The sequence below is a fragment of the Peromyscus leucopus genome, chromosome 1 (genome assembly GCF_004664715.2).
Source record: "Peromyscus leucopus breed LL Stock chromosome 1, UCI_PerLeu_2.1, whole genome shotgun sequence".
NCBI classification, from domain to species: domain Eukaryota; kingdom Metazoa; phylum Chordata; class Mammalia; order Rodentia; family Cricetidae; genus Peromyscus; species Peromyscus leucopus.
The window spans coordinates 62056198-62195558 of NC_051063.1; the positions used below are offsets into that span (position 1 = coordinate 62056198).

At 51.0% G+C, this 139361-nt stretch overlaps 5 protein-coding genes, 3 long non-coding RNA genes and 1 pseudogene across 28 annotated transcripts; 4 read left to right on the top strand and 5 right to left on the bottom strand.

Annotated features, from left to right (window-relative positions):
* Positions 1 to 14063: 14063 nt before the first annotated feature.
* Tnnt3 (troponin T3, fast skeletal type) lies at positions 14064 to 30938 on the bottom strand. 16 transcript variants are annotated; one of them, XM_037208947.1, is made up of 18 exons: positions 30834 to 30938; positions 28051 to 28085; positions 27894 to 27907; positions 27023 to 27040; positions 25651 to 25668; positions 25443 to 25457; positions 24416 to 24427; positions 24195 to 24209; positions 21894 to 21932; positions 21314 to 21332; positions 18961 to 19006; positions 18268 to 18384; positions 18098 to 18175; positions 17731 to 17844; positions 17515 to 17624; positions 17279 to 17369; positions 16232 to 16272; positions 14064 to 14303 (listed from the first exon to the last, which is right to left on the bottom strand). In XM_037208947.1, exons 2-18 carry the CDS (start codon positions 28065 to 28067, stop codon positions 14249 to 14251), a joined length of 819 nt encoding a protein of 272 aa, XP_037064842.1. In that variant the 5' UTR covers positions 28068 to 28085; positions 30834 to 30938; the 3' UTR covers positions 14064 to 14248. The 16 variants fall into 16 exon arrangements, with proteins under 16 accessions (XP_037064842.1, XP_028728213.1, XP_037064794.1 ...); XM_028872380.2 differs by lacking the exons at positions 16232 to 16272; positions 21894 to 21932 and adding an exon at positions 15556 to 15596 and having other exon boundaries at positions 30834 to 30937; XM_037208899.1 differs by lacking the exon at positions 21894 to 21932 and having other exon boundaries at positions 30834 to 30937.
* A 1776-nt stretch (positions 30939 to 32714) lies between these two features.
* LOC119088624 (proline-rich protein 33-like) lies at positions 32715 to 38678 on the top strand. Its single transcript, XM_037208952.1, has 2 exons — positions 32715 to 32796; positions 36601 to 38678. The coding sequence occupies exon 2, from the start codon at positions 36608 to 36610 to the stop codon at positions 37925 to 37927; it is 1320 nt and encodes a 439-aa protein (XP_037064847.1). The 5' UTR covers positions 32715 to 32796; positions 36601 to 36607; the 3' UTR covers positions 37928 to 38678.
* Positions 35083 to 70944, bottom strand: Lsp1 (lymphocyte specific protein 1). Of its 4 annotated transcripts, none has more exons than XM_028870747.2 (11): positions 70764 to 70944; positions 46083 to 46226; positions 43766 to 43924; positions 41746 to 41842; positions 41314 to 41406; positions 41080 to 41123; positions 40859 to 40940; positions 39716 to 39850; positions 39335 to 39412; positions 39099 to 39193; positions 35083 to 35461 (listed from the first exon to the last, which is right to left on the bottom strand). In XM_028870747.2, the coding sequence occupies exons 1-10, from the start codon at positions 70829 to 70831 to the stop codon at positions 39104 to 39106; spliced, it is 990 nt and encodes a 329-aa protein (XP_028726580.1). In that variant the 5' UTR covers positions 70832 to 70944; the 3' UTR covers positions 35083 to 35461; positions 39099 to 39103. The 4 variants fall into 4 exon arrangements, with proteins under 4 accessions (XP_028726580.1, XP_028726570.1, XP_037064855.1 ...); XM_028870737.2 differs by having other exon boundaries at positions 39087 to 39193; XM_037208960.1 differs by lacking the exon at positions 70764 to 70944 and adding an exon at positions 68961 to 68985 and having other exon boundaries at positions 39087 to 39193.
* Positions 52833 to 68980, top strand: LOC119088631. Its single transcript, XR_005092306.1, has 3 exons — positions 52833 to 53484; positions 66385 to 66478; positions 66912 to 68980. It is a non-coding gene; the product is annotated as an uncharacterized LOC119088631 (long non-coding RNA).
* A 22203-nt stretch (positions 70945 to 93147) lies between the features above and the next one.
* Tnni2 (troponin I2, fast skeletal type) lies at positions 93148 to 95749 on the bottom strand. The gene is made up of 8 exons (XM_028872371.2): positions 95681 to 95749; positions 95035 to 95064; positions 94823 to 94829; positions 94314 to 94355; positions 94096 to 94224; positions 93866 to 93955; positions 93456 to 93632; positions 93148 to 93337 (listed from the first exon to the last, which is right to left on the bottom strand). The coding sequence occupies exons 2-8, from the start codon at positions 95040 to 95042 to the stop codon at positions 93242 to 93244; spliced, it is 549 nt and encodes a 182-aa protein (XP_028728204.1). The 5' UTR covers positions 95043 to 95064; positions 95681 to 95749; the 3' UTR covers positions 93148 to 93241.
* A 108-nt stretch (positions 95750 to 95857) lies between these two features.
* On the bottom strand, positions 95858 to 102695 carry Syt8 (synaptotagmin 8). Of its 3 annotated transcripts, XM_037208969.1 has the most exons (10): positions 102426 to 102695; positions 99877 to 101217; positions 99334 to 99542; positions 99039 to 99214; positions 98566 to 98664; positions 98255 to 98413; positions 98014 to 98181; positions 97766 to 97871; positions 97532 to 97665; positions 95858 to 97449 (listed from the first exon to the last, which is right to left on the bottom strand). In XM_037208969.1, the coding sequence occupies exons 3-10, from the start codon at positions 99425 to 99427 to the stop codon at positions 97216 to 97218; spliced, it is 1170 nt and encodes a 389-aa protein (XP_037064864.1). In that variant the 5' UTR covers positions 99428 to 99542; positions 99877 to 101217; positions 102426 to 102695; the 3' UTR covers positions 95858 to 97215. The 3 variants fall into 3 exon arrangements, with proteins under 3 accessions (XP_037064864.1, XP_037064861.1, XP_037064859.1); XM_037208966.1 differs by lacking the exon at positions 99877 to 101217; XM_037208964.1 differs by having other exon boundaries at positions 99334 to 101217.
* Positions 98660 to 112630, top strand: LOC119088638. Its single transcript, XR_005092320.1, has 4 exons — positions 98660 to 99041; positions 99819 to 99889; positions 112054 to 112207; positions 112481 to 112630. It is a non-coding gene; the product is annotated as an uncharacterized LOC119088638 (long non-coding RNA).
* A 1811-nt stretch (positions 112631 to 114441) lies between these two features.
* LOC114695470 lies at positions 114442 to 114541 on the bottom strand (annotated as a pseudogene).
* Positions 114542 to 119399: 4858 nt separating this feature from the next.
* On the top strand, positions 119400 to 121919 carry LOC119087495. The gene is made up of 2 exons (XR_005090976.1): positions 119400 to 119512; positions 121635 to 121919. It is a non-coding gene; the product is annotated as an uncharacterized LOC119087495 (long non-coding RNA).
* The last annotated feature ends 17442 nt before the right edge of the window (positions 121920 to 139361 follow it).

Here is a 139361-nt window from a genome sequence, read left to right on the forward strand (position 1 = left end):
TACCATTTGAAGAACCAAATTAAGGTTAATAATAATAATAATAATAATAATAATAATAATAATGAATTCCAATTTTTCGACTTGTTCTAGAGAATGTGCTTTTAATGTTGTGCCTAAACAACTTTGAATGACCCCCAACCACAAAGATTTTTCTCTTGTATTCTGTGTTCTTACTATTCCTTTTTGAATAGACTTTACATCCATATGGGGTATGAACTCTGTTATTTTTCTTTCATTTATTTATTTGTATTTGGATATTCAGCTGTTTTAGCCAGTTTTCTTGAAGAAGCAGTTTTGCACCCAGATGCCTTTGCACCTTGTGCTGGAAAATCAGCGACAGCTCTGGGTAGCGGCGCTTGCTATGAGAGCTGGCCACCTGAAATGGATTCCCAGAACCTACGTGGAAAGAACCAACTCCCAAGAGTTGGCCTCTGACCTCCACCTAAGCACTGTGTCGTGCATACCCTCCACATAAAATAAATAAGTACATGTCATAAAAAATATTTTGTTCAAGTCTTGCGTGCTCATCTCTGGGCCATCTTGTTCCTTTGATCTATTTCGGTGTTTTATACCCATGCCACCCTGATTAGAGTTTTTGTTCTCAGATTATGGGCTCTTTGATTTTATTGTTCTTGTTCAAGGATGTTTGGACTGTTTGGGGCCATTTGCTAGATTCTGTCCACAAAAACATCACCAGTGATGATGTTTACAGGGGATCTGATCTGCAGAACATTGTAAGGAAACCCTGGTGCCACTGTAAAGTATGCGTGCATTCAAAGATTGGGCCAACGGGAAGTTTTTAAGAGCAGAAAAGGGAGACATTTACGTAAGCTGCCTGGGAACAAAGTTCACCGGTCAATCATGAAGAGCCAGGGACAGCTTTGGCGCCAGCTCCTTGGTGGAGGTACCTCTGGGGGCTTATGTGTTCTATCCAGAGTGTCTTGTAGGCATTGCCGCAGGCTTAAAGAATGTTAAAGATAAACTTTGTTTCAGAAATCTGTGCATACGTGCAGAGTTGATGGGAGTGTGGAATGAGAAGGAATCTCTGGTGGGCCTTCAGAATGTGCCTGAGAAAGTAGTTATCTCAGCCCGTCAGGCAGGAGGTCTTTATTGCTTCCCGGCTCTCAAGTTGTTTGGGGCTGACAAGAACAATTTTATCTCAGTCTCAGCAGCTTTCACCATCAGTTTAAATTTTACAATTGCCAGTTAATTTTTACAAATTCAGGGAGAACTGGGCTGCTTATCAGCATTAGCCCTCAGCAGCCCCCATTATCCAAGGATGTCCTTCAGTTCTGTTTTTTGCTTTTCAATGTATTGGTATCTCACACTGTCAGAACTGTCACTAAGCATGGCATGTTTTTGTATCACTGGAAAGTGGCATCTTGAAGATGTCAATGCCACACCATTCCAGGGAAATAAACTTGACCTTGTGTATCCATCTTGTCTCTTGCAACTTTACCAAACCCATATTTGCAATTTTGGGGGTAGATTTTTATCAAATAAGATGCCTATGTTATCTGTAAGCAAAACCGCTTTCAACTTTCCTTTCCTATCTGCAGCCGCTTCTCCTAGATTGCCCAAGTGAGCCGCCGCATAGGAGAAATGCGAGAGGGGGGCCTGGAGACAGGGCTATCCCAAGCCCCCTCTAGTTCTCAGCAGGGCAGAGGGCTTGCTTGGACCTTCTGGAGGAGCTGAGTTCCCACTGCTGAGAGCTGCTGTGTTCCCCCTTAAGTCAGGAGTGAATGCTTGCTAATGCCATTCCTGTACTTAATGAGATGATCATGTCAGCTGGGCCTGGTGGTGGTTTGTAATCCCAACACTCAAGAGGTGGAGGCAGGAGGGTCAGACATTTGAAGCTAACCTAGGCTACATGGTTAGTGCTGGCTTGTAGTGCTGAGCTACAAGAGATTCTGTCTCAAACAACCAAAGGACAGAAAAGATCATCTTGTGTTTGTCCTTGTTGAGTTCCTCATACGATGGGTCACTTTGATTTTCCAGTGTTACAGTAACTGTTCATTAGTTCCTGAAATGAACCACAGTTGATTACCATGCATTATCCTTTTTATGGAGAGCTGGATTCTGCGCTCCAAAAAATTTTTTTTAGTTTTATTTGTGTGTGTGTGTGTGTGTGTGTGTGTGTGTGTGTGTGTGTGTGTGTGTGCGTGTGCCTGTGCCTGTGCCTGTGCCTGTGCCTGTGTGTTGGGTTGGTCCACACTGTTGGTTTCTTATAATGACATTGATTTTATATAGGATAATCTGATCTCGTGCAGTTGGGAGGTACTCTCTCCTCTTTATTCTTTTAATAATGTCTATAATGGCTATTATCGCTTCTTTAAATATTTGGTCAGATCTTCTGGTGAAGCCATGTGCCTGGGAGGTTTGGGTGGCAAGGCTTGAGTTGTTTTCTGGACTGTGAGCACACTCCCAGGGCCCTACTTCTTGATAGCTCTGGCATTTTGAGTTTTTCAAGAAATGTGTCCATTTAGTTAACTTGTCAGTTTTATTAATATAAACTTGTTCAAAATAGTTCCTTAGAGGCTGTAATGGTGCCACCTCCCTCTTTCCTGATGGTGACAATTTCTAGGTCCCTCACCTCCCACTCCATCACAATGGCCAAAGGTTGATCAGTTTGTACTGATTCTCTAAGAACCACATTTGGGGTTTCTTGATTTTTCTCATTGCTTTTTTGTTTTTGACACCCCCTCCCCCCCAGCTTCCACTTCCCGGCTGGACCATTTCCCTCCTCCCGCTTCCTTTGGTCTGGCTGTTTTTCTTTTTCTGTGTTCTGAGATGTGAGCGCTGAGATCCCCGGGTCAAGCCCTTTCTCAGTTTCTCACACAGGCCTTGGGGCGACAAGCGTTTCCCCTGAGTGCCTCCTGAGTGGCGTTTCTTAGCCCTCAGCGCTGGGTGTTCATTTTCATCCTGTTGAGAACACTCCCCAATTTCCTTGTTGAGTTTTTTCTTGTTTAAAAGTATGTTATTGAGTTTCCAAATACTTGGGGATTTTCCAAGGATCTTTCTGTTATTGATTTATAATTTAATTCCATTATGGTCAAAGCACATACTTTATAGGGCTTGAATCCTTCTCAACCTATTAAGGCTGATGTAAAGGCCCAGAATTCAGGCCAGTGTGGGTGAGTATTTTCTACACACTGGGAAGAGCATGCCTCAGAGGGGATGCCCTGCCACTGTCAATCAAGCCACCTTAGGTGATTGTATGGTCAGGTCCACCCCAGGCTTGCTGATTTTCTGCTTACTTGTGCTGTTAATTATTGGGAGACAGCCGTTAAAGTGTTAGACCACCAGCCGGTGTTTCTCACCCCTGTCTTTCTCTGAAACAATGTCTCACTATATAATCCAAGTTGGCCTCACACTCCCAATCCTCCTGCCTCAGCCTCTCCAGTGCTGGGATGGTCATGGCACACTGGGCACATTGCAGCCTGGCTCAGCTGGGGATTCCTTTATTCTTCCTTTCAATTCTCTGAGTTTCTGCTGGCATCATTTGAAACTTTGTTATTTCTTTTAAACCATTTGTGTCTACATTTAAAGCATTGGGGGCACAGGGGTAGGGGGTGGGGAGCGAGGGGGTGAGGAGGTGGGGAGTGAGGGGTGGGAGGATTTTTTTTTTATCCAGTTTGACAAGCTTGATTTCTCTCCCTTCCTGCCTTTCTTTGCCAGTATGAAACAGATTTGGATCTATCAAAAAAAAAACATTTTTATTTTCTTTTAAATTTATTTTTATTTTGCATGTGTGAGTGTGTTCCTGGACGTATGTTTGTTCACCAGGGGAGCACAGTGTCCCCAGAAGGCAGAAGAAGGCATTGGCTCCTCTGGGACTAGAGTTACTGATGGTTGTTGCTGCCATGTGGCTCCTGGGAATCAAACGTAGATCTTCTGAAAAAGCAGCAAGTACTTTTAACCTCGGAGCCGTCTCTCTAGTTTCTGAAAAGGCACTCTTAACCATGATTTTAAGCACAAGGGTTAAAGTAAAGAAAAAAAGAAGAAAGGGAAACGCACCCAGGAGTATGAGTATGGGCTGTTCTGAGACAAAGTAACTCTTTTGTTTGTCACGTGTAGTCCAGGGATGGCAGCTGTGCACCATACCGGAATTTATGTGATCTGGGGACTGACCCCAGGGCTTCATGTTCGCCAGGCAAATGCTCTGCAGTTGGAGCTACATCCCGGCCTCAGTTTGCAGTCTGCTTCTTACCTGGGATCTTTAGACCAGTCGCTTGGCTTTGCTTGGCTTTGTGTTTTGGATGCTGGAGATGGAAGTTAGGGCCTTGTGCGTGCTAAGCACACGTTCTATGCGAGCGACCCTCCCCGACCATTTGCTCGGGACCCTTTTCAGCCCGCTGCCTTCATAGCTGCTTGTTTTATCCCACAGTTCCCTACCAACCAACCCCCAACACCGCTTTGCATTGACTTGAACTTATATTCATCTCTTCCTCCCGTTTTTTTTTCTTTTTTCTTTTTTTTTTTTCCAATCAGGATCTTACAGCTGTGCTCCCTGCAGTCAGTCTTAGTGGGTACCTTGGGGTCTCATTCAGCTTCACCCCATTTGCTTTGGCCTGGTGACCCCTGCCCCTTTCCTGCTTTGTTTCTGCTTGATGGGTTTTATGGGACCCCGGACATCCTGAGTTTTGCCTCAGCAAGTGCCTAATATCTTTACATTTCTATAAATATTTTTGAGCTTTGTAGTTGATGGACTGCATGCCCAGCACACACAAAGCCCTGGGTTTGATCTCTAGCACTGTAGAAACTGAATAAGCAGGCTGTAACCCTATCTCAAAACATACACACAGAGGCGGGGGATGGTTGGGGGCGGCTTGGGAGTTGGATCCTTCAGGTCTTGTTTTTATGATTTCTCACAGGCAGGTCTGGAAGAATGTTCAGCTCCGGGCCAAAGGTCCCTAAGACTTGGGCAAGGTTTCCCAGACCCGAGACCTGTGAGCCTGCAGCCCTCTGCCCTGGCTGGTGGGAACAGGCTCCATTCCTGGGCCTGGGAAGCGGCAGTGCTCAGAGGATTGTTTCCCAGGCTCATGTTGGCTCCAGCCATGCTTGCTGTGCAACTGACGAGTGCCTGCAGGACCCCAGGTCTTCCCACTGCGCGGCACGGCCCTGCCCCCACTCCCCCACAGCCTGTCTCTTGAACTCCAGTTACCTCAGTCCCTCGGACCCTGGGCTCAGCTCTTTCACTCAAGTATCCTGAGGCTCCACCTTGCTCCCTTCCTGCCTGAGGCCTGGGAATTCTCTCAGGGAAGAGAGCTGGGCAGTGAGAGGCCCCTAGACGTTTCCGTTGCACGGGGGTCATTGTCTTTGCCAGCTGATGTGCGGCGCCCTAGACACCATTGTTCCATGGCTTTGTGTCTGTTTTGTTTTGTTCTGGTGTTTTGTTGGCTGCTGCAGGCAGCAGGGTAAATCCGGTCTCTATTACTCCATTTTAGCCAGGAGTGGAAATATGCCTTTTCATTTTGATGGATAATGTTTTGACATATAGCAATTTAAAGTTTCCCAGCACTTGGGCAGTGGGGGCACAAGGATCAGAGGTTCAAAGTCATGTTGAGCAACATAATGAGTTTAAGACCAGCCTGGGCTACATAGTGAGTTCAAGGCCAGCCTGGGCTACATGAGACTCTGTTTCAAAAACATTAACTAAAGAGGTAGAATTTACTAACCTCCATTTCCTCCACAATTCTGTTTTTTTTTTTATAAGCTGGGGAAAATGTTTTTCAACCTCAACAAAACAAAACAAAACAACACATAGACACACACACACACACACACACACACAAAACCAGATTTTACTGTCTTTCTGAATTTTTGTTTTGTTCTTAAATACTACTTTATTCTTTGAACATTTCACACATATTTTCAATGTATCTTGATCACACCCACCCTGATTTTATTTTTAACAATCTTTCTTTTGCTGAACTTCCTAATTCCCTTTAGTTATTGGCATAGAGCAAAAACCTCGTTCTCTTTTTTTCTTCCTAAATTCCTATTTTATTTTCCCCCACCTTCTCTGTTAGATACACCCCCTTCTCAACCGGGCTGCCCCACACCCCCTCCCCAAACTTTCCTGTGCTCACAGTTTCATGCTGATAAACACTGTGGGAAAAGGAGGAACACTGCAGTCTAGGAAGGCAGAGGGCACGGAAGGCATGGTCAGGGGCTCCCGCTGAGCTTGTCACTTGGCAGCTGGGTGGTCTGGGGGCTTTGTGGGGACGGGCCTGAGCTTCTGTGTGTTACCCTGGGAATCCAAAGGATGGTGGGGTCCACTTCCTTTGCTGTGAGGGTCACGGGAGACAAAGACCGAGGATGCTTTGTGCAATCGCCGCAGGCAGGGCACACACCTTAGGAGTCTGGACCCGGTGCTTTCTCCGCTGCCTCTGCATCTGTCTTCTGCACTGAGTCTTAGATGTGTTACTCCAAAGGCTGCCTCATCCCTGCTTCAGCCTTTACTCTCAAGAAAACCTTATTCGAATTTTGGTGGGTCCTAAACGCTAGAGCACTAACCTGCCATCCCAGCCCTTGGAAAGTGGAGGCAGGTTTGGCTACATAATGCCAAACTTGGCTACATAAGGAGTTCAAGGCCAGCTTAGACTACATGAGCTGTCTCAACAAACAGACAAGCAAACAGAAAATAATTTCGGTTAAAAAATCTGGTAAACCATACAGGATGCACTAATTTTGAAAAAAAAAAAAAAAAAAGATTATTTTAAGAGTCAAGCTTTCTGTGCAAAAGCATGTTTTGTTTTGTTTTGTTTTTCTGTTATTTAATCTTTTCCTCAAGTTTCATTTTTAACACGTTTTAGTAGTTTGAAATTTTCTTTCTGTAGACCAGGACAGTTCTCAGGAGGATAGTGTCTAAATACTTTTATGCCTTTGGTTTCGGCTGTTGTTTTTATGATTTTTTTTTTAAATGGAAACTCTCCCCCCCTTCTGTATCTTCTGGCTGGTTTCTGGTGGAAAATAATAAAATATATTGATTTACAATACACACTTTGCATCTGACTGCTCCCTGAACCCCTCATTCATCCTGAGAACTCTTCCGCCGACTCTCTGGGGGCCGCAAGAATGTGGTATTTTGGTCTCCTCCTTTCCAGAAGTTATACATCTTATTTCCGTTGAACATCTTTTCGCATTGTCTCGGGTTTTCAGACCCGGCTAGAGCAGTAATGGCAAAAGCAGGCATCCGTGCGTGGTTCCTGCCTGAGCTGGGGGCTTGGGGCTTCACTGGCCGGACAGACAAAGATAGCGTTTATTTATGGCTTTCCCTAGTTACTGCAGGTTTTGTTCTGTTTGCTTGTGAATATAAAGATAGAGTTTTTGCGATGTCCTTCCCTCCATAGAAAGTAGTTATTGAACTGTTTAACCGTTAAGATGTACAGAAGGCATAATTAAAACAGGAAAAGCCTCCACCCGCCTGTCCAGTGCAGGCGCAAGACAAGGAACGTGAGGAATGCACCCCTAGGCTCTGTGTGGCCCCTTAGCCCGCATGTCCCCTCCCCTGCAGGGCTCCAGGGACCCTTCATCTGAATTCCACCGTGCTCTGCAAGTCCAAGCACATAGGATACATTTTTTAGTTTAGTTTAAGTTTTGTTTTTTGAGTTTCTGGGACTCAAACCCAAGGGCTTGTGCATAATGAAGCAAGGGCGCTCTCACTGACCCACACGCAGCCCAATCTACCTCTTAAATAAAAAAAATGGTTATAATGTCTTGCTGCATTCCCCTTTTGCATTTGGCCCTTGATGGGAGGGTGTTCAGAATTCTTTCTTTCTTCTTCTCCCTGTGCCCACCCCGCCCAACCTTTGGGTTTCTGAGGGTCTTGCTGTGTAGCCCAGGCTGGTCTTGAATTTACAGTGTTACTCAAACTAGTCCCAAATTTGGGATTCTCTAGACTCTCCCTCCCAAGTGCTAGGACTCCGTACATGTCCTACCTGCTGCCACACTCAACCCAGACTTCTGATTTGGTACAATTGCTTTCTTAGCACTGCTCTGGGTTTTCTGTGGATAATAAATACTACTTATTTTGGCAAGATTCTCTGCTTAGCCCCGCTTCATCCAGGTCCCTGATCTTCTCCCTGAGCCCATCCCTAGACATTAACAAAGAATCCTGTTAGTCAAGTCTGCAAGCTCTCCATCCTGACACCTGAGCACCCCCTGGTGTCTGGTCAGGGTGCTCCTCATCCCAGGCACCTCCTCTTGTACCTTTCGTTAGTCACAATTCACTTTGCTCCAAGGTTCTGAGTCCCCTGCCCACACCCCATGGGGCTAAGCCTGTCTCTACCCACTGTATGGACCCAATGGGTCCCTGTGGCTACCAGTATAGTCTTTGTGGTGTACTTCCCTGCTGCCAGTGTCCCAGACTTCCTCTTTAACTGAGGGCTGGAACACAGGACCAGTAAGTAGCCCTAGTCCCTTGAATGTCTTTCAATGGGAGGCTTTATTTTTATGCTTTTTCCAGGACGGTGCTGTGTGTCTTTTGTTGGGTTTATTCTTATCCTGTGCTTGAAATTTTTTCAATTTGGAGGTTGACAAGATGGCTCACTGGACAGAAATGCTTGCCATGTGAGCCCAACAACCTAAGATTCCATGGAAGAAAGAGGGAACCAACTTCTAAAAATTGTTCTCTGACCTTTACATGCATAGCATGGCAGGCTCACATGCACACACTACATGCACAAATAATAAAAAAAAATTTCCATTTTGAATGCTATACTTTTCTTTGGGAGGGAAGGAAGAGACAAGGCTCACTATGCAGTCCAACCTGACCACGTGATCCTCCTGCCTCAGCCTCCTCAGCTGCTGGGATTCTCAGAGCATACCACCACAGCTGGCTCCGGACAGCATCTTCAAGTCATCAGATCTCAGCTCTGCTCTGATCCTAGGGGAGCCTCCAGTACTCCATCTTGCTCACTTCTGACAGCTCAGAACCCTTGGTTCAGCTGTTCATAATGATAACAGAGTTTCTCTTTGCCGACAAATCCCTCTTCAAAACATTCCTTTATCTTGTCTCAAGCTCCGACTAGGACATCTGGTCTGTTTGAAGTACAAGCTGGCGTTCTTGCTCTTTTGCCTTAATTTTTTTTTTTTATTGTTTGTTTGTTTTTTGAGACAGAGTCTCATGTAGTCTAGGCTGATCTCAAACTCTTAATTAAATGAAGATAACCTTGAGCTTCTGATCCTCCTGCCCCTACCCCTCAAGTGTTGGGATGGAACCCAGGATTTTATGTGTGCTGGGCAAGCATTCTGCCAACCTAGCCACAGCCCAGCCTTGCTTTCCTTTTTTTCATTTTTTGAGATAGTCTCTTGCTTTCTAGCCAAGGCCAGACTGGAACTTGCTACGTATGTAGTCTAGGTTTGTCTTGAACTCACAAAATCCTCCTGTTTCAGCCTCCTAAATATGGGGTTGCAAATATGAGTCACCATGCCCAGTTCTTACCTTTTTTTTTGTATCTTTGAGACATGGTCTCTCTGTAACCCAGAATCATTGGCCTCCAACTCTCAGCAATCCTCCTCCCCACTCTCCCAAGTGCTGGGGTCACAGATGTGTGTCACCATGCTAGGCTCTTGCTTGGTTCTTTATCATAAAGAGAATGTTTCAGCCATTCACTTCCCAGAGTGAAGCTTCTCTGTAGGCTTTTGGAAGATGGCCTCCTTAACTTGACTACTGGAACCATCATTATTTTTGGTTTTATTGTTGTGAGCAAGGCTTTCATGGTGTAGCCCTGACTAGCCTGGAACTGTATATGTAGACCAGGCTGGCTTCAAATTCCCTGAGATATGCCTGCCTCTGCCTCCCAAGTGCTGGGATTAAAGGCAAGTGCCACTATGCCCGGCTTTCCAGAACCATGGTGTGTTCTGTGCTTTTTTAAAAGAGCTTTTGACTTTTGCAGCACCAGGGGCCTCCCGCATGCTAAGCAAATGCTCGACCTCGGTGCTGCCTGCCAGTCCTCAGCATATTGTTGGTGCTTTTACACCCTTTTTATGTGTTGTAAATTCAAATCCCACTGTTCTGGTTTCTGATGTGAAGCCATCATTGTTTTTTAAAAGTGCAGGTCGATGTTGGGGGACATGGTTTAGCCATGGTGTCAGCACCTTTCGAAAGACTTGTTTATTCAACGTTTGCTCTTTACCTTAGCCCTGTTTGCATGTCTTATTTCCCCTGGGGACTGGGCTGTTTTCTCCGGTTTTCAGACAGATTGCTGCAATGTGTTTGTGACATTCTTGTAGGGCAATCACGTCCGGGCCATCTCTGCAGTTACAGCCCCCTCTCATTATCTTCCCGCTTCTCATTATCTGTATCTGTCCCCTCTGGCCACTGAACTTTTCATCTGATAGCAGCAGTTGACGCAACTCACCTGTCTATCTCACAGACCAGGTTTTTGCCTCTGTGACCCTCTCCATACAAGTACCTACTTATTAACTTCTGTTTATCATGGTGTCCTGGCTTCTCTGTTTTTCATTTAATTCTTGGCTGCTCTGTCAATTTCTCAAGTCGTACGTGTAACTCATGTAACCTAACCGACATGGAGGCTGTGTTCCCTTTTCTAATGTAAGCAAAGGGCCCCATGGTTTCCCCTGGTGTCCCTCCTGTTCCCCAGCACCAAGATCCATTATCCTTCAATCCAAAGTGCTTCCTGCTGTCCTCTAAGACTTCATCTTGGGTTCAGAGCTATTCAGTTCCTTTCCGAGACATGCTGAAAGAGTTCCCTCCTTGCTGAGCTGGAGCGTCTCTGTTCTGCCTCTGCTGGAGTGTGCTTTGGATCCCAGGCTGAGGTCAGTCAGCCTTTGTGAGATTCATGTGCATTCCCCGCCAGTGGAAACAGCGCAACAGCCTCTTGGTTCCCATCTCACACACCTTCTCCCAACCCGCTTTTTTGATCCTTCATCTACCATTACTGTGAGTGGAATGCTCAGAACCAGGACTTACTGAGGCTCCGAGTTCCCCATTCGGTTCTGAACCTCTGAACCACAGCCAGCTTCTGGTACATGGGGCTGTTTTGCCCAGGGTAGTGGCCCATTCTGTCCCCAGCTTAGCCATCTGTTCAGGCAGTTCTGGGCTGTTTCAGCTGCCTTTCAGAACAAGGCAAAGAGATGAGATTGGTTTCTGGACCCATAGGGCCCAACACTCTTTGTATTAATTTTTCCAACTATGCACTTCTGGGAAAAAATTGTAACAAAGTACCTGGTCACACTAGATGAATTTAAACCTACACATATAGGAGAGTGGCTGTGTAGGGTGTGTAGGAAGGGATGAGGACTTGCGGGCCAGGGTGTCTGTTGAGGTGTACCCACACACAATGGGAGGCTATATCTGTGAAGGCCATTGGTATGTGCGTGTGTGGAGTTTTGAACTATGTTGATGTATGTGCACACAGGGTGTGGACAAAGACCCTCTGCTTGGCCACACTTCACCCAGGCTCCTGTGCCCCACCCTGCCCCTGAACTTCCTCATACAAAAGAAGGAATCTTGCTAAGTCAGGTCAGCAAGCCCCTATCCTGACACTCTAGCATCCCATGTGTTTTTAGGGTGCTCCCTATATGTTGAGATCAAGTTGTGTCCTGCCATAAGTGACTCTGTATTGTTCAAAACTGGTTTTTGGTTTTGTTGTTGTTTACTTTTTTTTTTTTTTTTTTTTTTGGTTTTTTGAGACAAGGTTTCTCTGTGTAACAGAGTCCTAGCTGGTCTTGAACTCACAGAGATCTTCTTGCCTCTTCCTCCAGAGAGCTGGGATTAAAAGTGTGAGCCATCACACTCAGCTTTTTTTTTTTTTTTTTCTTCAGGCTGTGGTTGTCCTGAGAGACTCCATTTTATAAGCAGCTTTTGACTCCATTTTGAAGATGGAGGGTGACTATGTGTCTAGGGACACAGGAATGATACTATCTGTCCAGCACCACACAGGAAGTACCCATTAATAAATACCTATTTCTGGGAGTAGAAAGGGTGCTATCCTAAAATTTTATCAGAGTGAATTGAGACTGTAGGGGCATATGGACATATTAAATTTCCTAGAGAAACCAGACCCAAGAACTCACCAGATATACCAGACCAAGAAATAGGTAGAAATCCCTCATCTAGACTTCATAAAGAGGCAGAGACCTAGTACAGGGATGGATAATAATGCCCGCTCCCTGCCCTGAACAGTGTGCATGTGTGTTGTGAAGAGCGGACAGTCTGAGAACATCTAGCTGTCCCAGGGTTTCTGCTCAGTTTGGTGCCCACTGTTGATGTGGCTTGTTCACCCGCCATCCTCCTGTTTCCTTGCTTGGAGCTGCCATTCATCTGTTTACACGTTGGTTCATCTGGACCCCCCCTGCTGTTCACTTCACTCCTGCAGCTCAGCTCTGACCGCACAGCAGGCCTGACTCCACAGACCCCACCAGGCAGTGTCGCCAGCCTCTGCTCCAGCTCCATTCTGCTCTTTATCTTATCAATACAGAGACTCTGAGGGCCCTATTGATTTCCCAGCTTTGGCTTCTCTGGACTCTTTGAAACTTCCTGCCCCTTTAAACCTTTGTAGCCATTATGTAAGATTCATATATGGAAAGAGATAGAGATAGATGTGTTTACTGTGTGGTGTGTGATCTGAGAGTCAATATTAGTTGTTAAGATTGGAGTGAAAGACCTTGTGTTTGCCTCGGTCAGGCTATCAAAGAAAGCGGGATTATCTGGCAAATGCTGCCATTGAAAACAGCCTTACCTTGCGAATGCACTGCTGTTAATCAATACATTCTGACATTGTGGAAAGACACAAACATGTTTGTCTACTTTTCTCCCTTAGCATATTGAAGACACCACCCGAGCAATGTCTAATCCCCTAGTCTAGTTTCAACAGCATCATGTGACGTTTACTTAGCCAAAGTCCTCTCCCCCGATGTCTCAATCACTGTCCATTCCTGCCCTTTGGTTCCCCTGCCCATTCCAAACTGGCTGATCCCATTCTTTCCGCTGCAAGGTGTGCTGCTGACCCCATGTTCTATGGTGCTCACAGAACCTTCTCCACTGGGTCACAATCAGGGCCACTAAACAACACGCTGGGCACAGAGCGTCTAGATACATCACCATACAGTGTATTTACAGTCCTTTTAATGCAAGTGTGTGCATGCGTGTGTGTGTGTGTGTGTGTGTGTGTGTGTGTGTGTGTGTGTGTGTGTGTGTTGTGTTGTGTGTGTTTCCCAGAGGAACCACAGCAATGTGGATTGGAGTGCACACACATGGGGTTTACACCGCTCTCTGTTGAGGTGCACACAGAGATGGAGTCTGTACCACTGTGTGTTGGGGTGCATGCACGGATGAGGCCACACTGCTCTCTCTTGGGGTGCATTACAGATGGGCTACATGTGCTCTCTGGGGGTTTTAAGTTGCCTTCAGGGGCCTGGTGAGGGCTGACTGCACTCCCTGTCTTTCATTCAGAGCACTGGCTGCGGCTGCCCTGCCTCCCCAGTCTTCCTGGAGGTGTTTGTGCATAAGCCCCTTCCTCTATGAATACCTCGCTGTGCAGGGCTCCGCGTCTTGATCCAATTTCTGTGATTTATATTTTCCATAATTCTATTTGGTCAGGACTTTCAAATTTATTGCACAGTTGTGTTCTGTGTTCCCTGTAATATAGGAGAACGCTGTTTGCCGAGCTTGCTCCCTCGTGGGAAACGTGCTTTCCTGCATTCCTCTCCCCCCTTGATGTGCTAGCTGGAGCTCCCCCTCGCCTCCCCCCCTTCGGGTGTCTGCAACGTCTCCAGGCAGCCAGCCTTCCTCCCTAACCCTCCCAAGGTTGGGCTGTTTCTTCTTTAAACAGTACTTTGGGCTGCCCAGGCAGCCTTCTAACATGGAGGACTCTGGTGCAGAGGAGAGAAGGACTGCCCTAGGAATAAAAAGCCTCTGATAAGAACCCCAGCAAGTTCTGGGGGTGCATTAGGGCACAGCACCATGTGCAATCGGGCCGCAGTTGCTAACAGCAGTAAAATACCCTGAGTCTTCCAGGGTGTCCCACGGTGCTCGTGTCTGGCCACCTCTCGACCTCCCTCTGGCCCCCTTATGCATCACAGCACATACACAGTAGAGGGGAGTCTGAGAACTTTATTGCCAGACCCCAGAAGGTGAGGGCATTGAGGCAGGATGAGCCCTGAGCTCCAGAAAAAGCCTGGGTGTAAGGGTTGGAGGGTACAGAGCTGGAATAACCGGCCCTGGCGGGAGTCAGGGGGGTAGGGGGGAACGGTCTCTGCTTGGTACCGCTTGGCTCCTTTACTTCCAGCGCCCACCGACTTTGCCCTTGGCTGTGGCACCAGCCTTCTTGCTGCTGCAAATGGGAAGCAAGTTGTGCTTAAGGTTCAGAAGTGTCCAGCCAGCTAGTGGAGACTTTCAGCTCCGGTTTTCCCAAGCTGTTGCCCCCCACTTCCAGTGCACACACCTCGTTCCAGCCTGAGCAGTAGGAGCTCACTCACCTGCAGTGGGCCTGACAGGGCCTGGGCACTAGTGTGGTTAGGACAGGGTTAGCTGGTTACCTGGGCTCACCTTCTGTTCTCCTGCTTTGGCCAGGGGAAGTACTGCAGACAGGCCCATGCCACCCTAGCCTTAAACACTATTGTTTTTGGGTACCTGTCCCCAGGACTTGGGACCTAATTATCTGAGGCCCTCTATACCCCACCAAGCTGGAAGCAGGATGAGTGCTGTGTGAGGGTCCAGGCTGGCACGAGGATAAAAGTACATGAGCTCTGAAGCCAGCCCAGTGGGACCTTGGGGTGGTGACGTTGTGTCCTCACAGACCTTCCTGAGAATCCTAACATATGCACACACCCATGTTCACATGCACCTGGCATCTCATCAAATGAGTCTGTCATGACCCTTCAACCCACCCAATAGAGATGCAAGCCAATAGCTCCTTCCCTGGAGGAGCACCCATCTCCCCTGAGCATCTTGGAAGTGTGGAAGGAAGGAGAAAAGTCCCAAGAAACAGGAAATCTAAGCAGTTCCACTTGATTCTGTCCTTGGAGTGTGACAACCCCATGTCCAGGCTCAGTATCAGACTCCCAGCATTATATCAAACTCAGAACCTGGTGAGGGGTCACTGTAGCAACAGGTCCCTCCAGCTAAAGCACTGGGATCAAAGGAAGGACCTTGTGCATGCTGGGCAAGCACTCTACCAAGTGAACTATACTCTTACTCCTCATTCCTTTCTTTTGTTAACTGAGATAGGGTTTCATGTAACCCAGCTGGCCTTGAACTCCTGATCCTGCTCCCAGCTCTGGAGAGGTATTGGGATTGTAGATATTCATTACCACACCCTGTTACAGGCTTCCTGCTGGCCAGCACATCATAGAGGGGGAAGGTATTACTAACAAACTCCATCTGGCACTTCCTGCATGCACGAGAGGAAGGAGCCAGTGGGTCCTGGGACCCAGTTAGTCTTGTTATTGCTCTGTTAAGGGCCAGCCACCAAGAGCCCTTGTTCAGGGACCAGTTAAAATGTCTAGGCCCTGGGTAGGGTTGCAGGTAGCTGGCTCTGGGGACTCTGGGCCCAGCACAGAGCGAGAATGGGCTGGGCTACTTACTGCTTCTGGGCTTGGTCAATGCGGCTCCTGAGGGTGGTGATCTGTAACAACACAGGTGACTTACTGTGACAGAGACCTGGGAAGCCCAGCTGGGCACTGGCCAGGGGACACATGTCTTTACCACAGGGCTGGCCAGCTGTGGCACCTCCACTGTATCCTCACTGCAGCGACACAGACTCCTGTCCAGTTTCCTTACTCTTTCCTGGCTCCTTTGTGAGAGGCCGCTGTTGCTTTGTCCTCCGGCTGCGTCTTGACTTGCTCTCTAGCTACCACACACAGCAGCTCCCAACTGGCCACTTACCTTGTGGCTGTGGCAGGATGCAGGCAGGGTAAGGGACAGGGCAGAGGTGAGGCCTTCAGACCTTCCAAAGTTCCACCTCTGACTCCTGATCCTGACCTTCCTGCTCCTTGGCCCATAGTGCCTGCTCCTGATTTGGTGGCCTAGAGGCCCTGGCCCCAAGTGGAGCTCTGGGAAGGCAAGAACCTTGCTTGCTTTCTCAATTGCCAACAAGGGCACCAGGCCGGCCTCATAGCCACCAGCTGAGGTCAGGAGGGAGGAGTTGTGGCATAAGGAAAAGGCCCCCTATGCCACCAGCGTCCTCCACAACCCAGATCTTTGCCATGCGAGAGGCTGGCCGAGCATTGCACACCCACAAGCCTGGCTCTGCCTACTCACAACTTGGCCAGCATCTCCACTCTGGCCCGGACAGTCATGATCTAGAAAAATCGAGATGGTTACCAGGTTGGGTGCGCAGCTGAGACTTCAAGGCCCTGATAAGTATGGGGCAAGTCTCCCGATAATCAGCCAGGCTCTGTGAACCCCAGAGACCAGACATGGGCAGAGTGTATCTGGAGGTTATGGGTTCCTGACTCAGCTATCGTTGCTAGGAGTGGCCTGGCCTTTGCTTGGTGGCATCTCCGAGCTAGCTCCCGGGATAGCCCTGAGGCTGAGGGATGAGTCTCTTTCTAGAGATGGCAAACAATGAAGGTATGGAATCAAGGCTCTCCAAAGTTGAGCAATTAAGACCCATCTCATTTACCCAGAGGTTGCAAGAAGGAGCCAGAACTTGTAGATTGTCTATCTTGATGGTTGTGGGGGATGCCCCTGCACAAGTTCCCACCTCTCCCTTCACCTGGCGCTCGAGGGACATGAGGGGGAGACATGAGTACAGCTTTGCTAGTGAACTCAAGGTGTTTGCACTTGCAGTAAGCACAGTAGACACCAGGACAGGAGCCTTTCCTTGCATCCATGGTGGGTAGGAACAAGCTTGGCTTCTAACTCATCCCCCAAGGCCCTGCCCCATCTCTACAGCCCCTTACCTTAGCTTGCCCTCATACCTATGAAGGTTGTAACTCCATTTCAGATTCCCTGCTCCCCAGTACACAGTACTAAACTCCCTTTTCCAGTTTCAGGTGAAGGTGTGAGTCACCCTGCCAGCCTGCTTGCCTGCCCTGAAGAGGCAGATGTCATGGGGACCTCAGCAGGTTGAGAACCCATAACAGATCCAGCTACAGCATTGGCCAGTGCAGATGCAGGTCAGGCTGATAGCTCAGGCACTTCCCCTGAAGGACAGTCTCCAGAAGTGGCCCCCAGCTGGGGCTCAGTGGAACCAGGTCTCAAGGTGAAGGCAAGACTAGAGTATAACTGGGCTGTGGGGAGACAGTTGACCCCCCTGGAAAGTGAGACCCCGCAGGCTCAAGAACCAGAGATGGCTAGACTCACATCGTATTTCTGGCGTTTCAGCTTCTCCCCAAACTCAAATTTGTCAGTCTCCAGTTGGTACAGGGTATCCCAGAGTTCCTTGGCCTTGTCCCTGGAAGATAGAAAGAGGAAGTTTGATAGGATGAAGCCAGAAAGGCAGGGCCCAAGACCCTGCTTCCTCTCCCAACCACCACAGAGAGCTGTGGCTCGGCTCTTTTGGGGGAAGGGCCGGGCACCATTTGGGAGGGCCAACCCACCTCAGCTTGTCATCACTAAGATGGTCGATGTTCAGAGGCTTGCGTCTCTCGGCAAGAATCTTCTTCTTCATCTCCCTGGCTGTCTGCTTCTTGCCTCTCTTCTGGTCAGCCTGCAGAGGGGGGGGAGGTGATAAGGGGCCCAGTCTCTGGAGGCACACGGCACAAACCCCAGCCCCACTTGAAGGCCACCTTCAGGGCTCTGAGCGAGTTCCTCACCTTGGCCAGGTAGCTGCTGTAGTTGGCACCCATGGAGGACAGGGCCTTCTTCTTCTTCATGTCATCCTCAGCTCTCCTCTTGGCATCTTCTTCCTCTCTTCTGGCCTTCTCCTCCTGCGGAGACCCACCCCCAAGATCCTCAGGGGCTGCCCTTTGAGCAGGCTTCAAAGACTAGCTCTGGACTTAGAAACTTCTAGAAGGAGGTTGTTCTTGGGCGGAGTGGGGTGGGGGAGTTCTGCAGAGCAAGAGGCATGAACCCAGTGGCTCTGTTGTTGGCCCAACAGAGGGCCACCGTGAAAGGAAGACCCACAAGCCTGTGCTTCTCCTGCTACGCAGGCTGGAGGCAGCAGCATGACCCAGTCCTTACCGCCAGTCTGTTCTGGCGTTCCCGCTCCTTCTCAGCACGGATTCTTTGCTGCTCAGCTCTTTCCGCACGGCGCTTCTCCTACAGCCAAGAGGGGAACATGGTCAGCCTTGCCCTGTCCTGCTCAGTCCCTGCAGGAGCACCTAGCACCCTCCCAGGGCAGCGGTACTCACAATTCTCTCCTTGAGTGCAATCAGTTCCTCCTCCTCCTTCTTTCTGGCTTCAAAGTGGCTGTCAATGAGAGCCTGGAGCTCCATGAGGTCCTTGTTCTGACGCTTTTTCTGAATATCCTGGGGGCGAGAGAGAAGTTTCTACCCCTCCTGGCCAGCCTGAGACCCACCTGCAGCAAGGGGCACCTTCTACCAGGTCCCTACATCTGCTGCCTTCCTGAGGCCCAGAGTGACCTAGTCTGGACATGCCATGATCAAGATAATGCCCTTCCTGTGGAGGAATCCAGGCCCTGACTAATCATGAAGCCAGCACTTGAGGTGACCTCTCTCAGACTTGGCTCTGTCATCCTCAGAGATGTCCTCTTGGGCCAAACAGAGAGGAGACCGTGAGATTGACTTGCTGCATACTTGAATGGGTGTTTGAACAGATAAATGGATAGATGAATGGGTGGATAAAATGATAGACAGTTGAGTGAAAGGATAGGTGGATGAGTGAATGGATGGGTGGGTACAAGGATGGGTGGAGGAGAAGGGAAGGGATCTCCATTTCCTTGGGTCTGTGAATGAATTATGGGAGTGTGGCCTAGAGATGGACTACCTTGTTTCTGACTGTTTGGGAAGATATGACCTGAAGCCTAGCCTAGAGTTCAAAGGTTGGAGCTTGGAGTGAGGGTGATCTGGTCCCCATAAACTTACATCGAAGTCTACTTTCTCCCCTTCTGGGATCTTAGGAGCGGTGAGTCTGGGAAAGAGACACAAAGATTGTTTCATAAGCAGGGACAACTGGAACCTTCCCGCAGTGGAGGCCAGCCAGCCTCGAATCTAGGCTGGCCTCCTCCTTTTCCTTACACCCTGGCACCCAACAGAGCATGCCTTCACTAAAGCAGTTTGCCTGGCTCTTTGTTTTTGGGTTTCTAACCCACGTCCCAGGAATAGTTTGTTCCTTCCTAGAAGGTGTCACCTCTGTTTTGCCCACTGCTTCATGCCACCTTTCTCAGACACATAAACAAATGCAATCAAGCCCTAGCAGAGGGCAGGGTGGCCACCACGAGCCCTTCAGGGGGCAGTGACTGGCATCAGCTTCTGGGGTGAGACCTGTCCTGTGGCTCTGGACACTCTTTTAATCTTTCTTTCTGGGCGCCCCAGTGAAGGAGAGCCTGTAAGGGGAAAAGGAGCCCCCAGCCCGCTGGCTGTACGACCCCCTCCTCCTGCCAACACATTCCAGATGGAGCAGGGAGCCCAGACAACCGCGGCTTTGAGAAGCAGGCCACAGAGGAAAGGGGAGCTGAAGAGCGATCAAAACCTGGAGAGGGAAGGGATTTTTCTAAGCTCTGAAGCCCCAAAGTTCCCTCCAAGGGAAAGCTGTACAGATGATGCTGTGCAAATGAAAAACTTATGTATGTGGAGGGGGAAAAAAAAAAGCAGAAATCGAAATGCAGAGGGGGGAAAAAAACCAGACTGAAAAAAAAGAAACTTTTCAGCAAATTGAGAGAAGATTTATATCCCTGAGTAAACGGACGATTAAGCAAACACGGAGACGTGTCGGCCATGAGATAAACGAGCAAGGGGCACAAGCCACTGACTCGCAAAGAAAGACGAGCAGTTAGCAAACATGGACAGTTCGTGGTGGTGCCATCAGAGGAATGCTAAAGCCACCATGAGATGTGGTCGGCTGTTCATCAACGGGTGAGGGGCAGATGCCCGTTCCCGCCTTTGGGCACGGAGGGTATGGGACACAAGACTGCTCACAGCCCACGTAGGAGACCGCCTTGGCTGAGCCCTGTTGGAAAGCAACTTGGCAGTGACTGTCAAAGCCTTCAGAGCGTTGGTCCTCTTTGACCCAGTAATTCCAGTTCTGGGAATGTGGCCTAGGCAAACAGCCCTCAAGATGGAAAATGCGTTCCGACCAGCATTATTTATGATTGTAAAATATTGGGGGAAGCCTGTGATCGGGGAATGGTTAGGAAAATTATGGTTTGTCCAATTGATGGAATATTATGTGGCCATTCAAAATATTTAAGAAGACTATGTAAAAACATGGAAAAATACTTATGAATAGTGCTAAATTATTTTAAAAGCAGAATCCAAGGCTGTATAGACAGTCCTGTGCTTGAAAAAACATAGTCAAGATCTTTATTTTCCAAGAACTTTGTGTAGAAAAAGAGCAGGAAGAAATAAAGACCTTTTCCCCCCTCTCTGCTTGCCACAGTCTGACTGGTGGGTGGGTGGGAGAATTATGGATGGATATTTTTCCCTCTTCATTTGACTTTTATGTATTTTCCAAATTTTCTTAATGAGGTGTTTTATTTTCATATTGAGAACATAAATAATTTTCCTAAGATGAGAAACTATCTCACAGTCCTGCATCTCTTTATGTGAACTTGATTTAAAACAGCATTCAAGGGAGGAATCTGGGCCAGCTGCACTCTTCACCTAGCTCTCCTCTCCTCTCAGGGATGGGGCAGGAAACGAGGGGAAAAGTGTCAAAAGCTCAGCCTGGCTCTGAGCGTGGAACAGGCAGAAAGGCTTAAAGGAACAAAAGGGGGCTTGTGTATGGAGGCCTGTGGGCTTCCACGTGCAAGATTCTGGGTTCACCTGCCCCCCGGTGCACTCACAAGTGAGTAAGAAAGGCCAGAGCAGGACCTCTGCTGAGTGGCTCACAGAGGGGCCTCAGCCCCTTTTTGGATCAGGTCAATCCAGAGTGGGTTCTCATCTCAAGTAGGAGATCCTCGTCCCTCAAGCCCATTTTTTTTTTTTTTTTTTTTTTTTTAATATCTGGAGACCTGGACAGTCTCCCAGCATAGCCAGGCATGGCAAATATGTGACACCTTCAGTCCCACTTCTGAGCCTTAGCCCATTGCCAGCGACCTCCCTGACTGTACTGGCTGATGGGGAAGAACCACAACCTACTGTCCTTTATTCATTCCTACTGGCAACACTGGTCCCTATCATCTTCTGCCATTTGGGCTTTCCTTTTAAAACAGTTCTGGGTCTCTCACCCTGCCCAGTTCTGGCACCCCGCGTAGCACTGCCTGGATCCCACACTTACTTGGGTCTTGGTTTCTCCTCTAGTCATGACAGCCAGCATGGGGAGAGGAAGAAAGAGAGATCAAATAAGATAGGGTGGTCTTTCCTGCCACAGGAACCACCAGGCTGGGGACTTCTACTCAGCCCACCCAGACCCACTCATCTATTCAGAAGCACAAAGCCTATGAAATTCCCCCAGGGCTCTAAGAAGAACTTAGGGTGCAGGGATGAAGGGAGAAACCATAGCAAGATATATGTGTCCCTGGAAGGCTGGGAGGGAGGGAAAGGTAGGAAGACAGAGGCCTAGAGGACAGGTTTCTGGAAAGTCTGGGACACATCTGGGGTGCTAGCTTATCTCCACTGACCAACCACCTGCCTCTGAGAGGGCAGACGCTTGGCGGATGCACATAAAGCCTCAGCATCTAGAGATCCCATGCCAGGGAGAAAAGGAAGACAGACGGACACATGGACAGATAGAGTGAAAGGGTTGGAGAGTCAGCGACATAGACACTGGTCCATTGGCTCCTCTTGCCTCACACAGGCAGAGCCAGAGCCCTGTGCAGGTGGAGCAAGGGGCTGCAACAGCGGCTGGCAGGCCTTACCTTCCTCGTCCTCCTCCTGCTCCTCTTCTGCGACAGCATCTTCATGGTGTGGGCGCAAGCGCACATGCAAGAAAAAAGCCGCGCAGCTGCAGAAGTGCAGAGGCCACACAGCAGCGGTGGCCACATGAACAGCAGAGGCAGGCACGCACAGGGCCCCGTGCCTGAGGGTGGCAGGGCAGCTCCTACACCTTCCCAAAGGCTTGGCCCCCTTCGTGGACCCTTGCTGTCCAGGCTGGCCTCTCACTCTCAATATAGCTAAGGATGACTTTGGACTCTTTATCCTCCTGCCTCTGCCTCCCAAGTGCTGTGATGACAGATATGCTCTGCCATACCTGGTTTATGCAGTGCTGGCTTTATGCATACTAGGCAAGAAGGCTTGGCTGTGAGTAGAGAGCATGGGGACCTGCCTTGCCCAAAATGCACATGGCGACTGGATCTAGGTTTGGCACTGGGGAGATCCTGAGGCTACTCTACCTTCCAGCTGTCATGGAACCTTCCATTACCCTCTACTACATAGTCTTATACTTGGGCACATACTGTGGTTTTTACAGTCACTTTATTTCAAACTCTTTGCAAAAGTCTGTATTCATAGAGCCTGCTTGAAATCCAAAAATATTTTTGGCTCACCCATATCTGTGAGTTTTGACAGGTTCAGCCCTTAGGACAGGGGCCTCCTGGTCCTGGGAACCTGCCCTCTGACCCCTGAGAGGCTTTTCCCCAGGAGTCTTGGAGGGGCCTCTCTTCTTTCCCTTCTTTAGAACCTTGCCTAAGCTGGTTGCCACGAGGGCGGGCTGCTTCCTCTGAGTGTGACCCACTCTCGCAGAGGTTGGGGCTGGTACTGACCGCAGTCGGGGCCTGCTGCTGCTCAGCGTTACCCTCCCTTCCACCATCCTTTAGCCCATCCTTGGCTTTAGGCGGAAGCAGAGCCACTGACATGTGAGCACGGCGCCTGGAACACGGTCAGACCCGGTAGGGCAAGCATCCGCGACTTCTAGCACCTTTGCGCCTGGGCTGTGGCCAACGGGCCCCATCCAAAGTTTGGGCGGGGGGTCTTGCCTGCAGGTTCTGACCAGTGCCCTTCTGCGACGCCTATTTCTCACCCCTCCGAAAGACACACGGTGACTTAACCACCAAAGCATGTGCCATCACCGCCTGAATAGGCAGCTTTAGCTCTGCTGGTAAAGCCTCATGCCACTCTTGCCTAAGATATTAGGAGTGGCTGTCAGGGGATCTGTGGGGTGCTGCTGAGCTATTCTTGCATGAGGTCCAGGGGAGTGGCCTGGGGAAGGAAGTTAAGGGTCTCACCCTCCCCTTATGAGATTCTGGGGGTCGGGGAGGATGGGGTGCTCCCTGGAGTTGCATAAGAGGCAGCTGCATAGTGGTAAGGTGAGGTCTCCCCTGTGCTCTGTCTCCCCACGCTCCTGCCTGTCCATTTGTCTGCCCGTCAATCTCAGTTCTGGTCCCAGGGAGGCCTGGTGACCTAAGATGTGTGGCCTGAGGACATCCTGGGTCCTTCTCCTAACATTATCCAGGTGCTTCCTCTCAGGCCCAGTCACCAGGAGCCTGCGAGCGTGTAAATGGAGGGGCTGAAATGGGCTCCCCGAGTTCAGCCCCTCCTGCCTTCCCCAGTGTGACTCGCCTTGCTGCTAGGCTGACAGTTGCCCTCCCCCCCAACGCAACCTCTCTCATTTCTGCTTGATGGGTGTGTCTGGCTCAGGCCCAGGCGCTGGGTGGGATGCTGGGATCTGACTGATTGCCTGTTCGCATGCATGGCCCCCGGCTGTTCCAGGTCTCTGACATCCCCACCTTGGGCCTCAGCCTGACTTTCCGCTTCACCCCACTTGCCCCTCCACCCTCCCTTCAGCCTCACCCCTCCTTACTTTCCTCCCTTTGGCTTGATATCTGGGGTAGGTTGGAGGCTACCTATCCAGCCTCTCTGCTTTGTTCTACCTATCCTGATGAGGCCCCAGAGGGCCCCAGGGGATCTCCAGCACCATTTTCTTAAGGCTTGCTCTGTAGTCCCAGGATAGCCCCTATGTTCCATTCAATCTTCCAGATGGAGGTCCAAGAAGAGCCTTTTGGCTCCTTGCCCTTATACACTGTGACTAGGGACTGTCACTGTCAGCCACCTAGGCCAGCAGACCAGGCTAGCGCTCCTATTCTGTACTGTCCTCGGTCCAGAGGCCAGCAGGGCTTAGTTGGCAGTGGGTACATTGGAAAGGGGGTGGGAGGCAGGCAGTCAGGGACGGGAGAGGAAGGAGGGGAAGGCTCTTTGTGGCTGTGAGGTGGACCTGGACCTACCTTCTTGGACTTCCTCTGTGGAACAGCACCAGGGGAGAAGAGAGGGAGGGAGGAGAGAGAATGAGTGAGTGGAGGGCAGTGTGGGGAGACGGTGGGGGAGGGAGGGACAGGTGAAAGATGGGGTGAGTTACACGGCACCCTCTTGTTCCTTCTTGGCTAGCTCCTGCACACATACCCACATGGCCACATATGTCATGTGGCATTGAAGTCATGTCACATACCTGGTTCCGGGGCTAAGGAGGGCCACGGAACAAGAGGCAAAACCGCGGGTCAGAGGTCAGAGGTCAGAGGAGGTCAGAGGAGGGATCCAGGTTAAAAGGAAACAGCCGGTCACCGAGGGGTGGGATACGTGCAGGAAGCGAGCAAGATACTGTCAGAGTTAGCTGCAGTCCTGCCACCCTTGACCCCACAACCCAGGTTCTGGGGCCTTCTCAGAATTGGGGAAGAGGAGGGGCTGAGGAGAACCAGACTCACCCCCCACATTCCTTCCTCACAAGTGGGGAAACTGAGATAAGAGCTGGGAGTCTGCCTCTGGCTTTTGTTGCAGTGTTTCAGTTGGTGCCTTCCTCATCTACCCACCTCCTGTCTGCCCTCAGCCGGGACCAGCCTAGAGCTGCAGCCCACTTGGAGGCTCTGGGACCCAAGGGGAGCAGAACCGAGGCCTGCTCCGAACACCTCCTTTCTTGCCATCCCACAACTAGGTGCAAAAGACGTTTCCTTGGGCCTCTGCCTGGTAGGCCCCTAAAGAGTGTTGGGGTGGGGCCTGTGATTGGGTTGATGGGGATACAGGCTAGGGAGATTAACTAGGGAGGAGGCCTGTCTTCCCATCAGGTCCTGAAGCAGGGCCTCTGGCTACTCCTGCATCCCTCCCTAGTGACCTGAGTTCTTCTGACCTTTGCGCTAGTGGACCTAGCAAAGGTCTTAGTCACACCATGGGCTTTCACAGGCTTCTCTGGGGAAGGGGGACTCAACCTACACCTAGCTCAACCACTTTGGTCCTAGGCTGCCTTCTCTAGTGTTGGAAGCATCTGACAGAGGTTGGGGCAGCTATGTGGTTTTGGGGGATTGTTGGAGTCCTCATTCTCTTTGGTCAAGCGTTGGCCACGGTTAGTGGGTTATGTGGGGCCACATGGGGGGCTCCTTGGTTGGCTGGCGCCTCCTTGCTTCCCTGCCCTCCTTCCCCACACCACATGGCTCCAGCCAGACCCTGGGCTCCACATGGGGACCAGAAGTCCTGTATCCTCATACCTTCCTCCTGGACTTCTGCGGCCGAGGGATGAATGCCAGGGAGTGCAGGGTGGCGGGGAGGAGAGAGGAGAGGATTAGAAAGGAGCACATAGCAGGCCCTTAGAAACAGGGGCTGACGTCACAACTCTATAAGAGGGAAGGTCACACCAAGTTCATCATTAGGGCACAGGACAAGGGCAAATGGGGGTCAACCCCTAAGCCAACTGACCTTCTTCCTGGGCCTCTTCTGAGGGTGAGCAAAGGTGACAGAGACATGGCATGTAGGAGAGAGAACGAACAAGGACAGACATTAGGAACAGGGCCTTTCTTGTGCTCTCTTGGGCTAAGCATGATGAGCAGGCCAGATTCCCATGCTTGGCCTACAGCAGTTCACCATAGTGAGCAGGGGCCCTCGAGCATCAGCCACTGTTGTCCCGGCCGGGGCACTGAGCTTGTACCTTCCTCTACACCCTACATCCCATGTCCGGGTGTTTGCGATTCTGCTCTACAGGATATGGAAGTGAGGACCAGGGACAAAGGCCAGGCATTTTGGGGGAAACTCCATGTGCTCAGACCATTTCTGACCCAGGATATCCCATCTAGCTATGAGGATTAAAGGTTGGTGTCAAGGGGCTTTGAGGAAATAAGACCCTTCTGGCCAACCCTAGGACAGGGCAGCCCCTGGGGCCACATCTCACTCAGAAACCAGTCTTTTCATCTTCTGGCAGCAAAATGTTTGCTCAGGTTGTTAAGGTAGCAGATATTTTCAAAATATTTTGAAAACAGGCATCCGGCAGCCCTTGCAGGACGGCCTGTCTGGTGAGCTGCGTGAAGCCTCCCTAAGCTGAGCAGGTGCCAGGGGCAGACAGCTTGTCAGGCCTGGGAACCGCTGTGCCGGGCTGCTCCCAGGTGCACCGGGACTCAGCGCTTTGCCCGCCCACACCTGCCCAGGCACGACAGAGCCAGGGAGGGGTCTCCGGCAGCCCAAAGGTACAGTGAAGAAGAGATGCTAAGAGAGACAGACAGAGACAAAGGGATAAGGACAGAAACAGAGAAGTGGAGAAAGATGAAGAGAGACAGACAGACAGACACACACAGAGAGAGACAGAGACAGAGACAGAGGTAGAGAGACAGGGACAGAGAAAGGCAGGGCTAGAGACAGAAACACAGAGATACAGAGACAGAGAAAGAGATAAAGAGACAGATAGGGAGACTAAAAGAGAAGCTATAGCGACTCCAAGGGGTTACGGTGTGTGGGCCAAGACCCTTGTTATTAAGGAATGAGAGTTTTAATGGCACATCCCAGAACACATCCCACTTCACATACCATGGACACAGTGACCAAAGACATGTGTGAGGGGTTAATGAGTGTCTATTAATCAGTTGAAGAGATAGAGGATTAATAGTTTAATTAATGATCAAGCCATTGACCATTAATTAAATAATGGCATTATTAATCATTAACAGAGCTAATGATGAGTGATGATGGTTAATGGTGCATTAATGATGAGGGAAGTAGACAGTTAATTGTCAGGTCAGGGAGGATCCCCAAAGGCCTTCCCAAGGATGGGCATTGAGAGGCCTGTGGCTTCCTGAGTTACCTTCCTCTTCGTATTGTTCTGCATTAGAATAGAACAAAAGAAAGGAGCCCAGTTAGCAGAGATGGGACTGGCGATGGTGAGGCCACTGAAGGACCAGCCTGTTCTGCCCCTGCATAGTTGGGTACTTCTATTGGCTAGGGATCAGGTCGGAGATCTTCAGCCCAAAGAGACTTTAGTGGTGGCTTAAGGTGATGCCATATGAGCATGAGGACTTGAGTAGAATCCCTGGGTTCAAATAAAAAGTCAACTATGGTTACATACTGTTGTAATCCCAGTGCTGAGGAGGCAGAGACAGGAGGATCCCCAAAGCTTGATGGGCAGCCAGTCTAGGCTAATCATCAAGCTCCAGGTTCAGCCCCCCACCCCCGTCTCAAAAAACAAGGTGGACAGCTTCTGAAAAATGACATCTAAGGTGACCTCTGGCCTGCACCTACAGACACATGTGTAGCACACCTGTGTACACACACGCACACAGACTTTGTGGCCTTATAGGGGAAAATGTCTCAGCCACAAGGGTGACATAGGACGTCATTAGATGTCATGTTCTGTATGGCTATGTGGGTAACCAAAGGTGACAAGGACAGAGAGGCTGCCTCTTGAGTCCTCAGGGCATCCCAGACATGCAGGTATACAGGTTGGGGTAGGTCAAGGTGTGAACACCACAGAAAAAGATGTATGCTAGAGGTTCAAGACAATTTGGGAGAGGAATATATTGGAAGCCCAGTGACTGATCTAGCTGGTCCGGGACTCTTAGGCAAGGGGTCCCCACGAGATGAGTGCTGTCAATAGTCAGAGCCCGCCCCCCCCACCAAGGGTGACTCTTCTGTCTAGAGATGGAAGTAAAGAGAGAGAAAATAGAGAAGACACTTACCCTCGACTTGTTCACTGTCACGGTGGGGGGGGGGTAGGGGGAGAAAGAGAGGAGAAAAGTGAGGTGAGCTGGAGCTGCTGACCTGGGACAGACATCTGTAGGTACCAGGGCTACCATCCCACCAGCAAGGGAGGCGACCATACAGCAGGGTACTCACGTTTCCTCGTCAGACATAGTGGCGGTGGGTTGTGTCTGGAGAGGGAATGGCAGAGGGACAGTTAGGAATTGCCTTCGATTAGAAGCCTCACCAGGGGGCAGGCTCTCAGAGCCTGGGGCCTAGAGGGGATGTATATAGACTGCAGTTGAGGGCTACCTCTTGGTCCCCCTGATTGGCCCTTCTTCCCATGACTCTGATCCCCCTTCTTCCTTCTCTGGCTCCAGCCTGGAGCTTTGACTCCATAACTGACTGGCTGTTGGAAGGTTATTGTGTGCGTCCCACTCTGGACAGATGTCCCTTCTACAGTATTTTCATGGAAAGCCATCCAAAATGCAGAGACTTTCTCAGGTCAGGGGTAAGAGCTACAGGACCCTCTGGATCTGGGGACACCCTCCTGGTCTGAATTGATGGCCTCTGGCTAGGGAATCACCCCAAGATGGCTGAGTCCAGCTCCAAGGGTACAGACGTTCTCAGTTTGCCGGCTCTTCTTCCTTGAATGAGCCCAAATCTCACGTTGTGCCTCATGTTTTTCTTGAGAGCCCAAATTCCTTTTGGGATACCCCAGGTCCTCTTTTGTGTTCTCTTAAACCCTCTAAGGTAACCCCTTCAAATCACAGAGCCCATAAGCTTTCAATCTCTTTGTCTCCTTTCTCCTGAAATACATGGAGACTGAACTCGACAGGGTGGGTCTGAGAAACTTCTCTGTGGGAAGCCTGAGTTTGACACACGCGCGCTGAACAAACTGAGCACCTCGGATCTCCTAGCACTCCATCTGGGACTGGATGTACATGCTCAGGTACGGTGGCTACCAAGACAGAGAACTTGATGGTTCCTGTGAACTGGCCACTGTACATGCCTGCAGTGCCCGGGGCCTGGGGACCTTCAAAGGACTGTATCAGAATGTTGACTCAAGGTCTGACCAACAAAGTTCATAACAACACAACACAGCTGACGTGAAGACAATAGCTCTGGTGTCCCCAAGGAGCAAATACAAGAAAACGGTTGTTCAGGGGCTAAAAATGCACCAGCAGCTTGATGCTAAGGTGAGAGCTGTTTCTAAGCCCCATTGATAACGTTAGCTTTCCCAGAACTACTAAAACTTCCTGCAAAATTAACCCACAGATACCTGGGAGGCTAGGCCAAGCACCAGGTCCAGCCCTGCCCCATCCCTGAGCCTCTGTGTGAGAGTCCATCAACCATAAATAAGCCGCTCAGCCAGAGCTGCCCAAACGTCTTTCTGCTGCTCTGAACCCTACCAGTCCTTCTAACTCCTCCGTTACTGCCCTCTGCACCCCCCCCCCCAGGGACACTCTGTGGGGTGGGAAGGTCACTGGGTGGAGCAGTGGCACTGTGACCATACCCTCCTTTTGCCCACCTCTGGTTTCCATTGGACCCACACACCTGTCAGCAGCAGAGGGAGGGGGTAGTGGGGGGTGTGCATTTATAAGGAGCCAGTGGCAGCTGAAGTGTCCAAAAATAGGCATCAAAATTAGCAAGACTCCTCTGTCCTGAAACCCAAGAAGGCAGGGGGGTAGGGTTCTGAGAGCAACCCAGCCATCTTGGCTCCCCTCCTGGCTCCTGCAGGCATCCAGCAAGAGCTGCCTTGCATCCTTCCAAAGTGAGGTAGCAATGGTCCTCATTCCAGGTTGGGGAACCGAGGCTCCTGGTCCTCTGTAGAGCTCCCTAAGGCCCACTTGAGCAGATCTGGGTCTCTCTACCCTTGTTTCAACATCCCTGTAAGTTGGGGAGAGGCAGAGGTGGGGTGGCAGGGATGGGACAGGGATGGCCAGTCAACAGCTGAGAGAGAAAGCAGTTGTCCTGTGGAGAGCTCTGGCCTTAAAAGGGGTTTATGAAAATAGCCTGTGAGGTCAGGTTCCTTGGGGGTACATGCCAACCTCCGCTCCTTCAAAGGTGGCAAGGCTAGAAAAGGGCAGGAGGCCCTGCCACTCACTTGCTATGGGATCCTGATCACTTCCGGTCTTGGGCTCAGTACCCTCTGACCAACCTTGGAGGTTGGAGGTCCTATCTCCTCCAAAGATTCCCAAGGACTTCTAGAAAGCTCACACACAGGAAGTTAGAGTTCTTAACCTGGAGATTTCAGAAAGGCTGGCGCCTGGAGGACTAGGGTCTCTTGGGACCACCTATTCTCCCAGCCATAAGCAAGATCAGATATGACCTTCCTGCTTAGGACCAGTTCCTCCCATTCCCTCTGTCCTGCTTCAGCTTGGCGCCTGTCTATCCTTGATCTGAACCTAAAGGATCTGCCCCAGGGACCCCCAGATGCCTCTCCCTTCGAGCACGTTCCTAGGGTGACCCGAGATAAGACCATATCTACAAAATGAGAAGAGTAGCTTCTCCCAGAGCCCTAGGCTCCAAAGAAATGAGTTGAAATTCCATTCCTTCCCTAAGATCACTCTTACACAGCCCCAGAGGGGCTTCCACCCAGCTGCAGCACAGCAGGCGGTCCTAGAGCTCTGGTTAATGTCCCTGGGTGGATCCTTATCTCACCTCTGCACTTCTCCCTAGATCCTACCTCAGGAGGGCTCCTTATTCCTGAGGCCCCCAGAATCCCCTCCTCCTCTCTCCTCCCATGCCCCCCTTTTTTTTATTTATCTGGTTTGGTACCAGTCTCTGCCATTCCAAGGCTCAGCCACCATGCCTATAGTCATCAATAACTAACACAACATGAGGCCCAGGACCCATTTGAGTGGCCCTTAGATGTTGGGTACCCAAACCCTAGCAAGTCACCCACTCCTAGGCAGGCTGTTCACATCCATACCCACCTGCAGTGGAGTCTGAGAAAGGCTGAGGGCTCCCTGTGGACAGGACCAGCAGCAGGCACTGTCCGACAGCCTCACCCCTTCATGTTATAGTGACATCTGATCTTCCCTGGCAGCCCATTGGCCAGCAGATGGGTGGCTGGGGCATGGGGCATGGGGAGGGGGAGGGTGTGCCCAAGCAGGCCCCCTGACCAAGTATAGGAATGCCCCAGAGGGGGAGGCCCAAGGAGGCCAGGATGGAGGAGACATGCCTGGAGGAGGAGGAGGCAAGGTCCCCAACTGTCCTAGAAAGGTGTCAGTTGCTATTTTTACCAACCCCCCCCCCCCCAGCAACGGGCACATGTTTGATGGGCTGAAGGAGGGAGGAGGAATGGACTAGGTGGAGCCAAAGGCTGTTCTTGAGCCAGGCTGGTATTGGGGAGTGGTCATCAGAGCCTGGGTTTCAAATTCCTTGGCTCCCTGTTCCTCTGCCCAAGGTGGCTTGTAGGAGTAGCTATTTTGCTCAAGATAGGGGTCTAACTCCTTGTGGCACCCCTGTAGCTCTGCCCTACATCTCTGTCATAGAGACAGCTGAAGACACTCATAGAACGAAGGACCTTGGATCCTTGACCTGTATTGCACCAAACCCTTTACAGGCCAGGCTTATTTTTTCAAGTGGATATCATTGGAACACATAGCATGAGAAAAACAAGAGAAATGATGACCTAACGCTGTGGTGGTTGTCCATCTTCCCCAATGATTGGGGAAGGCTGGGTCATGTTTAGGCCTGTTATTGGTCTCGGAGTTCCCTACTAAGTCGTGGAGACCTAGGCCCTTCTGGGCTCTGAGCAGGCCTGGCCATGTGCCTGGCCTTTCTTTCCTCAAGACTCCAGGGGGCACCATCCAACCATGGACACCTCTCCTGGGCCTTGTGTGCCTGGATAGCTCTGCCTCTAGGGAAATCAAAGCACCAATTAGCAAGAGACCAACCTAGCACTTCCCACTCACTCCCTCAACCCTCGCAGACCCTACAGATTGGACATGGCTGCTAGAGCCCATAGATCTGTTCAGTTCAGGGAAAAAGCCAATGTGAAGTATAAATGGTAGATGAACCCTAGGGGACAGAGACAGGGTTCCTGTCCTTTGGTCTCCTAGGGTTAGAGACGTCAGGATGACCAGCAGGAGGCTCACAATAAATATCCCAGTCTCAGCTGGATCTTAAAATTTCTGGAAGGTTGCAACTGACCCACCAACCACTTCATACTTGCCATAAAGTGGCAGAGACACACAAGACCCACCTTTGGTCAAAAGCAGGGTGGAGTCAGTCTTCTAGCTTGCTGGCTCATAAAACAGGCTTCTCTCCTGCTCTCCTCTCCTCCAAGCACCTGCCCCTTAGAGACCCCTCAAAGCTGGAGTTGCTGGGCTACCCCAACCTTCCTGGCCAGAGCCTATGCTTCCCTCCACACCTATCCATGTTCTTGGATAGACAGGGTTCAGTGAGCTCCAAATCACATGGATGCCCAGCTTACTCTAGCCTTGGGAGTCATCTAGAGTTTATGAAGCCCCACACTGGTGCCAAGAGGACTCTAAATCTCTTCTGTGCTGAGGCCAGCCTCTCTTTCATCTGGCTTTACTGAAACCAAGCACATCCCTCAGCTGATTGACACAGAGAGCAGGCATGAGGGATTTGTGTGGTTATTGAACCCCTGCATCCAGAAGTTCTTGTCTGAGAGGAATGGGGGTCCTTAGAGGTCTCTAGGTGGGTATGCTACTATCTCTGTAATGGCTCCTTATGGCCAGCAGAGGAGGGTGGCAGCCACTTCAGAAGCCTTTGGCAAGCACTCTCAGTGAGGTCAGAGAGACAGGGCAGGTCTTATTTTGGGTAACAGTCGTCTCCTTCTCAGGGGATCAGGCCCAAGGTACAGCAGGACAGCACAGAGTGGGCATTGCTGGACCAGCTGCTGCCGGCCACTAAAGATTTGAGCAGGTAACACATGCCAGGTAATATACAACAGGTCCTACTTGGCTTGGCGGGGAGAGAAGACAGAGCAAAAGGCTCTGTGGGGATCTGGGAGAGGATTGGAGACCCTGGTGGAGGCGGGGAACAAAGTCTGTTGGATGGGGGCTGGACTTCTACCCAGGAGACTGAGAAGCAGTGGAGTTTGAGGCTTTGCAAAGTGATTGTAGAGGACCCCTCAAAGTTGATGCATGAAGAACTGAGCCCAGAGGACAGAGGAGGCTGAGAAGGGCCTGTGTCTTGGCTCCATTAGCCAATATGAGTGACTCCTAGGATAGTGGGGTGCTCAGAGGCCATTTAGTCTGGGTGCTAAGCAGTCTGGGATTGGAAGAACCCCTAGACCCTGAGCCTTACCCAGCTCCCCTAGTTGACCCACGGTGACTAGCTCTGCCAAGCTCAAGATAGGATTGGCTGACGTGGCACTTGGGACTCGGCCGCTATGATCTGGGCAGCAGCTGCCTCCACGCATGACAGTTTCTCCTGGTTCTAAAAGCTCAGATTGGCTCTACAGGTATTAGGACACTTCCTGTGTCCATGGGACTTCACTCTGAGCAGGGACTAGAGGAAGAAGCAGCAGTTTTGGGCCCCTCAGGAGTCAGGCAGAGAGAGGGAAGGGCAGTGTCCTAGTGTCATTGGCAAAGTGGCCAGTGTTATAGCAGGAGATAGACTCCATACCTGAGACCCAAGCAAGATTTAGTGGAGTTGTACTTAGAGGGCACACCTTGCACTCTCCACCTGAGGCCCAAGAGCGAGGCTGGGCAAGTCAGGGGAATGGGGTGCAATAAACACTTTTCCCTCAGCCACTTGACATGCCCATTCCGGTCCTATGCTAGTGTCTTGCTCCCTGTCACCTTAAGGACCTTGAAACAGCTTCTGCTTGCTGCCCTTGGCCACCACCTCATTTGAGTAGGAAGGGCAAGGAGTATCCTGTGTTCTGGGAGAAGCTCCCGGTTGAGCAAAGTAGGGCTCTATCACGGTGAGGCTGTGAGCAGGAATGGGGTCATCTACCCGTGCACCTCAGCAGCTCTGTCTGCTGAGCTTTAATAGTCCAGAGCTATGTGTTCCCTCCAGTGGGGTTTGACGCTTTCAGAAAGTCACGATCCTGAATGTCTAGGTGGATGTCAGTCAAGCTTAGACCATCACCAGTCAAGGATCTACAGATTCTAGAAGCAACAGGGCTCAGCATCAGGCCAAGGGGTGGGCCTGTGAGGGGAAGGAGCCCCTGAGGACAATGTCTCATAGCTCAAATGCCATTCACATACTTGTTCAGCCACTCTACATTCACTCATCCTCACAATCAGCTCGCACATTTGCTATTTCCTTCCTTTCTTCTCTCCTTTATCACCATTTTCTACTCACCCACCTACTATCTACTCATCCACCCATCCGTCCATCCATCCATTCAACTACTTACCCTTCAACATATCCACTATTTACCCACCCACCTGTCACTATCCATCTACCCACCCATTATCCATTCACTTTTCCATCTATCCATTCATTTACCCAGCCAGCTAGCCACTCATGTATCTATTTCTCTATCTACCCACCAATGATCTATCCTTCCACCTACACACTCACCTATCCATCCATTTATCTATCTACTTATGCTCTGTCCATCAATCCATCCACTTACCCATAAGCCCACCCACCCATTCTTCTGTTACCTATCACCCACCTGTCTATCCATCTATTACCCATCCATTATCTACACACCCATTCACCTACCTAATAATCCATCAACCATTCATCCTTCTACCCCTCTGTCTTCTTATCCATTTATTTATCATCTATATACCTATCTGTCTGTCCATCCATCCATCCATCCATTAGCTACCCAACAACCTAACTGCCTATCCATTCAACAATCCTTCCATCTATCTGTTCATCCATCACACCTTCAGAAAGTACCCCTCTGAGTACTAAGATGGGGATTGCCTGGTGGCAGTACTTGTCCTTAGTGCACACTACTAGGAACAGACTGAAATGCCCTCATTCAGGTACTAGGAAGTTTACTTTTATCCAGGCAAGGGGTGTCACCAATGTTCTGGAAGAGGAGTAAGACAAATCCATTGTTGATACCCCAACTTGGGTCACCCCATACCTAAAATCCTGGAGCATAACACACTGCAAGGCCATAGGACAAGACAGTGGTCGCCCACAGAGCTGGTATATTCTATGCAGTATGAGGTGGCCAACAGATGTGGCATGTTCTGTTCTGACCTTGTTCCCTGTTAGTAAGTACAGGAGAGCCAGTGCATGGGAACACTCAAGGTACTTTATTACACAAAACAAGAGATCTGCAAACAGGGAAGGGCAGGACTCAGAGTCCTGAGCATTCAGCATGGGGACAGGTACCCCTTGGATCTGGTTGGGATGCTGGCCTTCTCTCCTCCATCCTTCCTTGGGAGCTCTTGGCTCCTCTAGGGAGTGGTCCCTTTTGCTGATGGTGAGAGGCAGCATTGGTGGGGCTGGGGGCTGGTCAAATGATGAGAGGCATAGAAGATGGAGGGTCCAGGAGCAGAAGGAGAGGGAAGTGGCAGCTGAGTTGTTGGAGGCACGAGAGCAGGCCAGACTGGGAACGGGAAGCAACTTCTTGGTCAGGGCTGGGAGTGGCATCTGACTGGAGTCTCTCCTGGGAACACAGGCAAGGGTACAGGATGCATTAGGCTGGGGTTGAAGGAGAGGCCATAGCCTGCCCCTCTCCTAGTGGCCATCAGACCTCACCATACCCCTTCTTATCTGGGGAAGCTCCTGCTTACAGTGGCCAGTCACCTGGGAGACCTGCTCTCAGGATAAACTCTATTCTGGGCCTAGGCTGGCTCAGCGGGGAATACTGACAACCTACTGAGGCAGGCCCCGTGAACCAAACCCAAAGTTGCCCCAGTTCTCAAATCCCAGTTTTCCAAAGGTTACCCAGAAGCTGGGAGCAAGTGCGGGAAGAGCCCTCCGGCCCCCTGCCAGTGTTTGCTCCTGCTTCAGCAAAGCCAGCTCCTACCGCAGCAGCCATAGGCCTCCTCCCGCCCCAAACCAGATGGCCTCCAGTGCAGCCCAGATGCCATTTGTCAATGTCCTTGCAAACACGTGGCGCCCAGAAACCAAGACAGGCAGCTTGGCCAGGACCACCCTTGGCAGGAGGGCTGTGGGGATATCTCATTCAGCAGAGCTCAGCGAAAACTGCTCCCATCTTCTGGCCAATCTACCTCTAAGGCTACAGCCTCAGCTTGCCTGAGCCTTTTGGCTGCCACCCCTCACCACTGTCTCAAAGCACACGGACGGACGCGCCTGTGGTCAGGCTGGCGACGGAATGGCGCCCCTCACGTGTCTGCAGGCAGCCTGCCCTCTACCACGGTCCGGCAGCTGGCCAGGCACAGACAATTTGCTCGTAGTTCATCAGTGGGTCTCTGTTCCCATCCTGCACTACCCTAGGACTGGGCCCAACCTGGGTACTTGTAGGTAAGGCCAGCTTTGTGCTGGGCTATCATAGAGGACAGAACCCAGAAGGCAGGCAGTTTCTAGCCCTTGTCACCCACCAAGTGACCCGGAGCCAGTGTAAGTTCACCTCCACAGCAGAGTGTGACGCAGCCACCCACAGTGACCAAGGCATAAGGTTAGAAGGTACTTTGCAGTTTGGGGGAGCCTGGGAGGTAGGCTTCTAGTAGCAGAGTCTGCTTATTTTCCCACTTCCTCAATACAACTGGGAAAACACGCAGCCCCTCCTGTGGGCAGGGGAGGGGGCCCAGCGTGACCCACTGCTTCTCCCCTCTACCCCAGACCAGGGATGCTTATTTCAGTCGTGTCGATGCCCCCGGCAGCAGGTGGCCCGAGACCTGAGGCCCCCCCTGGGGCCCCCCCACCCTTGCTGCCCAAACCCGGAAAAGACAACCAGAGACTTCAGAAGCTACTAAGAAAAGCTGCTCGGAAGAAGACGCTGGGAACAGCCGCCACCTCACCTGGGGTCTTCCGTACCTCCCTGTCCCCTGTGAGTGAGGCCAGTCATGACCTGGAGACCACAGTCCAACGTCCTGCTGAAGCCCCTCACGTGGTGGTCCCCCTACCCCGCTCCCCACATACCCCCATTATTCACCACGTGGCCTCACCCCTGCAGAAGTCCACTTTCTCTTTCAGCCTTCCTCAGCAAAGGTCTCTGGCAACTCATTTCAAGGCACCTCCTAGGCTTGAAGCCCCAGCCCCAGAAACTGCCTGGCCCCGCAGTGGCTTTGCCCATGTATCTGCCCCTACAGCGGGTGGTACCCACATCACCCAAGTTCATATCCGGCTGTCATCATCCTTGCATACTGGGACTTCTGAGTCCCCCAGGATGGCCCTGGATGGGGATAAAAGCCCATGTACTTCCAGCACCCAGCCTCTCATCCCAGTAGCACATATTCGCCCACTGCCCACTGGGGTGCAAGCAGTCAGTCCTGGGCCTGAGGAGCCCCCTGTAACAAGACCACCAGCCAGCTTTCATGCCTCAATGTCTAGAGAGGCTGGCGCTAGGGTGGTGGTACCCATAGCCCCTACCTACCGCTCATCTGGACCCTCACCTTATAGCCCAGCTCCTGCAGCTCCTGAAGAAGAACACCCAGAGGAGCTGCCCACAGCAAGGCTTGCTATGGAGCCTAAGCATGCCTCCAACCTCCCAGAAGCCTTGGGCCCCTCAGGCCTCCACCCAAGCCCTGTTCCCAAAGTTGCACCCAAGCCCTGCCTTAGCGGCTGGACACGGCTAAAGAAGCAGCTGATGGAGGAGTCAGAGGAGCCTGCATTTCCAGAGCCAGAGCTGAGCTTGGAGCCCACGCAGCCAGAGGCGCCCGCCCCTGTGTGCCCACAGCCCCCTGCCTCCAGGGCCTCTAGGATGTGGGATGCAGTGCTGTATCGCATGTCACTGGCTGAGTCCCGTCGAGGCCACCCTGTGGGGCCTGGAGATGGGGGACACCCCCTGGCCTGCCTCAGCCGCCTGCCTTTTCTGTGCCGACCTCGCTTCAATGCCCGGAAGCTACAGGAGGCTGTCCGGCCCCCTCCTACCCTGCACCCCATCCTGGAGCTGCATTCCCAGCCCAAGAACTTCAACCGGACAGCAGCAGGTTGGAGGCTCCAGTGATGTAGCCAGAGTGGTCTCTGGGACTCTGGACTGGGGTGGAACAGAGACTGACTGAGGCTGAGGATACAGAGAGAGAGAGGGCCTCAGTCCTCACAAGTGGACACAATGGGTCCGGATGGTACATGGCCATGGCAGCTGGCTACTGGCTGCTAAAAGGAGCCTATTGGATAGACACAGATGAGTTGGTGGGAGCAGAAATGACAAGTGAGAGAGGTGGAAGAAGCCGGGAGCATGTGGGTGGAGGCAATTTGAGGGTGTGGAGGAGAATGCAAGTTGGAGAATGTTCATGGATGGTGGGAGCCTGACCTCAGGACCAGGCTTCATGGAGGGCTCTAGGTCCAGTGCAAACTGGTTTGGATGAGGGGTATTCAGAGGTACATAGGACTGGACAGTGGACAAAGGATGTTCTGTGGTCTCATGTGTGTCTCTTCTGATTTCCTGCCAGTAAGGGCTTACTGGGTAGAACTGCACTGAGGGCAGGGCTTAGTGCAAATCACAACCAAGTTTCAACAGTTGGATAAGGACAGGTCAAGCCAGAGGGTTATGAAGAGGCAGGGGCCAGGCACTAGAAGGACCCCACCCGAGATCTGCCTACATCAGCTGTGAGAAGAGGGACCCAAAGGAGTCAGAAGAGGCTTCCCACCACAGCTACCATAACAGGATTCAGCCGGGGCTGGGCTAGCAGTCCTACCTCGGATAGGATGGGTACTATGGCTGTGGAAAGAGCCACCAATAAATGTATGTATACTCACACAGGTATCACTTCTGTGTTCTCCATGGGATGGGGAGAGCAGCAGAATCCCTAGGGGCCTTCAGCTGAGCAGAGAGAGGGGCAAGCCAAGCTCCTGCCTCCTTTAACGGATGTATGTGAAAGTTATGCCACATTCGTTCTCCAGGGCCGGCCCACACTATGATGAGCCCCGCTGGATATGGTAGGAATTCCTAAATGGAGTTTTGAGTCTCCTATGGACAGTACTGATCCTGCTTAAGGGGATAGAATTCCAGGTTTCAGAGAGCCAGGAAGACAGCTGGTAGCCAGACAGAAGACATGGCAACTCTAAGGCCAGGTCTTCAGGCCTCAAGCCCTGAGATATGGCCCATCCATGCTGGTATATTCCCAGGAGGACCCATTTTGTCATGCTGTGGTCCTTTGACTCACCAAGACACATACATGATCTACGGTGCCGAGCCTTCATCCACGAGCACTTTCTCATATTTCCCATGTCCAGTGGCCACGAACTTGTATCTCTTTCCAGATGGGGTGCTCTGTTAGGTGAGACTAAGTGTCAAGGAGATAGCTTGAGGAAGGGGATGCTGCTGCCTCCAGGAAGTCTTTGAGGATGGAATGCAGTAGCAACCATCTTTGTTCACTACTAGCCTGTGCCTAGCACATAGAGACCCTCCTACCTTGATGGTGGATGAGATCTTGGAGCCTCCTTTCTGCTCCCACAGGCTTTTCTTGCTCATGTCTCCAGCTACAATATCCTAGGGGCAGACACAGGGCAGGGTCTGTCACAGGACAGATACTGGCCAAGGGGCCTTGTCTTCTGCCTGGTGCTGGAAGGTGGAGGACCTACCCACCTCACTTTTGGCAGGGAGAAAAGGAGAGTCACACTGCCCATTTATCAGAACAACATGGATTTTTTTCTTGAGTCCCGAATCCTATCCCATCCACACTTCACCTTGGCTATCCCAGATTTACTCTTCCAAGGGATACCCCCCGCCCCATGATGGCTAATTTCCCATGCGCAGCCTTCCCAGTTTGGCCTGCTTGGGGAGGAATCCTACCTGGCAGGAGGGTGTCTTGGAAGCAGACTGAGTCTGTACCTCTCCTGTCTCCCAACGAGTCTTGGTACTGGCTACGGCCATACTGGGCAGCTCTATGGAAGGCTGTCGGGACAGCTTGGGAGTTCGGCCAGCAGACTGCAGAGGAGACAGAGCCCAAAGGAGTCATCATGGTGGGCATTGGCAGCCCTTGTTCGCCTTTGTGTTTGCTGGCGGTAGCAATTCTGAACAGATGCACCATCCTTCATTTGGTGCCCCGTGAGCTACACCGCCCCCCCAGTTCTGAAGAACACAGGAGGCACAGTGTCATGTGGGTCCTGCCTCATGCTACACATCTTGGGGCTGGAAGAGCATTAGTTTGGTGGAGACTATGGGTTAGATGGAGAAGATTTTGGGTGTGGTGGAGGAATACCTGAAGAAAGGGTGTTGGTTGGTTAGAAGGACGTGGTTTTGATGGAGGAGGAGTCACAATGGAATAGAGGAAGAGTATATAGAGGAATGTTGCCTGGATGGAGGGGTGGTGGTTGGGGGGGGGAAGTGCTCGCTGAATAGAGAGACACTGGTTGGGTGGAGGGGTACTAGTTAGAGAGACACTAATTGGGTGGAGGGGTACTAGTTAGAGAGACACTGATTGGGTGGAGGGGTACTAGTTAGAGAGACACTGATTGGGTGGAGGGGTACTAGTTAGAGAGACACTGATTGGGTGGAGGGGTACTAGTTAGAGAGACACTGATTGGGTGGAGGGGTACTAGTTAGAGAGACACTGATTGGGTGGAGGGGGTGTTGGTTAGGTAGAGGGGTAGAAAGTGAAGAACAGTGTGGATGGAGGGGTATAGGTTAGACGGAGGGATGTTGGTTAAGTAAGTGGGCTTTGTTAGACCGAGGGAGTCCTGGCTGCATGAGGGTGTGTTGTATGGTGGGAGGGGTACTGGATGAATGGGGTGTGTGACAGGACAGAGGCATGCCTGTTGGAATGTGAGAGACCTTGGGTTGATGCAAGATACAATGGGAGTTAATAGAAGGACACTGCTTGAGTAGAGAGGGGTATGATGGGATGGAGGGAGTAGCTTAGGTGGATGGGCATCAGGGGAATGGATGATGGTCTATTCAAGAGGAGGCCTGGCCTCAGAACTGAGCATACTTCACCTCAGTGGCTTGGGTATACTGCTGCAGGCGCTCATCGATGGTGGAAATGGGCAAGGCTGGTTGGGACTTCTTCACGCTGTTGCTGGGAGGAGAAGAAAGGATAAGCCTTATGTTCTTTCCAATGTCCTCCAAGCCCACCCAGAGCACCGCCTCCCCTGATCTTGACCCACAGCTGCTATCCCACCGTGTCTCTGAGAATACTAGAAAGCAAGCAGACACACCTCTTCTCTATGGAGCGATTCAGGGACTCCGTCCTATCAGCCAGCTGTGGAGGGTGCACAGAGGTGGGGGTCATGGAAAGCTACCCAAGACCCATGTTCTATCCCCTAGTGAGTCTACCCACTGACCCAACCACGCTTCTGTATCACGGGGGGTTTGCCAGGGCAGCAGGGGATGAGGAGAACATAAACTGTGGACACAAGCAGGAAGAAAGGGGATGCTCAGGCTTCACCTACTTTGGTGGTGGGACTTAGGGGAGGTGAACTCAGTTCAACAGTCTCTTCCAAGGCCAAAGGGCTGGGGGTCCTGGCCTGATGACTTGTCAGGTGCTAGGGATAAGAAACACAGGCAGCTTAGATGACCCCTCCCTGCACCCTCCTGCCCCACCCAGGGCCTGTCGGAGCAGCAGCAGTCTTCCCCTCTGGGGCCTCAGGCCTGGTCTGGCTCTGACATGCTACAACTCTGGAATCCCCAACTGTAGGGAAGAGTCTCTTGGTTATGGAAGAGGAACTTGCCCAGAGGGTCACCAGCTTCACCATCCTCCAAGAATGTGTCCTGGAAGGACTCAAGTACAGTGTTGGGAGTGATGTCTTCTAGGCCAGTCTTTGAGACCACAGCACTCATGGAGTATCACAGACCCAGCCCCTGGGGAAGCCTTCACCTCTTACCTCTTCTGCCTCCCCAGAACTTCCAATAGCATCCTCTGGATTGGGCTCCCCCTGGCTCAGGTTTAACTCCTCCAGGTGGACTTTGGTTTCGTAAGCCCTGTGGGAGAAAAGGGAGACCGAGTTCATTGTAGAGGACCATTTGTTGCTTGGTTTTAGACTGCTTCCAGTTCCAAGCCTCAGGTGTGTCATCTGTAAAATGGGGGAAGTCCAATGAGTTGGTGCACAGGGCTCTTAAGAACCCAGCAACTAAAAAACATTTTTTTTTTTTTTTTTTTTTTTTTTTTTTTTTACATTTATCTAAAGAGACAGGGTTGGTTCAGAGGACAACTTGAGGGAGTCAGAGTTCTCCCCCCTCCATGTGGGTCCCGGGCTGCTAACTCAGGGTGTTAGGCTCAGGCCCAGCCAGAGCACTTTTCTAGAAGGATATATAGGGCTTTGTTAAAAGCCAGCACTGTCCTAGGGCCTCTGTGCCGAGAGGCTCTAGAAGGTCCCTTTGAAGACATTAGCTATTGCCCACTCCTCATTGTATAGGGCCACCCAAGTACTGAAGCTGGATGCCTCCTGTAGTTCCTCTATCTGGACAAGCCCAGCTTCTGGGAGCTTTTGCCCTGCCCATGTATGGGCAAATGGGTCAGTAGAACGTAACATTGAGGAGAGGATATTGGGGGGCCAGGCCCAGAGTGTTTGGGGGTGCTGGGTTAGCGGGTGGAAGAAATCAGGGAAGGGACTGCATTTCTGTGGCGAGGGGCCTTGGGAGGGGCAGCTAGCCAGTGGGCAGCCGGGCGTGACTCTGCATTTGAGTGAGTGGTTCTGAACCTGGAGGAGAAGATAGTAAATTCTTGTATTTTCCATTATGTCAGGCCCCTTGGTATATGCGCCAGCCAAAACCCAAACCCACCGCCCAAGGTGGGCTGGGGCTGGAGCCAGCAGCAGCCACACAGAGGGGCCATTCAAGAGCTGGCGGCGGCGTGCAGGCTAGGCAGCCAGGCGGGTTTGAGGGTAGGGTGGAGGCTGCAGCCCCGAGCTCTGCTGGAAGATCAAAAGTGCCCCCTGCTGTTGAGGAGGAGAAGGGAGTGAGCTGAGAGCAGGGCTGTAGCTGCCTGCCTAGAAACCCAGAATGTGCACAAAGCACCCGGGCACAGTGGGGGAAATCGAGGCTGGTGATGGGCAGACCCAGGATAGCTGGCAGTGGACAGGCTCAGAACCAGGGCCCCAGAAAAACAGGGTTTTTGGAATGCAGAGGATGGTTGAAACTGGAGTACATTAAATAAGAAAGAGCTGAGCCGAGCAGTTGCTCTTGCTGGCCTGGGGCCTTGGAAGGGCCAGGAAGGGGGCCGGATCACTTGAGAAGACAGCTCAGCCTTGGCTCTGGCCCACTCAAGGCAATGGGGCCCTGGCCTCCAATTTTGGAGCTCCTTAGCAGGGCCAGAGACCCGCACTACTCAGGCCTGATGGGAGAGGCAGACTTATCCCCACACCTGGCCCTGAACTGGGGGGAAGGCAAGGTGAGACTTCATCAGCAATCCTTCATCTCCAGACCCAAGGGGGCTGTGGGCCCCCATTCATCCTGATTTAGACAGGCAGACACGTCCACACATCTGGAAAGCGTGTCCCCTGGGCCGTCTCACAGGCACACATCTGGAAGTACCTGCTCCCCTTCGTGGGAATGGAGCTCAGCCAGCCCGGGGAGGGCGGGCGGGCGTGGGCTGCAGCGCCTACATTACGTAAGTGGGCCGCAGCTGTGTGCTGATGTGGCAGCCCCCCACCCCAGTAGGCCACAGCTGGTCAGGATGAGGCCCCCAGCCCTGGGGAACCCAGGAATGCAATGTCTTCATTGCTCTATCCCTGTAGCCCCCTCCCTGGCCATCCTGCCATTTATCTCCCTTTCTTTCTACCTCCCTACCCGCTTCACATTTTGGGGGGCTTTTGGGGGAAGTGCAGACAGAAAGGAATTGCCCAGGCCCAGGCTGGGGTCAGAGAGAGCCAGCGCCCTGCCCAGCCTGGTCCACACTTGACTTGCCTGTCCTCTGCTTGCTTCTCCTCGGGACTCTCACTTTGCGAGGGCTCTCTACCCTCTGCAGTCCCCTCGTTCTCCCAGAATTGCTGTCGCTGCTCCGTCTTTTGGGACCAGTCACCAAAACCCTCGTCTTCCTCCAGTTCAGAGGACTTTAGGCTGAGGCTGAAAGAACAGAAGGAAAGAGGATTAGAAAAAGACATGCTACAACCTATGTTCCTTTCCTTGTCTCTTCCCTTAGACCCTGACTCCCAGAGTGAGCCCTCATCTGCTTCTGAGGTGGCTCTCCATGTCTAGGTTCTGTCTCCTTGTGGTCAGAGATTCGCCAGGATAGAGCTGTGCCTTCTCTAGCAGCCTACAGCTTCCTGAGAACAGAGTAGTGCCTTCCCTGTCAGTCTAGGACTCCCTGAGAGCAAAGCTATGGCTCTACCACCAATCTAGGACTCCCTGAGTGCAAAGCTATGACTCTACCAACATTCTAGGACTTGCTGAGTGCAAAGCTATGTCTCTACCACCAATCTAGGACTCCCTGAGTACAAAGCTATGGCTCTACCAACATTCTAGGACTTGCTGAGTGCAAAGCTATGTCTCTACCACCAATCTAGGACTCCCTGAGTACAAAGCTATGGCTCTACCAACATTCTAGGACTTGCTGAGTGCAAAGCTATGGTTCTACCAACATTCTAGGACTCCCTGAGTACAAAGCTATGGCTCTACCAACATTCTAGGACTTGCTGAGTGCAAAGCTATGACTCTACCACCAATCTAGGATTCCCTGAATGCAAAGCTATGACTCTACCACCAATCTAGGACTCCCTGAGTGCAAAGCTATGGCTCTACCAACATTCTAGGACTCCTTGAGTACAAAGCTATGACTCTACCACCAATCTAGGACTCCCTGAGTGCAAAGCTATGGCTCTACCAACATTCTAGGACTCCCTGAGTGCAAAGCTATGCTCCATCATCAGTCTAGGACTTCCTGAGGACAGAACTATGTCTCCACCATCAGTCTAGGACTTCCTGAGGACAGAACTATGTCTCCACCATCAGTCTAGGGCTCCCTGAGGACAGAGTTATGGTTCCACCATCAGTCTAGTGTTTCTTAAGGGCTAGACTATACCTCCCTCATTAGTTGAAGCTCCCTGAGAGCAGAGACGTGCCTCTTCCTTTAGTGTATGGCCTCCCAGAGAGTAGGACTATCCCTCCACCATCAGTCTAGGCCTCCCCGGGGTAGAGTTATGGCTGCACCATCAGTCTAGGGCTCCTGGCGAGCTGGGCTATGCCTTCCTCATTAGTCTATGACTCCTCAAGAGCAGAGCTGTGCCTCCTCCTTCAAAAGAAGGTTCTCTGAGAGTGGGGCTATGCCTCTCCCTCAGTCTAGGGCTCCTTGAAGGCCAGGCTATTCTGCTCCCTGAAAGCAGAATTTAGGGCTCCCTGAAAGCAGAGATATTCCTCCCGATCCGTCTAGGTCTCTCCAAGAGCACAGTGTTGCTCCTCCTTTCAAGCTAGAGCTCCTGGAGGACAAGGCTAATGCCTTCTTCAACAGTCTAGGGCTCCCCGAGGGCAGGACTGTGCTTCCTTCATCAATCCAGGGCTCCCCCAAAGTAGAGCTCTGCTTCCTTCTTTAGTCTAGGACTGCAGAGAGGGTTGTGCCTTCCCCCATCCATCCTTGAGGCTGCTGTGGCCCTCAAACTGATCCTCACAGCCTTTCGTAAGCATCGGGGTGAGCTACTGGGCAAGAAGGGGTTGGGGGGCTAGCAAGGACCCAGTAACTGAAGACCTGAGTGAGAGGCCATGACCCCTGCAGCACCCCACCCCGCCCGAAGCTGCTGACTCCGAGAAAATGGAACAAAACAGGGCCAGGAGGAAGGGGAGAGTTATTGGAAAAACAGCCCAGCCCAGCCGCGGAGGCCTCCTGGGCCCGAGGAGGAAACGAGCCGGCCCGTGGCCGCCAACTTGGACGTGGTCTCTGTGAGTCACTGGCAGCCAGGAGTTTGGGCGGGGGGCTCGGGGGCCAGGGCCTCATGGCTGGGGTCAGCACCAGTCCAAGCCAGGGCTGGAGACATTCAGGGTGTCCAGAGCCTGAGTCAGGGCCCCTGGAGGCTGTTGGGAGGGGAGGGCCTCACATAACTCTGTAGACCCTCTGGCTAGTCAGCATCCCGCAGATGGTGTTTACTGGAAACTGCAATGACCTTTGTCCTAAGAGCTGGGCCCTTCCTCTAATTCCTACACTGTGGCTCTAAGTCCAAGGCCTGACCCCAGCGTGTGCTTCTGCCTAGGTCCTATGTGGCAGTGAATAGGGGTCCAGGACCCAGCAGCCTACAGTGCCTGCTCTGCTGGCTGTCCCAGGGAATGGCCGCCTTCTTCTTCATCTTTGTCCTGGTCCTGCAGCAGCTTCTCTCGTTCCCGTTGGCGTTGCTCACGGGCAGCCTCTTCTTTGTCTTCTTCTCTCCACTGAGTCGTGAGCCTGGAGAGGCAGATGCAGAGAGACAGTGATGCCGTGAGATGGTGAGGGTATCGGACAAGCCCCTGCTGCTGGCAGGCAACCACAAGTCCCCAGACCAGTCTATGGGCCTCAGTTTACTCTAAAAGGAAGGCTATGCAAAGCAGCTGTGAAAGTGCCTCTGGCCAAGGGGGTCATCCCAGGGCTCTGTACACAGAGGTGACCTTCCGGGAAGGGAAGAGACATCTGTGTCCACATAGGCTTCAGGCAACCAGTGTTGGAGTTGGTGGTCAACTGTCCCATCCCGCTGGCCGCCTCTTACGTTAGAACATAGTCACCTTGTTCCGTGTGGGGACCAAGAAGGACTTTGGGAAAGGTGATAGGGAGTCCAGAGAGAGTCTCAGACATGGCCACCAGTACAGTCTCCATCTGGAACCTTCCTGCCTGCCTCCTAATAATGGCATGTTGGGAGACAGTAGCCACCACACAGGGTCCAAGTGTGAGACTGTGTCTAGTAGTTACCAGGTCAGGCCTTCTTTACCACCCTACCAGCCCCTTCCTCACTCTACCTTGCACTTGGGGACCTTAGAGCACCCCATCCTCACCCCAGGGTCCTCTCCACAGAGGTCTCTGTGGGTTGTTTCAAAGTTGGGGAAACTGAGGCAAGCAACATCTGCAGCCCTCAGAATATGCTGACACTCAGGCTCCTTAGAATCTTTTCCCCTAAGCCAAGGCACAGTCAGAGGACTCAGGCTAGCCTGGGCCCAGGAGGTCCAGAGACGCTACACAGCAAATCTGTGTTGCTGGTGTCTAGTAGATACCTCAGGCCTTGGCCACTGTTCCTCCCAACAGCCCCTCCAGTTTGCCCGGAGTCGAGATGGGTTGGGGGTCTCTGTTCTACAGTTTTCACTGCCCCGGGCCCAAGGTTTCTGGGCTGCTCAGAGTTGCGGCTCCCTTCTGGGGTCTCTGTGCTTCCTAGCAGTGTCCGCCGAATGACCCCACAGCCTGCTCCCCTCCAGGCCTCAGTCCCCTGGCCAGGAAGCCCTGCCAGCACATGATCTAATCTCTCCAGGTCTCCCCTAAGCCTCTCAGACGAAAGCCAGGCCTCTCCACAGGCTCCAGGATGAGGTTCACTCCTCCCTCCTCCCCCCCACCTCCCGCCCGCCCGCCCGCCCGCCACATGGGATTCCAGCCACGCAAGCAACTAGCTAGCTGCCTGCCGGCTCCTACCTTGCACCCCAAGCCGAGCTGCCTGCCTCAGCCTCAGAAGGGCCTTCAATTTCCAGCCCGAGAAAGCCCCTTAATTCCCTACACCTGGCTCCCATCACAGGCAGATGCCGAGGGCCTCCTGGTTCCCTCCGTGGCCTCAGCCAATGTGGGGGCCGCTTTTGGCCCTTCTCCACCTGGTGAAGTACAGTTCTGTGCTCTGGGGGCTGTGGGTTGCTCCTCACACACACGTTTACCAGTTACCCCCCCCCCCCAAAAAAAAAGTCAGGGCAGAGTGTATGAAGAGAAGAGGGCTCCCTACTCTGTCTCTGAGGCAGACCATAAAGAGACACCCCCTGGGGTGGGTTTGTACCCACTTTCTGAATCTATGTATGTGCAGGGTAGGGTGTACATGTGTTTGAGCCTACGCGCAAAGTTCTTGTGTGTGTACACACACTCAGACCCTTGTGTGGTTGTGTAAGCCTGAGACTAGGGCACAGGACTCACTTAGCTCTGCTTTGTAAGTATCTTGAATAAGGGGGTTTCACTCTGAGTGGGACCAAAGCCTCGCCTGTTCTACCAAGGGCAACCTCCCTGCAAGCACATTTGGGTGCAGGACCCCTTGGGGTCCTTCACTTTTGGAGCAGAGAATCCAAGCTACCACAGCATGTCACCAACACACAAAGCCCAAGGAAAGGGGCATCGGGGTTTGGCTTGCAACAAGTCTAGGAACAAGTACAGGGATTCCATCACAGCTTCCTTCTGAGCAGGACACGTACACATCTCATGTGGCCACATAGGCACTCACACACAGGCCCTCCCACGCACGTGCTCACACATGAGTACACAGGGTCACCCTCAAACATGTGCAGGCAAGGGTAGGGAACAGGGATCACAAACAGCAGGTCCCATCCCCTCCCAAGCTCTCTCAGGGGGCCGCCCCTGCCTCACTATTTACTGTTTTCCTAACCATCACCCCGACAACGTGGTGCCGGCCTGAGCCTGGGACTGGCAGGAGGCCAATGTGTATTTTCTGGGAACATCCTTTGTGAGACCCACCCCCCTCCAAAGTTACCCTAACTTAGCCCTCTCTGGACAAAGTCTTGGGGACAGTGGGGTGCAGGGTAGGGGTCTACTAGCATCACCCCCCTCCCAGCCCCTTCCTGGAAAAAAGCTTGTCCTAGCTCCTGACCCTGCTCTGAGGCTGAGCAGGCCTGGGGCCCCTTTCCCCTGCTTCTTCCCTCCCGCCTGCCTCAAGCAATGAGTAATGCGCCCCCTCCCCATGACCTCACCCCGTCACTATTCCACAGCTGGGCTCCGTTCTGGGAACTGGAAGGGGGTGGCTCTCCTGGGGTGGGGTGGGGTGGGGGCCTCTGGCCTGGGAAAGGCGCCCCCCGGCCAGCGGCCCAGACCCCTTGGCACGTTCTTCGGAGCTGTCAAGACTCTGGCGATGGCCGCCCCGCCCGTGGCCCTGGCCCCGCGCAGCTGCAAGGGATTTGGCGTTCCCGTACAAACGCAATCAGGCCATTTCCTGAGTCTGTTCTGGCTCGAGGGGCCCAGAGCTCAGCCTAGGGGCTGGGGAATGGGGCCCTGTCCCCCCACATCCTGCCCACACTGTTACAGGGCTTACCACAGGCTGGGGCTGGGGTTGGAGCTGGGCCTGGTGCTGAGGCCCCACCCGGGTGCACAAGGGTGTACAGACCCCCACCAGTTCCCACTCTGAATGGGGCTCTTTTAAACTCAAGGCAGTTGCTCCTGTCTTCTGCACCCCTACTCAGTGTCTTGTCCCTCTTCGTCCTCTGCACCCGTGCCCCCTCTCCTGCTGCCTAGACCCCCGCGGAGAGCCCAGCAGTGCCCATCCTGGGTCCAGTCCTCCCAGCTACCCCCACTCTCTTTGTTCTCCCAAGGATAGTTCTAAAAGGTTGACAGGCTTCAGTCCCTGTTGCAATTCTGCCCCCTGCAGGCTGCCCATGTGACTGCCCCTTCCAGCCAGCTTGAGCCCAAAGGCCAGTACCTATACTGTTTCTACACTCTTCAGGGGGACACTAGAGAGGACGAGGGGGGGCGTGTGAGTGGGATCACGCAAGGATATCCCAGGTGACCCTCTCCTTCAGATTACAGGGGCCCCTCCCATCACTGTCTCCTGGGTACCAGAGGAATGGAAGTAGTGAGGAGCCTGGGGGCAGCCACCAGGGGGGTTGATTTGACTCTCTGAGACCACCGGGGTCTCTTGCCCCCAGGGGAGTAGCTTCCCCAGGGTCACAACACTGCCCACCAGGGGTTCACTTGACCTGGAAGTAGCTGCATAGCCCTTGGGAGAGGGGACAGAGCAAGGAAAGCCCTCCTGGTGCAGGCTCTCAAAGTTAGGTGCAGATCTCTGAACGTGGAACTCAGGGTCAGTCTTCAGGATTCGCTGTAGGCCACCACCCCACGGCCCATGCTTCTGAGCACCAGTCCCTGGCCCTGCTATTAGCTGGACCCATGGGTTGTTGGATGCAGGGGTCCCTTTCCCTGTGGACAATCCACGGAATGGTGTGGGGGTCCAAATGCTCAATTGCCACCCACCCTGGAAAGAAGCATGGAGGTGGGTGTGTGGAGTGAGCTCAGAGTGGAGGGCCCTCCCTGGTCAGTAGTAGGTGAGTGCTAGGTGGGACAGGCAGGAGAGTACAAGTCCGCTCCCCGAGGCTAAGGTGAGCATAAAGGAAGCTGCTCCCTATCCCTGGACAGCTGGCTCTGGTCCAATCCTCCCTTCATCGTCCTAGCAGAGCATGGGCATGGTGGGGTTACTCTTTCTTATTGTTAGGGCCAATGTATGAAGGGGATAGTTCACTGGGCAAGACCATGTCTCCACTGCCCAGAAAAGCACTGCAATTAGTTGGTTGAAGGGAGGGGCATGATCTTGGCCACTGTTGTGAAGGATGATTGGGACCTTTAGGCCAGAGAGAAGGAGAGTGCCACAAAGTCAAATGGCAAAGAAGCCTGAAGACCCCAGAGGGACTCAATGGCCCACAGGATGGCCTCTTGAGGTATGAGTTGATCCCACACCAAGGAAGCCTTGGTTCTGTTCAGGGAGCTAATGGAGAAGGATGGGCGGAGTGGTAGCGGGAGAGGAGGAAGTGAGAGGGAGAAGCCAAGTCTGGGCCTAGCTGGGAATGGGGGACAGGAAGTGACCTTCAGAACAGCCCAGTGTCTGTGACATGTACAGCAAGACCCGGGCCTCAGTTGGGAGAGACACTGAATGGGGCCTGGATATGCAGCATGGGGTGAGAGGGTCCCTGGAGATAGACAGTACTAGGTCATGGCTATAGGAAACTCCATTCCAGGGTGGAGATCTTTAAGGGGTCTCACAGAAGCAGCCTAAGTAGGTCGGGAAGTAAGGGGGGGGGTGGATGGCACAGGGAAGGCTGGGTTGCCATACCCCTGACTGCCTGGTCCCCAGGGCACCGCCCAGGTCAATGTTCTGTCCACTGTGGGCAGCATATGCATTCAGAAGATGAGGAGAAAATAACCAAGTTAATACTGGAGGCTCAGCCTCAGTGGCTCAGCTTCACAGGCTGCTGCCCTTGGTCACAGGTAACCTGGACAGCCCAGCATGCCTCTGGGATCTGTGCTTCCACATTTAAGAATCAAACCCTCTATTCTGTGCTGAGTCCTTGGCCTGCCCTACTCTCAGAACACACAAGCAGCCCACATTCTGGGGACTTGGTTAGTGTTATCCGTGCAAGGGATAGTTCTGAAGGGTCATGGTAGCCAAGCCTAGGGGCGGGCCTTGGGAAGATTAAAAAGTGCAGATTGGTTGGCTGGGGCTATGGGAATCACTGAAGGTTCTGGGCCGGGAGTGAAGATGTTCAGAGCCAGGAAGCTCTGGCTCCCTTAAGAGTAAAAGGCAGATGAGGGGAGACACAATAAGTGGGGAGTTAGTTGCTGTCACTGGGGCAGCCCATCATAAGGACCCTGGGGTGGGGATGTCATATGGAGGAAGCTACAGAATCAGGATGAGCATACCTGTCTCCTGCCCTCGGGAAAAGAAGGGAGCAAGCTAGCAAGCGGGAAGGCACTGGGGAGGCAAGTTGGGGGAAGCCTACGGTGCGCGTCCCAGGGGAGCAAGATAGGGGTGAGGTGGGGCCCCAGTTCTGGAAGAGAGGGAGAAATGAAGGACCTCCCCCCACCACACACACACACACACACACACACACACACACACACACACACACACACACACACACACACACGGCCTCCTAGGACTCCAGGGCCAGCCTGGGGTTCTAGGATTTAAGACATCCTGCAGAGGGCCTCAAAGGAGGCTGTGGACTCCAGCTCTCTCCTTCCCACCAGATAGAGGCGCTGTCCGTCCAAGGTGGGCCAGGTGGTTGTCACTCTTGGTACCCTTTGAATGTAAAAGGCTCTGGGGTGGGCAGGACTCACGGCGGACCATCTTCATGAACTGACCTAGAACTGCCCACTTCCCCCTGTGACAGCTAAAGCCATGTGCCTCCGTCATAACCTGTGCTGTCCCCTATAGGCCATACTCCACCCCCGATTCTGCCTTTTCTCATGGGGCAGCACATTGCATTGGAAGACATCTAGTTGCCTCTACCCAGGACTCCCAAACCTGCAGTTTTCCCAGATGGCCTCTGCCTGGAGTTCCGTGCCAAGGCCTCTTAGAGCAGGCCATCCCCGCCTGTCAGGCCTGTCAGAACACAGCATCAGGCTGTGCTCCCCGGGAGTCTTCCTGGCTTCCTCCCCTGCCTTTTGTCCTTCCTGATCTCTCTTGATGGCTGGATCCAAACCCCACCCAGGCAGCATCTCTTCAGTTCTGTGGAACACAACAGGGCTGCCCCTCTATCTATCTAACTATTGCAGATGAGGAGTTGGGAAAGCTGAGGTTGCACCTGGGGCTTACCACTGGCAAGTCGAGTCAGAGAGACCCAGGCTTCCTCTGCCACCACCCCTGCTTCCAAAGGCCTGGTAATCTGCTCCAGCCAATAACACCCCAGTATCTACTATCCATTCTACTGCCCACACATTAACTGCATTTATGTTCCTAAGACCGTGGTATCTCCTTTTCCTCCCACAGACCACTTCTCCCCTCTTTCTAAAGCATCCCCCTGCCCACCAGTGCCAACTACCGTCAGCTCTCCACTGCCCCAGTGCATCTAAGTGGGGCTGAGAGGCCAGCTCTGACCCTTTGGTGTAGATCAAGGGCCACAAAGCAATCACAGGCTCTCTCAAGCACACCGGGCAGTGAGTGGGAACATGTAATTGACATAAGTGTACTTAAGGTAAGGTGTCATCATTGCCCATGCTGCCCTGGTGGCACGGTGGTGGGAGAGGCTGCTGCAGAGCGGTCAGGGGATCAAACAAACGCATAGACATCTGGGAGACATCTCTAGAGGGTGCCTGGTTTGGGGGATCTAGGGAGGAGAAGGTGTCCAGTAAGAAAGCTTGTTCCCCTCCAGGGTGCTCCTATCTTCCTTCCCTTGGTACATCAGCATGTATGCCTGTCCCCATGTCCCTGGATCTAGACACATCCTAAATCATCTTGTTGCGGCTTCTCTGAGAGCTTTACATGGGAAGGGGGTTCCTGTGTCTGTGTTCCATCCATCCTTACCCCACAAGCTGGGGCTACCCACTTAGTATCTTGCCACTTTCACACTCCTTCTGGGGAGCAATGCACACTCAGGGGAGGCAGGCACCATCTCTCCTCTGGGGTAAAGAAGGGATGAGTCTTGGAGCCATACATCAGGGAAATGATATGGCAATCCATCTAGGGACCACAAAACCCCATCGGAAGAGCCTGGCAAGTCAGATGTGGTCCACACCTGTCCATCACACCACCCAAATTTCCCAAGCAGACCCCAAGTCTGCTTTTGGAAAAGGTGTCAGATGGAGCCTCAACCTGAAGGCATGACTTTCTCAGAAGAGTCTACAGCTGGGTTCTGCAGAGCCTTTCTTTAAGACCGTGGGACTGGAAAATGGGAATGCTACAGGTCTCTCTATCCCACACCTCCCTCAGAGACTGGTTTAGGGTTCTGCCGTCCAAGTGGAGTCTAGAACCAACCTGGTTGTCTGGCTGGTAAGTCCCTCCTGGGTCTGGGAACCCTACCTCCTACGATATGCTTCCCGGTCAGCCCATTGCTGGCAGCTTCCTCATTCGGGACTCCTAACTCAAACATCTCTGGCCCACCTGACCCCCATGGCCTAGGGGTGGACACCAGGGCCTAGACCTCCCGTCTGTTACATCTTGTCATGACTGGCAGCTTGTGCTGACCTGAGCTCGCTTTCTCCCTTCACTGGCCCTGTACACTGTGTCCTCCGTGTCACTGACCAGAATTGCCACAGGGGCTAGGGCCAACCGCACAGCAGCCATGAGACCTCCCTGGTGCCCGCACTCTGCTGCTCAGAGATGTCTTCTCGCTGGCCCACTCATCATCAAGCTCCCAGGGGGCCTGGGCTCAGAGAGACCAGGGCTTGCAGCAGCAGACAGCCCTGGCAGAATGCTCACAGGACTCACGAGGCAAGGCTCTGGCACACTCCCTGACACGCGATGGTGGCTGGCACCAGCTTGAGACTCTGCCATCCCCTCCTTTTTCCTCCCTGGCTGACTGTACCCAGATCCACCTCACCCCGAAGGCCTGGCTACAGCTCTCTTAATGAATGCTGCTCAAATGCCTCATCCTTCATCTGGTCACAGGTTTGCACATTGTCTAACTTGTCTGCCCACCTGGACAGATGCATGGCAGGTGACAGTGTGTAACCCAGTCATTCCCCAAACCCATGGTCCTATGCCTGGCTCTGAGTCCCTGTTGTGCCTCAATTTTCCTGCTCCCTGAGCAGTCAGGCAAGGAGATGGGTACCTAATGATTATTTCAATATTTTATCTGCTCCTTGATCCAGGAACACCCTGCCTGGCCCTGTAGCCACATCTGAACTCTCAGTGCTACCCAGCCCTCAGGGACTGATCATTCCTGGGGTTCTGGGGGAGGAAGTGGTCTATCCCAGGTTGGTCTGTTTCAACCTTTAGCCTGAGATATCCCTCAGGTCGTTGAAGTTGAAGCCAGAGTCAGTGTTCTAAGCTGCATTAAGCAGGAAAGGGCAAGTCTCCATGGCCTGAGAGACTCACACATCCCTATGGGTGTCCCATCAGCTGAGGCCAGTGGGACCTGCACTGGTCCCTGAGCCCATTTCCTGGCCAACACCTAGAGCTAAACTCAGCAGCCATATTTGGTTCTCACAGTATTCCCACCACATACGCTAAGAGAAGAACAGCATCCTAGACCTGGGGGACCTGTATGGTCACTGCGTGACAGGGTGACCCCCTCACCCTCTGTGAACTAAATGTAAGGAGAAGAGACAGCAGCAGGAGTTGAGGGGCAGGACCCAGGTCAGGGGGCCACCAGTCCCTCCCTTCCCACAGCTCTTCCCATCTGTTCTTTACCCTTCTCTCTCTGGCTTACAAGCCTCTTCCTGACACCTTTATCCCTCCCTTTCAATACCAACCACCCGATGCCCAGGTCAGCTAAGGGGGGACAAGCAGAGAAGGTACCCTCCCTCCAATGCTGGCTAGGACCCCTCCCCCTTCCCCTCCCCTCCCCCTCCCCGTCTATCTGTTCTCTTCCTACCTCTTTGCTCTTTCTTCTTCCTTTTCTCCTGTCCTACCTGGTAGGACACATTCTCTCAGAGGACTTTCAAAGTCCCCAGGAGCATCCAATGTGTTACTCCCCTGGCCCCGGCATCTCCAGGCCAGGTCCTCCATCTTCCTGAAGTGACATTACCAGCTGGCCTTAGCTTGTCCCCTGCCCTGGATAGATAGTAGCGGACGCTCATAGCCACATTCCTGCTCCTTGGGACAACAACCTGCACAGCCAGATCTACGGGCTGAGGGCCAGGTCTGGTCTCACTTGATACCAGAGCCTAAGAACCTTTCTCTGCCCATAGAACCACCTAACAGGTTCTAACCCCGGCTACTACCTGAAGCGCCTATCCTACCTGCAGCCACTTGCCCACCTCAGCCCCTGTGCCCACCTGAAGCCCTTTGCCCTCCTTCAGCCCATGTGCCCACCTGTGCTCTGGAGACCTTGGTGGTCCATTCTGGCATTGTTCTCTGGAGAGATGCTCTGGGCCTGTAGCAGTGTCCCTCGGGGCTGTACCCCTGCAGCTATCCCAAGGGTCCCAAGAGCCCCAGGGTGTCCCCTCCTGACTCCAGCAGAAGCATGGGGTGGGTGAGTCTCTGGGTGCCTTGGCGCCCTGGCTGCTGCTTGCCGCCCGATCTACCCAGCTCTGACGCACCGGCTGGGACTGGAACCGGAACCTCAGTCCTCTGGGCTCTGGCCCTGACACCCTGCCCAGGGGGCTGGGCCACTTGGTCCCTGTACCCCCTGCTGCTGGCTCGGCTAGGCTCCAGGCAGGACAGGCTCTGGCAGACAGACCACCCGGCCCGCGGGGGTGCCGCCCACCGGCCACCCGGCCTGCCAGGGTGGGGCCACCCCACCCTCAGGATCTCGGCCTCCAATGGGTCCGTGGAGCCACGCCTCCCTGGACACTGTGGTTGGAGGCCTGGCTTCCCCTCCCCCCACTGGGCCACCCAGCAGACTGCCAATCCCATCTGCTACCCTCTGCCACACTGGGATCCCCAGAGGTCCAGTGGGCCACATGTGGGGTGGGAACCTGCCTGAAGAGTCTTATACCTCAGGGGAGCTATAGACTGATGCCATGCTATCTGCTATCTGATGGGTGCTGGGACTAATGAGACAGAGGCTCACACCACCCAAGGGACGCTTGGTTCGTGATGCCTGCTAAGGTGACTCCTCGCTCAGTCTCTTAGGCCAGCATCAACTCAAGGTACTCCTGACCAGCCCAGTTGCTCTTAAATCTAGGCCCCTAAGGGCTGCAGAACCAGGTAGCCAGCTGAGAGCCCAGGTGACCATCCTTAACCGTGCGTGGCCTGACCTACGGTAGACCTGGAAGGACCCTGACTCCTCTGAGGCAGGAAATGGGTACCCAAATCCCTAGCACAAGTGAGTAGAAGTAAGCCTGGGGTCTGGCCAGTGATATGTTAAGCCCCCAATTCACACTCAGACTCAGACTACAAGAGTTGGGGGGACATGCTGCTAATTTTCCAACTAGTCCATAAAGTTCAGTTTGCATCTTGGCCTCTGCTGGCACACAGCAACCTCTCCAGAGCTTGTCACAGATGGAGACGGGCAGGGCTCTGCTACTAGGTGTGATGAGAAAGCTTTGGGTTCTTGGGGAAGGATCTGAGCAAAGGCAGTGAATGATAGGAGGTAGGTCACCTGCTGGGTGGCCTTGAGCAAATCACTTGACCTCTCTGAGCCTACTTTCCTCATCTGTCCAACAGAGGCAAGGTAGAGGGAGACCTGTTCTTCAGGGCTGGGCAAAGTGGACAGTGTTGGATGCTATAGACATGTGGACAGAGGGCTCGATGGGAGCAGGGGTGGAAGGTGTCTTAGTGCTAGGTGGTAGCATGTACATGTCTGCACATGTGTGTGTACTCAGTGCACATGAGAGGTGTGTTCTATCACGGGGCCAGGTTCCCAAAGATGTACAGTTTAGCATATATCTACCCCGGGCATCACTCCATGTCATCCATTGTGGACCCACTCTATACATGGACAGGCAGTTCTCCATCATCACCCACAAGGGATAATACCCTGGACCCACTCTCCCACTTCATCAGGGTTCCCTAAGACCTCCTAGGGACCCGCTCTCCTGTCTTGCCTACTGGTTAACCTTGTAGGCCTTAGTCTCTGCGTCCTCTCGCACCTTTCTTCAGCTCAAGACTTTGAACGGTGCCAAAGCTAACCCCTGCCCAAGGTCTTGCCTGGTCTATAGCTTTCGTGGCCCCGTTGCCCTGCCTCTGGATTAGCAGAAGGTCAGCCTGGTGCTGGGTCTTGCAGCTCTTCCTGTCACTCCACAGCCACCATGGTGCTGGGATCAGTTTCCTCCTTGTTACATGATACTGGTGAGGTGATAAGGTTGATCAAAGGTGCTCCTACATTCTCAGGACATGGGGCACCATGAAGGATGGTGACAATGGAGAATACATCCCAGCCTGGACAGGACAGGAGGGACGCCTAGCCTGAGCTAGGTAGCCATGCATGAGGACCCTGAGCAGGCTGGGCTGATCCTGAAAGACCGGCATGGGGCATGGATATGGTATTGGCTGGGAGCTGGGGCAGAGAGAGGCCAGGAGGCTAACTTAGACCCTGCTGCTAGTCTGCTGACCTTGGTTGCCAGCTGGGACCATGATAGGGCCAGGACTTGGAGGTAGCCATCTCCTAGCATCTACCCACCACTCATCTGTGCCCTGTCTCACCCCTGAGAGCCAGGACCAAAACACATCAACACATGAAACAATGCCAGACCCACCCTCTAGGAACATAGGGTTTAAGCAGCCATGGAAGTGGGCCAGGGAACAGGCCACCACATGAGCAGAGGAGCCGAGCCTTCCTGGCTAGGGAGACCATGACAGGCTTCCTGGAGGAGGTGGCACTGCCGCAGAGCTTTAAAGCTGGAAGAGGGAGGAAGAGGGAGGGCACAGCAGGCGGCTCAGAGGGCAGCAATGAGCAGTTAATTGGAAGCGCCTGAGGTTTGCAGGGCCTGGGCCTACAGTTGTCTGTTCTCTCACACACACTTTACGTAGGAGAAAACAGGCTGAGTGAGGACTCGCAAAGGCCTGAGGTCCAGTGGCCAGAGAGTCAGGATTCCCGATGGTTCCAGTGCCTCCCGCTCCAGGACTGTCAGGCCAGTGGTTTCTGGGGCCTATGGCTGTGAGTCCAGTCTCATTTGTAAGGTGGGAGGGGGGGGTGTCACTCGTTAGTTCCCAGGGGCAGCAAGAAGACATGGGGAGGGGGCCTGGGCAGCTACTCTGAGGATACATTCTCTGTGGGTCCTGAGGACACACAGGGAGCTATGGGAGGAAGAGGTGAAGCTGCCTGGCTGGCCAAGATGATGGCTTCGTGCTGGGCTTCAGTATCCTCCCGTAACACGTGCACAGGCAGCCCGGCACAGCCTGTGGGCCACATATCTGCCAGTCTGGGTGCAGGGGGGTACCACTGTCGGCAAGGGCGCCGCGGGCACCATGCCTGGGCTGGGAGGGACCTACCTCAGCAGCTTCTCCAGGCCCCGTTTGCTAGCATTTCTCCTCAGGAGTGCGGGGCCATTCATGCTGCGGGCCTGCCCGCGACGATGCTGGTGACCTGTCCTGACCCCTGGCCCTGGGGACACCGCCTGCAGCTTCAAAGGCTCCTGGTGCTGAGGCCCCAAAACTCTGCTCTCCTCCTCCCTGCTTTCCCTTTTCTCTCTCCTGCCCTGCCTTCTCTCTTCTCCTTGTCCTTCTCTTTGTGTCCTTGTCCCTCTCTTGTCCCTGCCCCCCTTCCCTGTCAGTTTGTCTGGTCTCTCTGGCTCTGACACCCCTTCCTTGTCTGCTCTGTCTGTCTGTCTGGAGGATGCCTGTCTGTCTCAGCCCCTCCAGCCCCTGGGGGCAGGGGTCTGGGGCTGGCTCCCAGATGGCAGCTCCAGGCCCTTCCACTGTCCCTGGACCCTGTCTCTGTGGGTCTCTCTCCCCTCTCCTTTCTCAGGACGTTCAGCAGCTGCTTTCCTTTTGTCCCCCAGCCCCCTTCTCCGCCCCCTCGGTCTCCTCCACCTCCACCACCTCCTCCTCCTTCCAAGACTAGTAAAAATGTCAGAGAGAAACCCTCCCAGCCCCGCAGTGTGGGGGCCTGGCTGGACCTCCACGCCCGCTTGTGGGCAGCAATGGTGGTATGCCCCCCTCAGACCATCTTGGCAGCTTCCGCCACTTCCCACCTCTCTGCCCACTGCTCCACTCTGGGTGCCTGGCCTACAGGTCATCTCCCCATCCGCAGATCCTCTTGCCCAGCTCTGCCTGCCTGCTGGTGCCTGCTCCGAGTCCTGCTCTCCCTGACCCCTGGCCCTCTCCTCCCAGGTCTGGGCCTCGGCTGCCCCTGACCTGGCTGACTGCCCCTCCTTGCCCTTTTCTTCTCTTCTGGTGTTTTCATCCCTATCTCAGTCTCCCTCCTACCTTCCCTCCCCCATTCCTTTCCCTCCCTTCTTTTTCTCCCTCCTCCCCCTCCCTCTTCTCCCCCCTCTGGGTCTTCTTTTTCCCTCTGTTTATTCCCAGCTCTCTGCTCTTGTATAACCTCCAGGGGAGGCTGGGCACCCCAGGAATCTTCCCAGGTCGCCTCGTTGGGAGGCTACTGCCCTCCCCAGAACCTCAGGCTGTATTCAGAGCAGGGATGTATAGACACCACAGAGAGCATCTTCCTTGGTACAGGGAGCCAAAGTCCCCAGAGTGGTGGAGGGTACCCGGGTGGTCGGTGCCCTCACCAGCCAGCCCCCTACCCTATCCTCTGGCTCAGACCCAGGGACAAGCAGCCCAGCCCATTGTTTTTCTGGTTGGGCTTAGTCACTGTGACTCACTGGAGAACACTGGAGGCTAGTGGCTGGGCTGGGAGGAAGTTGCCATGGGCCAGTTCTGGGCAAGTAGGCTTACATCTGGTGGCTTCTCAGATCACTCACACTCATAGCTGCTGACAAGCGGTACTGCTAGACCCATGAGCCAGATGGGAAAACCAAGGCTGGCCAGCAGCACTGTGCCAGGTCACAGAGACAGAGTCTGGCAGGCCCAAGACCATAGTTGGGGCTATTGGCTGCCAACCACTGCCTACTGTGTCTCCCTGTACGCAGCTGGCCCCCAGTTGTCCTCCACCTCCATACTGGGAGAATGGACACACATGAGTTGCTGGGACCTCTAGGTAGGTCAGGAAGTCAGATTACAGGAAACCTCAGGACTACTGAGGACAGAGGAGGGAGTTGGAGTCTCCGGTGGGAATGGATCACTGGTGGGAAGGAGGTATGCCTTAAGGTGACGACACAGATACAGTGTCACATGGATCCACAGCTCTAATCTGCAGCAAAAAGATGACTACCCACCTTTTCTGCAACACTTGCTACAGGATGAGATCCAGCTGTTGTGAACATAGTGGTTACAGCATCTCCCTCCCCCGGCATCTCCCAGGAGGAGAAGGAGCCAGGGTGTATAGCAGAGACAGCAGAGTCCACTGCCCTCTCCCACAGTGCAGAGACATAATACACAGCACATTCTGAAATAATAAGGACAGGGCTGGGAAGAACCTCCCCCTGGTGAGCCCATGCTGAGAAGATCACCCAGTGGAACCAGCTTGTGCTGTGTCTGCACCACAATTCACCACACTACCTCCTTGCCCCTATTCCTATTTCCAGCTAGACAGCCAGGAAAGACACGGGGTCAGGGCAATTTGGGTTCAAAAGAAGGAAGAATGTTTCCAGACAGGGGAGGGCTGCCTTAATGGGGGGGGGTAGTTCTTATGAAGAAATGTAGAATGATTTAAGGCTTTGAAGCCATGACATGTATGGACAAGTGGACAGAACATTTAATACTGACATTACTGTCTATTATTTGTCTACCTACCCACCCATACATACACGGATGTGTACACTCACTCTTACATCTACTCACCCATATACTCATTCTCACTCACCTACCTACCCATCCATCCATCTATCCATCCATCCATCCATCCATCCATCCATCCATCCATCCATCTCGTCTTTATGGTGCTTGTATTTTGATGTATCACTTATCAACCCATCAACTCTTCATCACGCTTATCCATTTTCCGATGTGAATACAACACATCCTACTATTCAGTCATTTCAAGCAACTACTCATACAACTATGCCCATGTCTATTCATCTTTCATTACATAATGTCTCCAATGAAAAAGAATCTATCATTTGACCCATCCATTCATGTGTCCATCCATCGATCCATCTGTCTATCTATCCATTTACCTACTTACTTAACTATCTTTAAAATTTTCTGAAGTTTATCATTATTAAGGGAGGCTGCATGTACCACGGTGAGCATGCGGAGGTCACAAGACAGCTTTGTGAAGCTGGTTCCCCCCAGCCTTCTTTACATGGTTTCTGGGGATCAAACTCAGCTTACCAAACTTGCGTGGCAATAACCATTTTACCACACCGAGTTATTTCATCAGCACACCTAGAAGAAGTGTTCAGTGAGCCAGCCAGCCATTTGGTGCCTACTAACCTCCTATTACATAATAACAAATACTATCTACATGTTCACCCTTCAATTTTTATGTTCATTTGTTCCACCAGGAAAATGTCTTCAATCCATGCTTCCATCTCCAAATATTCTACTGCTCTTGTTTTCACTCATTCGTATAGATTTCTACATTTTCTTTATACCTTTTCCATATTCATTTATAAATCCATCTTTCTAGACATCTTCTCACCTAGGAAGCTGAACATCCAGCTGCACACATCTGTTTTTGTGATACTGCATGGACTGTCATCCAAGCAAGTCAGTACATTATGTATGAGAAATCATCCTCCAGCCCAATCATCATCACCTTCTCTTCCTCCCTGTCATCCTTCCACTCACATATACACTTCATTAGCCACACATTTGTCCATCAATCCACATGTTTATTCAAGAAACACAAATTGAATTCCAATAATTTTTCATGTGCTGGGAATTCAGCACCACTCTCCAATGCTCATGATGCTAACATTTTAGTAGGAACAAATAAGTAAGTATGTACCAACACATTGCAGATGATGGTTAATGCTGCTGAAAGTGGGAGCCAGAGTAAGCAAACAGGGAACACCAGAGATGTTTTGTATGATAGTTAACAAAGAAGAAAAGCTTGGTGGGAAGGAATAAGCACTTGCTGGTTTAAGAAGAGGAGAGAGAGGGAGATAGAGTTGAAAAGGGAGAGAGACTGACTGACTTTATCCCAGGTGGAGAAAGTATTCCAGAAAGGTAGTACAAAATTTATGATGGAGAGGTATCTTTTCACCAATCAGTGTCTCCAATAGTTCATCCCATACTAATTTATCCATTTTATTGATTTGTCATATGTTTATCTTGCCACCATACATCTATTGTTGTATCTATTTATCCACTATTTATTTATAGTCATAATGTCTGCCTCTCTTCATATTATATCTGTCCAGTCATTTATCTATGTCCTATCTACCTCCTCTTTCATTCACCTATTCTTTCATCCTATGTGCCACCCTCCAATACATCCATTTATCCATCCATCCACCCACCCATTCATCCATCCACCATTCACTCATGCACCTATCTATCCAATCCCCATCCATCCATGTATCCATCCATCCATTTACATACCCACCCACTCACTCTATCTTCTATCTATCTACTCACACCCATCCATTCATTCATCCAATCACTCAACCATCCACCCACTCATAAATCTACACATCTACCAACCACTTATCACACCTACCCACCCCACATCTATCCAATCACCCATATATCCACCCACCTACCCATCTATCCACTCACCTACCCACCCACCCACCTACTCATCAATCCACCCACTCACCCATATATTACCCATCCACATACCTACCCACCCACCCACCCATCCAACTATTCATCCATCCATTCACCCATATAACCACCCATCCACCTACCCATTCATCCACCCCTATTCATCTACCCACCCATATATCCACCCATCAAGTCATCCATCTACCCCTCATCCACTCACCCATTCACCTACCCATATATTCACCCACTCTTCAATTCATCAATACAACCCCATCTACCCATCCACATGTCCACCAACATTCAGTCATCTATTCATCCCCCATTCATCTACCCAATCCATTTCTTCATCTACCTATCTACTCATTCATCCATCTATCCATCCATACATTCACTCATATATCCACCCATTTATCCATCTACCCATCCACTTATTCACCCACCCATACACCAATTTATATACTCCCTAGTCATCCACTCACCAGTATCCACCCATTCAGTCATCCACTCACCCTCCATTCATCCATATACCCGGTCATCCATCCACCCACCCTTCATCCATTCATCCACCTATCCACATATTCACCCTTCCATCCAACTACCCACCCACCAGTCATCCATTCACTCATTACCTTCTGTTTATTCATATCACATACTTATTCATTCATCCACCCACTCACCCATCTACCCATCCAGCCACCCATCTTCCCACCCATATATTCACCAACATTCAGTGATCCACTGACTCATTCCTCCATGCATCCATCCACTCATTCAACCATCTATCCATCCATCTATCCACCATTTATCCATCCATCTATCCAACCACCCACTCACCCATCCATCCACCCATATATCTACCCACCCACCAACCCATATACTCACTCATCAATACATTCATTCACCTCACATCCATCTATCCACCCTCTATTCATACACCCACCCATACATTTGCCTATTCACCTATCCATATACTCCATTCATCCATCCATCCACCCATTCATTAATCCACTCATCCACATATCTATCCATTTATCCACCCCTTTATCAATCCATCTATACTTACAGCCATCACCCACTATTTATCCACCTACTCATTCATCTAGCTACCTAGTCACTCATTCACCCATCCACCTACCCATATAGCTACCAACATTCAGTCATCTGCTCATCCCCATATATCCACCCACCCATTTATTTATCAACCCATCCACTCATTGATCTAACTCCACTCACCCATCCACACATACACACATTCAGTCATCTACCTGCTCACCCACTCACTCATTTATCCATCCATCCACCCACTCCCAATTCATCTGCCCATCTATATATCCACCCATTCAGTCATCCATTCACTCCCATTCTTCCACCTATCCATCCATCCATCCATCCATCCATCCATCCATCCATTCATCCACCTACCTATATCCATTCATCTATTTATCCACTTCTTATTCATCCACCTACCCATTCACTCATTTATCCACCTATCTACCTATCCATATATCCACTTACCCACCCACTCATCAATCAGTCCATCTATCCCATCCATCCATCCACCCATTTATATATCAATTCACCTGCACATTTATTGATCTGCCCACATATCTATCCACACACCCATCTGTAACACGAATCTTAAAAGGTCTTATTAATAAAAACAAACCTGGAGCCAGTTATTGGGGTGAATGCTGGAAGATCAGAGAAGCAGAACAAGCAACAGCTAACCTCACCTTGCCAGTTCCTCAGCTGATCCTGTTTCCTTAGACTGGAAGCTTCTGAGTCCTCATCCAAATGGATCTCAGCTGAACTGCTGCTAAAAGCCTAAAAGCTTAACAAACTTAGTTCCTAGTCCTCACGCCTTATATACTTTTCTGCTTCCTGTCATCACTTCCTGAGATTAAAGGTGTATGTCACCAGACCTGGCAGTTTCCACTGTGGCCTTGAACTCACAGAGATCCCAATGGATCTCTGCCTCCCAAGTGATAGGATTAAAGGTGTGTGTGCCACAGTTTTCTGGCCTCTATGTCTGTCTAGTGGCTGTTCTGTTCTCTGACCCCAGATAAGTTAATTAGGGTGCACAATATATTGGAGGACACAATATCACCATACCCATCTATCCACCCACCCATACATACATTCATCCATTTACCCACCAATCTCTTTCCATATTTCCTTCTCCACTCACCTTTCCCTTTATTTATATATTTCTTCACCGCTTATTACTTTTTTTTTCTTATTTCCTTTCTTCTATGACTAAGATGTGGCCAAAGCTCATGGCTCAAGAATAAGGTCCCAGGAGGTCAGGTCCCTCCTATAATAGACCATAAACAGAGCTTGGGAAGCACATATATTCTCTCATTCTCTCTCTCTCTCTCTCTCTCTCTCTCTCTCTCTCTCTCTCTCTTTCTCGGATTTTTCCAGACAGGGTTTTTCTGTATAGCTCTGGCTGTCCTGGAACTCACTCTGTAGACCAGGCTGGTTTTGAACTCACAAAGATCTGCCTGCCTCTGCCTCCAGAGTGCTGGGATTAAAGGTGTGCATCACCACCTTGGTTCAGATATATTCTCTTGTCCATACATCTTTAGAACCCCTAGCAAACATGCTCACAGACCAGCATACTACATGGGGAAAGACACAGTAAGCAGTGGGAGCCTACTGGTGGAGGGGCCCAGGATGGTGGCATTTAATAGTAATGTGGCTCTGATTTACATAGTGGGAAGCCTCCAAATGCTTCCTGCACTCATCAGCTCCATGTGTTCCCCTTTCCAAGCAAGGTCTGGTGGGCCAGAGCTAAGGGCGGAACCAGGGAGCTGGGCGTGGCGAGGAAGCCAAGCATGGTTGGAGCTGGGACTAGGAGAAAGGGCAACGGAGTCTTTCCAGATTTCTTTGGAATAAACTAGCTAGATCCATCTGGCTTGAGTTCTATTGCTCTTTTGAGGAGAGGTTCCTGGGAGAGGAGGGAGAGATAGAAGGTGGGGGAGGGTGAGAATGGAGAAAGGAGGAGGGAAAATAAAAGGAGAGAAAGGAGGGGAAAGAGGAAGGGGAGAGTGGAGAGAAGGGACATGGAGAGGAAAGAATGAGAGAAGAGGAAGAGGAGAAAAAGAAATGGGGGAAAGAAAGGAGAGGAGAGGAGAGGAGAGGAGAGGAGAGGAGAGGAGAGAGGCAAGGGGAGACAGTGTTGACTTTCCTCAGAAGCTAACCACATACAGTAGGCTGCCTTGAGGAAAGAGTGTGCAGCCACCTTGGGGTGGGAGGTGGGTCTGCTCCCTGTAGGTAGAAGGGTATGAATCTGCTATTGAGGGGACCCCATCCTTATGTACTCATCCAGGTGGCAGCTGGTAAAATCAAGGCTCTGGAAGGAGAGTTGGATGTAGGACCCATGTCACCCACGACAGACAGGCTTTCCTGGACATTCCAGACAGCTTTCCAATAGCACCTGGTCACATTGGGCTGGGGTTTGTGTTGACCCTATATACACTGCTAACAGCCTACCTTGTTCCACCCCTGAGGAGCCCCAATGGGAGGAGGAAGCTCATAGGGGACCGAGGAATCTTGATTTTGCAGATGACTTTACCCATCGATTATCTGCCAACCGATGGAGGTGGACTGTCTTCATTCCCTGGCAACTAACTTGGAGGTAGTCAGCAAATGGAACTTGGTAAGACTGACCTGGCCACAAGAAAGGACCAGGGCCTTTCCTGACCCACCAACTGTTCACTCTCAAACTCCTGAACTCTAAACCCACAGCCCCTCCCCTCTCTGCTAGCTCCTTGGTGCTAGGTAAGAGTGGCTGGCTAACTGGGCGATGGTGGCACACACCTTTAATCCCAGGTCTTGGGAGACAGAGACAAGTGGATCTCCATGAGTTCGAAGCCAGCCTGGTCTACATGAGTGAGTTCCAGGATAGCCATGGCAGTTATAGAGAGAAACTGTCTTGAGAAACTAAATGAGAGAGAGAGAGAGAGAGAGAGAGAGAGAGAGAGAGAGAGAGAGAGAGAGAGAGAGACTGGCTAGTGAAAATCTAATCCTGATCCTGGGAAATGGCTGGCCTGTCAACAGGCAACCCCTTTATCCAAACCTGTCCTCTGCAGATATCAAAGGACTGCCATCCAAAGAGAAGTCCTGTTGCCTCAAGGCCAGTGGGAACCCACCCGAGAGTCACGTTGATACAGCAGGACTGGGCCTTCCAAGAGGCAGAAGAACTCACCACAGCTCTGTGGTCCAGTGCTACCAGAGCAGATGCAGAGACCCATGGCTACAGTGGCCTAGACAGTCCCTGAGAGAACACTCGTACCCCAGCCTGGGATGTCCCCACAGAGCACCTGCCGCCCACCCTGGGCTACTCCCACAAAGACCACTCGTTGCTTGTCAACCTCCTTTGCAGATCCTCACCACAGTACCCTAAGAAGCAGCTTGGCACAGCCTAACCCAGGCCCTAGCCCCTCACCCTAAGCCCACAGAGGGCATGTCTAGTCACAGTAAACCATCTCTAAAAGGGCTACTCTTGGGGGGATGGTGCTCAAGATCTGTGCATGCTAGAGCTTTAAAGACTTGGCAAGGACACTCAGGCCGTGAATGCTAGGCCTGAGCAGCTGCATTCTGATTGTGCAGATAAGAAAACTGAGGCACTAGATGGTGACCCTTTACCTTCTCCTCCTATCCCAATAGCTCAAGTTCCCAGAGGGAAAGGTCTGGTCCACCTCCCCTGGGTCTCATCCCTTGGCAAGCCCCTACTTCCTCATGACTCACCAAGCACTGTGATAACCCTCTCAGGGAAAATGAGGCAGAGGCAACCACTAGTACAATAGTAATGTCACCCTGCCAGGGCCATCCTGCCCCAGGCCTCTCTCAGCACTGCCTACCTCAAGCAGACAGGGCAATAGGGGAACTTCTGAAATCAGCAAAGGTAGGCCTGCGATGTCCCAAATGTGCCAGGCATCCGGTTTCCCCTCCTCAACCCAAGATGGGGATCTGAAGGAGCTAGATAGAAGGTGGGAGAAAACCTAGGCTCCACCAGGAGGAAGCCCATCATCATCTGGGTGAAGCTCAGCCTCCCCTCTGTCTCGAGGAACCCCTGACTTGGCCTGGCCTGGCTCAGCTGGGCCATCTGTGGAGAGAGCTCCAGGCCTCAGCTCCTAATCACCCCACCTTCAGTGCACACCCCAGGAGGGCAAGGTTGGAGGAGTCCCTCCACTGGGCTCCTGCCTCTGAGATCAAGGCTCTCCATACTGCCCGAGGCCCTCTGAGTAGAGCTCAGAGGGTCAGAGGGACAGGTGGTTCAGGAAGGAACCTTGCCGAGGTGACCCTCAGATTGTCCTGGTCAGCAGGTGTGGGATTAGGTCAACAAGGTTTCCAGGGTAGATGGGGACCCAGAGCAGGGCCCTGAGCAAAGCAGCAGCAGCATCATATGCTGAGGACATCAGGGTGCAGACATCTCAGGGGCCAGATGAGCCATGCAGCTGAGGGCACAGGTAGCTAGGTAGAGAGGGCCAGGCCTGTGAAGAGAGACCTGTCCACCTGAGCCTGCCCCCAGTGACAGAAGGCATGGCTCCATGCAGAGTTGGGGTTCCAGGACATGGATAGTGGTTGACTCTGAGGCCCTTAAAGGCATGGGGAGCCACCCTCTGTGAGCTCTGTGACTGCCCTGTAGCTCCCGAGGCACTACACAGTGGAGATGTAGGGGAGTTGAAGCTTGGTCTTGGGGCAAGACATTCCCTCAGTGTCACCCAGCAGTCCCAACAGAGACATGTGCAGCTCTGTGGAGATGCCACACCCTGTTCCCAAAGGACAGGAACAAGCTAATGACCCTGTGTTGGGGAGGCAGGCAAGGAGATAGCACCCCACCAGAGGAAGAGTGGAAGTCCTGTGTCAATGGTGTGGGAACACAGTAGCATTCCAGCCATCTGAGGGCTCTGTGAGAGAGGCTTGGCTTTGGCCTGCCTTGGGCCTGGTATGCTCACCCTGGTATTTCAGGGCAGGTAGGAGGGAAGCACCTGGCCTCCGTCTGGTGTACCCAGTCCTCTATGGGCAGCATGGGGTGGGGACTCCCCTGAGCTCCTGCTCAGCTCTGGCCTTCTGGGGTTTCCTGAGTGGGTACTCTTAGGTCAAATATTCCCGTCTGGGCATCAGGGACTTCTTACCACATTAAACAGGAGAGTCCCCTGGTCCCTGAGTCACTCTGTGAAAGGACAGCTCCACCTCGCCCTGGGTCTCGGTTTCACTCTGAAAGGTCAGCGGTATACTTGGTTCTCTTTCTTCCACCATTTTGGGGAGGACATCTTTAGGGGACTCCCAGGCCCATTGAGGTCTTAGGACTGTGGAGGAGTTCCTGACAGACGGGCACAGGTGCAGCTCAGTTCCAGTCCTACAGCAAGATGCCCAGGGATCTGCTGTGCCTGCCAGAGCTGTGGGCACCCTTGACTGTGTGGCTTAGACCTCGGCATGGCATTTGAGACATCTGAGAGAGGGGGCCGAGGAAGGGCCTAGGAGGAGGGTGGGGCGAGCTTGGCTGCTTGCACCTGCCCTTCTATGGGCATGAGGTGGCAGGGGCCTGGCGTGAGGGCATTTCTGGACAGGGTCACAGCTGTTGTCCGATCACCCTGTTCCACACACCCCACAGCTTCTGTCCTCACTCAGCCTGGGCAAGTGTCCTTAGAGCCCTTCTTCGGCCCTCATGACACATGTCCCCCCTCCCAGGAGACAGCTCTCATAGAGCCTTGCTGGGGACAATGTGGCCCTGGAACCCCCAGATTGGCACATGGATGCTGACCCAGGCCAGGCCAGGCCAGTCTCTAGCCTCAGACTCTTTGATTGGCTGAAGGGTTCCCTGAACAGTTCCCAAACCAGGGTCCAAACGCAAAGCAGCAGTGGGGAGCCTGAGGTTGGCCCTCTGCCCCCAACATGCACCCCTCACAGTGAGGCCTCTTTCCCATTATCTGGGAGGACTGAGGCATTATTGTCCTTGCCCAAGATCTGGAGCCTGGCTCCATTTTTACAAGGCAGCCTGGGGACTACAGAGACCGCAACACCTGCTGAGTGGCCCTCCCCTCCTTGAGGCTGTAGCTGCGACCTAAGAGCCACACCTTCCCTGACAGCCGACAGCTCTGGAGGCAGTTTTCAGGCCCCCGGGGCCTTACCTCCTTCTTCCCCTTCCTCTTACACACCTGGACCACAATGCCCACATCCTGCTCCCATGAGGCCTCTAGTCCCTGGCTGTAGAATATCCCCTTCTGCCCCTTGAAGACCCAGCCTGTCCCTAAGCCCTGACACTCTCTTCTGAAACCTGTTCCTGGGACCGGTCAGAGCAGGCACCCATGGCCTGGCTTAGTCTCACGGACAGCATCCCTTTGCATGACCCCCAGCTTGACCCAACACAGGGAGGAACCTCAGCAGTTCTTCAAATCACAGATGCCCGTAAGCAGCTGGCAGCCTGCAGGCCTCTGCTCAGCTCTGTCTGTGGTAGAGGAGTGGCCCCTTTACCTCCTCCAACATTCCCCTCCCATGCCCACTGTACCCAACAGCAGTGCCTGGTCCATGAGATGCCATCGGCCTTCTGTATCCCCACATAGCAGCTTTGGGAACCCCTGAGACCTGGCCACCTCTGAGTATCTCAAGGCAGGCCAGACCCCTCAGATAAGTCTACAGGTCAGCATCCTGGCCAGGATTCACAGCCCCGGTTTCTCCCAACACAGCTGTTGCTTTCTCCCACTGATCAGACCACATTCAGGCATGCCCAGTCCCTTCCACACCAAGTATCTACCCCCTTTGTCCTGGCTGTGGACCCTAGCCAGGGAGATCTATCGTTGCCCAGTTAGGCCAAGCTGCAGAGGCAGATACGGTTAAGAGGGGGTTTCTGAAGGACCTCTAAGTGAGTAAGCACTATCCAGGACTCTGACCCACAGGACTTAGCACAGAGCAAGCTTCCTGCTGTGGTGCTCACTCACTCTTTGCTGTCTTCTGCATGCAGCTCTTCCTGCTCCTCACAGCTGGGATCGCTGGCAGCCTCCGCCATGGGCCTGATGTCTTTGGTGTGGGTGCGCTCTTTGTGGCTCCTAGTGCTTCTCTGTAGATGGGCCGTGGCCTAGAGCCCCCACCCGGGGCAGGTTTCACTTCCTTCTTCCGGCAGGCAGCAGGTTGAGGTTTGGAACCTATTGGGACTTGGGTTGGGGTGTTGTTTTTGACTCTGTTGCTGCAAGAGAAGAAGAAGAAAAAAGCTAAATGCAAACCACTCATCAGGAAGTGTTGAGCAAGCTGCAGCCGCCGGGGGTGACAGAAAAGGACTGAGGGCAGAGGTGGGTGAGGATGCTCCTCACAGGTCTAGCCCATGTGGCTGGGACACCCTGTGTATCTCTAGGGTGCCTACCAGGAGTCCTGTGAGTAGCTAGTTCTCCCAGTGTCCAGAATCCATGATCCCTTCAGCAGACTGTGCTCCTATGGACTGCTTTCAACTGTTTTACGTGGAAGTCCTCCATGCCTCCATGTATGCTCACAGAACACAGTGGAACCAGTTCTTGATACTTCAAGGCCTTGGGCACTCTTGAGTAGTCTTTGCTTTCCACCCATGTCCAGGGTCCTGCACATGGTGCTCCCATAGTCTGTAGGTCTAGAGCCTGTCTCAATCTGTCCCCATTCCTAGCTAAGAGGCACCTGTGTTTCCTTCTTGCTCTGTCAGCTCAGTTCTCTTTAATCCTGTCTCTGTGCTCTGAGCATTTGGAACCAATATCAGAGTTGGTTGATGTTCCCAGATAAGACAGGGTGGGTCATGGATTCTCCTGAGAAGCAAGATAATATCAGGACCAGGGGAGAGACCAAGGCTTTTGAGAGGAAACCAAAAGGATTCTGGGTCATCAAGGAATGTTGGAGAGTTTGAGGGCCAGATTCCAAAGCTCCAGGACTTGAGCTGGGGTGTCATTGGGCCAAGTTGGGGCAGTCACAGTATGGTAGAGACTCCCTCCTTGAGGTCTGCTGGCCCAAAAGACAGAAAGAAAGGAGCCAGTGCCATCTTGGTCAGCATTAGCCAGTGAGTGGCCTCAGGAATCCAACTATGAGGTCTTTCAGGTGAAGAGGGGCAGAAGGACAGGAGAGATCCTGGGGGTGTTGGGAAACTCAGTGGAATCCCTAGAGTGACATCCAGAAGCAGACCAGTGCTTACAAGCCTGCCTGAAAGGAATGAGCCCTTTCTCACCCACGTGGCTCAAAGGCAGGCAAAGCCTGACTCACTCTATCCCAATCCCGAGGAAGAGACACAAAGGAGCCCCGGATGAGCAGTGTCCAGCAGGCTGGGCCAGAACCCTGACTGCTTCCTCTCTAGCCTCCTGTCCCTTTTTGCACTTTGCTTCCTCGGGACCCTCCCAAGGGCCCTGTTGGTTAGTGGCTGGGAGCGCAGGTGGCATGTGGCATGTGGCAGAGCTATGACACTTCAGTCCCGACACCTCTTAAGAGGTTCCCACAGGCTCTTATGTCTGCCACAGGACTCCTCCATCCAGGCACCTTTCCTGTGAATTCTAGCCACTACTCTGTATGACCTTCCTCTGGCCTGCTAGGCCTTAAGGCTGGGGGATGGGCAGGTGGAGGCCATTGGTTGTCTATAGGCTGGGCTGACTTCCTAATTTTCAGGGCCTCTGATCTAGCAGCTAACATCTTCCAGAGGGAACTTCAGACCCTACTAGCACAGACCCTTCAGGCCTGCAGAGCCAGCTTCTGCCTGAGGGGAAGTCCCAGTCTGGCTTTCCCAAAGCTGAAGTGTTGTTAAGTCTGCACCAAGAGTAGCAGTGTGGAGGACAGGACCCCTGCAAGGGGGTGGGTCCTATACCCAAGTCAGACCACTTTGCTATAAAAGTTAATCAGGGGCTGGCAAGATGGCTTAATGGGCAAAAGTACTCTTGAGACCAAACCTGACGACCTGAGTTCAGTCCCTGAGACCCACATAGTGAAAGGAGAGAACCAATTCCTACAGGTTGTTCTCTGATCTCCACATCATGCCCTGGCACATACACACACCTCTCCTGTGGATTCCAGCCACTACTCTGTATGACCTTCCTCTAGCCGGCTGGGCCTTAAGGCTGGGGGGAGGGGGGATGGGCAAGTGGAGGCCATCGGCTGCCTGTAGGTTGGGCTGGCTTCCTAATTTTCAGACTAATTTTCAGACCCATCAGCTAACATCTTCCAAAGGGAAATTCAGGCCCTACCAGCACAAACCCACATATAGACACACATGCATAGGCACACACACACACATGCACAGGCACACACACATGCACAGGCACACACGCATGCACACATGCACACAGTTTTATATGAGTCCACCCTAAGAGGGTTATTGTCTTGTCACTTGGTGGGCATCAAGAAGTCCTCACCACGAGCCAGCCCCATGCTCCTGTATGTCTAGCCTTCAGAGCTGTGAGCTAAGCAAATCTTTGTTCTTTGTAAGTCACCCTGCCTCAGGGGTACTGTGTAGCATGCCTGGGACATGTGGGTGCTATGTGAGCTGCCTCATCCATTATTTTAGTTCCATCTGAATCGGGAGATTTTGCCTTCTCTGAGTTTCATCCAGACCCCAGCCATCAAAGAGGGTGCCCCTGCCTATTTGGCCTGTCTCCATCTTCCCGGGCGGATGCAGAGGCTGAGCCCTCCCATTAAGGATTGAATTGCATACTCCAAGATGCATATGTTGAAGTCTTAAACCCCAGGACTTCAGAATGTGACCTTATTTGGAAATCGGCTGGTTGCAGATGTAACCAGTTAGGATGAGGTCATTGAGGGGAAGGGCCTGCTCCAGTGTGATTGGTGTCCTTACAAAAAGAGGAAATTTGGGCACACACACACACACACACACACACACACACACACACACACACACACACGAGGGGGAGGGGGAGAGGGAGAGGGAGAGGGAGAGGGAGAGGGAGAGAGAGAGAGAGAGAGAGAGAGAGAGAGAGAGAGAGAGAGAGAAACAGTCAAAAAGGCAGAAGTCGGTGATGTTTCTACAAGATGGGGATCACCCCCCCATAGAAGCCTAGACGCCCGGTGGGGAGCATCCCCTCACTTAGCCCAACAGTGCCTGTTCTACTTGTCTAGCCTGCTGCCTCCAGAATGAGAGAAATGTGTCCATCACTCTTAGGGTTTAGATCGAAGTGTCTCTCACAAGCTCGTGCTTTGAATGCTAGGTCCCTAACTTGTGGCTTTGTGTGTGTGTGTGTGTGTGTGTGTGTGTGTGTGTGTGTGTGTGGTTGTTGTTGTTGTTGGGATAAAACTCAGAACCTTACACAAACTAGGCAAATGATGTACCTCAGAGCTACATCCCCAGCCCTTTGTGGTGCTAATTTTAAAGGGGGTTTGAGCAGGCTGCTGTGCACATACTATGAAGCCTTTGGGAGGTGGGGCCAATCTCTGACAGAAGTAGGTCAGTAAGGGCAGAACTTTCCAGGTCCCCCCTGCTTTTGTCTCTGGGTTTTCTCTACTTTCTAATCAGCCTCTGTTGAAGTCAGGTTGTGCCCTTACTCTAAGTGACTCCATATTGCATAAAACCGTGGTGGCTGTGCATGGCTCTGGGAGACACCATTTCACAAGCAACTTTGCTTTTGACTCCATTTTGATGGAGAAGGAAAACTGTAGCCCCTGGGTGGACTCAGAATCTGCACCATCTGTCAGGTACAACCTACCCAGTACAGACGGACAAATGAGCTATCCCTGGGAACAGAAAGGGAGCCAGCCACACTATAAGTATATTGAGGCTGCTTTGAAGCCATAGTGGCACATGAGTGTATTAAAACAGTATCAGGAAAAGCAGGCCCAAGAACTTATCAGACATGCCATGCCAAGGAAAGGGCGTGACTTCCTCACCCGGACCCCACAAACTGATGGACACTTAACACTGTGATGGTATGGCCCCCACCAACCTATCCTCTGATACTTAGTGTGTATGTCAAGGGCTGACAAGCAGAGGAATCCTGGACTGTCCCAGGAGCTTCAGTCAGCTTGGTCCCCTGCTCTCGACATGTCCTTGACTGTCTGCCATTTGGACCTGAACCACCAGGTCCCTGCTCCACATCCCTTTGGATCTTTCACCTCACACCTGGACTCTACAGCTTTACTCTCACACCTGGGCTGCAGCAGCTGCTCCCTCCAGCATTGGTTTGGTTTGCTATCTTATCAACACAAACCCTCTCGCAGCCTGCTTCTGAAGCCTCTTGAACTCTGCTGGAGCCGGGGACTTGCATTCAATCTGTAAACTGCATATGCGATCATAGATATAGAAGTATTTCTCATGTGCTCTGTGGGGTGATCTGAGAGTTAGTTTTAGCAATTAAGATCAGAAAATTAGAACCTGTATTTGTTTCAGCCAGGCTACGGGGTAGGTGGGACTACCTGGCAAGTTGCTGTCCTTGAAACCACTAAACCTTATAAAAAGGCCTTGTTATTTAACACATTCTAACACTGTGTAAGGCACCAACTTTGTTTCTTATATAGTGTGCTCACGACAACCTCCATGTGAGAGATCTCTAGCCCAAGTTCTTACTGTCCAGAAAGGAGACCCTCTAGCCTGCCCTCCCTGCTGGGATGAGCTGAAATGTTCCTAAAACCAAGCACCAAAATAAATGGTTTATTCATTTTATTGTTTCTGTCAGGTATTTGATCACATTTATATGTATGATAGTTTCGTCCCCATCTACAGAACACTTAATGCTGACCTCTGTGTGTCAGTCCAACAGTCCAGCCCCTCCCAGGTCTACAGGGAAGGAAGCCTCCCTATCTTCCAGGACCTGAAAGGGTTATATTCACCGGCTACATGATGATGCTCTGGGGCCTAGAGGGCCCTGTAGGGTGCCTTAGAGTCATGCATACCCACTCTTCCCTCTTGCCCCCACTCCTTTCCCCATTCTCAATAGACTATTTGTTCCTCCTTTTGCTTCTCAGAACCAGGACTCCAGGTGTCCCCATGTGGGTCCCTTCCAACTACTAGGACAGATAGGCTCTCGTTGACTTCAGCACTCCTGAGCCCTGAATTCTAACCCTCCCATGTTCCAGGACCACCCTACTACACAGTCTTCCACAGTCCTCCCCATCCCTTCCAGGGCTCCATTTTCTACTGTTCTCTATCACCTCTATTCCATCAGGACCAGCAAGAGTGCTGAGATGGAGTCCCCTAGCAGGAAGTGCTGGCCATCTGGCTATCTATGGTGTTCGTGTGTGTGTGTGTGTGTGTGTGTGTGTGTGTGTGTGTGTGAACGTTGTATGAGCTCCCTGTTGGCAAAAGGCCACAGACACAGCCCTTCCCCCTGAGCATCACCCCAGATTACACACATCATTCATTCACTTGGAGTCATTGACTTCTCAAGCTCCAAGGGCAGCATAGGACCAGGGCATGCTCCTGTGTCTCTACCTGATAGAATGTCCGGGGTCAAAAGACTGATGAAACAAGGGAGGCTTGATAGCTCTTGCTAGGATGCATCTGCTCTGCCTGAAAAGACAGGCAGAGCTGAGGAGAATGTCTGTGAAGCAGGCCAGGCAGATCGCCGAGAGCCATTAGAGCTGGAAATACCTCCCAAAGGCTACTGCAGGAAGAAGAGCTGGGCAAAGTCCACTTCTGGTTTGTTCCCAGTGGAAGATACAACTGCAGGCAGGCGGTGGAGGTGGCCCCAGGAGGGCAGAGGTGTGGCCAGAGTGAGGGGATAAGGAGAGTGATATTTTGGAGACTGAATGGCCCCGCTTGAATAAGGGACCGCAGGGACAGCATGACACCCAGGTCCTGGATGGTGAGCCCATGTGGAGCGTGGGAGGGTGGAGGTTTATATAACATGGAGGGCCCCATGTTATAGTCTGGGACTTCTTTTTGTGGGGTTTAAAGCAAAGGACGGCTGGGTACTGTTAGAAATATGTTCAGGGTCACAAAGAGAGAGACTCTCACTCCCACTGTAATGCCGGGGCAGGGTGAACTTCACTACTGATCAAGAGGGTGTGCTCCAAGTTGAACACAGAGAACAGGAAGTGAATTTAGCTTTTGTTCTGACTCAGGTGACGACGGGTCTTTCCCCCACTGGCTGGGCCCATGTCTTAATTTAGTTGGCTGGTCTGAAAAGAATTGGCACACAGGGAATGGAGGAGGAAGGGGAAAAGGGTCACTGCTCCAGGCCATCAAACTCTTGGAATGCAGCAGGGGAGCCTTTGTGTAAACAAAAGTTTTACTGAGTCAGGGAATTAAGCAATTTACATAAGTTGTACAAGGTGGGGGAGATAAAAAGTTTTGCATTCCTTGTCCTAACAACGAGTTTTATAGTGTTTGATAGAAAAGACTAATTTGATATTGCTTACAAATCCCTCCTTATTTTTAACCATTCTGCTCTTCAAACTCATTATAATGTTGCCCCTCTTTTTCTGTCCTATCTTATAAAAAGACACTGAAATGGGGCCGGTGTACCTGTCTAGTAATAGATGACTCAAGCCATAGTTAGGCCCTCAAAAGCATTAACTATTATGTCTATTTCACTAGCACGGCTTAAGGTAAACCCATCTTCCTAGGGTGCTTCTTTGACCAGGAGACTGACCAGGCCCTGTTAGAATGTTCAGTCTGTGTCTAGGTCAGAGATCCTATTCTTTTGAGGAGGAAGGGTTTTCTCTTAAGAGAGCTTCATTGCTACTTTCTTATTCTACCCTCTAAAGACACTAGAAGTACTTAGGAACAAGATCAGAGATCCCAAAACACTTTTGGTATCTTTGGTCTCTGGCAAAGAGGAAGCTGCCAAGGGTCCTAAGGACATTTCTAGCTTCTAGTCAAGAAAGAAACTGGTTACTCCTCTTTGGGGTCTTTTTACCCTACACTGCCTAGTCAATTTCTACCTCCTGTTCTTATCCCTCCTCTCTCTGAAGCGGTAACCCTAACTGCCATTATGAGATTGGGTTGATGACTGGTCTGGCATCTTCCAGCTTGTCAGGTCCAAAAGAAACTGGGGTACAGGGTTTTGTCACCAGATGTATAAAGTGAGGACATGACTGCTCCAAGGTATGATTGAAGAGAAGGTTTTTATTGTAGATATGAAAGAGAGTACAGCCAGAGGCATCTGGAAGAATCCATAGCAGGGAGGACAGCAGTAGACTAAACATGACTAAACTAAACTAAACAGCAGACTGAAGTGGGCCGTGAGAGGAAATGGAAAGGGGGGAGAGCAGGAGAGAAAGAGAAGAGAAAGAGAACAAAGAGGAGAGACGGCCAAGAGGGAGGGGGCTGAGGAGAGGGAGCAAAAAGAGTTCATGGTTGAAATGGCAGGGTTAGACAGGAAAGAGAAGCTGGGGGAAGGGAAGCCCACGAGCTGGAGAAGTTTAAGGTAGGGGGCGTGTGTGTGTGTGTGTGTGTGTGTGTGTGTGTGTGTGTGTGTGTGTGTGTCTAACGACTGGGGAGTGTGATCCATTGGACTGTTACCAATCCTCCTGGTCTTTGGTTATATTTTTCTACTGAATGTTGAAAATTTTGGCCACTCTATGCAGATGGCCAGTATTAATTCCTGTTCCTGTACTGTCAAGGCCAGATGAGGATATGGTTTTTGGGGGTCACTTGGGCTTGAAAGGAATCTGACTCCTTGAGCTTTTCTTTACCAGTTATCCATCTGTGTAGGATAAGTCAAAGGCCTTGCTTGACCTGACTGTGGCTTCCCTTGCAAGCCCTGAGGAAATCCTTCCATGGTGTTGACCTTCGTAGGCTGCATGCTGGTTAGAATTCACTGAATGGGGTATCCATGGCTCCCTGAAAAGAGAACAGGTGACTGTCCACACTTACAGAACATTTTGAGATGGCCCACAGTCCACTGGGAGGACTTGATCTTGGAGGACAAGGGGAAAATTCTCCCTGTTAATTCTTCTACCCACATTAGTGTAGTCTCCCAGCGTGGTTATTGAACGTCCAGAAGATCAGTTACACCAAACTGCTACTTTCAACTACTGTATAATATTTAAAAAGCCAGACATTTCTAAATAAACTTGGACAAGAAGTACATTATAGCTAGTCTTTATAATTGATGATCTTTGACCTTAGAAACTTTAATATCATATACATCATCTCAAAGTCTCATCCATTATATATCTTAAGTAATTTGCTCAAATCTTCATAATTTATATAAGCTTTCTAGTCTTTTCCATTCTGGAAACATATAGCCATTCATATATATATAATCCCTCTTTACTAAAACAACTTCCATGTTGGCATCCTTCTAACATTTTCTTTTATTTACTGCTTTTCTTTCTAAATACCATGAGACATAATAGCATTAATAAATGAATTTACTATCTGTTGTGACAAATTTCTCCCTTGGGAGGGGGCGGTTATTAAGCAACAGCTATCTCCTCTTCATAAAGTTCCAAATTTCATCAGAGTTCACTCTGGGGAATCAATGAGTTTATTGGGCTTACTTATTGACCATGGGTGAGGGGTTACTGACAGGAATGTGAGTTCCCCAAAGCAGCCACATTGGAAAGTCTTCACCCAGCATGTATAATGGCTTTCTCCTAGCCGCTCAAGAGGAGCTCTCCCCCGCCTCCCTCCCACCGTCTTTTTCAGCATACATATTCTTGGCCGGGCGGTGGTGGCTCATGCCTTTAATCCCAGCACTCGGGAGACAGAGCCAGGCGGATCTCTGTGAGTTCGAGGCCAGCCTAAGCTACCAAGTGAGTTCCAGGAAAGGTGCAAAGCTACACAGAGAAACCCTGTCTCGAAAAACCAAAAACAACAACAACAAAAAAAACAGCATACATATTCTAAATCCTCTCCCAAATCATGAGGGCAATGTGATCAGGGCAGAACTGCACACAACTGTCCAGGAGAGAGACTAGATACTCAGAATAATGGTCCAATGGTTCATTACTTACCCCCTCCTATGAAAGAACATCAACAGGCAACAGACCCAGTATTGGCCCTCTTGTGAGCAGGCACAGATGATCTCATGAGGGCAGCAATGGTTTGGCGTAGCATAGAGCTGTGCAACACCACCTGAATAAAAAAAGGCTGAATAGCAATGAAATATATATGATAATCATTTATTTATTGTCATACTCTTAATTGTGGTGATATTTGTAATCTAAGAAATAAAGCTTGCCTGAAGATCAGAGGAGACAAGCCCCAGCCACTTCTCATCTTGCCAACTCCTCAGCCGATCCTGTCTCCACAAATCCTCACACTGAATGCTCTGTGGTGTTTTTCAGCTTAGTAGCATCATCATAGCTCATGTGGAATTGTCGTTGTGGGATCCCATCAGAGATCGAATTAGATCAGATTATTCCTTTTCTTGGTAATTTTTTCTGGGTAATTCTCTCTTCTTCTTTGGATGCTTATTTGTCCAAAGGTCTTTAAATTTCTCAATATGGTTGTTTTTATTTTCCTGGAATGACAAAAACAAAACCCTCCCCTAACCCTAACTTTGGGGAGTTTCCAAATCTAATCTTTATCCATTTTAATTTATGGTTTCTCCTGAATTTTTTTTTATTGTTTATAACTGCTCTATCATTCAGAGCAGTATGGTTTCTTACAATAGGTATTGGGTTCTTTAATTGCTCTGGGAAGGAGTTTCTTCCACAATAGCAGGAAAGGACTGAATGGAGTTTGATATGGGGGCCTTTGAAAGACCCCTCAGGACATTTCCCATGGCAAAGACAAGGGATTACCTTGTCTGTCCCTTATTGATCTACATTCATTAGTCCAATGTCTGCTTTTGCCACATCTTCTGCATAATCCAGAAGGGAAGGGTGTTCTGTTGGAATTATTCCTTGAAAAAAAAAAAAAAAAAGGAATGCCCTGTTTACAGTCCCTTTTTAGGTGACCTTGTTTACTGCAACTGAAACATTTGACATTACTATTTTTCTTCAAACCTCTGGAAATCACCTCTCCTATCCAAGCATCATCATGGGCATGAGATTCAAAATTGATTGTATCTCTGATCCATTCTTCCAAGGGTGCTGATCTTTCCTTTAACAGCCTAATTACCCATTTGCATTGTGCATTAGCATTTTCAAAAGCCAGAGATTCAATTATTATGTGTCTAGCTTCTGAATTTGGTATCATTCTATTTACTGCTGAAGTCAGTCTTTGTAAGAAATCAGTGGTTTCTTTTGGGTCCTGTATAACTTTAGGACATGACTCAATTTTCTTTCTTACTTCTTCAATTCTGTCTCAAGCAAGTGTGTCACTGTAGGGGCTTTGAGGTTTCCTATGCTCAGAATACCACCCCAGTGCATCAGTCAACTTCCTTTTGCTTGCAAGATGTAGAACTCTCAGCTAATTCTCCAGTACTACATCTGTCTGCCCCCAGTACTACATCTATGTATGTACAGAAAAATATTAGACTTTTTTTCTCAAGGCCCATGGATGGAAGAGATCCCAATGGGTAGGAATACAGTGAGGGAAGTCTTTACTGACAACTACCCATCTGTGAGACAAATGAAGATACATTGGAATGTCTTCCAGATCTTCTTTGTCTCCTGCTGGAGAATTCCTAGCTCTTGTTCCTCTCCTCATGAGTGACCATGAAGAAAGGAGATACCTATCACACTAGTCACTTTGTTGATATGGGCCTGGATACCTATAGCCTCCCCTTTCCTCATTAGCCACCATGAAGAATCTCCAAGATACCATGACAGTATCTCCAGATTACCCACACATATAGATGTGGCTCTAAAAAAGAAATCAGTCAGCTTCTAATGACTGTACAAATTACGGAGGATTTTGGCTCCCTTGTGGATTAAACTTCCAATGTTTCCTTCAAACACTTTGACCCTTCACATTTATAATCTACCAATCCCTGTTACATTTCTCAACCTAGATAGGCAGCAAGCATACAGCACTCAGGGTGATTTCCTCCTTTAAAAGATGACTTTCTATCAGTCAGGCTGCCTGGGTTAAAAAAGGCCTATTATAACTTACCACACACAATCTTGGAATAAGTATTCACAATTTAGAGAATCCAGTACACAGAAAACATCTACAATAACTTAGAAAGAGACAGCATCAGAATATTCTTCTTACTTAGCCTACTTATATCAAAACAACTAGAAAGTGAAAACAAACGTATAGGTTGCCAGGGCACAATGGGGCAAAAATAAGTGGCTGCAAGCATGGGGCAAAGGAGTCTTGAACAGCTTAGAGACAAGTAATCTTGGAGAGTCGAAGCACCAAAAGCAGCCATTAAGACCCATCATAGCCTTTATCCCCAGCCTCCTGCCCGGGCAGATGGATTTGTTTTTGCTTCCAGCTCTCGTAGCTGCCCACTGGCAGCAGCTTGTCTAGCACGTGGCAATGTATTCTTTTGGTTCCCCCTGTGTCTTAGTTAGGGTTGGTTACTATTGCTATGATGAAACACCATGATCAAAGCAGGTTTATGAGGAAAGGGTTTATTGGGCTTGTGCTTCCATACCGTAGTCCATCACTGAAGGAAGACGGGACAGGGACCCAAGTGGCAGAAACCCGGGGGCAGGAGCTGATGCGGAGCTCATGAAGGGGTGCTGGTTTGCTCCTCCTGGCTTTCTCAGCCTGCTTTCTTCTAGAACTCAGGACCACCAGATCAGGCATGGCCCTTCCCACTATGGACTGGGTCCTCACCCATCAACCACTAGTTAAGAAAACGCGCCAGATCTTATGGAAGCATTTTCTCAATCGAGGCTCCCTCCTCCCAGATGACTATAGCTTATGTCAAGTTGACATAAAACTAGCCTACACACCCTGGGATCTGTGCTTTCAAGACTTCACTGTAGGATGATATGAATTCACATGAGCCTTGCAAGTCTAAACCACTTCAAAGTGTCAGCTTCTTTTGATAACTGGCTAGTGCTGGAGGCACATGGCCGAGACAGCTCTTTTCAAGACATAGGATTTCTCTGTGTAGGCCTGGCTGTCCTGCAACTCACTCTGTAGACCAGACTGGCCTCGAACTCACAGAGATCTGCCTTCCTCTGCCTTCCAAGTTCTAGGATTAAGTGTGCACCACCGCTGCCCCTGCACTGAGAAAACTCCTAAGTTCCCTCTAAAGCAATGAGTCAAAACTAAAACAAAACAAAACAAAAACCTAGAACAAACACCATGGAGATCGGGTGTTACTTCCTCAGTATAATGTAAAAGGGGTAATCCCCTGAAGTGCCACCATCGTGATTTATGCCAGTTGGTCATCACATGGCATTCACCTGATGTCATTAGCCAGGATGGTGGCAAAACACATGGTTACTTTCTGCTCGTGGGCTCAGCCCCATGATAAAGTGAGCCCTTCTCCATCAGGGCACAAGTCCCCATGGGATCTACACATAACACAGATTAAATGTGAACAATTTTACCCATTTCTCAAAAAAAAAAAAAAAAAAAAACCCTTAGGTTAGCATGCTATAGGAGATGGTTCTTATGGCTGCCAAATAGCAAAGAAACAGAGGAAGGAATTCTGTGGTCTTAACCAAGAAAGTTGAGTCTATATATCTTACCACGCAAATTGTAACTGTGGACGCCAAGTGCTGCCATCTGGATCTTGTTTAAACATCCCCTCAGCCCCTAGGCACAAGATTTTGCTTGGCGCCATTTTATCCCACTCAAGCATGGTGTGGGCTGAGATCAGATGGATCTGTTACTCTCCATGTTGGCTGGAATTTAAAACCTCAGGAAACCAACTAGTTAAAATAGTTAATCCTGATTTAAAACCTTAGTAGCCTTGTGTGGCTCTTTTACCCAGTTAGAAAAATCAACTGCCGGATAGCATCATCTAAAGCGGTCAGACTTAAGCACACCAGGAAATTGCTTTTGGTCCTTGCGCCAGACCTGCTGAAAAGTTTCCCAGGTTCTCGGAGAGAACTGGGTGGAGAGGGAAAGAAGGGAAAAATCCAGTACCCAGAAAGAGATATTTTCTTATAAGGCTAAGATGGGGAGTCAGGCTGAATCTGGGGCTTCAAGCCTGCAATTCTAGCTACTTGGGAGGCTTGAGGCAGGAGGATCAAAAATCCAAGGCCAGCCTGGGTTAGAGTATAAGTTCAAGGCCAACCTAGGCAATTTAGTGAAACTCTGTCTCAAATAATCACAAGGAGCTCAATGGTAGAAGTACTTGTCTAGCGTATGTGAGACCCTAGGTTCAATCTCAAGCATTGAAAACATAAGAAAGATGGGATTCAGGCCTTCTCTGGAGGCTTCAGATCACATGGCCTGGGGGATATGGACAGTTGGGTCCATAAAAGGGGTTTCTGGGAGAAGACTAGGTCAGGAGCACAGGCTTGGTGACAGATGGGAGATGGGGCATAAGATGAACTAAGAACAGTCTAAAGTATGAGGTCAAAGATATGGACAGGCCAAGATAGGAAAGCAAAAAACAAGTCGACTTTGATGATGGCTTCCTTGGCAGCTTTGGTAGAAAGCACAGGCAGAACCAGGGGACATGGAGATGGCCATCTGGGTCTGTACAGAGCCCCAGCCAGCAGCAAGGAGGCAAGGTCGTCCATTCCCCCCACCCCCCAGCCAAGTCATCAGGGACCAACAGTACATCTTGACTCTCCAGGAGAATGACAGGCTATGACAAGAGGTGGGAGGACCCCACCTGGAGGTGGGGGAACCACACCATGGGCCATGCACACGGCAGAACAAAGCCCTGGAAATGGTCTGGGGGTGATTCAGTTGCTGATGGATGTCTTTGAATATGGGAGTTAGACAGAGAAGCAGAGAGACAAAGGCAAGGGCCTGGAGGCCAGGCAAGGAGCTGAGTGGCACCCAAGGTTCATGGGTGTGGGGAGGTGATGGCTCTGGAGGCTGTACTGGATAGCTGTATCCCCTGAAAACACACACGCTGAAGCTCTGGTACCTCCCATGCTTCTCAGAACATGGCTATATTTGAAGCCCAGATCTTTAAAAACATGATAATGGTAAATGAGGTCACCAGGGTGGTTCTGATCCAATCTGACTGGGGTTCTTATAAGAACCATCAGGGCACTGAAACATGTGAGGGCACCCATCTGCAAACCAGGGAGAGGCCTCTGGGGGGAGCCAGCGTGGTAACACTGCCATCTCTGACCTCCCAGTCTCAGAATATGAGATAATGAAAAGCTGCTGTCGAAGCCCATGGCCTATGTGCTTTTCTGTGGTGGCCTTGGCAAAGCTGTACCAGGGTGGTCTCAGTCAGGTAGGAAAGGTCAATTGCTATAACGAACATGCTTCCATCTTAGAGGCTGGGCTTCCCACTGCATCCCATTCTCAAGCCAGATCTACCACAGCTATTCCGGAACCCTAAGTTCCTCTTGAGGACCTTCACCTAGGGCTGGTCCTCTGGCAGGGAACACTGAGAAAGGGGCCAGGCCAGGATATGTGTCATTGAGAAGGCCCTTGTTTGCACCAGGTATGCTAAGAACAAAGGGAGTCCATAGGCAGACATAGCTCCTGGAACCTTGGCCATTAGACATGGGGGCTGAGGAAGGAAGATGGGATATTAGTGATGTACTTGGGACATATGTGCTGTGGGCTGAGTCGCTTATGGGCAGAACATGGCGCTAGCTCTACCACAGCTCCTACCTGTAGAATCACTCCAGTCATCAACCAGCATGGGTGTTGCTGGGTCTTGTCATGGGGAGCAAGGCTGAGCAGGGATGCATATTCTCTATACAGAAGCTGGGGTGGACCCCTCACCCCAAGCCAGCCAGGGGTGAGCTAAGGAAGCATTTGGACTCTGTTCCCATTAGTCAAGAGAGGACCAGGGATGGGAGAAGACAGGGCATCCTGGGTGTCTTAGGGTTTCTATTGCTTTAATTAAACACCATGACCAAAAGCAAGTTGGGGAGGGAAGGGTTTATTAGGCTTACAATTCAGCATTGCTGTTCATCACCAAAGGAAGTCAGAACAGGAACTCAAACAGGGCAGGATCCTGGAGGCAGGAGCTGATGCAAAGGCCATGGAGGGATGCTGCTTACTGGCTTGCTTCCCCTGGTTTGCTCAGCCCACCTTCTTATAGAACCCAGGACCAGCAGCCTAGGGATGGCACCACCCACCCTGGACTGGGCCCTCCCCCACTGACCACTAAATGAGAAAATGCCTTACAGCTGGATCTCAAGGAGGTATTTCCTCAGCTGAGGCTTCTTACTCTGATGACTCCAGCTTGCGTCAAGTTGACACACAAAACCAACCAGTACTCCGGGAAAGTCTGCAAAGGGCAGGGGCAGCATGGCGGAAATGAAGGGCGTTAGAAGACGGACACTGGAAAGAAGTGTCAGAGTGCGCAGGCCCAAAGGTCAGTGAGATGAGAACTGAGGGGAAGTGTGGGTGTAGGGGTCAGTGCCAGCTACTTTGGGGGCAGATATGGGAGGGAGAAGGTTGGCAGCTAAGCAGAGACAACAATGTGTCTCCCGGTAGTTGACAACAGGTGCCAAGATGGAGATGGACTGAGGCACTCAGCAGCCTGGGGACAGGGGAGTCTGGCATGTGTTTTTCTTACTTGGAGCAGCAGAGTGACCAGGCAAGGAGAAGTTCCTGGGGTTCTGCGGGCAGGAGGAGGGGCCGAGCGGCCCATGGCATTTGCATTGTGCCTACAGGACAGTTATTTCCCCCAAGATGTGGGCCACCTTGTGAGGAGAGGTCTTTACAGGCCTCTAATTGAAGGTGGGCAGCCAAACGATCTGGTGTGAGAAGAGAGACTTGGGGAGCTAGGGGGAAGTAGAGGACGCTACAGGGGGGCCTAAGCTGGGCTCCGTCCGGCTGGTCTCTCCCGGGCTTCTGTCAACCCCACAATCTTCAGAGTCGGTTGCTGGAAGTGTGAAGGACATACCCAAAGGAGTAAGGAGAGGACAGAAGTGCAAGGCGTGGGGGTGGGGGAGGGAGGCAGGGGGTGGCAGGAGGGCCCTTAGGCTGACCTTGAGTGTGAGTCCCAGGATGTGGAGGCCCAGTGGGAGAAGCTGTCTCTCTTGGGCTAGGCTCGCTCTCAAGACAGTGGCAGGGTTAAATACCCATTTCAAGAAGGCCATGAGCCAGGACAGAGACTGCAATAAGAGTGGGTGATTGGGAGGTAGCTATGACAGGAACAAGGCCAGGAAGGAGCCATGTACCAGATGGGGCTGTGCAGAGGCTGGAGGACACTTACTGGAGGACAGGCATTCCAGTTTCACCCCTGTTGCCGTGATAAAACACTGGCAAAAGTAACTGTAACAGAGAAAGGGTATTTTAGCGTGTATGGTCCCAGGTTACAGTCCATCATGATGGCAAAACCACAGAGGCAGGAGCCTGAGATGGCCAGTCACATCACATCCACAGTCAGACGAAGAAAGAAAAAAATGCATGTGCCTAATATTCAGCTCACTTTCTCCACTCTTAGATAGTCCAGAACCTAAACCATGGAACAGTGCTGCCCGCCTTCATTCTGGGTCTTCCCATCTTAATTGATGTAAACAAGACAATTCCCCCCCCCCCTACTCCAGACATGCCCACAGGCTAACCTGATTTAGACAGTTCCTCATGGAGACTCTTCCCAGGTGATTCTAGACTGTGTCGAGTTGGCAATTTAAATTAACTATCACTATAGGACACAACCAGGGTCCCCTCGTTGTGTGTGGCTGTGTCCAGCTCTACTACTAGGAGCCACAGTGTGCTGAATGAGCACAGAGTAGGCACCCTGGCAGACCATAGGCACAGTGGACATGCAAACCCCTCTGCACCCTGAGGACCTCACACCTTTGTCTGTTGATGCTTGTGAAGATCCCATCAGTTTATGAAGACAAGTTATGAAAATCCCATCTTGGGTGAGCGTTGTTCTGGGGAAGGGACTGTGCCTTCCCCTGGGACAGCTTAGGTCCCTAAGCTCATGTCCTTACAGAATTAAACAAATACAAAACATTTTGGTCATTTTGGAAAGTAACTAGGAGAAATGGTACACTGTAGGGCTAAGGATAAAAAGGGTCTGACGGGTGCTCCAGGGAGGCTGCTTGGAGGAGGTGACTTCTAAGATTTCTAAGAAGGCTACAGGGGAATTCTCTAGGCCTGGGAAGAGGCAAGCTGGCTGTTCTGGGGCTGACTTCCCACAGACTGGTGGACAGAGGGCCCGTACTGAGGAGAAAGGCAGATGGGAAGCATCCAGTGTCCATTTGGTGAAGGAGGTGTTCCCTTATCAATGTCTAGTTTGTGGATCGGTAAATTGAGGACTAATATTGAGATGAAATGGGGCTGGACCACCGAGGTCAACTCTAACTCCCCAGATTCCAGGCTCCAGGGCCACAGGGAGAGAGCTGGAGCTAAGGGGCGTGTCCTAGACAGACTTGGATGAGGAACAAACTTAGGCAGAGCCGACCAGGTCCCGGATGAAGCCGCTCAGGTCCTAGCATCCCATAGTGTGCGGCACTGTGGAGTGTCCATTGGAAGCTCAGGGCAGCCCAGGTGCCAGAAGGTATCTCAGAGGGAATCTGGGTACCTCTAGGCCAGGTGTGGAGTCCAGTCTGCCCCCCTCAGAGGGAAGACCTTGGCCACACTCCCTCACAGTCCCACCAAGTCTCCAAAGGACACGGCTGTGCCTCACTGTCCAGCATCTGGCCTCTGCTCCTGCTGTCCCTGGAGGTGGAAAGTGCTTTGTCAGCATCCCTGATCCACTCTGAAGAACGGCCTCTGCCCCACCCTGTAGAGCGCCCTCCACTGGCGCCCTCTCAGCTCCCTACTGCCCGCAGCTCAATCTTGAAGTCCTACTTGCCATGACTTATTCCAGCCATTTGCTTCATGCATTTCTGTTTAAGACTTTTATTGTTGGGTCTGGAGGATGGCTCAGCTGGTAAAGTACCTACTGTGTGAGCGTAAGGACCTGAGTTAGTTCCCTAGTACTCATGTTTAAAAAAAAAAAAAAAAAAAAGCATGGCAACACTAGGAAGACAGATGGGAGGATTCCTGGGCTCACTGGATGGCCATTCTAGCCGAATCTTGGGAGCTACAGGTTCAATAAGAGACCCTGTCTCCCCCAAATAAGGTGGTGAGTGATAAAGGAAGACATTGTCACCAGCTTTGGGCCTCCATACATGCACTGCCAGCACACACAAAGAATTTTATTGTTGATGCATTTGAGAAAAGTTTAACTCTTTAGAAAAGTATCTCACGCTTTCAGAAGTATCTAGAATCAGAGTGGCTTGAGGAGCCATCAAGTGCCCTTCACCTTCACTGTCTCCTTGTAATCACCCAGGTAAAGAAACTCTAAAGAGACAGGTGTGCTTCTCTCTTAGGCCATCAGATTATTAAAACAATAGATACCCAAGGCACTGGAATTTTCCCAGGAGTCTCATGCTAGAGAAGAGAAAGGTTAAGCCAGGTGCCAGCCAGAGGGGGACGCTTGTCTGCCAGAGAGATCTCACAGAGTTCTGAGAACTTGTCAGACCACCTTGCAGGAGAGACTGGAGCTGACAGTGATGGGCAGGACCACACCTTGGCCAGGACTGCTTAGGAATGCACACCTCTTGCCCTCTGTTTAAGCCTCAACCTCATGTCTGGACCCTGAGGACAGACTTGGGAGTCTCGGGACCTCTTTGTCCCTCTTCTCAATGTGATTGCACTGAATGATGCTCCTGTCTGCGTTTCACTGTTACCTATTTGAGGACTGTGGTTGATATGGCTGTTAGGGCTGCATGGACTCAGGACTAAGAGCTCCTGTAACATGCTTACAACTTTCTCTGTCAGCCTCCTTTTTCCCTCCCTTATTTCTAGAAATTTCACAACTTTATAACCACGTTTCTAACAAGAAAGCAGTCTTCTGCTAGCCACAGGGCAGTTACCAAAGTAACCAGTCTTTGATCTGCCAGTTTTTGTCCTGTGACTGGCTTCCACTCTTCCTTCCTTTTAGTTTTGAATTTTGTTTTGGCCATTTGTCGATTTTCTACCTGATAAGATATTCAACACCCACAACCACCTCCTGCTTGCAGAAGAGAATCTTATTAAAATCCAGTCTTCAGTCCTCACCCCTGGGATGTCCCAAGAAGGTGCCTGCACATCAGACTCACAGCCTGGCACTTGCCCTCCCTCGAACCTGGCTACCCTTCCACCTTTGTACCTGACCATGCATATAAACTCCCCCCCCCCTCCAAATACCTGTCCATACTCACCCCTAGCCAACTAAGCCCTACTTCCTTGGTCTTCAGCAGCCAGTTTTCTTTTCTTTTTTCTTTTTATTTTTTGGTTTTCCAAGATAGGGTTTCTCTGTGTTGTTTTGGAGCCTGTCCTGGAACTCGCTCTGAAGACCAGGCTGGCCTTGAACTCACAGAGATCCGCCTGCCTCTGCCTCCCTAGCGCTGGGATTAAAGGTGTGTGCCATCACCACCCAGCTCAGCAGCCAGTTTTAAAAGTAAAGCCTTCTTTCCATTCCCTTTTTTGGCCACTGCTCAGCACACATTGCTTGGGATGTCAGTGACTCCTCAACTTTTGACCTTGCTGCGTCCCCTGTAGACATTTCACACCCCCATCTCTTCCTCTTCTCCTGTCTTCAGCCCTTTTCATATCTAAAGAGACTGTGATTTGCATCTCAGCCCAGATCCCATTTCTTGTCATTACCCAGGGAATTCCCACAGCCTTCCAGACCCCACGGTCCACAGACAGCTTCTTTCCTGCCCTTGAACTCTGGAGCACGACCCAGATCCCTTGCTCCCTTGGCTACTAAGTCCTGGTTCCCCACTTGTTCAGTGTCTCTGTTAACTTCTTCCTCCCAGGAGATAGTGTTGGCCCCCATACCCCACACACCCCCCCTTACCTCCTTACAGGGACTCTCCACCTATTGAGATTTTTTTTTAGCTACAAAGCTGTCGAGGATAGCCATACACTGCCCCATTCAGCCTTGCTGCTTTGTGGATGCATGACCTGCCAGCTGAGGCAGCCAGGGTCACTCCATGGGGTCACAGCATTAAGCACAGAGGCAGGGCTCTGCACATCGCCCTTGGGTCAGTCGGTCTGGTTTGATTTGTAGAGGTCTCTCGTATTTCAATCGTTCACTGGAAAATGTAGTAAGGGCCCATAAATCTGCCACCCCACCCAAGAATTATATCTCCCAAGCTTGTATTTGTGAAGAGCTCTACTCCCATATGGCCCCTGCTCTGTGCCCACTGCCCCCAGATAAACATCATCTAGCATTTTGTATTTGATATTTCCTTGTTTCAAGAAAAAAAAAGGTATCTTCTTTTTAAAATAATACTAATAATATTGATTGTCAACTTGACAGGTCTAGACTCCACTAGGAGACAACCCTATGGGTGGTTTAGATGAGAACTCTTCCCCTCTCTTGAACACTTTGTTACCAGTTGGCAGCCCTGTTTGGGGAGGCTTAGGGGGTACAACCTTGCTGGAGGAAGTGAGTCAATGGGGATGAGCTTTGAGATGAAAAGTCTAGCATCCCTTCCAGTGTGTTCCTGCAGCTTCATGCTTGCGGTTGAGATGGGAGCTCTTTTTCTGCTCTGGCCACCCTATCTACTGCTTGGGCTATGCTTCCCCCACCACGATGGGCTCTCACCCACCTTTCTTCCCTAAGTTGTCTCTGGTCATGGCCTTTTATCACAGCACCAGAAGAGCAATAACACTTTGGCATGTCTGAGGGGAGTTTCTAGTGCAGTCACTGAGGTGGGAATACTGTCCTACAGGCTAAACCAGAGAGAAAAAAAGGAGAAAATGAGCTGAGAACCAGCGGTATCACTCTGCTTCTGGCTGTAGATGCCACGTGACCAGGCACACTTCTGCCGCCATTGCTCCCCAGCACGATGAACTGGACTCTCAAACCGTGAGTTCAAACCAACTCTCCCTTCCTTCCTTCCTGAAGTTGCTTCATCAGTATTTTGTCACAACAATGAGAGAAGTAGCTAACACACACTCCCAAAGTGTCCCCATGGCATTGAGCCATACTTGCCCAGAACGGGGCCCACAGTGGCCCTGCCTCCCCTCTCCCAGACCTCAGATGCCTGGTGTGTTGGATGCAGCCACATTGTTCCTGGTAAGCACAAAGCCAGGAGAGACTCAGGTTCACTATTTATCTCCAGAGCATCATGCTCAAGCCAGTCTTTGCCCTGAAGTCACTGTCTATGTATCTGCTCAGCTCTGCCAGGCACACACTTGAGCTTGGAACTCCTGTGTCCCTTAAACACAGGTTCCTGCAGCACCCATTTGCCTCTGACATCACTATGCACAGCTTCCCACTGAATTGTCTTATAATCCCTGGCCCCTGGGCACATGCCAAGTCACGCTGCTCTGTATCTGAGCCCACCTGCTCTGACTTGCCCTGCCCATCCCCATAAGGAGGCAGAACTGTCCCCAGAGGTCTGGCCTACTGTTGTAGCAGTCAATCTAGATGTTGGAGGGAAGGTTCGGGGCTGAGGCTCTTCCTCGAATGGGCTTTGGGAGCTGGTGAGAGGAGCATGGTGGGTCCAAGACTCTGATGCTGGAGGGAGGGCCAGGGAGACTGAAGCACACTCCGAGTATTGGTGAACACCCTCCAGAGTCCCTCACAGCTCCAGCAAGTGGAGGCAACCTCTTCTGATCTCCACTGAAGCCCTAGTACCCCGAGAGCATCTCACACAAAGCCAGAGTGGGGCCACGGTCATACCAAGATGGCTCTTCTCTGACCTGTTGGGGATATTGTCCTAGCTAGGCCAGGGCCTGGGACAAAAACAAGTTCCCTTCTGGGCCAAGGTTGGGCCTGCCACAGTTCTACCCAGGAAAAAGGACCTTACCAGCTCAGTACAAGCCTCTGGAGGAAGTGGGAAGCTTCTGACTCAGAATAGCCCTGTGCACCTCTGGGAAGGCTTGTGGCCCAGCTATGAAGTCAAGGGCTGAACCATCCCAGGCCCCATGTTCCTCAGAGTGAGTGTAGTATTGACCTTGTTAGGCCAATAGGATTCAGGCAATGAGGTATCCAGGCAAATTGTGCAGGCTCAGCCTTACCCTCATCCCTCAGTGTCCAAAGAGGGGCAGGCACTAGATAGAGCGTGTAGGAGGAGGCAGGATTGATGTAGGCTGAGTCTGAGGATGAACACAGAGGGTCAGCCTTTCAGGGTGGCTTCTGGCTTCTGGCCAAAGATGAGGCCCTGAGAAGGGGCAGTGCCGGAGGAGTGGAGACTGAGCTCGTCCCAGGGTGTGCCTGCCAAAGCCATTCTGAGTGGATGACCGTACCAAGGGACAAAGGAGATAATCCTAGAAACTCCCGCTCAGATATTGTTGGAGTCCCATGGTCATTTTTCTCCAGGCCCCGTCATGTTAGTCAAGTCCAGACATGGACCATACCCACCAGTTACAGGGTGCATGCAGCCCAGGGTCCTTGAACTGTACCCAAGCTGTGTGGCCTTCACACTGCCACACTGCTGATGGGCCCCAGAATGGGCAGAGACAGAACTAGACCAGACCAATGGTAGGGATGTGAATCCTTTATTGGAGTGAGGCCAGGTACTCCCTGCTTGGCTGCTGGGTGCTCCCCCAGTGGTGGGGTGGGGTGGGGCAGGGCGGTTAGGACTCCGACTCAAACATCTTCTTCCGGCCCTCCATGCCAGACTTCTCCTCAATATTCTTCCTCCAGTCACCCACATCACGCAGGTCCCGCTCCTGAGAGGGTAGGACCAGAGAGCCCTCAGACCCAGCCCAGTCTTCTCCAGACCACCCTGGGCCTCAGTTCACTCTCTCTGAATGGGACAGTGAGCGAACTCCCCTGGAAGCGGCCTACCTTCTCGGTGTCCTCCTTCTTGACCTGCTTCAGGTTGGCCCTCAGGTCCATGCACACCTTGTGCTTAGAGCCCAGCAAGGCCTTCAGCATGGCATCAGCCGACATACGCACCCTCCGAAGTGGAGGCCTCTTGAACTTGCCCCTCAGGTCAAATAGCTTCTGGTTCATGTCTTCCAGCTGAGAGGAAGGAGCAGGAGGTTTAGGGACCTGGCAGCCCCCATGTCCCTGACCTTGGCCTTACTTTCACACCAACTGGTTTCATCCCACATCAGTTGGCCTCACCGCCATACCGTTTGGCTTCACCCCTTGTCACCGAGCTGTCCCTCCTGCCCCTCTCATGAACCCTGAAGTCACTGACTCCACCCCATGCCATCTGTCCCACCCCCATGCCACTGGCTCCTTCCTCTTACCTCCTTGCTGCTCTTCTGTACCTTCACCTCCATGTCATATTTCTCCTCCTCAGCCACGTCGATCTTAGCATGCAGTTGTTTGCAGAGTTCCTGGGTGGGCAAGCAGCGGGTGGGTGGCCACCCTGATGCTTGAGGACCACAGTCCCCTCCCAGGCCTGTCCCACCAGGCCTGACCTGCTGAGGAATAGGGGTAGCAGGGCCTTGGGTGGTATGTGGCAGGAAGGGACTACCTGCACTTCAGACATGGAGCCTGGGATATGCAGAGGCGGGCAGTGCTCTGACAGGTAGTTTTGCTTCTCAGATTCGCGGCGGCTTTCCTCTTTCTCCAGCTCCGTGGCCGCAATCTGGAGCATCACACTCTGAGAAGCGGAATGGTGGGAGTGAGGGTCTGCAGTAACTCCCTCCCCCACCCCTGTACCCCCAGCCCTCTACAGCAGCCCACCCCTACCTTCAGGTGCTGTCTCCGGGCCGTGATGGCCCTGTTGCGCTTCTGCAGAATCGGACAGAGAGGGCAGAGTCAGGCCTTGGCTAGAGCTCTGGCCTCCTTAGAGCCATCTACCCAGGCTCCCAAGGAGGCCACAGGGCCACTGCCCAGGGCCCCGTTTTTCCCAGTCCAGAGCCTGCTTCAGGAACACGCGCTTGTGGTGCTGACACTTGGCTTAGGTGGCACACAGGGCTGAAGGGGGTGCTGGGGTTTGGGAATGGGGAGGGGGGTGTGGCCAGGGCTCAGAGGCTGTGGGCAAGGGGAGGCCTGGGAGGTGAGTGGTGAGCAGAAATCAGAAAGGAGAAGTGATTCCCTTGTGATTAGGCTCAAATCTCACTTCCCTCTCACTAGGCACCAGGCAGGCACTTCCTCTCTCTCTGGGGCAGCTCAGGGGGCGGGGCACTTGGGGACGTGGACAGGTGTGTCTTCTGACTTAGTCTCAGGAAACCATTATAGCCTTGAATGATACTCACCTCCTCACTGTCCCAGGAGGAAGAGGGAGGTGGGAGGGGGAGAGAAAAGAGAAGTTAGGCTGTGGCTCATGGGAGTAGCCATGGAAGCTTCTGGTAGATGGGGTTGAAGGGGTGGGGTGGTAGCCGCTGAGGGCAGGGAGTTATGGGACCCGAGCCCTGGTGAGGGGACTGCAGTGGTGTCGGGGGTGGGGATCACACTGGGTGCCACTTACTCCCCCATCCTGAGGTCTCGAGCTCTGAGCCTGTGGGGAGAGAGAGGTGGAGATGTCAGTGTTCGTCTTGCATGAGGCCAGGCATGGAGACCTGTGCTCACTAGTCCACTTCTGCTCTACCCCAACTCAGACCTTCTCAGAGGGCAAGGATTTAGAGGACACCCCCCCCCTACCCCCACCCTGAGGGTGAGAAGTAAGAGGAGAAAGTGTTCCCAAAATGTCCCAGGCGGAGCCTGAGGAGCTGCAGCTGTCCCCGAGGGAGGGGTGGGGCTGGCCAGCACAGGTGGCTGCCAGAGCTAGCCTGTTATTTTTAACTCTTGCTGCGTTGGCTGGAGAAGTAAATACATGGAAGAAAGAGCTCTTCTGTGTGGCCTGGGGGCTCAGGTCCCCACTTGCTTGACCTGAACATCCTCTTGCTCGTGTGTCCCCAGAGCCAGAGCCTGTTTATCAGAGGCCTGTTGAAGACCCCCTACCCCATCCTGCCAGCACCTGTTGCTTTTCGATCCCAGATCTGCGGGAGCCCCCAGAGAGAGCTGTTGGCAGCAGACCCCAGACCCCCGAGTCCCTGCCCAGGGAAGTCCTCCTGTGAGCTAGCCTGAGTAGTGCCCTATTCTCCAGCCTCAGGAAGATGGACCAGGCCTCTCACCTAGAGTCTGTGCAGCAGGGCTGGGAGCGAGGTCAGGCAGGCAGCAGTGAGCTGGGCTGGTGGGCCAGGGGGAGGGGTATAAATGGCTTTCCCTGGGCCGGGCCCCTGCTCAGAAAGGGCATGGAGTCTCCTCAGACCAATGGGGGCACAGAGAGGAGGAGAGCTTCCCCACCTGCCCAGCCTCCTGGCCAGTCAGCCCAAGTGCTGGCCTGTCCAAGAAGTCTTGGGGTGGGGGGGTTGGTTTACTCTATTTATGTCTCAGTGACGAGCTCAAGATGCCACCCTTGTTCCTGCAAGAGCCCTCAGGACAACAGGAGTTGAGTTGCATGTGGGTCTCCAAGGTACCCAGCTCAAGCATCCACTAAAGTCTTCATCCAAGGGAAACCTGACCTCGCAAGTGGGCTGAACTAGAGTCACTGTCAAATGGCCTTGTAGCTCAACACCCATCAGACTGAGCTACACTCGGCCACTCACTGCCTGCTGGGTGCTCTCTCCCTACTTGGGCCCCTGGGATGACTGTTCACCACATCAGTCCTCTTGAAAAACTGGACACCCACCCACTCCACAAAAACAAACAAAAGCAAAACAAAACAAAACAACAAAACAAGTCTCCCTGGCCCTGTGTGGTAGTCAGGGCTCAGGAGAGTGATGCCCACCTCTTGTAGTGAACTTGCCCTTCTGCCTAGGGAGACGAGCAAATGGGCCCCTGGACCAGCAGCTGGGCCTCTCCCAGCCTGCCACACGCCCTGCCCATGGGTGTCTCTCTGCACAGGCAACTTGGAACATGTCCTTCAATCCCAGAGAGTGGTGCCACCGCCCCAGGAACCTCTCTCTGACCCGTGGGGGCTCAGGGCCCTTAGCTGCCTAGGCAGGCCCTGCATTGCCTGGCTCGCTGGGGCCAGGCCCTCACCCCTTTCCCTCTTCTGAACCCCACCCAGAGACACCGAGATCATGGCTTGGCCCCATCCCTGCTGCTCTGGGGCCCCAGAGGATCAGAGGAGGGTTGGAGCTGCTAAAGCCCGCCAGATGTGCTGGGATTAAGAGGTATATCACAGGCCAGGACTGCAAGCCCCCAAAGGCCTCAGAGCAGCTTCGAAAGGCACATACTGCCCCCTGCTGATAGTACAGAGGACACTCTATCCCACCTTCGCTCATGGTGTTGGGGTCTCCTCCCCACACTGTCCCTACCCACAATTCACCCCAGTTGCCCACTTTGTCCCCACAGGGCCAGTTCTAGTCCCCTGATCCTCTGCCAACCCTGGATGGCAGAGAGGATGGTGCCATCTTCCTAGGGAAGACCTCATAATCAGGCCTTCAGCAGAGGCTCAGGACTGGCAGATCTGTTCAGAGCACACTACCCCATCCTTGAGAGGACGGTGGTGCCAAGATGTAGCCCACCTCGTGTCTCTGGTCCTCCTCACAGGGTTCTATCAGGGCACATGAGTGGGAAAGAGAAGGCTTTTATTACAGAAAGCTCTGAAGAGCCTGGACAAATGCCACAGCTCCATTTGGGGAAACTGAAGCCTAGGGTTCTTTTAGGAGCAAGGCCTGGGCAGGGGCAGGCGAGGCTTCAGGGCTAGAGCTTGGTCCACTTCCCTGGGGGACTGCAGGTGGTGCCACTGGGCGATGGGCCGCCTGGCATGGGCCAACATATCTGCCCAGTGCTGTAGGGGTTGACCTGAAGCCCGGGGACCCAGCAACACTTTGCCCACAGGCTCAGCCCGGAGCTGCGGTCCATGAGCCCAGACAGCCAGCACCAGGTCCACACTCTGCAGACATGGAAGGGAAAAGGTTTTCAGTTTGGCCTAGCACAATGTCCAGGCCACTCTGCCCTTCCTTTCTGCTCCCCACCTGGAGCTGGCCAAATGGAACCAGGAAGGTGAAAGCCTCGTTGAAGTAGGGGGTAGTTGTGCCTTTCTTACAGGATGTTTTTCTCTTCTTCCATTTTCTCTGGTTTAACATGAGCTGGACCTTCACATAGGGCCCTGCATGGACAAGAGAGTTCAGGAAGGGTGTCCCATACACGCACATGGGAAGGCTGAGCACAAAGGCCCAGCCCTCTGTCCACCCCAGGAGAGCTCTTACCTGCAAGCCCTGGGTTCAAACCCCGAGCCTCCAGCACGACCACAGTCAGGCGGCCTGAGCTGGCCACATAGCGCAGTGAGAAGCACAGCTCCCCCATCTGCTCAGGCTATGGGCAACAAGACAGGGCTGCAGCTGGGAGGGTCGTTTTTGCCCCTGGGGTTTGGGGCGTAGCAGGTACAGCACCCAGACCTTGGCTACCCCCTCCCTATGGCACAGGCAGGGTCTGGGTCCCTGTCAGTCAGGCTCACCTCAGTGGTACCTGGAGCGCCCAGCTGGTACCAGCTCTCCAGGACATGCTGAGGGTCTACGGTACCCAGTGATAGTCGGAGCTCCCCCAGCGGCTCGTGTTCTGAGAACCGCTTGAAGTCCAACAGTTGCACCTTTAGGGTAGCCCCGGACAGCTCTGCAGGGGCGACCTGCAGGCAGGGCTGTGAGCTGAGTCCTGCTGCTCTGGCCCCAGCCCACTCTCCTTACCCAGGTCAGACTTACTAGGAAGCAGCATGTCTCTTCAAACAAGGGACAGAGAGTCCCACGGTGCACCTTTGTCTCGTGTCTTCTCCCAGGCTGGCTGGAAACACTGACGCGGGCGTAGGGGTCTGCTGTGCCCTCAGCTTTCAGGTTTTCAGCCTGCCTCAGGCCCACCCTAATCTGGGGGCCAGTGGGCTGGCTCAACCTGTGTGTCTATGTCGGGGGGGGGGGGGAATCCTCTTCCCATGTTCCCCTCCACCTGGCACTTCACCTATCACACCGTCCATCAACTACGGAGCCTCTGGACCGACCGAGTGGGGAGTGGGACTTACCTCCTGGCTTCCAAAGTCGTACTCCAGTGACAGCAGCAGTCGCCCCCACTGTCGGGGACCCCCAGAGCAGGGCTCCAGGCAGTCCACATCTGGTTGAACCTGGGATGGATGGGAGGGTGTTCAGATAAGTATGGCTGAGACCAATCTCCAACCAGAGGCCTGGGCTCTCATAATAGAGGTCAAACCACCACCCGCCGGCCAGCTCACAAAATGGCTCACGTCCTCAGCACAGCTCTCTGAGACCAGCCATATCTGCCTTCAACATGACTCATATGGTACTACTACTGTAGCTTCCAGTGGCCCATGAACCAGCATCTGCCTGCTTCTTGAATTCCTCCTCCCCCATCCCTTCTGTTCATCTTCCTCTGCCAGGAAGGCCTGCCAGGGCTGCCCTGAGCTTCCTGGTCTGGACCTTGCATTCCCCTCCCTGGAGTGAGCCAGGACAGGACAGGGCACCGGTTTCTGCTCCTCACCAGGTGAGTAGTGGTGCTGCTGTGAGCACTGCCCAGGCCCACAGCTTCTTTGTCTTTGGGCTGCTTCCTCCTCCGGCGTTGGCAGCGGCGGCAACAGCAGTAGATGACGCAGAGCAGACAAGAGACCAGGAGGACTCCAGCAGCAAGAATGGTGATCAAGAGTGCCCAGCGGGGCCCTGGGCCAGGGGCACAGGCTGCTGAAATACCTCCCTAGACCATCGGGGCCTAGACTGGACTGGACCAGTCTACTAGACTGGACCAGGCCCACACCACTCTTGGGGTTCCAACCACTCACAGGGGATCCTGGTAACGAGGTCTGGAATGAGACTGGGCTGAGCAGTGGTGTGGACTGGAGCTGAGGCGCTGCGGGGGTCTGGGACACGCCCCATCTTCCTGCCCCTGTTGGCTTGGAGGAGATAACTGGGATCCAGGTCACTTGAGGGGTGGCCCTCTGACCTTTGTGTACTGCCTCTTCAACTGGCAGCAGCAAGTACTCGGTCCACCCTAGATTAGAAGGCAGCCTAGGTAGCCAGGGGCAAGGTTGCTAGTCAGGAAGCTAGGCAGAGAGAAGCTCTGGGCCTTGGCCAAAGCATTGACTTCACTGCCACAAGCCCAGCCTCTTGCCACCTTCCCCGGGCCCCAACCCTAGCCAAGTAGGCCAGGCCTGGGCAGCCTGGTACCTGCTTTTGCTGGCCCTTGCCCACTGGAACCCTCCAACACACATTGCATGGAGAACTTTGCCCTTTTTTCATGGACTCAGAGGCCTTTTCTCATTTTCAGGGGTGTCTCATTTCACAAGGAGGACCCATCATAGCCCCCCGCATTCCGAAGAACCTACCATGTTCTATAAGGTAGTCCAGTTTACTGTAGCCTCCGGGCCAAGAGCAGCTTGGGCCATGAGGTCATGTGGGAGGGAGCTGGGGGTACAGGGCATAGGGCCACCAACAAGTGGGCATGCGCTCCAGCAAGCCTAGGCTGAAGGAGCTTTGCTGGCATAGGCACCAGGCCAGTAGTGCCTGGGGATGAGGGCGAGGCGGGGGCAGGCAGGGGCAAGGCATAGTTGGGAGAGCCTGAACATTCCTCCATGCTGAATCAATGCCGGCCTAAACTTGCCTACCTGCCGGCTTGGCCACCCTTGGCATGGGAGTGGGAAGGAGGAGGCCATGAAGCTGCCTTGGCCTCTGTACCCCACCTTCCTGGGGCCTGAGGAGAGTACACATCCGACAGCCTGGCTTCTTCCACCATGAGCAGGAAGGGTGGGACCCCCAGCTGGGGGCTGGGGGCCACTGTGACTCCCTGAACTCAGATCCCCCCAACCAGCTTCCCTAGATGGCAGCTGGTGGCCAGGACTTGGTTTCTAAAACTTGAGTCTACCCCACTGTGCTACAGGAGCCTGTCACCCTCCTACCGTATCTAAGCCCAGACTGCATACAGGTTACTAGGTCAGCCTACCCCTCCAGGAGTAACTAATTGTGGGGTCAGATCCTCTCTCTCCTGTACCCTCAGCCTGGAATCCCCAACATGATTCTAAGGGACAACCCCTCCTGCAACATCAGTGCCTCACTGCCTGGAGAGAGGCAGCCACAGCTCAGAGAGCCCAGAAGCATCCACCCCTCAGTGATCGTGGGTGGCTGCAGATCAGGAGGAGACCAGGTTCTGCCTCCCAGGTCTCTCTTTAGGGATCCTGCACCCGAGGACCCATGAGCTTTCCAAGGATGGCCTGAGGTCGGAGCCCGAAGTTGGCATGGCCCTGGAGCAGAGCTGCAGAGGGTTATTATAAGAAGCCATAATGGCAATGGAGAGTGGGCTGGTAGGGACCTGAGAGGGCCACAGTGTTAGGCTGAATGCCCTCCTCATCTCTTGAAAGCCCTCAGTATTTAGCACAGGTACCGTATTTTAATTCACCCCCAGGCCCCATGAATCATACAGCTAGTCCCTAACTTGGTTTGAGACCCCAGTCTGTAATTTGGTGGAAGTGGAAGCTTGGTGAGTCCCCTGAAGAGGGAGGAGGTGATCTGAGGCCTCAATGGCCTCCCTGTCCACTGACTTCACTCTTGTCTAGCCTTTTGAAGGCTTCTGCTGGGCACAAGTCCTCAGGGGATGTCCGGAGTGCTTCCAGTGACACTTGGTGAGATAGGCTGGCGGGAGCTGGAGCTGGGGTGTTGTTCCTCAAGAGTCCCTAACAGAAGATGGCTGAAGCTAGACTCAAACAAGTCTGGCTCCCCGAGTGAGCAAAGCCACATTGGCCATTTGGCAACGGTGGAGCCCCCGCACAAATGTTGGAATTCAAATAACATTGAGACCCCCCCCCTCTCTCTCTCTCTCTCTCTCTCTCTCTCTCTCTCTCTGCACATGTGAGTTCCTTTCTGTGCCCTTCTTGGCAGAAATCTTCCCTCCCTTATGGTGAGAAGTAGCAGGGAGCAGAGAGGCCCGTAAGCTGTGATTTCTCACTGCATGTAAATCAGGAAGGCATCCTGGATGTCCACAGGGGACTTCAGGCTGTCTGGAAGCTAGCTTTGGAGGGTGTTGGGGCCTCAGGAACACCAGCTCCTGGTACTAGAGAGATTTTCAAGGCCTGGAGAGAAGAAGGTCCCTTAGGACCCCCAGGTCTCCACGGTGGTAAAGGTGCAAGTAAAAATACAGCCACCAGGTGGAGCCGCTCTCCCCACTGGGCTCCCCCGGTTTACCAGGAGCTTTCAGCCTGCACATAATGGATTTCAGGGAAGGGGAGCCTGAGCAGGACAACAGAAAAGAGGCTCTATGATCCTCCAGCCCCAACCCAGGGGCTTGGCTATCCCTGTTTGTATGGCCTGGGGCAGCACCCACCCGTGAGCAGCAGGCAGGCTTTCCTGCTGACTTCAGTAGTCTATCTACGGCGGTTGGGGAAGACTCTCTTAAGGAGCCAGTCCTGTTTGACCCAGGATAGGGAGCTGGGAGCCACTGCTACATCTCCAGGCTCCCTCCTAGTGGCTCTGTGCATCCAGCTCTGTAATCCCTTCCAGGCAGGGCGTCTGACTCACACCTAGGTCTGAGGCCTGCTTCCACTGCCCTGCCTCTCCCACTCTGTTCACTCTCCAAGGCTTGCTTGGGCCCCACTTTCTCCAGGTATCCCTTCCAGGTCCCTCAAAATTACCCAGTCTTTGGCTAGATGCCACCCAGTGCCCCCTTTAAGACAGGAGCCATGCACAGTTGCCCTGGGCCTCTCCTCTAAATTCCCTGGCAGCCCAGGATTGAGTATTCATTACTTCTGGGTTAGACCTGCTATCCACCCTCACTCAGTCTAACCAGACCTTGTAATGTTTCACGGGGGGCAGGTTCTGTGTTCCCTTTCCCCAGAAAAGCAAGACCCCTGCCCCCAAGTACATACAGCAGTGATCTCTTCCTCACCTGATGCCTACTGCTTCCTGTGGCTGGTGGGTTCTGGCCTTCTTGCTCAGACCCTAGCCACCGGGAGGCTGGTTGGTTCACTCTTAGGCAGCACCTGGAGCCCACGGCAGAGCCAGCACCTGTGGCTAGTGATCCAAAGAATCTTGGGGGGAGGGAGGGGTGTGGAGGCAGGGCTTTGGGGAGCCCCACCTCATGGCCGGAACTGCTGGCCCTCAGAAGCCAGGAAACTCCTTTGAGAGAGAAGGCCTCCCCTTCTCTGCAGTCCTAGAGTTGGTGTCTGGACTCTGGGCTATCTCTAGGGGTTCCTCAAGGCTAGGGGTTACCCCACCCACTCCAGACTTAGCAAACGGGGGTGATAGGCCCACTGGGCTGACCTCTGTGCAGGCTCACACACCCAGAAGGCCTGAGTCACAACAGCTTGGTGGAAGAATGTGCCTTCTGGCAGTGCAGGTCTAGGGAACCAAGAACAAAGAAGGTGGAACCCTGTAGGGGAGCTGCCTGGTGTTATGCAGTGCTGTCCTGGGGCCGTGGGGGACTGGTTGACTTTGTTGCTACCCTCAGAGGACATTCTGACCCACTCCTTTGAGTTTTTAGCTTCCCAATGAGCAAGCCCTCATCGTGGTATCCGAGGTCCTTGCAGTAGTCTAACCTCAGGGTCTGTTTCATTAGTTCGAGTCCCACCAGAGTTGGCATCTGAGTTCCTCACTGTGCTCTGACCAGTTAGTCTGGTCCAGTCACTCCCCAGCCACTTATCTGTGGCTGCCAGTCAGACATTGGAATGGTTAATGGTTAACACAACCTATCTCTCTCACTAGCCCCAAAGTCTCCAAGTCTCTGGGCTGACCAGACAGGTCTTTTTGAGGAAACTCCAGCTGGAGAATGCTCTGGGACCACCGCATGTGGGGCACACGTATGCTGCTCACAAGTGGCTCTGGGTACGTGGGCACCGGCATGAGGTGGTGGGTTCATCCTCTGCTGTGACTCAAGTGATGGGATAGAGACTTGTAAGTAAGATCACAGAGGCCAGAGGTGTGCCTGCAGGGATACCGAGGCACCCTGGTAGTGAGCACCTGCATTTTGGGACCTACCAGGCCCCTGTAGAGCAGAGCTCCAGGCCCCACAAGTAGCTCCCACAACCCGGCTGTGTAGGGGCTTTGTGCCTTTCCAGAAGGAGGGCGCCTCCGTGGCGAGACGGCGTCTGAGGTTCTGAGGCAGGAAGGAGAAAACCAAACAGAGCTGGCAGCCCACGGCCAGGCCCGCGGCCCCCAGACAGCGGCTTGGCAGCCAGAAGCCCCGTGGAGACCCTGGCGGGGCTCCTGGACTCATATGCTTCCTTTGAGGATGCCTGGGGAATGTTTGAGGTCAGAACACACGGCAGACGCTGGCGGGAGAGCCCGGAGCCTCTGGCAAAGAAGCAGGAGACGTGCTGGGATGGGACACGTGCTCCCTGCCTGTACTGACCCCGCTAAAGGCCCTATTCTTCTGGGCACCCCTTTTACCTGGGGTCTGGGACAGCCAAAGATGGGTGCTCAACTTGTCTCAGACCTCTGTAAGCAGCTTGTATGCCCACTCGGGTTATCTTTTGCACCGAGGGACACATCTTAGGCAGAGCGTCCTTAACATTCCAGCATCAGAACAAGTCTGAGCCTCATTATCTAGACACTTTGGGGGAGCTGAACCCCAACTTCTAAACATCTGGGGAGCCTGTACCTTATTTCTTGAACACCCGGTAAGGCTGCATCCTATCTCTTGGGCACTGGAGAACACACACTGATCCACCACCTAGGCAGCCAAGGAGCACAGTCCCCATCTCTTAACCATCCAGGGAGGCTACACCCCATCATCCCAGAATCTAGAGAAATGACAGCATTATCAGGGTCTCTAGGGAAGGGCCTCCTGCCTGTGCTTTGGCATAGGCTGTGCACATCACTGCTACATCAGGACCTACTTGAGCATGATGTTATGCTGTAGTTTGCTTGAACATGACACACTGAGTTTTGAGATTCTATCAGAGACTCCAGGGATGGGAACGTGAACCTGATCTCCCCAGTGCCCAGGTGAGCCTTCCATGCCCTATACGTATGGGGACACAGGCCCTATCATGGTGGAACTCACTGAATGGCTGGCTGTATCTCCCAAAGCCTTCAGAGAACTGGAGTCCAGGGCCCCATCTATCATATAGCTTTATGAAGGTCTCATACAAATTGATTTGAGGTCTCTGTTTGTCCAAGGAAACTGTAGAATGGTGTCTTTAATCTACATTTGTGAATACCTGGGTTACATGCTCCAAATAACCAAGTGTCTGTGCAGCTGGGTGACCTGGTCCCTGTTCATTTGGGAACAGGAGCTCCATTCTGTGGTCATCAGGGTCTTGGACAGCCTGTACCCCATTTGTTGGGCCTACTGAATTGCCTATTGACACAAGGTACATAGGCCTGTATGTCAAGCTGGAGGCCTAGGGCCGGCGCCGCGTTCCTGTGGTTTTGGACACGCCGTTCCTGGGCATCACACTGCTGTGTGCGTCCCATTCACCCTTGTCTCAGCTCTCTGTGTGCCATTCATTGAGCTCTGGGCTGCCTGCCCACCCCCAGCCGCCCAGGTGTCTGCACCCTGTACCTGTGCCCCATGAGCTGAGCCTATTCAAGAGCTGATCGCTGAGTTCTGATCTCTGTAGCCCAGGGGTCTGAGTGTACCCCATGATTTCTGTACCCCATGGGTCTGTACCTATACCCCATTAGCTAAACATGAAGTCCACACAGCCCACTGTACTGTGGACCTGAGTTTCCCATTCACAATCTCTCTAGCATTTCCATCCTGGCCACCCCATGTCATCAGAGTGGCTTTTGTGAACAGTTGGCCTTTACGGCCTTTACCCAATTCCCTGCCTTGAAAGGTATAGAAGCAGCTTCTTTATGTTTTTGAGACAGGGTCTCATGTAGCCCAGGCTAGCCTGGAACTCACTATGTAGCTGATCTTCAAGATGACCTTGAAGTTCTGATCCCCCTGCCTCCACCTCCTGAATGCTGGAATTGCAGGCTACCAAGCCCAGCTCACAGTGCCGTGGGTCAACTGTACATGTGTACAGGCATGCGCTTTGCCTGTTAGCTTCCTTCCCAGCCTTCCCTGGTAGATTCTAGGTCACCCTTTGTTGGAGTTCTATGTGGGTACTCTGCTCGCCTGAGTACTAGGGTGATCAGACCCTGGAGACCTGATACCTCACTTGTCTGGGTGTCTGGGTATCTTTTACTTTCAGCATCACAGTGGCTAGGTTCCAAAAGCCCCACTTTAAGAGATTCACTGTCCTATATCCTTCTGTCTGAGGGTCTCCATGTCTTCTCTGCAGAGGTAAGGTACAGCTGGCACCCACCTCCAGGGGTCTGTGTGCTGTGTACAGGTTCTCAGAGATCTGAGGACCTCTCCTACCTCTCCACAATATACCTGGTCATCTAAGACTGGGCACAGCCCTGTCCCTTCACCTCCATAGCTGGAGATATGGGGATGGGTGATGTCTCTTGGGCTAAACAGAGAGCGTATGCTCATGCTCATGTTCCCAGCTAGCTGCACCCTGCAACCTCTTCCTGGGAACCCTGGCTTTTCTGGGTGTCTGGCAGTCTGCCTCTCATTCCTCTAAACTGCTAGGTAGAAAAGACTTCAGGAATCACACCACAGCTCCCCCGCCCCAGTTTCCAGAGTCTCCGCCAACCCAAGAGTGCTGGCTGATGCTGACATGCACCCCACTCCGAGGCCCCAGTCTTCCTCTTCATCATCGCCTGAGGTTTGGACAGCTTGTCCTCCTTCACCAGGGTCTTTGGCAGCCTAACACCCCACTGCCTGTCTCTCACGTAGGCCCACATCCCAAGGCAAGGGCCCCCGGCAGCCGTTCCAAGATCCACTGCGTCTTTGGATGTCCACTGCCCATTCATCACTAGCAGGCGTCACGGCCCATGTGAGCCCACATCCCTTCTGGTTCCAGTCTCTATTCATGCATGGCGCCAGGCTGACGGCTTCACTTTCTGAGCATCAGAGTTCCTGCTGTGGATATCTGAAGACCTCCCACAATCTAGCAGCATGTGGGAGATATGAACCCCACCGATGTAAGAATCTGGGTGTCCACAGGCCTGTGCCTGACACACACCAGTGTGTAGGTGAAATGACGTTGTGTCTGGAATTGGGGCACTGTCCCTTGCAACCCCTAATTGAGTGCCTGGATCGAGTATACCTGTGGAGCTCAGTGCTGAGGTCCACTGTTCCCTATTCCACTAGGGTCTCTGGGTGGCATGTGTTCACAACTACCTCTTCCTAGACCTCACATAGGCCTACATCCCAGGTTGGGGCTCCCGGGTGGCCAGTTCCAAGCTCCGGTGCATCTTTGGACGTCCTAACCCATTCAGGGGTGTCTGGGCCCAGTGAACCCATTCATCCCTGTCTCAGGGCCTCTGTGCTCTATTCATGCACAGCTCTGGGCAGCCTGCACCCCGTCCACCCCCATCTCACAGACAGTCTGTGCATTGTCGCCCCTCTTCCAGGAACAGCTGCCGGGCAGCCAGCAGGCACATTCCGGGGTTTGGCCTGAAGCCAATGCAAACCCTAGCTTTGCTGGCGCTAGCAGCAAGCGGGGCGCGGGCTAACCAAGGAGAGGAGGGCAGGCGTGGAGGGAGAATTGAGACCCTCAGTTTGGGGGCATGTGATCAAAGGCTTCCCTAGACACACACTGTCCTCCACCCAAGGGAACATTGGGAAGCCAAAGCCAGCCTGGGACAGAGGCCTGTCCTGAACTGGCTGCCAGCAGGAGCAGCTGTATGCACAGTGTGGGAGGAAGAGCCCTCCACCACAGCCGCTATTTCCTGACCAGGCTCCCTCAGCTGCCCACCCACAGACATCCCACTGGCAGACTCATCAGCATCAGCCTGGGCGAGGTCCCAGGCTGGGGGGGTTGGGGAGATGGGTAGAGGTGAACATGGGGTCTCATCTCTGTTGCTGTAGACCCTAGCCCCTCACCAACCCTATCGGGGACCCCCAGTGCTGAGAGGGCCACTGGAAAGTGGATATCTGGTTCCTGGGCCCACTCAGGCTCTCTACAAGATGGCCACTGGCTCATCTTATTTCCAGGCCAGTGGAAGTCAGAGAAGTGATTTCTTGGGGTCACATGCAAGTTACTTGGTGGTCTAGAAGCCTGTGTGAGTGAAGGCCTGGCCTAGTTTCTAGGGTCCTTGATAGACAAACTGGTCACAGCCCCCCAGGTATGTGTAAGTCATCCACGTTCTCTGAGTATTGTGGGCCGTCTGTGTTTGCTGGGTATAAGTGACCATTCATGTTCTCTGAGTGTGAAAGCACGTGTCTGGCTATCTGGATAACTAACTGGTTGGTGTCTCTGAGTCAGGGAGGCTATTAGGGCTAGAGCTTTGGGCTCTTCCTTTCAGGCCCTCAGTCCAGGGCATCTTGCCTTCCTGCTCTGCCTCACTGGCCTGGCTTGCTCTCTGCAGCTCTGGACAGCCTGTGTTCTGGTCCTGGTGTAGGGTAACCTCCTTCCTATTCTGCCAGTTATTCAGGATCTTGGCTCCCTCCTGTCCACTGCTGTTCCATTGTCCCAAGGTACCCCCTCATCACAGAGAGCTGGCCCCTGAGCCTACCTGGTTTTTGTCAAGATAGACATGAAATGCCTTCAAACAAGCCACATTCTTTTAATGGTGGCTAAGGTTTTCCTAAACTTGTCTGACGGGGTTTTGACAGACAAAGTATTGTGAGAACTGCTTCAGCTATGTGGGATCCCTACTCTGTGGGGTCCCTGTTATACAGAGATTCTGTCCTGGGGGACTCTGCTGTGTGGGGGCCCTGCCGTGCAGAGACTCTGCTGTGTGGGTACTCTGCTGTTCAGGGATTCTGTTCTGGCGGGGGCGGGCTTTGTATAGGGACCTTGCTTCAGGAGGACCCTGCTGTGTGTGGGTACCCTGTCTGGGGGGATCCTGGAGTGCAGAGACCCTGCTTTGCGGGGAGTCCTGTGTAGGTCCCTATTCTGGTAAAACCATGCTATATAGGACCCCTGCTTTAAGAGGACCCGGTGTATAGGACGCCTGATGCGTGGGGACCCTGTTGTGTGGGTATCCTGCTCTAGGGGATCCTTCTGTGCAGGGACTCTTTTCTAAGGGGACCCTTGTGTGTGCAGATCCTGCTTTGCAGGGTACTACAGTATAGAGACTCCTGGAGAGAGTTACAGTGATTTCCTAGGACCCAAGGCAGTGAACTCCAAGTTCAGAAAAAGAAAGGGACCCATATAACCATAGCCCACAGCCTTTGTGAACATAGAGGATCTCCCTAAACCCAGGGGTGCCTGGCTCACTGATGTTGGAGCCTGGAGGTTAGTTGGAAATCCTCGCTATTGGTGTAGAGTCTACAGATGAGTGAGGGCTGGTCCTTGAGCTGGTGTGAGGATGGTTCAGAATCTGGCCTTCAGGGCTCATCTCAGCCCTCTGGGGTCAACCCAAGGTCAGTTACTGGTCCTAGAAGTAACTAACAATGATCCACTCTGCACCCAGAGGTCGGGTACGGCAGGCGCCAGGCTGACTCAGGCGCCAGGCAAGCCTGTACCAGCTGGGCTCCCAGCAACCCCTGCTGTCTGCAGGCAGCTCAGCCTGACCTCCTGCTCCCACCCGACCCCTGCTCTCTGCTGGGCCTCTCAGCCTAGCTCCTCTTTGGCTGCGCTGACCAGACCAGAAGGCTGGCAGGCGTTTGGGCGCCCCCTTCCGTACACATGCCTCTTGCAGGGTCCCAGCAAGCGCGGAAATCTGACCCTCCTCCTCACAGAGGGGCTGTCCTAAGCTCCTGGCAGTTCAGATCTCTGGCTTTCTGAGCAAAAATCTGTGGGAGGGGGGGTTTAAGCTATGCCTTCCCCCCAGACCCTCTCAAACAAACTCCAAGTAAGCAGGGAAATTGCTAAGGACCCCAGGACTTCGGCTCTCTTTCAAGAGAATTTAGCAACCCAGTTGAATCTTCCCCAGTTTTCAACCCAGGGTCAGGCCAAGGCCAAGGCCTCAGTGTTTAGGTATCAGAAACCCCTGCTGAGAAGGAATGAGAAACATCCCAGAGCAAGATACCATTACATATTCCAGAGCAGAAAGCAGGTGTGTTGGATCAGAAGAGAAGACCACCTAGTATCATGAATGAAGAGGGCATCAACCCCTTAGGTGTAGGGAGATGAGACCCTCTGCAGTGACAGCCCTGCCATCAAGGAGAGTAGTACCATCCTGCCTGCTGTTGGAGGGCTGGAGCTCACAGAGCAGTAGAGGAAGTTGTCAGAAACAGCTGGAAACATGTGGCTCAGGGCTCATGAGGAGAGGTGGCCAGGCAGGTACTGGCTGGCAAAGAGACTTCACGACCCAGATCAAGGAAGGTAAAGAGCGCAGGCACTCGGCCCCTAGGGATCCAGGCAAGGGGGCAGCCTTGATCACATGATGGGGCATCTGCTATCTGGCACCTCCAGGAAATGCAGCCTGCTCCCACACCCTGCATGGAGTATTCACATAGTCACATTCGAGGATGCGTGTGCATGCAACAGTTGCACAGATCTGCAAATGCACACGTGCACACATGCACGAAAACACACTGTCTAAAAGGTAAGAGGCTGTCTTGACCTCCAGGTAACAAAGCAGTAGTGAGGATTTTTGACTCTAACCTCAGCAGTGGTTTGTCAAGGCCATGGGCCTGCCACAGCAAAAACCATAGCTTGGTTTCACAGCACACCAGCTTCCATGTAACTAGCCTCACCTGGAGGGATTCTTAACTGGCATATGCATCCTGGAGGCCCTGGCTCTGGGCAGGGCGAGCAAACCCTGGCAGCTGAGGATTGTGGCCTTGCACAGGCTAGATTGCCAGCCTCCTCAAGTCGTGCTTGACCAGAGTCCATGCTTTCCCCAGCCCTGCTTCACTCCTAACCACAGCCCTAGCCTTTACTTCAGACAAGACACATGGGTCTGACAGTGGCCAGAACCTGATCCAGAACCAGACACAGCCTTGGGCAGGATGGGGAAGAGGTCCACTCTCCTCTAGCACACTCTAAATGCCCTCTCCTGCCTTTCTTGCCCCTGCCCATCATAATGTGTCCAAACCATGTGTGGAGGGTAAGAGCTTCCTGTGCCCACCTCTTCTGGGACCAAAGTGCCCTATGTCTCTAGCCCTGATGCCTCTGCAGGAGCAGGCTCTGCATGGAGGGAGGAATAGAGAGCCTGACGTATACTGCCTCTCCTATTTATCCTGCCTGCCTGAGCTGGGCCTCTGTCAGCCTCCTTCTCCTAATGTGCCCTCCCTGGAGGCCCTGCTAAGGTCTCCAAGCTTTGGAAACAACCTCAAGGGGCAAACAGGTCTACCTGATGCTCCAGTCCATCCTCAGGAGAGTGCTCAGGGATGTGTATGGCAATCAGTGAGGTTAGCCTTGGGCCTGTGACTCCTAGCTAGGCAGGGCCTCAGGGTCCGTTTATCTCCAGTTACTGAGCTGGTATCTGGGTCATAGAAGTATTTAGGCCGGTGTCTGGTCCTGGGGATTTATAACTAGGGGCCTCCTCTCCTTGGCTTTGCTTGCTAGCCTGAGTGTCTTTAGACACCTGGTCAACCTCCTTGTACCTGTGGTTGAATTTGGGTTTCTGGGTCATCCCAGACCCAGAGTATGTTTGTGCACCCATGTGATCCTGCATCCTTGTGAGCCTCAGCACAGTGCCAGGAACCACTTGGTATGGTCCCCACCTAAGAGCCAGCCATGTAACTCTGAACAAGACTAGGGACTATTGACTTTTCTCCTCTGTAGACAGGAGCAGTATCAGGCCCTGTCTCCGAGGGCTGCTGTGACCACTCAGTGAGCGGCACATGGTGGGAATGGCAGCGGAACATTAGCATTGCTCCCACTGCCCATGAGAACACTTCACTCTGCGGGCTGTTGTAGTTTCTGCATGGCCTGCCATTTCTTCCCCAGGCTTTACCTGCTGAAACTTCACTCCCTCATTCCCTCCCCTCCCATCCATGCATCCACCCATTGTCTATCTATCCATCCCCATATCCACTCACCCACCTATTTACCCACCATCCATCCATACACCTATGCATTCACTCATCCATCCATCCAAGCATCCATCTACCTACACACACATTCATACATCTATGTATACAGATGCACATTGTACATCCATCCACCTGTCCATCCATCTCTCCATTTACCCATTCCTTCATTCATCTCACTACCCACCCACCACCTTTTTTTCCTTTTTCCTTCCCATTTTCTTCCCTCCTTCCTTGTCTCCTTCCCATATTTGACTCCATGTCAGCCTGGTTCACTGGCCCATATCCCTGATCAGAGAAGTTGTTGGAGTCATTAGGCCCCAAAGACCAAGCAGGGTGGTTTGGCTGAGGCCAGTTTGTTAGGAGGGTGGACTCTTCTGCACAGGGCCTGCTGATCTGAGGAGTCATCACCTATGGAATTAACCTTGGGGGTCAGGCACATGGGGCAGAGCAAGCTGTGGGGGTTACAGGCCCTAAACCTGGAATGGCTGTCCATGGTGAGCTCCCTGCCTCAAGATGGATGTGAAAGTCTCCATGGGAGGTCTGCACACAATCTGACCTCACATGCCATTTGCGTTCTGGTCAGGGGGAATGGTGCGAGCCCTCCAAGCCCCCACCAAGGAGTCACCCCAGAGGCCAGAAGCTCTCCTGTGATCCCCCTCAGAAGGCGGAGGACTGCACCAGGAGTCTTGGGACCCCTCTCCTCCATGCAGCCAAGAGTATCCTCAGATGACTGTGCTGTAAGTTATTGGAAATAGATTCCCCTGGTGGTTAAGCCTGCTGAGAGGGAGAGGTCCTGACACCAGCCATGGCGGCTCTTCAGTGTGGTCTTGCTGCGCCACACTCACGTAAACTATTTCTAGAACTTTGAAGTCTAAATGACAAAAGCCCAGGAAAGTCCCTCTTCTCCTGCCCATTAGGCAGTCATTTCTTCTTACTTGTTTATTATTTATTCATTCATTCATTCATTCATTCATTCATTTATTTATTTATTTATTTTGGCGTGTCTGAAGGATGTGCACACACAAGGACATGCATGTGTGAAGGCCAGACGATCTCAGGTGACATTTCCTCAGGTACCATCCGCCCTTTTATTTTTGAGACAGGGTAGATATGGGTGTATATTACAGTGTGTGCATATGTGGGTGCATATGTGTGTTAGTGTGGGGGGTGCATTTGTGCAGATGCATTTGTGCATATGTGTGGGTTTCATGTGTATATGGGCACATGTGTGTACGTGTGTGTCTAGATCCAAGAGGGGAATATGTATTTGTGGTGTATGTATGTTACAGTACCTATGTGTACATAGGTACATGTGTGTTTGTCTGCATGTGTGTATGTGGGCTGGTGTGTGCAGGTACATGTATGTTTGTAAGTACCTCTGTGTGTATGAGTGCATCTGTGTGTAAAATGTGTGTATGCAAGTGCATGTATGTGTGCAGGGGCATGTGTGTACAAGTACATCTGTAATGAAAGCATATGTGTGTACTCAGGAACACACAAACAAATGAATATAATTAAAAAAAGAGAGAGAGAAGAATCAAAGAGACAAACTGCTGTTGTCTCCTGAGCAAAGCTCAGGCTCTACAGGACCCAGACTTGCAGCCTGCTGACCAGAGCTGAGCTCCTGGCCACAGTCACCTGCAGAGGGCGAAGGTGGGCTGGAGGCTGCAGGCATTTGACGAAAGAGCGTATATCACATCGACATCCTGCTATTAAGGCAAAAGGAATACTGGGGTCGGGCTCCAACATAGGGTGAGAAGTCAGTTGTGACTGAATGAGCACATTCAGCAGCACTTGGTGTGGTGTACATTTCCTTCTACATCATCACAGCTCAATAAAGTGGGGAAAGAGCGTATATCACATCGACATCCTGCTATTAAGGCAAAAGGAATACTGGGGTCGGGCTCCAACATAGGGTGAGAAGTCAGTTGTGACTGAATGAGCACATTCAGCAGCACTTGGTGTGGTGTACATTTCCTTCTACATCATCACAGCTCAATAAAGTGGGGAAAATTCCGTAAGCAGTGAAGAAGGCCATGCACGGGAGTATGGTGCAAGGCTCTGCTACACGGCAAAAGGCAAGTCACTAAATCATAAAAGGGTACATGACCCAAGCCGGCATTTCACAGCACAATGCACCCAAGTGTTTGGCAGGGTTGGGTGGCATTTCTAGGGATGGAACCCAAGGACTCATGTGTGCTGAGAAAGCGCTCTAACCCTGAGGTATTCCCTGGGCCTCTTTTTATTTTTTTACATTGAGACAGGGTCTCTCTAAGTTGCCTGAGCTGGCCTTGAACTTGAGATTCCCCTACATCAGCCTTCCATGTAGCTGGGATGAGAACTTGAGTCACCAGGCCTGGCTGCTCCTCGAAATTGTAATAAGCATATGGCAAGGTGCTCATTTGAAAAAAGGGAAATTCAATTCACAGCAAGAGTAAGCAAGTAGCTGATCAGCAGTGACTCGAAAGCCCATTTGCCAGGCATGGGTAGGCCGTGATCTGGTCAGAAGTGGCCCAGCTCCTCAGGCATGGGAAGGCTGTGTCACTGCTGAGATGCACATGTGGCCAGTGCACTGACTCGTACCACACACTTTGGAGACAGTGCAGAGGTGTGGAAATTATCATTCATATCTTTAAAGTGTTTGCATGGATGTATGCTTTGCTATAACTAATGCACATGCTATGAGCATTGTTCTGAATATCTCAACATAATAAATAAAAAAATGAATAAAAGTTTTATTTCTTTTTGGGGGGAAGGGGTTTTGTTTGTTTGTTTGTTTGTTTGTTTGAGACAGGGTTTCTCTGTGTAACAGCCCTGACTGTTCTGGAACTGGATTTGTAGACCAGACTGTCTCCAAATTCACAAAGATGCTCCTGACTCTGCTTCCTGAGTGTCGGGATTAAAAGCATGTGTCATCATGCCTGGCTGTGCATATTTATTTCTTAAATTTTTTTGAAAGCCAAAAATGTTTAGAAATATGGACTGCTTCATGAATTTGTGTGTCATCCTTGCACAGGAGCCATGCTAACCTTCTCTGTAGAGTTCGAATTTTAGTATATGCCAAAGCAAGCACATTAAATCCTTAAGATGCTAAAGATGTTCGTTATTCCACCTGGGCTTGTGGAGCTGTGCACGTGAATGAACACACAGGGCCAAGAGCAAGACACCCTCCAGGAGCAGGAAGCCTAGGGTGAACCCAGCCAACTCTCAGAGCATCACAATGCCCAGGGCTAGCATTAATTGCATTTGGGTGCATATGTACATGTATACATGTGTGTATGCATACATAAATTTATGTAAGTGGTATATATGTATGTAAGTGCATGAGTTCATATGTGTATAGTGTGTATATGTGGTATTAGTAAACATGTATGCATGAGCTTGTGTGTTGTGTATGTGTCTGGAAGTTCATATGTGTGCATGAGCTCTTTTGTATGTGTGGTGTTTATGTGTATGTGAATGCATATATGAGCATGAGCTCTTGTGTGTATGTATGACGTGTGTGCATGTATGTGTGAGTACATGTATGTGTTGTGTATGTGAATGAGTACATGTGTGTACATGTATTTATGTTTGTGTATTCATGTGTGTGTGCATGTTTCAACATGCGCCTCCTTGTCACTTCTAACATCGTGAAGTGCCAAGTGTGGTCCTATGTAAATGTCCACTATACTTTACAGGAAACTATTAGCTTGTTCTCATAGAGTCAGGCCCTTGTGGGTTCCCACAAGCCCAGGGTGAGGCCTCAGTTCCACATCCTCCCCAGCTCTTGGAACTGCCTGTTTCCTAACTGTCAGTCATTCTGAGTGGCAGGAGGTGAGAACTCGTGGTTTCTATTTTAATTTCCACAATTCTCAGTGTGTTGAGTATTTGTTGCAGTTTGGTTGTGAAATATCCCTCACATGCTCAATTGTTAGAACACTTGGTCTAGTGGTGGTGTTGTCTCGGAGGCTAGGGAATTTCTGGGAGGTGGGACTTAATTGGAAGCTGATCACTGGGATAGGGAGCTGTTGTGTGATTTTTCCAGGGGAGTTATGAACAAATGTCTGTTCATCCTAAGTACATTACAGACAACAGACCAAAAATCAGCTTAGTGAGCCAGTGAGATTGTGGTGCAACTGACAGTAGTTATGGTGAGTGTGTACTTAAAGGAGCACGGATAACTTACAGTCAGCTGCAGCACTGAAGAGCCCACCCCAGCATCAGTGACAACTTGCTAAGGCTACATCCCTGGAGCTCCCTGCACAACATGTAGGCAGTTCCACTGAAGAGTCTCCTCTCTAGCTGTCATTGCTGCTCATATAATCTCTGGAGGGGCCTTCCGAGTCTTACATTTCATGATCTTCCAAATCTTGTAACTTTCCTTTACATCTTTGATCTTAAGCAGACTCTCAAAGAGGGAATGCTTCAGTTAGGAAGAAGTAGCTGCACAAAAGGAACCTTGAGGGTTAGAGCCAGTCTAGGATTTCTGGCAGCTTCGCTTTGCTCCTGGTTGGCTAAGATGTGAACAAGCTGCACACTCCACAATAACCATGGCTTCCCCCACTGTGATAGACTGAACTACCTCAGTCTCTGAGCCAAAATAACCCGGCCTTGTTAACACCGCTCATTCTTTGGTATTTGGTCACAGCATCAAGAAAAGCAACTGCTGAAGTGCCTCTGCCTCTGTGTGTGTGTGTGTGCACGCGTGCATGCTGCTACAGTGTCTCTGTGTGTGTGTGTGCTGCTACAGTGTCTGTCTGTAGTGTGTGTGTGTGTGTGCTACAGTGTCTCTCTGTAGTGTGTGTGTGTTTGCTGCTACAGTGTCTTTGTCTGTAGTGTGTGTGTGTGCTGCTACAGTGTCTCTGTAGTGTGTGTGTGTGCTGCTACAGTGTCTCTGTCTGTAGTGTGTGTGTGTGTGTGCTGCTACAGTGTCTCTCTGTCTGTAGTTGTGTGTGTTGTTTTTTTTGTGTGTGTTGTGTGTGTGCTACAGTCTCTCTGTCTGTAGTGTGTGTGTGTGTGTGCTACAGTGTCTCTCTGTCTGTAGTGTGTATGTGTGTGTGTGCTACAGTGTCTCTGTCTGTAGTGTGTGTGTGTGTGCTACAGTGTCTCTGCCTGTAGTGTGTGTGTGTCTGAGTGTGTGTGTGTGCTGCTACAGTGTCTCTTTGTCTGTAGTGTGTGTGTGTGTGCTGCTACAGTGTCTCTGTCTGTAGTGTGTGTGTGTGTGTGTGCTACTACAGTGTCTCTGCCTGTAGTATGTGTGTGCTGCTACAGTGTCTCTTTGTCTGTAGTGTGTGTGTGTGTGCTGCTACAGTGTCTCTCTGTCTGTAGTGTGTGTGTGTGTGCTACAGTGTCTCTCTGTCTGTAGTGTGTGTGTGTGTGTGCTGCTACAGTGTCTCTGTCTGTAGTGTGTGTGTGTGTGTGTGTGTGTGTGCTACAGTGTCTCTCTGTCTGTAGTGTGTGTGTGTATGTGTGCTACAGTGTCTCTGTCTGTAGTGTGTGTGTGTGCTACAGTGTCTCTGCCTGTAGTGTGTGTGTGTCTGAGTGTGTGTGTGTGCTGCTACAGTGTCTCTTTGTCTGTAGTGTGTGTGTGTGTGCTGCTACAGTGTCTCTGTCTGTAGTGTGTGTGTGTGTGTGTGCTACTACAGTGTCTCTGCCTGTAGTATGTGTGTGCTGCTACAGTGTCTCTTTGTCTGTAGTGTGTGTGTGTGTGCTGCTACAGTGTCTCTCTGTCTGTAGTGTGTGTGTGTGTGCTACAGTGTCTCTCTGTCTGTAGTGTGTGTGTGTGTGTGCTGCTACAGTGTCTCTGTCTGTAGTGTGTGTGTGTGTGTGTGTGTGTGTGTGCTACAGTGTCTCTCTGTCTGTAGTGTGTGTGTGTATGTGTGCTACAGTGTCTCTGTCTGTAGTGTGTGTGTGTGCTGCTACAGTGTCTCTGTCTGTAGTGTGTGTGTGTGTGTGTGTGTGTGTGTGCTGCTACAGTGTCTCTTTGTCTGTAGTGTGTTTTTTTTTTTTGTGTGTGTGTGTGCTACAGTGTCTCTCTGTCTGTAGTGTGTGTGCTACAGTGTCTCTCTGTCTGTAGTGTGTGTGTGTGTGTGTGCTGCTACAGTGTCTCTGTCTGTAGTGTGTGTGTGTGTGTGCTGCTACAGTGTCTCTCTGTCTGTAGTGTGTGTGTGTATGTGTGCTACAGTGTCTCTGTCTGTAGTGTGTGTGTGTGCTGCTACAGTGTCTCTCTGTCTGTAGTGTGTGTGTGTGTGTGCTACAGTGTCTCTCTGTCTGTAGTGTGTATGTGTGTGTGTGCTACAGTGTCTCTGTCTGTAGTGTGTGTGTGTGTGTGCTACAGTGTCTCTGCCTGTAGTGTGTGTGTGTCTGAGTGTGTGTGTGTGCTGCTACAGTGTCTCTTTGTCTGTAGTGTGTGTGTGTGTGCTGCTACAGTGTCTCTGTCTGTAGTGTGTGTGTGTGTGTGTGTGCTACTACAGTGTCTCTGCCTGTAGTATGTGTGTGCTGCTACAGTGTCTCTTTGTCTGTAGTGTGTGTGTGTGCTGCTACAGTGTCTCTGTCTGTAGTGTGTGTGTGTGTGTGCTGCTACAGTGTCTCTCTGTCTGTAGTGTGTGTGTGTATGTGTGCTACAGTGTCTCTGTCTGTAGTGTGTGTGTGTGCTGCTACAGTGTCTCTCTGTCTGTAGTGTGTGTGTGTGTGTGCTACAGTGTCTCTCTGTCTGTAGTGTGTATGTGTGTGTGTGCTACAGTGTCTCTGTCTGTAGTGTGTGTGTGTGTGTGTGCTACAGTGTCTCTGCCTGTAGTGTGTGTGTGTCTGAGTGTGTGTGTGTGCTGCTACAGTGTCTCTTTGTCTGTAGTGTGTGTGTGTGTGCTGCTACAGTGTCTCTGTCTGTAGTGTGTGTGTGTGTGTGTGTGTGCTACTACAGTGTCTCTGCCTGTAGTATGTGTGTGCTGCTACAGTGTCTCTTTGTCTGTAGTGTGTGTGTGTGTGCTACAGTGTCTCTCTGTCTGTAGTGTGTGTGCTACAGTGTCTCTCTGTCTGTAGTGTGTGTGTGTGTGTGTGCTACAGTGTCTCTGTCTGTAGTGTGTTGTGTGTGTGTGTGCTGCTACAGTGTCTCTGTTGTAGTGTGTGTGTGTGTGTCTGTGCTGTAGCAGTGTCTCTTTGGTCTGTAGTGTGTGTGTGTGTGCTACAGTGTCTCTCTGTCTGTAGTGTGTGTGGTGTGTGCTAACAGTGTCTCTCTGTCTGTAGTGTGTGTGCTACAGTGTCTCTCTGTCTGTAGTGTGTGTGTGTGTGCTGCTACAGTGTCTCTGTCTGTGTGTGTGTGTGTGTGTGTGTGTGTGTTGTGTGTGTGTCACAGTGTCTCTCTGTCTGTAGTGTGTGTGTGTGCCTGCTAGCACGTGTGTCTCTGTCTGTAGTGTGTGTGTGTGTGTGTGTGTGCTACAGTGTCTCTGTCTGTAGTGTGTGTGTGTGTGCTGCTACAGTGTCTCTGTCTGTAGTGTGTGTGTGTGTGTGTGCGCTACAGTGTCTCTGCCTGTACTGTGTATGTGCTGCTACAGTGTCTCTCTGTCTATAGTGTGTGTGTGTGTGCTACAGTGTCTCTCTGTCTGTAGTGTGTATGTGTGTGTGTGTGGTGTGTGTGTGTGTGTGCTACAGTGTCTCTTTGCCTGTTGTGTGTGTGTGTGTGTGTGTGTGTGCTGCTACAGTGTCTCTGCCTGTACTGTCTGTGCTGCTGGTAAACTTGCTTAAACATTACGCCTGATGTTTTGAGTTCTTTGCTCCCTTCTCAGATTTTGAGAGCCCACGACTTAGTCTTGTCACAAATCCATCACTGGATAAGTGACTCGCAAGCATTTCCTCTAAGCTGTTGGATTGTCTCTTGCTATTTTTTTTCTTTTTTTTCATCAAAAGGAATTTTTCATTTTAAGTTTTGTTTATTTATTTATTTTGCAGAGGTATGAACTCCTGCTATGGCACACATGTGGAGGTCAGAGGACAACCTATAGGAATCAGTTCTCTCCTTGCATGGTGTGGTCCTGGGGAGTGAACTCAGATCATCTGGCTTAGTGGTGAGTTTTCCTGCTGAGTCATCTTGCTGGTACAAAAGGGATGTTTTATTACGGTACACAATAGCCTAATGTTAATTGTCTTTAGAAAGATAATGCAAAAACAAAAGGAGGAATAATAAACAAAGATATTACATTTTAGAAGAAAATAGTTGCTTGCTCAAGACTTTGTTTTAAAAGGGGAAATTTAAAGGTGTGTCAAGCATTTTAAACCAAAATAAATTTTGTTTTTTTTTTAACATGTTGAAAGAAGAATAACACACTCCCTGGGTGAATCAGTGTCCTTAAGTGAGCCATCTGGGCCACAGACAGCACACTGAGAAACACTGATCTAAGCCACTCCCCAACAACTCTTCATTAACACACTTGACTGTTGTGTGCTTCGATTATTTCCTCCTCCTTGCTCTCTTCTCTTCTTCCTCCTCTTCTTACTAGTCTTCCTCGTTCCCCATCCCCCATCCTCACCGGGTCCTGCCTGAGTTGGTCCTGGAAACCAGACTAGGACAGCAAGGAAATGAAGAAAGGACAGTCAGTCACACACACACACACACACACACACACACACACACACACACACACACACACGAAGAGAGAGAGAGGGGGAGGAGAGAGAGGGGGGAGAGGGAAAGAGAGAGAGAGAGAGATTGAAGCTGGAATCAGGTGGGCCATGCTCACTCCGAGCAGCACCAACCTTAGCAGGTTTCTTTTACACACCAGGAGAAGGAGAGATTAGCTAGTCTCATAGGAGGTCTCTGTAGGAGAGCAGGTTACAGTCATCTTGGAGGAGGAGGAAGCTGCAGTTGCTCGTTTTTTGCATACACTTGTAGACCAATTTTATAGATTTTTCTTTGGGCCTCCAGCTCACAAAAAATGACAAGAGATATATTATTAATTATAAAGCTCGGCCTTAGCTTAGGCTTGTTTCTAACTAGCTCTTATAACTTAAATTAACCCATATTTTTAAATCTACATTCTTCAACAGGCTCATTATCTCATCTCCATTTTGCCCATTCTGCTTACTGTGGTCTGGCTGGTGACTCCACCTTTCTTCTTCCCAGAGCCCTTTCTGTCCAGAAGTCCCTGCTATACCTCCTGCCTAGCTATTGACTGTTTAGCTTTTTACTAAACCAATCACAGTGACACATCTGCACATAGTGTAAGGGAATATTACACAGCATACACTGGTCAACCCTTACACATTGGTCAGTCCTTTGAAAACATTGGTACTGAGACCAGAGGAAGGTTTTGCCAATTATGAGCCTGGCTGGTATGGAGAAGGCTTTGCTATGCCTCTGAGCCTCACTCAACTGGAGGAAGGCATGGGTTTGAGGCCTTGGGTTCTGGTCAATAATACACAGTCACTTAGGACTTCATTCATTCTTTCTATACTCATTCAAGGCTTCCTGAGCTCCCCATGCCACTACTACTACCTCCTCTTCCCCCTCTTTCTCTTTCCCTCACTTCTTCTTCCCCTTCTTCCCCTTCTTCCTTTTCTCCTGCACCCTCCTCCTCTTTCTTGAGGGCTAGGGATGGGAAACTGAGTCTAGGATATGTCAGGCAAGTGTTCTTTATTGAGCAGCACACTCCTGCATTTTTCTCCCTGTCTTGTGAGTCAGAGCCTTTGGAAGAGCAAACATTTTCAAAGTCAACAAAGTCAAAGGCTTGCGTTCTCATCTGTCTCTTGTGTTTTTAGGGCTCTGAGATCTCTGTGTTACTATTACGAGACTGCTTTGAGTCTCAAAAGAGACTGGGCTTTTAAAGTGTATTGAGACTGTGAAACTGTTTCCGTGGTATCTCTTATGGCCATTCTATTACAATTGACTGACCTTCACTGATGGCGCAGGGTGTCAAGTACCACAGCTTCCTAGTAAACATGTTCCACTTGAAAAGCAGGTGGCAGGACCCCATTAGTGTTGTCCTTTTGAAACATCTTGGCTCTTTTAGATGTCACACATGTTTTGGAATCCTGCTGGCATCTGGATAGGCTTATACTAAATAAACCTCTAGAGGAATTCAAAGATGGTTGCTATCAACAGTTCTGAGTCTCCTGACTGCTGAGCACAGAGGCCGGGCTCTCAGCTCATTAAGCATCTCTGTTCTCATCATTGATTCTCTCTCTTCCTAGCTTATTCCTTACCTTTCCCAGGAGCAACAGGCATCCCTGGGGATGAAGGCACTGTTCCTCAGAACCAGGAAGCTGAGTCTCATGTCCCATTGAAGAGGAGCTCTGTGGAGAGGAGCTGTGTGACCAGCGGGTTACATCCCCCGGCAAGCCCAGACTTAGGAAACTCCAGTCTCTTAAGGGAGCAGCCCTCACTGTTCCCAGAACTGGTGGAGGACTGTATCTACCCTCCCAGAAAGTCTGCTTTCTGCTCCCTCCCTTTTTGCATTTTTAAAAGATTTATTTTCATTTCTGTGTTTTGTGTGTGTCTATGTGTTGTGGTGTGTCCACCAGAGAAGACTACTCAGACCTGAGTGTTAGCTAACAGAAAGTCTTTATGAGCCAGCAACTACATTGAGTGTTCAAGATTCCAGTGTGGTCCTCTCTAAGGGTGAACTATTAAACACAAAAACAATATCCTGGGTTGGCATACTTCAGTTAACAACAACAGTTAGCCAGAACTACAGAAGCCAAAAAGCAAAGGTAGGACATTTAGAGATTTCCCCAGAACTATTAACTTTGGTAGATTAAGTCTTTGTTTGAGTTTTGGCAAGTGGTGCTGTTTACATGCTGAATTTTATGTCCTGAATGGAACTTCCATCATAGTCAACTGTGCTAAGGTCTGGGGGGTGGGGGGGGGGGTCTGTCACACACGTAAGTGTGTGCCTCATGTTTGCAAGTGTGGACAGAGGTCAGAAAAGGGCCTCAAACTCCCTGGAGCTTCAGTTGTCAATGGTTGTGAGTTGCCAGATACAGGTGCTGGGAACTGAACTCGGGTCTTCTGGAAGAGCGGGAAGTGCTCTTAACCAATGAGCCATCTCTCCAGTCTCCCTTTTAACTTTCATTCTACTTATTTATTCTGCATGTGGGAGTGGGGCAATGGGCATGTGGAGGTCAGAGGACAACTTGAAGGAACTGGTTCTTTCTTTGACCACCTGGGTCTTGGGGATTGAACTTGGGTTGTCAGGCCCCTTTCCCTGCTGAGTCATCCCGCCCACTCTGAACACTTTCTCCCTGAGCCTGGTTGCTCCACAAACATCATAGGCAGAAAGCATGGGGGTAAAGCATTCCGCTGCTTCCTCTACTGGTCCCAGGAGGGCTCAGCCTGAACCAGAGAGAAACCTGGTTTTGTGGAGCCTGGGAGCCTTTCAAAGGAACTGAGATTCCCCCACCCTCCCCCGCAAAAACGCAGTTGGAAATCTTCAATTCAGGAGCTGAATTGGATACCGGGTGTAAGTTGGGGAGGAGAAAATGAAATTACATTGGGAGGCTTAAAAGATAAGAGTTAACAAGGTCCATGCCACATCTTCTGGGCCGTTGGAGATAAGGATGTTGTGTCATTCACAACAGAATTTCATCTTCTGCTTTTCAGAAGCAGCCAGAAGGTCAGAGCGATTGTCCTGCACCTGCTGCTGCTCAAGCGCCTTTGGCTTAAATGTGTGCCAGGGCAGGAATGTCAGCCTATGCTGCATGGTCTGTTAGGATGGTGGCAAACTGTGTTTTCCTTCCTTCCTTCCTCCCTCCCTCCCTCCTTCCCTCCCCCCTCCTCACTCCCTCCCCTCCTCCCTCTCCTCTTCCTTCTTCCTCTCTCCCTCCCTCTCTCCCTCGTTCCCTTTCTCCCTCCCTCCCTTCTTCCCTCTCTCCCTCCCTCCCTTTCTCCCTCCCTTCCTCTCTCCCTCCCTCCCTCCCTCCCTCCCTTTCTCCCTCTCTCTCTCCCTCCCTCCCTTTCTCCCTCTCTATCTCCCTCCCTCCCTCCCTCCCTTTCTCCCTTTCCTCCTTCCTTTGTTTTGTCAAGACAGGGACTTATGTAGCCCATATGGACCAGAACTTACTACATAACTGAAGATGATTTTGAACTCCTGGTCCTCCAGCCTCCACCTCCTGAGGGGCTCAGGATTGCAGGCGAGCACCACCGTGCCCAGCCTTTTGGGAGCCAAAGAAACAAGGGTGGTTTAAGGGGCAGGCTCTCGTGTATCTCAGGGTACCCCTGAATTATTGTTTTTAGTTTATTTTATTATTGCTGTATGTGTATGTGCATCTGCATGAGTATGTGGAGGTCAGAGGAAAAACCTGTGGAGTCAGCGTTCTCTCTCCACCTTACACGGGTTCTAGGGATGGAACTCAGGATGCCAGGCATGGCAAGTACTTTTAGCCACTGAGCTACCTTGCCTGCTCCCTGGCCTTGAATTCTTGATCCTTTTGCCTTTATATCCTTAGTGCTGGGGTTACGGGAATCTTCCAGCATGCCTTGCTTGCTGGTTTCTAATTTCCGCAGGATTCAGATCACATAGTTCAGAAGGTACAAAACTTTGGAGTGTATTCACACACCTTCACCTGCTGTGTTGTTAGGCTGGTGTGAGTTTCACAGCTGAGCAACAGGCTCCTACCTGGGAGAGAATATGAACAATCAGTTCTTCCACAAAGGAATGTAGAAGCTTCCAGAGAAAAACGTTAGGGCCTGGGGATTTCATATTTAGAACTTAAAAAAAAATGGTTTCTTTTATTATTTTTAGTTTTGTGTATATATGTGTAGGTCTCTGTGTGGGTTATTTGCATGAGAGTGCAGAGGCCCACAGAGGCCAGAAGGGGGCGTTGGAAACCCAGTGCGAGAATGACAGGTAATTGTGAGCCACCTGACATGTCTAGGACACAAATTTGATCCTCTGCAAGAGCAATATAACCTAATTACAGCGGAACCATCTTTTCAGCCTCTTTAGTAGCCCTTTGATTATAGATTCAGCTTCTTTAACAGGCACAGGGACATCTAGACTAACCTCTAGGCTGCTGCTCAGATTTGGACTGTAGTCTCCCTCCTACACAAAGGTCCCCCAGGGTCCTGAGTATGTCATGGTGTTGAGCCACCTTCTCTCTGTGTGGGTGGGGTTCAGACCCAATTCACTCTTTGATGTCAGAGGCTAGGGGTATCTGTTTAGCTGAATGTGTTGGTGCAGGGCTATAATCCAAGCCCTTGGAAAGCCAAGGAAGGAGAACCTGGAGTTTGAGGCTAGTCTGTGTTACACGAGTTCCTGTAACAAAGAGAGATGCTGGCTCGATTGAGGGAGGGAATGTGAGGAGGGACATTGAGGGATGGTATGGAAGCCTGGTGCTGTGGGGAAATCCCTAAAATGCATGAGGAAATCCTAAAGAGGATTCCTAGTAATGGGGGTGATGGGGCCCTAACTGGCCCTCTCACCACCAAACAAGTCTTCCGGTACTGGGACAGGGTTGTATTCAAATGAGCTGTTGGCCAAGAGGGCTCCATAGAAATCCCCAAACAACCCAGGCTGTTGCTAAGACAATGGGTTGCTCTCTGAAAACTGATCTCAGGGTCCCGTTGCTGAGGATGACATCCACACAATTCATTGAAGGTGGAGAAGTCGAGCTGGAGCCTACACAGAGCCTTCACCCCCATGTTCTAGTGTCTGTGATGCAGGAAGGCACTCGGCAGGCTACCAAAAAAGAAACAAACACTAGCCCAGCTACACACCCTTTGATCTACAATATGTCCTGTCTACAAGATACATTAGGGCAACAGTGGCATAGAACTTGTGGGTAGAGCCAACCAATGTCTGATTTGACTTAGGCCCACTCCATGAGACAGAATCCATACCTGACAGTGAGTGACCAAGAACCAGAGATTATATATCCCAGAGACCTAGGGTAAAACCAAATATTACTGGCCAATAATAACTACTAATATCAACCGAACATGGAATAACAAAATACAGTAAGACTAGACATAAACTCTCATATCAAGGCTGGACAAGGCAACCCAGTAGGAGGAAAAGGGTCTCAAGAACTCGCTAGTCACAAGGATGGTAGGTCACACACAAGATGGTCATAAAGGGCTTTTTATGGGACTTTTAAAGATTGCCCAAGTTAATTTGGCTCTGGACCTGCAACATTCCAGCTCCCCACACTCATAGAAGCTCTTATCAGTCCATCAGCCTATAGAATTTTTAACAAAGGTGTGGCTTTTCCCTCTGGGAACTTCCATTCATACAAGTCTCCCGTACCCCTGTCTAGTTGTCTCATAGAGACCTCAGTCTAAGCAGGATGCCCTTAGAAAACTAAAGAAAGGTAGTCGGAGAGACTCTTTCTTTCTTTCTTTCTTTTTGTTTTTTTTTGTTTTTTTTGTTTTGGTTTTTTGAGACAGGGTTTCTCTGTGTAGCTTTGCGCCTTTCCTGGGACTCACTCCATAGACCAGGCTGGCCTCAAACTCACAGAGATCCGCCTGGCTCTGCCTCCTGAGTGCTGGGATTAAAGGCGTGCGCCACCACCGCCCGGCTGAGACTCTTTCAAACTCAGAGCGAAGACATTCTAGATAGTTAGAGGTCTTAGAAATGAGATGGAATTCAAATGGAGCAATAATGAAAACAGAAACTCCATCATATTCCCGGAGTCCATCGAAGTTTAAGGAATGCAGCTGATAAAACTGTACTTAGAAGAAAACCAGCCATTATGACAGAGACGGGGTGGAGGTGGGGTGGGGGGGAGATGAAATTAGCAGGTAGTCACCCATCCCTGGAATTCAAATGGATTTTTAAAAATAATACAGCGTGGGCTAGGGACATGGCTTAGCTGGTAGGGTGCATGGTGTCTGAACATGAGGACCTGAGTTCAGGTTCCCAGAACCCGCGTGAGGGCTTCTACTTGTAATGCAACTGCAGCACTGGGCTGGAGTGAAGACGAGGGACCCCTTAAGCTCATTGGTCAGCCGTTTTAGCCAAATCAGTAAGCTTCAGGTTCAGTGAGAGACTCTGTCTCAAAAATAAGGGTGGGGGTGGTGGCTCAAAGGTGGAAGTGCATCCTGCTCTGCCAAGGGCCTGAGTTGGCTTCCCGGCACCCATATCAGTGGCTCACAACCACTTTTAACTCCAGGTCCGGGTTCCAATGCCCTCTTCTGGACTTTGTGGGCATCTGTACACACACACATACACACACCACCACCACCACCACCACCACCACCACCACCACCACCACACTGAGATAAATCTAAAAATAAATAGGATAAAACATAAAAAAAAGATGGAGTTAGACATGGTAGCTAATGCCTTTAATCCTAGCACTCAGGAGGCAAAGGTGGGGTATCTTTGTAAGTTCGAGGCCAGCATGGTTTACACACCAAGTACCAGCTACATTGTGAAACCCTATCTCAAAATAAATAAAATGAATAAAAGTAGAGAGTGATCAAGGAAGAGACCTAACATTGATCCCTGGCTGCCATGCTCACATGTTCACACATGCATGCACCCATACTAACAAGTTTATACAGCAACACACACACACACACACACACACACACACACACACACACAATGTTCTCGTTTATTTTCTGTGGTAGGGATGGAATGCAAGGCCTTGTGCATGGTCAGGCAAGGCCTCTGTCACTGGGACACACTCCAGTGCCACGATAAACATTAATGAAATTGAAACAAAGATGTATTAGAGATGCTCATAAGACCCACGAACAAGCTCTGTGGGAATTCTGAGAATGGCAAATTTTGAAAAGATAGAGCCAGGGCATTTTGACAACAACCCACGTCGCCCTCAGAGACAAAGACTTCTAAGCCAATGAAGCCGGTGTTTAAACACATGAAGGCTGCAGACTGCTCTCTGGCAAGTACACGGACACTCCTGTGGAAACAAATGCTCTCAGGGAAGTTAACACCCCATCTGACTCAGACAGTGAAAGAAAACCTGACTGCTTTTGTAGCAACAGATGACACCTGGTGACTTCTTACAAAAGGCCAAGGGACAGAAGTCTCAACCAGGGCCTGCTTTTGCGTTTTCCACATCGTTTTATGAGATCAGCCTATCTTCAATGCTCGTGATGGTTAATACTAGTGTCAGCCTGGGAGACAAACTTCTGGACATGTCTATAAGGAAGTTTCTGGATTGGGTTAACTGGCCCATCGTGAATGTGGGCAGCCCTACCTTATGTGCTGGGGTCCCAGACTGAAAAAAAGAAAAAAGCGGGATGGGCACCAGCATTCATCTCTCTCTGCTTCCTGACTGGGCACACCGTGACCAGCTGCATGCCCCTCCCCCATGGCGGGCTATGCCCTCAAATTTTTTAGCCTAAAAAACCCCTTCTTTCTCAAGTTTCTTTTGTTAGATATTTTATTGCAGCAAAGAGTCAAATAATTCATAGAAATGGAACCATTCAATATAGAAGAGGCTCACTCTCTCCAAACTGTTCTAGAACTATGTCTTTTGTAAAACTTACACCCAAGAGCAGTGTTGGCAAGAATAACCTCATGGTCAGTGGACCTTCTATGTTCCTGCTACACATGGAGACAGGCAAGGGACACAGATAGCAGACGGGAGACAGAAAGAGGACAGGCTAGGGCTTTGTCCCACCAGGAAGTAAGTGTGACTGGGAAACAGCTCACCTGCTGCTGGATTTTGTCCTCATCCAGAACACACACCACACCTGGTGATGTCTCAATACCCACCTGTCTGTCCACTCTTAGTTATCTCCTCAGTCAACAAGGACTCCTCAGTTTGTTCATGGGAGCCCCAGGAGCTTGGCTGGAAGGTGCTCACCCAAATCTTATCTGGAACAAGGCCCCACCCTAAGCCCACCCACATCCCTGACCTCACCTTAGCACCCAAGAGACAGTGATGCTGAGTAATTCTTGTGGGGCAAACCCACGTCGGTCAGGAACTTTTGTTCCATTTCACAATAGGACAAGCTGACGTATATTTAAGAATCTGCATTCAAAATGAGATTTCTTTTTCGTATGTTTTGACTCTCTGGTTCGGGGACTGTGGCAGTGGCCTTTCTCACTGCTGGGGCAAAATACCTGATAAAAGCAACTTAAGGACCAGAAGCTTTGCTTTGGTTCACGGTGCAGTCCATCACGGTGGGGAAGGTACGGAGGCAGGAGCATGAAGTAGCCGGCCACACAGTCAGGAAGCAGAGAGAGATGAATATCTGTGCTCAGCTCACTTCCTCTCTTTTATTCAGTTTTAGACCCCAGTCCATGGGAGGCTACCATCCACATTAATTAATCCAACCCAGAAACTCCCTCAAGGATGGGCCTTGAAGTTTCCTTCCATGCTGATTCTTGAGCCAGCAGCATTGAAAAACAACTAGCTGTCACATATCCATAAATATGGGCCTCAGCTGGGCAGTGGTGGTGCACGCCTTTAATCCCAGCACTTGGGAAGCAGAGGCAGGTGGATCTCTGTGAGTTCGAGGTCAGCCTGGTCTACAAAGCAAGTTTCAGAACTCTGTTACACAGAGAAACCCTGTCTTCAAAAAACTAACTAACTAACTAACTAACTAACTAACTAACTAACTAAATAAATAAATAAATAAATAAATAAATAAATAAAAATAAAAATTCAAATAAAAATAAATACGGGCCTCTCCATTTGTGTTGGTCCCTGCGGGAATCCTTGGCTCTCTCACACTGGTTTTGTGCATCCTGACCCAAAAACGTTCAGTTTCCTGACCGCCGTGCAACCTGGCCTGCTGAAGTTTTCCTCAATGGATTTGAGCCTAAGAGGGCCATGAGACAGGCCTTTTGAATGCTGGCCCTAGGCCACAGTCCTCGCTTCCTCTCAACGGCTACACACCCAACCCTCTGGGTGTAGATACATCCTTCCTCTCACTGGCCCCCCTAAGAATGCACAGCAACCCCTCTTCAGTGCTCCCTCTGGCCCTAACCATTTCTTCCTTCTCAGTGTCAGGAAGGCATGAGCCCCACCCACCTGGTGGCAGCAACCCCAGCTACTGAGGTGGCTCTGGCTACAGGTCTGGGGGACAAAGCAAGGTCCTTTTATTCTGTCCACTCTGTTCTTTATGGTTTTCTTCATCAATGTCACAGACATCTACTTCAGAGTGACTTCTATTACCACTGTTATTGATAATGCATTTTCTTTGAGACAGACTGGCCTAGAACTCACAGAAATCTTCCTGCTTCCTTTTGAGGGATGGAGATGTAGGTGTGAGCCACCATGCCGAACTAGCAATTGTTAACAATTGTTTTAAGGCTCAATTTTGATGTGTGTGTGTGTGTGTGTGTGTGTGTGTGAGAGAGAGAGAGAGAGAGAGAGAGAGAGAGAGAGAGAGAGAGAGAGAGAGAGAGAGAGAGATAGTTCTGAGTGTTCTGAGCCAACCTGAAGGAAGCTGGGAACTGAACTCAGGACCTCTGAAAGAACAGTTCACACTATTGACCATTGATCCCTCTCTCCGGCCCCAAAGCCAACACAGTTTTCAGAGCGTGTGTTCTGTTGTCCTCATACAGAGCTGGGATCTGACTCCTGTTTGCTGTGTCACCTTTCGCCCAGGACCATTGCTAGGCCCTCTGGCTAATTGTTTTTTTTTTTTTTTTTTAATCTGTAGATTCTCTTGTGTTTTCTGGGTGAACAGTCCTGTTACCTGAGAATAAAAAGATTTTCTCCCCACTTATTTTATATCCTCACACGTTTTCTCCCTTACATATTGACTTTTTCTACTCCCACCCCCCAGACGGGTCAGAGTTCTGCCAGTGCTAAAGAAGAAATAGCGACAGTGAAATTCTTGTCCTATTCACCGTTTCCCTCCCTCCCTTCCCTCCTTCACTCTTTCCTTCATTCCCTCCCTCCTTCATTCTTTCCTTCCTTCCCTCCCTCCCTCCTTCCTTCCTTTCCTCCTTCCTTCTTTCTTACTTTCTGTTCTTTCATTTTTATTTTTTAAGACCTTACACCACAGCTTAAGCTAATCTGGAACTCAACAATGAGTATTTAATCACAGTGGTTGTCTTAACATTAAAAAACTATTTTATTTCCAGGCAGTGATAGTGCATGCCTTTAATCCCAGCACTCAGGAGGCAGAGGCAGACAGATCTCTCAATTCAAGGCCAGCCTGGTCTACAGAGTGAGTTCCAGGACAGCCAGGGCTACACAGAGAAGTCCTGACTTGAAAAAACAGCCACAAAAAATATCTAAATACATTTATTTATTTACTTTGGGAAGACACACTTGTGCCTCAGCTTGTATGTGGAGGTCAGAGGTCAGACAACCTTCAGGAGTTAGTTCGCTCCTTCTACCATTTCTGGTATCACACTCAGGTAGTCAGGCTTGTAGCAAATACCTTTACCTGCTGAGCCATCTCTCTGGCCACCCAACAGACTTTTGGGCAATTAATTGTTATCAAATTAAGAAAGTTTCCTTCGTGAGGCTGGAGAGGTTGGGGATTTAGCTCAATAGCAAGGCCCTGGGATCGGTCCTCAGCTCTGGGGAAAGAGGGGTGGAGTACAAGGTCTAGGGGATGGCTCAGTCAGGGAAGGGCATGCCTTGCAAATGTGAGGATCTGAGTCTTATCTCCAGAACTCAGGTGTAGAAAAGGAAACCTGAGCACAGTGGCATGCACTTGTAACCCCAGTGTGAGGAAGTGGAAACAGGAGGATCTTGCCAGCCTAGCCTACTTGGAGAGCTCCAGGCTAGGGAGAGACTCTATCTCAAACAAAAGGTGGAGGATGTCTCAGGAATGACATCTGAGGTTGACATCTGGCCTATACATACGTGCATGCACACAAACACATACCTGAATGCTCAAGCACACATGACATGCACACACATGCACGTACAGCAAACACATACAACATGCACACAGGATCTGTACAGCTCAGGGAGCATGGACATCTCTTTCTTGGGGGGCTGGTTGTTTTCTTTGCATTGTATTGACATCAACATTACTAGCAGCTGTTAATATTTTCATTGCAATTATTTACTGGAAGCCTCTGTCCATTAAGGGAATTGTCCTTCTTCTGGGCTACTTATGTATTCCATTTTGGTCAGTGACTAACTAGGTTGCTTAGATAGAAAGGTCCTCTACATACCAACATGGTGACCTGACAATAACGTAAGGCAATACTGTCATCGAGCTGACAGCTGGTGATTCATACACATCAGGCCGTTGTACGTGCTGAGCACGCAGCACCTTGCTTATTATCCAAGGTTGCTGTGTGGTTCATACATGCCTTACAGAGAAGTGTGTGGGGTATGGGCTCTCCTGCTGCTACCCCTGCGTGCAGTATTCTTTTAGCCCTCCATTATTAAATACTGCCGTGTGGTTACTTCGTCTTCCCCCTATATTGAGAGGCCACGTTGCTCCAGCCTCCATCCAGCCTCTTCTTGAGGCAGTCTCTGTCCCCAGGGAACGGGTTCATTTATTCCATGGCTTTGGATGCCCCAACTGCCAAAGGTTCAAGTGCAGCCTAGATTTCTTTTCCAAGCTCAGCTCAGAAACCTAGTTTTCTGTTCCACATTTTCATGTGGCTGAACCTGTTGCAAAACTGGCCAGGAATTACCAGCAGTCAAATGGTGCTTTCCACAGGACCCTGCGCTTGCTTTAGCTTGGCTATCAGCTGAGCTCAGACCCAGGGTAAACACTTGCTTCTTTCCCTCAAACCCCAGACACGATCCACCAGCATCTTCAGTTAGTTCTTATTCAGAACTAGAGTATTGGCCCAGCAAGATGGCTCAGTGGCTGAAGGTGCTTGCCATCAAGCCTAATGACCCGAGTTCAATTCCTGGAACCCACATGGTGGAAGGAGAAGGTTCCCTCGTACAAACTGTCCTTTGACTCCACACATATTCTCTCTCTTACACACACACACACACACACACACACACACACACACACACACACACAAACAAACTGTAATAATTTTTTTCTTTAAAAAACTAGAATATGAAGCTGGGGTGAGATGGCTCAGTTAGTAAGGTGTTGGTTTTGCAAGCATGAGGACACCAGTTCAACCACAGGACTCACATAAGAAAGCCACATGTGATGCCACACTCCTGTAATCCAAGTGTTGGTGAGTCAGAAATAGTCAGGTCTCTAGGGCTCAATGGCCGGTTGCTCCAGCATTTATGGCAAGCTCCATCTTCAGTGAGAGGCCTTGTCTCAAAACGACAAGGTGGTTGGCTTCTGAGAGACAATACCCAAGGCTGGCCTCTGGCCTCCACAAGCATGCACACACATGCACCAGAATGAACATGCACACCCACATATGTCCTCTCCAGCTAAAGCTATCACTTCCCTGGCTCCCTTCCAGAGCCACAGACTGCTAGCAGCACACATCAAGGCCGGTGAGTTTGTTCTGTGCCCTTACTCAAGGAAGTGCCCATCTCCAACAAGGCTGCAGAGATAGGATCTCTGATACAGACTGTGTTCGTGCTTGTCTCCTGGTCCAATTAGGGCCTCAAGCCCAGTCATGCTGTTTCTGGAAACAGGGGCCCTTGGTCTGTTCCAGTTCCGGGATTCTCTGATTCACAAGGACTGCCCAAGGACTGGGGTGTGTGCCTTCCTTATTCATCTTCTTTAAGGTCAAGTGTCCTGGGGTGGACCATGGGCAAGTAAACTCGGGTCTGGGTAGTTTGTGCTCACACCTGGAGCTGGTCCCTTGCAGATTAAAATCTTCCTTGAACATCTAGGGAGGGGTGGCTGAGCTCTACCTGCACCCCAGAAACATGCTTATTGGCCAGAACTATTTCCCACCTATTTAACCCATTAAAACTCAATTCTCTGTCCTTAAATCTCAAATAGATCCAGAGACTAGACCAACCAAAGCATGAGTTTCCCTAGTCATTTTTTTAATCTTACTTTTTCTTTTATTTAAAAAATGTTATTTGGGTGTTTTGCCTTCTTGTATGTCTGTTCACCATGTGCATGCTTGGTATCTGTGGAGACCAGAAAAGGTCATCAGGTCCTCTAGAACTGGAGTTACAGTTGTGAGCCATCTGATATGAGAAACACCTGTTTTTAACTATAAAGGAGCCACTTCAGCCCCAACGTAACAAAATTTTCACAAGAGTTACAGAGACAAACATCGTAACTCTAAGGCTAAACAGATACTTCGTGCTCCTGGATCGAAAACTAATATCCTGAATATTTCTGTTCTTCACAGTTAGATCTGTAGGCTTAATGCCATCCCAATTAAGAAAAAAAAAAATCTCAGCAGTTAAGTCAGGCATGGTGATAGATACCTGTAACTTCAGTATCTGAGAGGTTGATACCTTGAGTTCAAGTTCAGGCTGCATAGCAAGATCCCATCCAAAAACCAAAGCAAATAAAGAAAAAAAACAAAACAAACAAACAAAAAACCAAACCAAAAACAAACAAACAAACAAAAAACTCTGCAGGATATTTCAAGACTAAAGACAAATAGAGTGTAAAAATGATACAAAAAGGTAGAAGACCCCCAAACAGCCAACACAGTATCGAAGAGAAACATACTCCAATGACTGACACCACATGCCCTCAAAACTTACTACAGGGACTGGAGAGGTAGCTCAGTGGTTAAGAGCGCTTGCTGTTCTTCAGCAGACCTAAGTTTGGTTCTCAGTACCCACATCGGGCAACTCACAACCTTCTGTAACATCAGCTCCAGGGGATGTGACACCCTCTTCTGGCTGCTCTGGACACTGCACACACATGGCATATGCACACAGACACATGTACAAGTGTGTGTGCACACACATAAAAATCTTTTTAAAAATACTACAAATTGTGTAGTTCAGGCAAAAGAATAGACAAATAGCCCAATAGACTTTCTGTAACCCAGAAAGAGGCTCACATGATGGAATCCACTGGGCTCTGACCAGGGAAGGAAGATTAGATTTGTGCCAAATGGTGCTGAACACCTGGACTTCCACAGGCAAAGCGAAAGAAAGAAAGAAAGAAAGAAAGAAAGAAAGAAAGAAAGAAAGAAAGAAAGAGAGAGAGAGAGAGAGAGAGAGAGAGAGAGAGGGAGGGAGGGAGGGAGGGAGGGAGGGAGGGAGGGAGGAAAGAAAGAAAGAAAGAAAGAAAGAAAGAAAGAAAGAAAGAAAGAAAGAAAGAAAGAAAGAAAGAAAGAAAGAAAGAAAGAAAGAAAGAAAATTCTAGGCACTGACTTCAAAACTCACTTCAAGGTGTATTCCAGGACTGGGGTACAGCTCACTGGAAGAGCACAGGCTTAGCTAGCATAGATAATAGGTAGGTTAAACAATAGATAGGTAAACAAATAAATGAATCACAGATGTACAACAAACTCACAAGATCCCCCAAGATAACTAGTACAGAAGAGCCGGTTAGTTGACTTAGACAAGACACCAGAGATACTGACTGTGAAGAAAGGGTTGATAAACTGGGCTTCATTCAAATTTAAAACTTCTAGGGGCTGGAGAGATGGCTCAGCAGTTAAGAGTACTGGCTGCTCTTACAGAAGACCCGGGTTTCATTCCCACCCCTCTCCCACATCATGGCTCACAATTCTCCGGGAACCTAGTTCCAGGGGATCCAATGTGCTTCTGGCCTCTGTAGATGTGGTGCATATACATGCATGCAGGCAAACACTTGTACACATAGAATAAGTCATTCTTTTTTAATTTAAAGTTTCTGAGCAGAAAACTTTTTGTAAAACATTTATCTGATAATGTACTTGACTTCCAAAGTATATAAACAATGCTTAAAAAATTACGCCGGGCGGTGGTGGCGCACGCCTTTAATCCCAGCACTCGGGAGGCAGAGGCAGGCGGATCTCTGTGAGTTCGAGGCCAGCCTGGGCTACCAAGTGAGCTCCAGGAAAGGCGCAAAGCTACACAGAGAAACCCTGTCTCGAAAAACCAAAAAAAAAAAAAAAAATTTCAAAGAGGCTGGAAAGATGGCTCTGTGGTTAGAGGTACTTGCTGCTGAGTCTGATGATGTGAGTTTGATCCCAAGACCCATGCGATGGAAGGAGGAAACAGACTCCCAAAAGTTATCTTCTTGCCTCCTCACTCAAGCTGTGACTCACGCTCTCTCTCCTCCCTCTCTCACCAATGAATAAATGGAATAAAGATATTTTTCAAATTACAAATTGGTGAGACTGGGCACATAACCCAGTTGGGATTGCCCAGCATGTGCAAAGCTCTGAGTTCAAAGATTAACATATCCTATAGACGTCTTATAATACAGGCAAAGGTATAGAAGGATGTCTCACTAACCAAGACACGCAGGTGGCAAATAAGCATGTGAAAAGATGCTCAGTGTCATATGACAACCAAAGCAGCAATGAGGTAGCACTGCCTTGCTATTAGAAGAGCTCATGTTCAAACGGTGACATCACCAAGGGCTGGCAAGGATGCCGGGCAGCAGAAAGCATTCCTTACCACTGATGAGCACACAGAATGGCAAGGCCACTTTGGAAGGCAGTTTGGCGGTTTCTTCTAAATCTTAACCTGATTGGCCATAGAATCCACCTGGCACCTTCACAGATGTCCACACGAAAGCTGCACACACGTAGTGAAAGCACCTGTACTGGTTAATTTTAGCTGTCAACCTGACACAACCTAGACTCTCCTAGACTCTGGGACGAGAGTCTTGTTTGAGGAACTGTCTAGATCAGACTGCCCAGGGGTGTGTCTGTAATAGATTGTCTATTGCTAATTGACCCCTTAGGCAGGGGCTCCTGAAGGAAGAGTGGAGAGATTGAGGTGAGTACATGCAAGCAGGCATGCATGGATGTATGCGTTTCTCTCTGCTTCTGACTGTGGATATGATGTGACCAGCTGTTTCAAGCTCCCGAGTCTATAACTTCTCCTCTATGATGGGCTATTATCTGGAATTGTGAACTGAAATAAATATTTTTCTCCCCTAATTTGCTTTTTCTAAGTGCAGTTTCTGCAGACAGAATGTCATGTAGCCTAGGCTGGCCTTGACCTTGAACAAATGATTCTCCTTTCTCTGTTCCCCAGTGCTGAGATTACAGGTGTATGCCACCATACCCAGCTTTCCTTATTTTTTAAAATTATATCTGTGTGTGGGTGTGCATGTTTGTGTGCACACAGGGTTCAGAGGAGGGCTTCAGATGTCCTCCTCTACTTCTCTCCACCTGGTCCTTTAAGGTAGGATCTCTCCACGAGCCTGAAGCTCATGTTTTCTCAGCTAGTGTGGAACCCAACAAACCCCAGAAACCTTCATGTCTCCACCCTCCTTGGAGCTGAGTGCACAAGATGCTGGCTTCTTAAATGGGGGCTGGGGTCTGTATTCTAATCCTGAAGATTGTACAACAAGCACTCTTAATGGCCAGGCCATCTTTCCAGACCCTCCCCCCCTTTTTAGATCTATTATCAGTCTTGCAACCACAAGGGCTTGAGTTCTACTCACAAACAGAATCTTAGGAGGGGACCCCATGATCCAGGCATGAGCTCAGGCAGCCGAGGCCCTGACTCCAGAGCCGAGCCTGATCTTCTGACCGTTGTGCAACAACAAGTGTGGGTGGGTCGGCACTGCGATATCTCATTGCGTTTGTTACACAGCAGCAGAACACTGATATAATGCAGAGATTAGCAGACAGGAGCCAGAGACCTCAAGCAGGAAATCAGGAAGCATTCTGATCTCAACACAAACAAAACTACAGCATGTGAAGCTTTGCCTAACTACACAAGTTGAAGAAGAAGAAAGGCCCCATGGAGCCAGTTACCTAAACATCTTTACTGGAACCCAGGAATTTGAATTTTTTTTTTAAAAGACAGGATCTTAAAAGTAGTCCAGGCTGGCTTCAGACTCTCTTTGTAGCTGAGGATGCCCTTGAACTCCTGATCCTCCTGCCTCTATTTCTTTCTTTCTTTCTTTTTTTCCGAGACAGGGTTTCTCTGTGTAGCTTTGCGCCTTTCCTGGAACTCGCTTTGGAGACCAGGCTGGCCTCGAACTCACAGAGATCCGCCTGCCTCTGCCTCCCGAGTGCTGGGATTAAAGGCATGCGCCACCACCGCCCGGCTTCTATTTCTTGAGTGTTGTGATTACAAGTGTGTTCCATCCCACTGGTTTATGGGTGCTGGGGATGGAACCCAGAGCTTCATGAATTCTAGGTGAGTGGTCTACCGAACTCAGGTCCTCATGCTTGCAAGACTTTACTGACTGATCCATCTTCCCAGTCCTGAAGGATTTGTTTTGTTTTGTTTTGTTTTGTTTTGTTTTGTTTTGTTTTTCAAGTCAGGGTATCTTTGTGTATCCCTAGCTGTCCTGGAACTTGCTCTGTAGACCAGGCTGGGCTTGAACTCACAGAGATCTGCCTGCCTCTGCCTCCCAAGTGCTGGGATTAAAGGCATGCACCACCACTGCTCAGTATGAAGGAATATTCTTTTTTTGTTTGTTTGTTCGTTTTGTTGTTGTTGTTTTTGGTTTTTCATGACAGGGTTTCTCTGTGTAGCTTTGCGCCTTTCCTAGAGCTTACTCTGTAGCCCAGGCTGGCCTTGAACTCACAGAGATCTGCCTGGCTCTGCCTTCTGAGTGCTGGGATTAAAGGCGTGCGCCACCACCACCACCACCACCACCACCACCACCACCCCCTGTCCCCTGCCCCCGGTGAAGGAATATTCTTAACTACAAATCAACTTCCTCGGATATCTGTGAGTTCGAGGCTAGCCTAGTCTACAGAGCAAGTTCCAGGACAGCTAGGGCTGTTATACAGAGAAACCCTGTCTCAAAAAACCAAAATCAAACCAAACCAAAACAAAAAAAACCCGGCCCCCACAGAACCCATGTAAAAAGCCAGGTGTAATGGTGTGGGTTTGTAATTCCAATGCTGGGGAGGTGGAGAACAGTAGATCTCTGGGATACACTGGCCAGCCAGTCTAATCTGGTTGGCCAGTTACAGGCCAGTGAGAGACCCTGTCTCAAAGGAGGTAAGATAGTTCCTGAGGAATAACACCTAAGGTTGTTCTCTGGCCTCCACATACATGAACATGTGCACACAGAATATTCCTGCAAGGAAAACTCCAGTTGACTCCATGGGTAAGCTCCTCTCAACTTCTAAAGTGTGGCATCAACTGATGAAGGTGAGAAGTCAGGTCTTCTAAGCTTGTTCAGAAGGCAGCACTGGCTTGACTCCACAGCCAGGCCAAGGCTCTGTAAGAAAAAAAACCAACACAGTCTGAGGCATCAATGCAAATCTCTCCAGTCAGGCCAGCAAGTCAAATCCCAGAGTACACGTGACCCTCAGGTGGAGGTTCTCCAGGACACCCTGCCTAAGGAATGGTGCTGCTCACAGTAGCCTGGGTTCTTCCACATCAACTAATCAAGGCAATCCTCCACAAACATGTCCACAGGCCAACCCCATGTAGATAGTCCTCTACTGATACTCCCTTTCCTGTTGATTCAGGGTCGTGTCAAGTTGACAATTAACGAGAACCATGACATTTACCTTGAATTTAGCAAAATCTTTTAAGACACAGCATAAAATGGAATTCAAGAAAAGTAATCAATCCATTTATTAAATGCTTTTTAGAAAAAAATGGGAATGGCAGCTCACATCTGTAATACTAACGCTCAAGAAAGTTAAGCAGTAGGAATTATGAGTGCAAGGCCAATCTTGGCTACATAGTGGGTTCCAAGCCAGCCTGGGCTACAGAGGAAAAAAAATAGTAACAACAACAAAAATCATCTTCTTTGAAATACACAATCAGAAGATGAAAAGAAAAGCCACAGGCTAGGAGAAAATATTTGCAAAATATTAGATTTGAGAAAGGGCTTAGATTTATAATATATAAACAATTCTTTCCCTTCAGTAGTAAGACAAACATCCAAATGAACACATCCAATAGCATGCTAGCCCATTAGGGAAATGCAAATTAGAGCCTAAAGGATGCTCCACATGCTGTCTCACACACTGACCAGAATGGCTAGAATTGAACTAGCCAGACTAAATGGTGGTGTGACGAGGGTGTTGTAGA

Excerpts from the sequence above, each read along its gene's own strand:
- Tnni2 (XM_028872371.2), bottom strand. Across the intron at positions 94,225-94,313 it reads CCCGGAGACAGCACCTGAAG|AGTGTGATGCTCCAGATTGC; the intron begins GTAGGGGTGGGC and ends TCCGCTTCTCAG. Across the intron at positions 93,633-93,865 it reads TACAGAAGAGCAGCAAGGAG|CTGGAAGACATGAACCAGAA; the intron begins GTAAGAGGAAGG and ends CCTTCCTCTCAG.
- Lsp1 (XM_028870747.2), bottom strand. The coding sequence starts at position 70,831 with ATGGCGGAGGCTGCCAGCGATCCCAGCTGTGAGGAGCAGGAAGAGCTG. Across the intron at positions 41,124-41,313 it reads CCCTAAGTCCCACCACCAAA|CTGGCTGATAGGACGGAGTC; the intron begins GTAGGTGAAGCC and ends CACCCTCCACAG. Across the intron at positions 39,194-39,334 it reads AGATCTCATCCACCATCAAG|AGCACCCCATCTGGAAAGAG; the intron begins GTAGGAGGGTCT and ends CTCACCTAACAG.
- Tnnt3 (XM_037208947.1), bottom strand. Across the intron at positions 17,370-17,514 it reads CTTAGTGATGACAAGCTGAG|GGACAAGGCCAAGGAACTCT; the intron begins GTGGGTTGGCCC and ends TCTATCTTCCAG. Across the intron at positions 16,273-17,278 it reads TGAAACGCCAGAAATACGAT|ATCATGACTGTCCGGGCCAG; the intron begins GTGAGTCTAGCC and ends CGATTTTTCTAG.
- Syt8 (XM_037208966.1), bottom strand. The coding sequence starts at position 99,427 with ATGGGGCGTGTCCCAGACCCCCGCAGCGCCTCAGCTCCAGTCCACACC. Across the intron at positions 99,215-99,333 it reads CCTCGTTACCAGGATCCCCT|GGCCCCGCTGGGCACTCTTG; the intron begins GTGAGTGGTTGG and ends CCCCTGGCCCAG. Across the intron at positions 98,182-98,254 it reads AAGAGACATGCTGCTTCCTA|GTCGCCCCTGCAGAGCTGTC; the intron begins GTAAGTCTGACC and ends CCCTGCCTGCAG.
- LOC119088624 (XM_037208952.1), top strand. The coding sequence starts at position 36,608 with ATGCTTATTTCAGTCGTGTCGATGCCCCCGGCAGCAGGTGGCCCGAGA.